The 144179-nt window shown below is 38.3% G+C and overlaps 1 pseudogene; it reads right to left on the reverse strand.

The window, feature by feature from the left end:
* Window positions 1–35643: 35643 nt before the first annotated feature.
* Window positions 35644–113919, reverse strand: LOC134484512 (solute carrier family 53 member 1-like; annotated as a pseudogene).
* Between the last annotated feature and the right edge of the window lie 30260 nt (window positions 113920–144179).

Here is a 144179-nt window from a genome sequence, read left to right on the forward strand (position 1 = left end):
GGTTCAGAAAAAATTGCAAATAGCTTTATCTGAAGACCCAGCTTTACCACTCACTTCAACAAATATACACAAACTTGATCCACATACAACAAGGACATGTGGTTGAACAGGTTCACAGCAGCCTTTCTTACAATAGTCGAATGCTGGAAACAAGTGTGATTTACCTCAACTCCACTGAGGAATAAATAGAGAAAACAAATGTGCTTTATTTAAACAAAGGAACACTACTCAGGTATTAAAAATCAGGACACCAAGAACTTTGTAGGCAAAGGGATGTAGCTGGAAATTAGTGAAGTAACAGAGATCAAAAAGGAAATAACATGGGATGAACTTAGTGACAAGTCGATTTTACCTCATATCTCAGAATGCCCACTATACAGAGCATTTATCACATGAAGGGTAACATGTTAAAAGGTCAAATTGTGGATGCTTGCAACCAACTGAGAAGGGAGAACAAAATAATCATGAAAGGCAGAGGGATGGGGACTTATTTATAGGTAGAGAATGATGGACACAGTGAGGTTAGTTGCAACAATGAAAAGAGAAACGAGAGGATTCCAGAGGAAAAGTGGAATAAATGACAATAAGTATATCAGTGGTGGGAGGTGAACTTGGGTATCTCCAGGAAAGTCCCAGGTGCCAGAAATGCAAGAGGTTCCCATAAACCTAATGGGATAATGGTAGTTAAAATACCAAGCAGCAAAGAGGTAGAACCACTAGAGACTGCCTCCTATAGCTAGACATGCCCACCTGTGAAGGAATGGTGCTGCACACACAGTTCAAAATCTTTATCCTATAAATATCCAAGGCCTACAAGAATGCAAATACAAAAACAGAGCAAAGACTGAAGGGAAGACCCTTAGGAGACCTCCCCACCATAAGAACCATTTAATCCACATCCTCTAAATCCTGGCCTTATTACTGTTTCAAGATGTGCTTGCAGATAATACCCTAATATGTCTGTCCTCTGAGGGGCTCCACCATCACCTGACCATGACAGATGTAGATACAGCTAACCTTTGGAAGAACCTAACAGCCAGAAATGAATAGTTAGGGGAATGCCTGAAGGATCTGAAGGGGATTGAGCCTAAAATGAATAACAACAGGATCACTAAGTTTACACTTTCGTGGCTCAGAAAATTTATTACCAAATAGAATATACTTGGGTCAGTCAAAAGGTTCTGCTACATAGGTCGTAGAGCATATGGAGAAGACAACTGCCTCATTTGCCATATCTGGGAAGGGAGTCAATTGGTCCTGTGGAGACATCATATCCCAGAGAAGGGGGATGTTGGAGGGCTAAAGTGAAGTGGCAAGGAGATGGGGGAGCACTATATTAGAAACGCAAAGGATCAGAATGGGGATTCAAGAAAAATACCAGTTTGAGCAATGACATTCAAAATATAAAAAAACGAAGAGATTATTTTACACACATACTGTTTATAATATAAGATATTTATGTTTACAATAGAGATGTTCACATCTCTTCTCCTTAAGGATTTTATATTCATTATCTATACTGTTTCAGGTTTACTGAAAGTTGAAATCCATAATTTTTATAAAATACTTAGTATTGAAATTTAACAAAGATAAACAAAATTAAAGTTTTATCTTTTGTCCTTATAGCTATAAATCTTTAGTTACCTCGATGTTAAATTAAAAAAAAAACATATTTTGTTTTTCTATCCCATTAGGTTTCCATTCCATGCCTCAAATGTCTCTCAGTCTTTGCTGTACTTCTCTATAGTCCCTCCATTGTCGCCCTCTGTTTCTTCACATTTGACATTCCTGTTCCTGACTGTGTCCCTCAGCAATCCATAAGTACATTTGTACTTCCCAAAATGGAGACAGTCTGGACCATGTCCCTTGACACTTACACTAAACTGGTCATACAGATACACAGTTTGGAGAATTAACATTCAGATTATAGCGAATTTGTATCCCATTTTTTCTTTTTGATCTGGATTACCTCATCTATGATGACTTTCACAAGATCCATTCCTATCCTGAAAATTCCATGCTTTCCTTATTCCGATCTGTAAAAGCATCCATTTTCTTTATGTCTTCATTTGTTAAGGAAGAACTTGAATATTTTCACATTATGAAGGGTCTTTATATAGGATGAATCAACATTTGGATTTATACCCTCGAGTTATATCATTAGGCGTATCCATTTCCATATTCCTGAAGAATCATCATATTGGTTTCAAAAGTTGTTATAGAATTTTGCCTTCCCACCAGGAGAATAGGAATGCTCCCCTCTCTCCATTATACAGTAAAGATAAGTTGGCTCATGTGTTATTAACCTAGGTTTTCTGAAATGATGAAAAAAATCTCAGAATAATTTTGTTTTGTATTTCCATAATGTATATGGATGGTACATATTTGCCATTAGATTCTTATTGATTTCAGTTCTTCAATTGTGAATTTTTTGTTTAGATATGTAGCCCAATTTAATTCTTTTTCCTTGATATATAGTTCTTTAGTTTTTTATTTTGGTTTATAGAAGCTCATTGCTCAACGTGTACATGTAACCAATGCTTAGTATTTTTGAAAATAGCCACTTTAATTTAAATATGCTAAGGTCAAATCATAAAATGTGCTCCCATTAAACTCATAGAATTGGCAGATCTGTTGTAGCTAAGAAAATTCATTAAGGTCACTTTATGAAACATCCCTATATCAGAAAACATACTCTATGTACATAAAATTGTAGAATATACTTTAATTGTTTAATTTTTTGAGAATTTCCACCAAAGTATTTTGAGGACAATTTACCCATTTATTTTGTCAACATCACTCTATTTCTTTCAATCCTACTTTTCTGTAACTTCTACATTAAAATACTGTTTAATAATCCCATGATAATCCCTTACAAAAAATTTTTCAATCCTCCAACAAAAGACACTAACTGTCCATAGTGTGTCAGTTAGGAGTAACAGCTTTCAGGCATTTATACTGCATTTTGGACTGTGATTGGCTTGAAGCTGTGCAGGAAACCACAGCTGCTATGTCACATGAGAGTAGCAATTCTTGTATCCAGACAACGCACTTTATGTCTGATCCCACCCACAATTTGGGCACCTACAGTCTCTTAGCACCTTGTTTCAGGATGGCTTTTTAGTCTTGGAGTATAACATGCATATCCAACTCATTATGGCTGAAATCAATAAAATGTAGACAACTATATAATGAATGAAAGGAAGATGTCACTCCTGGAAAGTATTAACAAGATTGTCATAACCTCTGGCCATGTTAGGTAATGAAAGGTTTGAATTAATAAAATGAAAGACAATATAGGAAACATGGAGAAAACACAGATTATTTAGATTTACAGTCCAAAATCTAGAATATATTTTAAAGCATTCGTGATTTACTGTGGGGAGCGGGTGTAGCGGCAATCCCAAGATAGAGCCCAGGACTGCTGCCCAGTCTCAAGACTAGCACCTGTAATTAAGCCACGCCGAATCGTGAGAGCTGCCCAGGCGCACGATGAGGATAGATCCGGCCATGTGACGTGGACCTATGAATGGAGGTTACGCAGACTGGACCATTGAGGTGGTTGAGGGAGGATACAAGGGAGTGGGCTCGGGGGCTGGATGGAGGCATTGTTCCTGCTTGCAGACAAAAGGGTTCCTGAATATACTGCTTTGAGAAAGATGTGGGGTGTCACTCCTTTCCTGCTGGTCGGGGTTGGAAGTGACAGTAAATACTAGATGTATTCGATTTATCAATATTAAATCAGCTCATTTTTCATAATTTAAACAGCTCTATACTAAACAATTACATAGAATCGGTATTTAATTTCTCCCACCTCAAATATCATAGGACCACATGTATTCAGTTGAAAAGAAATGAATATACATTTAAATAGCATTTAAAGTGTCTAAGACTATTTCATAAATTAGAGAAAAGGATTGAATACATTAAAATTATATTTTTGAATCTGGTATTATCTAACAATGACAGAGAAAATAAGGAGAGAGAGTGAGACAGGGGGACAATGAGGCAAAAGGGAAGGTAATGAGAGAGGGAGAAAAAGTTACAGACGACTGACACAAAGAGATGAAGAGAGAGTATTACACACTAATTTACACCTATACACACATATTCTCAATAAAATACTTGTGAACAGATTCAAGTGAACATTATAAATAATCTTCAACCAGATAAGCTTTCTTCAAATCCCAGACATACAAGTTTGATTAGTCCTGGGAAAGCTGTAAGTATGGAGGATATAGTTCAACATAATAAAGGCAAGGTACAAGAAGCCTACCAAAATCATCTTGTAAAAAGATTAAAATCAAATTCAGTTCCACTACAAGCAGGAGAAGACAAGAATATACACTGGTTTCATACCTATGTATTATAGTTTTTGTAATTTTAGTTAGAACAATATTACAACTGAAGAAGATCCAGGGAATATAAATGAAAAACGAAGAAATCAAAATGTTCTCATTTAGAGATGTTGTGATACCATTTTAAAAACTCTAAAAATGTATCAGTCTCTTAAGACTGAAAAATAGGGTCATAAAAGCAGAACATCATATGAACACACAAAATTCCTTAGCTTTACTTTTTGCCAATACAAACCATACTGTGAGAAAATATGGGTAAAATTCCCCTCACAATAACCTGAAAATATAAAATTAAATATTGTGGATAAAAATATTTAAGGGGTTGGGGATTTAGCTCAGTGGTAGAGCGCTTGCCTAGGAAGCGCAAGGCCCTGGGTTCGGTCCCCAGCTCCGAAAAACAGAACCAAAAAAAAAATATTTAAAATGCAAAGACCACTATGAATTAGATAGAAGTGATCCTGAATAGAGACAATTGTTCTCTAAAAGATTAAGTTTCTTAAAGTTGAAAATACATTCATAAATAGTAGAATTCAAAGTGAATACTCAGAACACATTATCTTTCCTGTTTTCCAATTTCAAGCAATGGGAGAAAAATCAGGGAAATATTCCACTTGAAACACTCTTAAAATACATAACAAAATACCATGGATTAGCAAAGTTATAAAGCATACTATTAGTTAGAAGACATATGAAGTAATTATGATCCATCCAGAATATATATGGAAATGTTCCAGCTGATGTTCTGAAGGACCTTAAAGACTTGAATAAATTAAAGCTTTTATACTTTTAAGTATAAGTAGATAATATAATAATGTCAATTGTTAATTAATTAATAAAGCTAATGCAATAAATATTGATTAGAAAATTTTACTACAATAAATCACCCACTTATATGAAACTCAAGAATTTGACTATAATTATTGTACTATAGGACAGAGGACAACTTTAAAGTGCAAAGTGCTAGAATGCTTAGGGAGATAATTTTAAAGAGAAACAAAGAGGGAGGAAAAATATCATGATATTAAAAAATGTAAGGGTTACATACACAGTGTGATGTTGTTGGCAGAGTGAATACTTCAAAGGATTGGAGCGTCCAGGATTAATTTATTGATTTAAAAGGTGAGGTTACATACCAACAGGAGGCCAGACTATCAGATCAGATCTCCAGAAAATGCCAAATGTTCCTGTTAATACTACTATGTTATAGTAATCATAAAAGTGCCAAGGTAGGAAATTGAAGGTTTTTTTCACCTCACAAGTTACAGTTCATAATGGAATACAAGAAAAGGACACACGGAAGCAGCATGAAAATTAAGAGGAACTCTGCTTACTAATCTGCTCAGCTACCTTTTCTCTATAACCTCCTCATCTTACTAGTGTTGGTACCATCCACAGTGGGCAATCTCCCTAAACATCATGTAGCCATCAAGAAAATGCAAAATACTGATGCCTACAAGCCACTCTGATGGAGTCAGTTGCTCAATAATGCATCATTTAGACAGCCACAATAAGCAATCACAGCAAGCCATAAAAGGAAAATAGAAAACTTAGCCAACAAAAGATAAGAGTACCCCTTCATGAATGGAATTTGAGGTCAAAAGTGAAGTTCTATATGAGGAAGAAATTAGAAGGATTATGCCAGAAATCACACTTTATTTAAAATAAAAAGAGACAACAAGACAAAGCCACAAATAAAATATTGTGAAGTTTGACATTTTGAAACCTCTTCTGGAGATTGCAGGGTAGACTCAGGATACGGTTTTTGCCTGGCAACAACATTGACGATCCAGTGTTTTGGTGGAAGATTTTCCATCAGATGCCTTAGCTTTACTACAGATGCTAGGTCCAAATTACAAATCATAGTCAGTGAAGTGTTTGCCACATCTTGTGCTCCAAAGAAAAGGAGCAGTTCATTTAGTGATGATTTGGTGATGACTCTAACTCATACCAGAGTCACAGATACTTCCAGCATATAGAAAACCACAAGACCCGTTGCCAAACACGTATTCTCCGCATTGCCCACAGTCACCATAGTAATATCAGTGGTGAGGTCTACAGTATGATTTGTTTCTGTTTCCTGTTTTTGCATCGTATAAACCTTGTTTCTTTGACAAACAGAGAAGATTCAAATAAAATAATGAATAATTTTTGCATTGAAAGCTATTGGTTGCTTGTAGTTGTAGTTGAAAATGAGAATCTCAAACAATCTTCACTAGATCTTCTTTTTTTAGAAATGGGGTTGATTTGCTTTTGCTTTTGCTTATTGTTACATTTTGTTGATTTTTTATTTTATTTTGTTTTCTTTTTCTTTTTATTCTTTTCTACATGCAGAGATCAATAATTGGTCGGAAGAATTTCAAGTACAAATTCAGATGGCCGGAAAAAGCCCAGTCTTTCTGACAGGTCCACATTGTTGGCTATAGTATGTTTTTTTTTTTTTTTTTTTTTTTTTTTTTTTTTTTTTTTTTTTTTTTTTTGTTTTTTTTCTTTTGCCTTTAATGTTACCCATTTCCACTTTCTTGGATCCTTTTATCCTGGCATAATTAATACTACATATATATTATAATTATTTGAATTTCGACTCTGAAATTCTAACTGCTTTATCTCCCTTCCAAAACCAGAGACATGGATTGAGTCTTGTATGGTCTCGTTTTGATTTTTAGATCGGGAATCTTCCTGCGAACACTGAATGTCCTGTTCCCAAATTGATTCTGTATAGTTCAATAAAGATGCTCTTGGCCAAGCAGTTGTGTGGATATCTAGTATTCCTGCAGGCAGGTTAGTAGACACAAGGGTGGAGAAAGGATTTAGTACTTCAGATGGAGTAAGAGCTATGTGATGTGATATCTAGTATGGAGTGGCAACTGGTGTAGCAGGCAGGATGTTAGAAACACAGTAAGATTAGAGCATACTTGGGGTGGTGAGCAATGACTAATGTCAACTGAGCAACTGAGCTAGGGCAGATTTAGAGGTGTTGAGTAGGGAGTAAAAAGGGTAGCTTGCTGTTTGGTAGAGGCTTAAAAAAACTGAAAATAGAGCTAAAGCACATCAAAAGTTCCTCAGCGTATGTGGCTTTCAAGTGCATTCTAAGGGAACCTGATCAGCTCTGGTGGCTTGGTCTTCCTGGAGCTTAAAGTGAGGCAGTAGCAACAACCTCCTGCAGAGTCTTATGAGAGCAATCCATGACCATAATGAGCGTGTCCAAAGTCACCTTGACCATGAGAGTTAGAGCTGAACCACATGTATCTTTTGATTATAACCATTTCTTCTTTGTGATCTTTTAGTGTTCCATTTGCTCAAAACTATTAGTGAAGAGGGTAAAATGATTCTAAAGGCTATTCTTGGTTGTCAATTATTCATCTGAGATTAATTAAACTCCAAGGACAGAGGGAATATGTGTCAAATTTCTGCATAAAGTCAAGGTCAAATGTATTTCTTATATGGATCTTTGGAGTAGGATGTTGCATCTTTAACCTAGAACTTTATCAAGATCAAATTGTTATATTTATTTTTTCAGGCATCTGCAGATACATTCATTTAAGGAATGAATCCTTCTCACTGGAGACAATAGAGGGGACCTGCATATCAATAATAAACATCACTTCAAGACATCAAAGCAAAATATCAAATTGAGAATGGAATAATTTTATTAGGACAGTGTTTTGCAAACAACTTCTTTCACAAACAGTCTTGGAAGGAGAGTTCTGAAATTTTGCATTTCATATTTTACTTTGCTGGTACTCTGACAGAATCAACTCACAACTGTTTGGGACCTTATGGGCAATTAAACACTACAAACAGAGTTGAATGCATCATATGCTCTGCCGTCTTTGTTAATATGGGTACAGTGAAGAACAACTATAATAAATCTATTCATCTGTTTTTCAAACAGCATCCTCATACAATTGTGGACTTCTGTAGGTTGTAGTATGGATAGGTTGAGAACATTGGATGAGAGCTGCAAATGCAGAAGTGGGATGGTACATGCTTGGGGTGTGAAAGATCATAAACAACTTCACAATATTCATTGCTTTAATAATTACTAGGAGGTGGACTTCTGTAAAATGACTTCAGCAGATCAGCATGGTAGAGAAACAGTAACTGATTCTCTGTAGATTTAAATGCATTGGATTGTGGAACATAGACTTAGAGGTAGAGACATGTCAGCACATGAAGACTGAATAATCAAACTTCTGTTGCCCCTTAAATTTCCCTACCACAATTTTTGAGGCAAACAGCAACCGATTTTTGCACTGCGGAATAGAATAAAAGCCAATTTGTTGAAAATGTCAATCATAAGAAAATGCTGACATCTTCTGTGACACACATCAACTCTGTGCCTGGCTTCAGGATGGCTGAATGTCTCCTGTCAGCATGGGCTTTTACTGCCACCCTTTTTATAAGTGCAGAGCTCCAATCTGCTTCAGGCACATCATCAGCTCCCCATTCTGTTGCAGGTAGATTAGATCACTGTGTCTGCCTATGCATTCTTTGTCTACATATAAAGACCCAAGGAACTATTCTCACTCCAGTGAGCTTTTGTAAGTAACCTTGAATCCCATTGGTGTTGTTAGTAGATGTAATGTCTTCAAATCTCAGAAGACCATGTTTGCAAAGGAGTTGATTGAGGAAGTCTTGGATATTTCTGTAATAAGGGCAATTGGGATTGATGAACAGGACTGCCTTCCCACACAAGATCTTCCAGTTCACATACACATGAGCCATGCTGACAGGGTGCATCTTCCCAGAAAAGAATGTTGAGTTGAAGATACTGGTCTGTTTGAGAATGGCAATCCCAATGTATTCTTAACCATGCATTCTATTTGAATCCCCATAGAAAACATGGAAGAAAGAAGCTTTTACCTTTTCCTGCTTGCAGTCACATTGCTACCAAACCCTCACAGACATTAGAACCTACATACTGAAGATTTATCCATATACCAATGACCAGATGAGACATCTAGCCTATTGGAATAATAAACTAATAAAACATTCTAGGACTTTACAAATAGTCAGCCATTGTTAAATTATTTGGTCCATAGTCTGTGATCATTGTGACTAGTCTGATTCCTCTGTAGAGAGAAATTCATCCGTTAGTATCTGTTGGGGAACACCAACTACTACACCAGGTATCTATAGAAGACCTTCTACAGCAGTTTGTCTCTAGTAAGATTTTCAGCTCAGTTACAAATTTCCAATGGCCACATTCCTTTAATCTGATTTTCATATGATTCTTTGATACAGTCATTCTTATTTTCTATAGTTCTTGGCAAGAGAATTAAAATAGCAATAATAACCTATCAATGAAATGCACTGTAATTTATTTGCATGAGTGCATCAGAGAGAAGGATTATAGGATAAACAAGAATTGGAAAACAAGATGTCTTTCCTTCTGAAGACCAAGACCATGAAACCTGAACTAAATACAAATCTGAGACACGTTGTCTGAAGTTTGGTCTTTCCTTCAATCATGGAGCTCCTAGTGAAGGAGCTCAGGTCTCAAGAGTTGGCAAAAATTACCTTTATTGCTGAGTCAGGTCAACTGCTGAATACCTCATTCATGGACCTGAAGAAACTCTGTATCCATCCTGTTATAATGTGTATATATCTATGTATCATTCATAGAATGGACACTTTACTGTTGGTTTGAAAGCAACAGTTTGTCCCTGGACAGACACAGATTTCTTCTTTAAGACATTATTTCACAGGCTAATGGTGGGTCTCATAAGTTCATTCTGGGAGTTGCTTTACAATAATCATTCATTTATCTGGAAGAAACACTTTTTAATGTTGTGAGATCTACTAGAACAATATCAACCATAATTTCCCCTTTCCAGTTTAGTACAGAATCATACTCCACTAAAGGTCTGTGGTCTCTGATGAAGGCAGCATCTCCCCAGACTAGTCTGAAAATTACTCTTGGCACTGCATTTATGATACATCAATATGATTTCCTTACCACTTTCATCATGAGGAGATTTTTTTTAATTCTTCATTTCATCTAATGGGTCTAATCTACATCGTCACCCAGGATGAGATTTGAGAGTTTTGCTAAAAAAAATTTAAAAATTAAAGAAATAAAAGAAAGGAAAACTGCAAGCTTATCTCACCAATTGACTGAGAAATCTAAAATGTTAGTCAGTGTAAATAGTAGTGGAAAGACTGAGATGTTGAAATCTCAACTAGAAGCACTTCTTTCTCCCAGACATTAGTATAAGAAACAAACTGCACTATTGGCATCCGAAGCATAGAGAAGTTTACACTGACCAGAGGACACAATACTTGTCTTTCCCTTCTTACTTAGGACTTTTTTATAATTGATAGAAAGAATGAATGCCATGAGCTCTCAAGAAATCATCTCTTACTTTCCAAACACTTGGTTTTTGGAATAAAGAAATGAATGATATAAAATCTCTGACTTCCAGAAGCCATAGGAACTGAGAAGTCTAGATGCTCCTGAGAGGCTCGCAGCTCTTGATGTGGAAGACTCAGGTCAAGGCTATCTCTTCCGCATTCCCATTCATTCTATACCAAGGTCTCACTGAGTTTTCCCAAGGACCATGTATTTTTTTTCCTTTTTTTTTAGACCAAGACAGAACTTCCTTCTCCCCTTCTCTGATCTTTTCATGTTCTTTGTTTTCCCTCTCAAATGGCTGTTTACTCTGAATTACAGGCCAATTTGTAAACCCTAGAGGTCCTGAAGGAATATCTGAAAGGGAGTTTCAGTTACAACAACACTTCAGACATCACAGAAAAAGCTAGGGATCTCCAGGTTACAATAGACTTTTATAGGAGGGCCTAATGATGATGTCACTGACACCAGTCATCGCCTATATGCTGAACAGCTTTTCTTACATGAACCAGATACAAGGGTGACATTTCCTGGTATGTCTCCTGTGACACAGTGGAAACTTTTATGAACTCCATCTCTCTAAAGCTGCAAACTGTTCTTTGCTTTGTTATTGGTTACATGCTCTGAATGGTGAAATTTGGTCACGGACTTGGCATGGAGAGAAAAGATTTAGGAACATTGGATGTTAGAGATTCTCCTAGATAATATTTTGTTCCCAGGTTCATTACTATGAAATACAGTTCAATTTCTAGGATTTCTCTGTTCTTCAAAGGCCAGTATTTTCTCTACAGAACCTTAGTTGAATGAATATTGTATTTCACTTCTTATTGTATATTCCTTGATAGGTGATTTTATAAATGTTCCTGAATGTGTACTCAAAAATTCGGATTTCCACTTTAATTTTTTGCAATGATTTCTCAACAAAGGCGCACAGCTACAGACTGAGTATTACAGTTTAAATATGGAGTACCGACATCAAATGATAAACTTTGAAATCCTATTTTATCCAAAATTTCCAGATATCAGTAAAGAAAAGGACCACATGGACCATAGAATTCTCTTCTTTATTTGCTTTTGATATCATCTGCAATATCTACATTCCAGTGTCTCACGGTCATATTTAAGGGTTTAGGATGTTTTACCATGAATCTTTCTTAAGACCAAACATAAGATAGAGGAGGATTGGCAGAAAGAAGAATGGCTTCTGGAGCAGTGAAACCTCAACTTCAATGGGTTCATAAGAACAGGAGAGAGTCTATTTTGCAATGCCTTTGTGGATTCTACCTTCTTCACCTAGTTGCGCATAATCCATGTTAAAATACCAACTAACTTCATACTGTAGGAGTCACCAAAAATACATACATATATATATATATATATATATATATATATATATATATGCCACCAAAACTAGTCAAGATTGATGAAGCTAAGAAGTGCATTCTACCAGAAACCGGATGTAGATAGATCCTGAGGGACACAGCTAGAGCATGTCAAATACAGAAGTGAATGCTAGTTGCAAACCAGTGAACTGAAAACCGCCCTCTTATTGGTAGATTTTGAGAAAGGATTGCAAGAGTTGAAGGTGCATTCAACACCATAAGAACAACTTTGCCAATGAACCAGAGCTTTCTGGTACTAGAACAATATTCAAAGACTTTACATGGACAGACCAATTGCCCTAAATGAATATGTGGCAGAGAATGGCATTGATGGGCATCAATGGAAGGAGAAGCCCTTGATACAACCTAGGATTATCTTCTAGTTCAAGGGATTGTCAAGGGACAGAAAGTGTGGTTAAAGAAGGGACAGTGAATATGTAGGGATCTTATGGGAAGAAAAATGAGAAAGAAAATATTATTTTACATGTAAATATCAAAATATCCAGTTTAAGAAACCACTAAAATTTGCCAAAAAGTAAATAAAAGAATGATATAAATGATAAGAAAACTGTCACCTAATCATGCCTATTGACTCAGAAATCTAAAGTGTTATTCAGAGTAATACTAGTGGAAAGACAGAGATGATGATGTCTCAACTAGAAGCACTTCTCTCTCCCAAATATCAGAGTCAGATAGAAACTGCACTTTTGGAATAGAAAGCATGGAGGAGTTTACTCTGACCTGAGGACACAATACTTGTCTTTCCATTCTTCTGTGGGACCTTTTTCATTTGGACAAAAAGAATGAAGGCCATGAGCTCTCAGTGAAAAACTGTGCCATTCCCAACACTTTCCTTTTGGAATAAAGAAATGAATGATATAAACTCTATGCCTTCCAGGAACCATAAGAACAGAGATATCCAGATGCTTCTGAAAGGACCCCAGCTCCTGAATCCCCCATGTGGAAGGCTAAAATCAATGTTTTCTGTTCAGCAATAGCACTCAACCCTTACCAAGGAGTCACTGAGCTTTCCCAAGCACACATCTTTCTTCCTTTTTTAGACCAAGACAGAAAGTCATCTTCCTTCTCCCCATTTCTGATCTCTTCATCCTCTTTGTTTTCACTCCCTAATAGCTGTTTACACTGAATTAGATGACAATTACTAAACCTTGGAGGTTCTGAAGGAAAACCTGAGAGGCAGATGCAATCATGACAAAACTTGTGACATCACAGAAGAAGATAAAGCTCTCCAGCTTGCAAGATATTTTTCAGGCAGATCCTAATCATGATGTCACTGAGAACTGCCAGGCCCTACTGACTAAACAGCTTTCCTTACATTGACTAGATTTGAGGGTGCCCTTTCCTGGTATGTCTCCTGAGATTCAGTGGAAACCTTTATGCACTCCATCTCTCTAAAGAATATGTTATTCAAGGGCTTGGAATGGATAGAAAAGATCTTGTAACATGGAGTAGAGGAGATTCTTCTGAATAATAATTTTTTATTCTCAGGTACTTTTCATGAAATACAGTTCAATTTTGTAGGTTTTCTCTTTTTCCCAATGGCAAGTTTTTCCCAACAGACTTTCAATTGAATGAATACTGTATTTTACTTTCTTATTGTACATTCCTCGATATGGCACTTTATAAATATTGCTGAATGTGTACTCAAAATTTCTTTTTTCCAATTCCATTTTCTGAAATGATTTTGGCAGGGATGACATATCTGTGGATTCAAGTTGCATGATCTGATTCAAACGTCCTTATTCAGAGGTAGCAACTAACAGGGAATTTCTAAGAATAAGTTTACTATCATGACATAGTGAACCCTTTTTAGTCCAACCATTATGGGGTCTGTGATATCTGGAAACAAATCAAAAGACTGGGATTATTAAAAGGGAAGAATCTTGCTGAAACATTCATGGAGAAATGAAATTCATATCTATTAGATTACCACAAAGAGGTTGAGCCTTCTGATTGCTGCCTGCTACCCAACACAATCCATATTATCTTTTATTCATTCCAAAGTAATAATAGATTAATGAATAAGACTCTATATAGAGAGAAAGTTTGAATTTAATTTGAACTTAACGATTATTGAAGAACAGCAGGAATGATCTTTCTCACTACTTATGGACTTTCTTCATGTACGCTGGTATTGGCTTTTGGAAAAAGAAAGGAAAATTCATTTTTGAATGTCTCAAGTTAGCAAAAGTTTTATAGAAAAAAGTCATTCTACTCTAATTAAAGGAGATATTTATCTAATGGAAAATAAGTTTTAAAAGAATTTAAAAGGATAGCATTTGGGTTCTTTTTAAACTGTCATACAAGAAAAAAATTCAGTTTGGTCATTTTGTTTTTTAATGTACAAATGAGTACTAATGTAAGGGTAAAATTCTGTGACATAGAAATATTACATACGCAATAGCCATCCCATCAAATTACTCTTGTTAATTGTGATTTTGCATTCCCTTGCAATTCAGAATGAGTATCTTAAATTTTTTTGCATTTTGCCAATGAGGTATTCTCATTTTCTCAAATAACATGATCTTACATTTTTATCTCAAAATATTTACAATCAATTTTGCAAAAATATATGTACTACAGAGTTTCTTTATGCATGTACTTAATATCAAAATATATCAAATAAACTTTACCTATTGTAATTCCATTCACCATGACACAACAGATTTATTCTGGTTCTACATGTTTGACAAATACACCTGCACACAAATGGCTGTTGCTATCACAGAACAGACAAAAATTTGGCAACATAGAATGTTGCAATAAAAATCAATCAATTAGAATTAAAGCAGTAAGTCAGGTAGAAAATTAAAGCTTTATAGCTTGAAAACAGTTCTGACCAACAAAACTTCACACGTGTGAGCTTTGAATTTTAAATAAAATATATTGTATGGCAATATGAACCCAGTCTAAAACGATCATCCTTATGTCCTTTTAGAAGATCTAAAATATTTATAGTATTCTTTTGAATGTATAAGGCATTTTATATTTTATAGTGAGTGTTTTCTCAGAGGCACTTGTCTCTTTACTTTCTTATTTGATTTATGATTAGATAATGGAGAGCCAGTATTCCATCCCAGACAGTAAGACTTTAGATGCTGTATTCCATCACTATACCACAGCACTTTTAAAAATTTTTTTAAATGATTTCAATTCGTAATATTATTCTAATTGTGAAAGTCTTATACAGAAACAGTACTGCTTCATGTAAGGAATTAAAATCGTATGATTTCATTCAATCAATTAATAATTTTATATTTTCACAGTTTAAAAAGGTGTTTGTATATGATTGAAAATACATGGAAGATACATGTATCCCAACACTGACCCAATACTCTCTATTGCTGTCTTATCCCATAAAAATCTTTCTGAGAGTGGTTTAAGTTATATTGAAAGATATGCCAATTCTTCTTAACCAATAAAACCAATAATACCAATTGTCTATTTTTCTTTCGAATGAGTTTGTGTGTTCATATAAGAAAATGGAACTATTATTTCAATTACTTTCCTTTAAAAACATGAAATGCTATAGTCTGCTGACCCTTGTCTTTCATATATAATGAAGATTCTTGAATCTTTTAACTTAAGCCAGCATCTAGAAGCTCTCATTTCTTTGAGGTTAGCCTTCTGTTCCTTTCTCACTCATGTCCTTTTTTAATTGGATATTTTATGTATTTACATTTCAAATGTTATAGCCTTCCTGGTTCCCCTTTTTCCCATCCACCCTCCCTATGCTTCTGTGAGTTTGCTGCCAATCCTGCCTGTCCACTCACACCTCAACACTCTGGCCTTCCCCTAAACAAGGGAAACCAGACTTCATAGGACCAAGGCCTTTCATCCTATTTATGCCGGAAAATGACATCCTCTTCTACATATGAGGCTGAAGTCATGGATGCTTCCATGTGTACTCTTTGATTGGTATTTAGTCCCTCACTTCCTTCTTCATTCACTGGACAACAGCTTATTATGATTCAATGCTGACAGTGCTGTCCTTGCAGCAGGAAAACAATGGTCAGTGAGCCTGAACCTCAGGAAGCTGAATGTTCACACAAATGCATGAACACATGCAACCAGAGCTTGATTCACACTGAAAAAAAAACATGCAAATATTTTCCACATATTGTGCAGTGAACACTTGCCATGGGTTTCAGTGCTGTTTCAAAAGACTATTGCCAATATTACTTGGTGGCCAGCTCCATGAGTGAGTGGGTCATCATTTATTTTAGATTATTTATTTAGTGTTGAATATTGAGAGCCTCAGACAAATTACTTCCAGCAGATCTTATACACAATCATGGTTCTTTATTTCTTTTTTTTTTTGGTTTTGTTTTGTTTTGTTTTGTTTGGTTTGGTTTGGTTTGGTATCAAAATATATACAGCAAAAAACTTAGCATTTTACCACATTTGGTATAGTGCTCAGAATCTCTGGTGTGTGCCTGTCACTCCCTCTCTGACCATGCATTTTACACATAGTAACCATCTTCCTTCTCTCTCCTCCCAGACGCCAAACCTCCTGCTTCTTACCACTGTTGATAAAAAACTTTATATTCATTGATATATGCAGCACCAGAAAATATCAGTCATTTTGCTGTTAACTTGGCATCCTCAGGTTCCTTCCATGTAGCATACGTCAAATGCCTGAGTGATATTACACCCCAAGGATAGCCCACAGCTCATAATTCTTCAAGATAAACTTAATTTTTTCCAAATATCAATATTTGCTGATGACTCTTAAAAGCTTAACATCCCTGTAGCCCTCCAGCAACCAGAGGTAAAATAAAGGATGGGGGGTATTGTGGATTGTGGGTAGTGGCTCTGTTTAGAAAAGTTCATTGGAGCAACTCCCATCTGTGTTTTCTGGAAAGCAAAATTTTTGTTCTCAAGTTGGAATACGTAGCTTGTTCCATTAGCAACATTTCATGAATACACTATTAGTTCAGTTCTGTAGAGTTGTCATAACAAACAGGAAACAGCAGCAGTGGCACAACCTAGTAGGACAGCCAGGCTTCTGTCAGTAACCTGGACAGAGAGAAGTTCTATGCTGTGCTTCTCTCAGGGAATTGAAGATCAGCAGAGACTCAAGATCCACAAACATTGTTGCTGCTGCTTTATTTGTTTCTCTAAGTCTGCATAGCCAGATTTCGATTGGAACAATATAAGATGTTGGCAATGTTTGTGTAGCTGAGTAATCCTGTGCATCATTTTCTCCTCAGAGGGATAGAGGGTATTCCAATCATTTACACCTATTGCTGCTAATGTTGAAATGGGTAATTCAATATGTGATGAGAGGAGAAAAATCAAGACAGTGTAGATCCTTTGACCATGTTTCCAATATAAAAAGTTTAAAAACACTTACAATCTATGATCTGTAATGGTACTGCAAACTCTTAAAACCACCTCAAAAGCAGTAACTTATTCTTACCGTTGTATTAAATAAAATACAGTTAGTTAGAAAAAGGTGAATATGTAAGCCTGATGGTGCCTTTGGTCAAAATGATAATTATCAAAACTATGATTTCAAGCAAGTTTATAAAATAATATTTGTAAGACATGAGGCTCTTCTGTTAATTCTCCTATTATGTGTGGTTAAAGGCACATGTCATCTAGTTGTAGGGATAAGGAATCACTTATTTTTGGAGAAAGTGTATGATTGAGTTAGAGTAGCAAAGGACATCATTTCAATCCCCAAGTACATAGAAGTCAGATTGGTAGAACCATCATCATGTTAAACCAGCAGAAATGAGTACTCAGTCAGAGCCATTTAGCAATAACATCATTTTACTCTTATTTGGCTAAACCATATATGTCATGCCTAGGCAAATTCTTTTAAAGCAAGGATTTTGCTTTGTAAAAGCATGTATGTATGTAGGTATAGATGTATGTATGTATGTATGTATGTATGTATGTATGTGTATATTTGTATATATGTGTATGTGTACATAAGGACATATGTTTATATTTTGTATACTTGTTTATATATGTGTATATGTATATATGTGTATGTGGCCACATGAGTATATATATATATATATACATATATATATATATATATATATATATATATATATATATATATATACATATATATATACATATATATATATACATATATATATATTTGTATGTGTATATGTGTATATATATGTAACATACAAATACACTCTATTTTCTAATATAATGAAATTTTTCTCATATATTCATCAGGACTCAAGAATTTTAAAAGCTGCTTCATTAATTTTGATTCATTTTAAAGTACTGTTCAGAAAATAGATTCAATATGGGTCATTAATTTTTTTGCTATCAAATTTTTTATCTTTTTCATAAAAACACAAATATTTACTTTAGTTATGTGACTGTATATATGTTTTAGCATGAGACATAACTAATTAGCTTTTCCAGCATGTGATATAATTTCAGGATACTATTAGACCTATGTGAGGTAGAAACTATATCAAATGACTTTGATATGTGATAGATCAGAGTGATAGATAGAAAGATATATAGATATATAGATACATACATACATACATTCATGCATGCATAGTTACATTGATGAAAGATCACAGATGATAAGTAGACAAATATCACAAACTCAGAATCATCAATTATGAAATAATTAGTATTGAAAGATTAAAATATCTACTAATATGGAGCAAAATTTTAAATGTGAATTTTGTTCATATTTTAATACCTAAGGGAGATATATCAGACATAATCTTTAAAATAAAATGTCTATTTGACACTTCCACCCAGGTAGATAAAAACATGAAATACTTAACCTCATTTACATCAATCTGTCAAATTATTCCATCATATTGTCTTTGTTCCTTAAATGCATAACATCATACTTTTTATCCATGTTCAAATCAACCGTCAATTTACACCCTGCTCTGAATTCTACCTCAAATCCTATCACTATATAAGTCTCTAATAGATCCTCATATGCTATCATGAAAATTATTCATGATGAATCACTTTTAATCTTTACTAACATTGCTCTCGTAGAGGTAACTATTATTTCTCTGTCACAAATGTGATCACTATCCCCTTCTCTGTTTTCAGTACTATTTTCAACATCAATCATTTTTTAAATGCTCGTTTTATGAGATAATAAAATGATCTTTTTATTTTTTTTCGGAGCTGGGGACCGAACCCAGGGCCTTGAGCTTGCTAGGCAAGCACTCTACCAATGAGCTAAATCCCCAAAACCAAAATGATCTATTTTTCCCCTAGTAAATTATGTACCAACAGTTTGTTCCAATGAAATTTTAGACAAGAAAAACAAAGTTGTTACAAAGTGCTGGTTCTTCTCAGACCTATAACTGAAAGTTGTCTATGTGACAGAAAGCATAGGAGGAACACTTGTGGAAAAGAAGAAGAGTTTGTAGAAGACCTCATGCAGGGAAGTGCTTCATGCAGTTGTAAAAAAAAAAAAAGTGTAAAAGACCTGAACTTTCATATTGAGTGAAAGTTGTTGAAGAATATTTACACGTTACTCTGAGTGGATTACATAAGCAGGTTTATTTATAAATCCATGGTAAATACTAGAAAAAATGGCATCAAAGTGTAATAGAGCAGAAAAGAAAATAAAGTTGAAATTTGGTACATGTTACAATATAGATGTTGATAACTTGAACATGCTGAAGGTTATTGGATGATTTAATGTGATGAATGGCTCAGATAAACTAACAATATGCATGACTCTTTAATGAAATAACTCTATACTGAGAACAAAACAATAATCTGTGACAAAAACCTGTTCAGTTATGGTTATATTCTTTAATATTTCTTTTTTAAAACATTCATTTATTTAAATAAATTCAATAAGGAACCGAAGATAACCCTTTTCATCTTTGGTATATCCAATCTCTAAACAGACAGGAGTAGAGTGGATGAAACTTCTTCCAGCATGTGCCTAATCCAGGTATTATTAATTTAAAATAATAAACATAGCACAGTATCATATTTGTGGGCATTTGTTACTAAGAACTAATAATCTCCTCAGAAAGACCTCCAATAAAACCAATCTAAAGTAACTTTCCCTTTAAATACTAAAAATCTTAAAGATGAAGCTTGCTTATCATTTTCATACATATACACAATTTGTAATAATTTCGTTTTTACATATGACTTTCAGTCACTCTACTTTTCTGACTTTGATATATGCCAAGCTTCACAAAGAGGAGATTGTATGGTTCTCAGCAGTCCTCATATTTGTCCCATTTTCCACTGCATCTATGCCATATTACAATATATGAAATTAATATTATAAGTAAATGATAATGGGATGCAAATGTAGATTTTGATATTTCATAAAGTATAAAAAATAAAAAGATTCAATAAATTACTAGGGACAGAATTTGCTTTTATATGAAAACAGTAGGTTAATAATACCTTATAATATCCACCCTAATTCATATTGAGTCAGTGTTGAAATATATTTGACAAATTTTTGAAAAGATTAAGTAACTTTTCTGTATCTTTGTAAAAACAGTTGGACATATTCAACATAGAAGTGTCAGGCTCAGATATTTTGTACAAATAATTTTTAAAAACAGTCCTAAAAATATTCTAAAAGTTAGATCTAGAACACAAGTATAATTCTCAGGCTCCAGATAAGCAGCACACACAGTTCTGAGCACTTGTCTTCTATGTGCATATACAATTTTAATTTCCAAAGGATATAAATTTTACAAAATCTCAAAGCTACATTTATTTAACAGTAAGATGTTAGAAGTGGAAGATTACTTTTTTCCATTTTTATTAAATTGTGTAATTATGTGCATTTTAATTCTTTTTATATTTCCTGTCCATCACCCCTAAACTCTTCCCCTCACCTTTTATAGTGGTTGTCCCCTCCACATTGATATCACCTTCCTTACTGTCCAGACAACCAAATATCCAAACTTTTAAAATTGGTTAGAGAGCTAAACCAAGAATTCTCAACTGAGGTATATCAATAGCTGAGAAAAACATCAAGAAATGTTCAACATCCACAGTTATCAGAAAAAGGCAAATCAAAATGAACCAGAGATTCTACATTACACCAATAACAATGATTAAGATATAAAACTGTTGCAGTAGCAGACTAAGCTAGGATGTAGACAATGTGGTACACTTGTCTATTGCTGGTGAGATTAGTACCTGTACAGCCACTTTGGATATCAATGTGGAGGTTCAGAGAAAATTGCAAATGGCTTCACCTGGAGAACCAGCTTTACCACTCACTTCAACACATATACACAAACATGATCCACATACAACAAGGACATGTGGTTGATCAGGTTCACAGTAGCCTTACTTACAATAGTCAAATGCTGGAAACAAGTGTGATATAGCTCAATTCCACTGAGGAATAAATACAGAAAGTGTGTTATATTTAAACAAAGGAACACTACTCAGGTATTAAAAATGAGGACACCTAGAATTTTTAGGCAAAGGAATGGAGCTGGAAATTAGTGAAGTTAGAGATAAAAAAGGAAATAACATGGGATGAACTTAGTGACAAGTGGATGTTAGCCCCAAAGCTCAGAATTCCCACTATACAGACCATTTACCACAAGAAGGGTAACACGTTAGAAGGCCAAATTGCTGATGCATGCAACCAACTTAGAAGGGAGAAGAAAATAATCATGGAAGGCAGAGGGATGGAAGGACTTATTTAGAGGTAGAGAATGATGGACAAAGTGAGGGGATTTGCAATGAAAAGAGACAAGAGAGGATTCCAGCAGAAAAGTGGAATAAATGACAATAAGCATCAGTGTTGGGTGGTGAACTTGGGTATCCCCAGGAATGTCCCAGGTGCCAGGGATGCAAGAGGATCCCATAAACCTAATGGGATGATGGTAGTTGAAATACCAAGCAGGAAAGAGATAGAACCACTAGAGACTGCCACCTGTAGCTAGGAATGCCCCCCCCAGTGAAGGAATGGTGCTGCCCACACAGTTCAAAATCTTTATTCTATATATATCCAATGCCTACAAATATGCAAATACAAAAACAGAGCAAAGACTGAAGGGAAGACCCTTAGGAGACCACCCCACTATAAGAATCATTTCATCCACAGACTCTAAATCCTGGCCCTATTCCTGATTTCAAGATGTGCTTGCATATAAGACCCTAATATGTCTGTCCTCTGAGGGGCTCCGCCATCATCTGACCATGACAGATGTAGATACAGCTAACCATTGGACAGAACCTGACAGCCAGAAAAGAAGAGTTAGGGGAATGCCTGAAGGATCTGAAGGAGACTGGAGTCTAATATGTAGAACAACAGACTCATTAAGTTTACATTTCAGAGACTCAGGAAATTTACTACCAACTAGAAAATACTTGGTTCAGGCAATGGCTTCTGCTACATAGACCGTAGAACATATGGAGAAGACAACTGCCTCATCTGCCATATCTGGGAAGGTAGTCAATTGGTCCTGTGGAGACGTCATATCCCAGAGAAGGGGGATGTTGGAGGGTTAAAGTGGAAGTGGGCAAGGAGATGGGGGAGTACCATATTAGAAACGAAGAGGATCAAAATGGGTTTGGGAATTCAAGAAAAATACCAGTTTGGGCAATGTCATTCAAAATATAAACAAATGAATATACTGTTTATAATATAAGATATTATTTTTAAAATAGACATAATCACATCTGTCCCCTTAAGGACTATTTATTCATTATCTGTAATGTTTCAGGTGTACTTAATGTTGCAATCCATAATTTTATAAAATACTTAGTTTTGAAATTTTACGTAGATATACCCAATCAACGTTTTATCTCCTGTCCTTATAGCTATAAATCCTTAGTTACCTCGATTTATAATTAAAAAAAATATTTTGTATTTCTATCACATTAGGTTTCCATTCAATGCCTCAAATGCCTCTCAATTTTTGCTGTACTTCTCTATATTCCCTCCATTGTTGCCCTCTTCCCTTTTTCTTCACATTTGAAATTCCTGTTCCTGACTGTTTCCCTGAGAAATCCTTAAGAACATTTGTACTTCCCAAAATGCAGAAGGGGCACTAAGCTGATCATACAGATACACCGTTTTGAGAATTAACATGCAGATTAAAGTGAATTTGTATCCCATTTTTCTTTTTTTATCTGGATTACCTCATTATGATGACTTTCTCAAGATACATTCCTTGTCCTGAAAATTACATGCTTTCTTTTTTCCAATCTGTAAAAGCACCACCTTTTCTTTATGCCTTCATTTGTTAAGGAACAACTAGAATATTTCCAAATTATCAAGGGTCTATATACTAGGATGAATCAACATTTGGACATATCCCCTCGAGTTATATCATTAGGCATATTGATTTCCATATTACAGAAGAAACATCATATTGATTTTAAAAGGTGTTATAGAAGTTTGCCTTCCCACCAGGAGAATAGGAATATTCCCCTTTTCTCCATAACACAGTAAAGGTAAGTTGGCTCATGTGTTATTAAACTAAGTATTCTGAAAGGGATGAAAAATCTCAGAATAATTTCGTTTTGCATTTCCATAATGTAAAAGGATGATACATATTTGCCATAAGATTCTTATTGATTTGAGTTTCTTCAATTGTGAATATTTTTTAGATATGTAGCCCAATTTAATTATTTTTTCTTGATATATAGTTCTTTAGTTTTTTATTTTGATTAATAGAAGCTCATTGCTGAATGTGTACATGCAAATAATGCTTAGTATTTTTGAAAATAGCCACTTTAAATTAAATTTACTAAGGTCAAATCATATAATGTGCTCCCAATAAACTCACAGAATTGGCAGATCTGTTGTAGCTAACAAAATTCATTAAGGTCACTTCATAAAATCTCCCTATGTAATAAAACATTCTGTATGTACATAAAATTGTAGAATAGACGTTAATTGTTTAATTTCTTGAGAATTTCCACCAAAGTATTTTGATGACACTTTTCCCATTAATTTTACCCACAACACTCTATTTCTTTGAATCCTACTTTTCTGTAACTTCTACATTAAAATACTATTTAAAAACCCCATGATAAACCCTTACAACTAATGATCAAACCTCCATCAGAAGACACTAACTGTCCATAGTGTGTCAGTTAGGAGTAACAGCTTTCAGGCCTTTTCACTGCATTCTTGACTGTTGGCTGGCTTGATGCTGTGCAGGAAACCACAGCTTCTATGTGTCATGAGGACAGCACTTCTCATATCCTGAAGACACGATTTCCCTCTGATGTAACCCACAATTTTGCACCTACAGTCTCTTTGCCCTTTTTTCAGGATGGCTTTTAAGCCTTTTGGAAGGGGTATAATATGTATATCCAACTCATCATGGCTCAAATCAATAAAATGAACACAACAATATAATGAATGAAAGAAGAGTTCATTCTTGGAAAGTATTAACAAGATTCTCATAACCTCTGGCCAAATTAAGTAAAGAAAGAGTGGGATTAACAAAATAAAAGAGAAGAGAGGAGACGTGGAGAAAACACTTTTTATATTTACAGTCAGAAATCAATAATATTTTTTAAAATATTAATGATTTACTATATGTATTTGTTATACCAATATTAAATCAGCTCAATGTGCATAATTTAAACAGCACTATACTAAACAATGACACAAAGTCAGGTATTTAATATCTCCCACCGAAAATATCATAGGACCACATGTATTCAGTTTAAAAATTTGATTAGACATTTAAAGAGCATTGACAGTTTCTTAGACTATTCCATAAAGTGGACAAAAGCATTGAATACATTAAAATTCTATTTTAAATCTGGAATTATCCAACAATTGACAGAGAAAAAAGGAGAAAGATTGAGACAGGAGGATAAGAAGAAAACAGAAAGGTACAGAGAGAGGGAGAAAGAATTACAGACTACTGACAGAAAGAGAGGAAGAGTGAGTATTACAGACTAATTTCCACTGATACATACATATTCTCAATAGAATCCTTGTGAACAGATTAAAGACGAAGTTAAAATTATTCTTCAACCAGGTAAGCGTTCTTAAATGCGAGACATACAAGTTGGTTTATCACATATATATATATATATATATATATATATATATATATATATATATATATATATATATATATATATGTGTGTGTGTGTGTGAGTGTGTGTGTGTGTGTGTTTTTGTGTGTTTGTGTATACATATATATGTATATATATATATACACAAATATACGCTAGTATATAGAATGATAAAAGCCACAAAGACACCATTATTTTATTAGGTGCAAAAAAAATTAAAAAATTACTGGTAAAAAATAATATATTCATTCAAGGCAGAAGTCCTGGAGAAGTTATAGCTATAGATGATATAGTTCAACATAATAAAGGCAAAGTAGAGCAAGCCCACCACTATCGTTGTGATAAAGGGAGAAAAGTTCAAAGCAGTTCCACTGCAATCAGGAACAAGAAAAGTATATACTCTGGTTTCATACCTATGTAATACAGTATTTTTAATTTTAGCTAAAGCTCTATGACAACTGAAGAAGATCCAGGTAATACAATAAAAATTAAGAAGTTAAATTGTTCTCATATGCAGATATCATGGTACCACTTTAAAAACTCTAAAATTTTATCAGTCTCTTAAGAGTGCAAAATACATTCATAAAAGCAGAATACAATAGGAACACACAAAATTCCTTAGCCTTCCTTTACACCAATCCAAATCATACTTTTAGAAAATCTATTGAAAAATACCCCTCACAATAATCTTATAATATATAATAAAATATTGTGGATAAAAAAAATATTGTGGATATTTAAAATGCCAAGACCACTGTGAATTATCTAGAAGTGATCATAGAGACAATTTTTCTCTGAAAAAATAAGTTTCTTAAAGCTGAAAATACATTCATGAGGTAGTGGAATGCAAAATTAACACACAAAACTCATTATCTCTTCTGTATTACAATTTCTAACCATGGGAGAGAAATCAGGGAAATATTGCACTCAAAATAGTCTTAAAATATATAACAAAAATCATGGATTGGCATAGTTATAAAGCATACTATTAGTAGAAGACATAAGAAGTACACATGATCCATCCTGAATACGTATAAGAGTGATACAGCCAATATTCTAAAAGACTGTAAAGACTTCAATAAATCAAAGCTTTTATAGTTTAAAGGATAAGTAGATAATATAAATAGGTCAGTTTTGATGAATTAATAAAATTAATACAATAAAGTGTGAATAGAATATTTTACTACAATAAATCACCTACTTTTATGAAACTCAAGAATTTGACTATAAATATTCTACTATAGGACAAAAGACAACTTTTAAAGTGCAAAGTGTTACATGTTTAGAGGGATATTTATAAAGAGAGAAAAGGAGAGAGGCAAAAATTTCATGAGATTAAAACAGTTAAGAGTAACAGAAGCAGTCTAATGGGTTTGGCAGAGTTAATATTTCAACAGATTGGAGTGTCCAAGAACTCTGGACTTTACACAAGCACAGATTTCTCCATTTTGGATTAAGCTGTTGCTAGGATGGTTTCTTAGGTTTTCCAACTTGAAGAATTGTCTAAGTTCTTACTGTCCCTACACAATTATGTCCAGTAATGACCTAGTTCAATCCTACAATCATGAGAACTGAGCAATTACAAGTACATGAAATCAAAGTCGAGTCACTAGACATCTGAGAAATGCTGTTTGAAAAGTGGGATTCAGTTGTTACTGTTTTCAAGTCATAGCTCTTAAAGTTTAAAATGTAAGCATTGCTCATGCACAGAACGCTTTCTCAAGAGAGAAGAGGAATTCTGATTTCTTTTATTGACATTGGTTTTAACTAATTTGTGGAGTATACGCCTCATCTCTTGGATCAATCCAGCATCCCCCAACAACAAAGAGCAAGTCAATTACTTGTGTGTGAGACATAAGAGAAAAAAGAGTGGAAAAACTGAGACGATGAAGTCTTAACCAGAAGGTGTTCACTTTTCCAGATATCAGTGTCAGAAACAACCTGAACTGTTGTAATCCAAGGCATGGAGGAGTTTACTCTGAGCTGAGGACACAATTCTTGTCTTCAATACGTTCACAATACTTTGTCATCCTCACCACATTTTCTTCTGGGCAAAAAGACTAAAACCCATGAGCTCTCAGGAAAACAATGATGCCCTTCCAAAGACTTGATTTTTGGGAGAAAAAAAGTAACGATATAAACTCTCTGACTTCTTAGAAGCATGAGAACAGGTAAGTCCAGATGATTCTGAGAGGCTCCCAGCTCCTGATTCACATATGTGGAAGGCTCAGATCAAGACTCTCTCCTTGAAGAACCCACTCTACCCCTACCCAGATCTCACTGAGCTTTCCAATCGACCACATATTTCTTCTTCTTTTATACCAAGACAGAAGGCCAGTTTCCTTCTCCCCATCTCTGATCTCTTCATAATATTTGTTCTCCCTCCCAAATGGCACTAAACACTGAACTAGAGGCCAATTAATAAACCCTAGGTGTACTGAAGGAATATCTGAGAGGCAGTTGCTGTCATGACAACACGTGTGACATCACAGAAGAAGCTAGACTTCTCCAGGGTTCAAGAGATATTTCATGGAGGGCCTAATGATGATGTCACTGAGAATTGCCACAGCCTACCTGCTGAACAGCTTTACTTACATTGACCAGAGTTGAGGGTGCCCTTTCCATGAGTGGAACTCCTCAACCTCAACTTCAATAGGTTATAAGAACAGGAGGGAGTCTATTTGACATTGTCATTTGTGGATCCTATATTGTTGACCTAGTTACACAGAATCCAAGTAAATATTCCATCAAAATTCATAGTGGTAGGAACCACCAAAAGAATATATATATATATATATATATATATATATATATATATATATATATATATATATATGGCACCAAAACTAGATAGGATTGTTGAAGCTAAGAAGAACATTCTGCGAGAAACTGGATACAGCTTTTTCATGAGAGATACAGCTAGAGCATGTCAAATACAGAAGTGAATGCTAGTGGCAAACCAGAGAACTGAAAATGGACCTCATGTTTGTAGCAATGATTACAAGAGCTGAATGGACTTTAAACCCCATAAGAACAACAATTCAACTAAGCAGAGCTTTCTGGTACTAAACCAATATTCAAAGACTGTGTATGGACAGACCAATGGCTCCAGCTGCATAGGTAGCAGAGGATGGCCTTGTTGGGTCCCAATGGAAGGAGAAGCCCTTTCTCCTCCCTAGTTTGCCTCCAAGTTCAAGGGAATGTCAAGGTGCAGTAAGGGGGTTATAGAAGAAGGTTAGTGGGACTGTTTAGGGATCTCATGGACAGGAGTCTGGGAAATAATATTTGAAATGTAAATATAAAAATATCCAATTAGAAAAAGCAATAAAAATTGATAAAAAATAAAAAAAAAATGAGAGAAAAAGGAAAAGTTAACTGCCAGCTAAAAACACCTATTCACTCAGAAATCTAAAGGGTAACTGACAGGGAATGGTAGTCAGAATAATACTAGTGGAAAGAATGAGATAATGAAGACTCAACTAGAAACACTTCTCTCTCCCAGATATCAGTGTCATACCCAAACTGCACTATAGGGATCCACAGCAAGGAGGAGTTTACTCTGAGCTGAGGAAAGAATACTTTTCTTTCCCTTCTTCCTTAGGATCTTTCTCTTCTGGGAAAAATTATAAAAGCCATGAGCTCTCAGGAAACAACTGGGTCCTTTCCAACAACTGGCTTTTGGAATAAGGAAATTAATGATATAAACTCTCTGACTTCAAGGAACCATAACAAACAGGGATGTCCAGATGCTTCTGGGAGGAACTCAGTTCCTGATTTCCATATGTTGAAGTCTCAGATAAAGGCTATCTCTTCAGGTAACCCACTCAACCCCTAACCAGGGCTCACTGAGCTTTCCAATGTTCCAAGTATTTCTTCCTTTTTTATACAAATACAAAGGGCCAACTTCTTTCTCCCCATCACTGTAGTTTTTACCCTCTTCCTTCTCACTCCCAAATGTGTGTTTACTGTGAATTAGAGGCCAATTAATAAACCTTAGTGGTACTGAGGGAATATCTGAAAGGCAGTTGCAGTCAGGACAACACTTGTGACATCACAGAAATAGCTAGAGCTCTCCAGGATACAAGAGACATTTCAGGCAGTTCCTAATGATGATGTCACTGAGAGATGCCATGGCCTACCTGCTAAACAGCTTTCCTTACATTGAACAGATTTGACCATGCCTTTTCCAGGTGTGTTTCCTGTGACACAGTGGAAACCTTTACATACTCCATCTCTCTAATGCTAAGTACTTCTATTGTTTCATTAGTGGTTACATGCTCTGAATAGAGAAAGATAGGGGTTTGTTATGGGTACAATGGATCTAGGAAAATGGAGTGGAGCAGATTCTTCCAGATAATAATTGTATTCACTGGTCCATTCCTGTGACATACTCTTCAATTTCCTAGGTTTTCTCTGTTTTTCAAAGGCAAGTATTTTCCCTACAGACCTTCAATTGATGAAATATTGTAATAATTTTTTTCTACATTTCTTGAGAGGGGACATTATATATATTCCTGAATATGTACGCAAAAATTGTATTCCAATTCAATTATTTCAATGATTTTGCCAAAAAAGGGGACTAGGTACACAGTGAGTATGACAGGGTAAATATTGTGTACCTACTTCGAATAGTAAACTCCTAAATTCTTAATTTTTTTTTCAACAAATTTCAGACATCAGTAAAGCAAAGGACCACATGGAGTATCGAATTTGTTCTCTTGACCTTTTTGATATCAGTACTACAGTATCAACCTTCCAGTGTCCCAGGTAAGATTTCAGGGTTTTGGATGCTTTTCCATGATTCATTCTTCAGGCCAAACAAAAGATTCAGGAGGATGGGCCGGGAGAGGAATGACTGATGTCCTGGGAACCCTCAACTTCAGTAGATTCATAAGAACAGGAGGGAGTCTCTTTTGCATTTTTATTTGTGAATTCTATCTTTTTATTTCTTTTTTGCGGAGCTGGGAACCGAACCCAGGTTTTTGCGCTTACTAGGCAAGGGCTCTTCCCCTGAGCCAAATCCCCAACATGGATTCTACATTCTTGACCTAGTTGAACAGAATCCATGTTAAAATTCCACCTTACTTCCTCACTGCAGGAGCCATCTATGTGTGAATATATATATATATATATATGCCACCAAAACTAGATAATATTGATGAACCTAAGAAGTGCAATCTGCCAGGAACCAGATATAGATCTTTCCTTAGAAAAAATTCAGAAGTGAGTGCTAGTGGCAAACCAGTGAACTTAAAATGGACTTCTTGTTGGTAGATTTTGAAAAAGTATTACAAGAGGTGAAGGGGCTTTAACCACATATGAACATCAATGCAAAAGAATCAGTGCTTTCTGGTACTAAACCAATATTCAAAATAGGTACATGGTCAGAACTATGGCTGGAACTGCATATGTGGCAGAGTATGTCCTTCTTAAGCATCAATGGAAGGACAACCCTTTTGTTCTCCCTGGGTTAGACTCACAGGTCAATGGATCATAAATGAGGAGTAAGGGGCATAATAGAACAAGAACAAAAAACATGGCTAGTGGTCTTATGGGCAGGAAATTGGGAAAGGAAATAACATTTGAATATAAATATAAAAATATCCAATTAATAATAAGGAATAAAATATGGTAAAAATAAAAAAAAATGAAAGAAATTAAAGAAAAGAGCACAACCAACTAATAACACCTATTGACTCAGAAATCTAAAAAATCATTGACAAGGAATGGTAGTCAGAGATATACTAGTGAAAAGATGGGGACAATGAAGTGTCTAATACGATCACTTCTCTATCCCAGATAACAGGGCCAGACAAAAACTGCACTAAATGAATGCAAATCATGGAGGAGTTTACTCTGAGCTGAAGACACAATACCTGTCTTTCCCTTCTTCCTTTTTCTTCTGTGTGAAAAAGAATAAGTGTCATGTGCTCTCAGGTAAACAACTATGCCCTTCCTAACTCATGGATTTTGTAAGAAATTAATGATATAAACTCTCTGATGTCCAGGAACCATAACAAGCATGGAAATCCAGATGCTTCTGAGAGGCTCACAACTCCTGATACCCGTATGTGGGAGGCTCAGATCAAGGCTATCTCTTCAGAGAATTCACTCAAACCCAACGCAGGACTCACCAAGCTTTCCCATAGACCATGTATTTCTTCCCTTTTTATACAAAGACAGAAGGGCAGCTTCCTTTTCTCCATCTCTGATATCATCTTCCTCTTTGTTCTCCCTCCCAAATGGCTGTTTACTCTGAATTAGGAGCCAATTAGTAAACCCTAGGGGCACTGAAGGAATATCTGAAAGGCAGTTGCAGTCAGGACAACACTCGTGACATCACAAAAGAAGCTAGGTCTCTGCAGGATACAAGAGATTTTTCAGGGAGGGCCTAATGATGATAACACTGAGAATTGCAATGGCCTACCTGCTGAACTGCTATATTTACATTGACCACATTCGAGGGTGACCTTTACAAGAGAGTCTACTGTGACACAGGAGAAACGTTTAAATACTACATATCTCTAAATCTATAGAATTCTCTTTGTTCATTATTGGTTACATGCTCTGAATAGAGAAAGAAAGGGCCTTGGTATGGGTACAAAGGATCTAGGAAGATGGAGTGGAAGAGATTCTTCTGAATAATTATTTTATTCCCAGGTCCATTCCTGTGCCGTACAATTCAATTTCCAGGTATTTCTCTGATTCCCAAGGGCCAGTATTTTCCCTATAGACCTTTAATTGAATGTATATTTTATTACATTTTCTTATTGTACATTCATTGATAGGGAACTTTATAATATTCTTAATATGTACTCATAAATTCAGTTTACCTTTTCAATTTTTTTGCAATGATTTTGTCAACAAAGGTGGCACAGCTATAGAATGAATATAACAGTGTAGATACTCTGTACCTACATCAAATGATAAGCTCCCAAATCCTTATTTTATCATAAATTATGAGACATCAGTAAAGCAAAGGACAACATGTGCCATAGAATGTGGTTCTGTAGTCCCATTATATGTCAGTTCTCTAATAACTACCATGCTGTTTTCCCAGTGCCAGACTTGAGGGTTTTGGATATTTTATCATGGTTTTACTTCAGACAATACATGAGATTCATTTGGATGGGCATGGAGAGTAATGGCTTCAGGTCCAGGGACACCTCAACATTACTAGTTTCATAAGAACAGGAGGGAGTCTATTTGGCATTGTCATTTGTGGATTCTAAATAATTGAGCTTGTTTGTTCCAAAGAATCAATGTCAAAATTATACCTAATCTCATTTGTAGGAGCCACCAAAATATATATGTGTATGTGTGTGTGTATATATATAATCTATTATATTATCATATGTATATATATATATTATCTATTATATATATATATATATACCAGCCACCAAAACTAGATAAGAGGGTTGAAGCTTTGAAGTGCATGCGGCCAGGAACAGGATATAGTTGCTTCCTGAGAGACACAGGTAGAGAACGTCCAATACAGAAGTGAAAGCCAGTGGCAAACCAGTCAACTGAGAATGGACCTTTTGTTGTTAGATTTTGAGAAAGGATTACAAGAACTGAAGGGGGTTCAACACCATGAGAACAACAATGCCAACAAAACAGAAGTTTCAGGTTAAACCAATATTCAAAGAATGTATATGGACAGACCTAGTGCTCCAACTGTTTATGTAGGAGAGGATGGCCATGTTGGGCACCAAAGGAAGGAGAAGCCCTTTGGTTTCATTCCTAGGATTAACTCCCAGTTTATGGAAATGCCAAGGGGCAGTAAGGTTGGTTATAGAAGAATTGGAAGGGGACTGCTTAGGGATCTTATGGACAGGAAACTAGAAAAGTACATAACATTTTTAATGAAAATATAAAAATATACAATTAAAGAAGCAAAAAATTGTTAAAATGAGAGAAAATGAAAGAAGTTATTAAAAAAGAGAACTGCCTACTAATCACATGTATTGACCCAGAAATATAAAGAGTCACTGTCAATGAATGGTAGTCAGAGTAATACTAATTGAAAGATTGAGACGATGAAGTCTCAACTAGAAACACTTCTCTCTCCCAGATATTAGTGTCAGACACAATGTGCAGACTGTAATCTCTTCATCCCACACATAACTGTTGCCTTTTATTTTGATGTTGAAAAATAAATCGAGGTTTGGATTCGAGAAGCATCACTGATCATAGTATTCTGCTAATGCAGTTTATCCAAGATTCTTAAGAATTCAACTGCCAACAGATCCCGGAACATATAATTTACTTATTTTTAATCAAAATTAGCACTTTAAAGTGTATTTCACGGCTGTGTCATTTTGGTAAATAGAACTCCTAGGTACTAAGCTATATTATTTATTTAATTTACTGTTGAAAAGTATTCTTCTTTTATGTGTGTGAGTGTTTGCTGTCATGTATATATGTGTACCTTGTGTGTACCTTGTCCCTTCAGAAGCTAGGAGAAGAGAATGAGTTCCTGCCATTGGAATTGGAGATGGCTGTGAGCTGTCATGGGGTACTAGGAACTGAGCAAGTTCCTCTCAAAGATCAGCAGGTTTCCTGAGTTCCTGAGCCATTCCTCCAACCCTATTTTAACTTTAACCAAGTGTATTCATCACCACTAGAAAGTTAAGAACCTACAATCAGTCCCCTTGTACTGCTTTCTTTTTCCACTCCCTAGAGACAAACATTTGTAATTATCCATCCCATTTGACTCCATAACTGTAAATGTTTTGATTATTCAGTATTAAACATTATCAATGAGCTGACAATTAGCTTTCAAATAAAAAAAATTATGCCAGCAAAAATCAGCAAAAGTTTTTGGTATGGCATCTCCACAATCTCCATTCTGAATTTTTCAGATTCATTCCTGCCCCCCAGCCCTAACCCCTCTTCTTGCCACACAGTGGCTCCTCTTCTATTTTCATGTCACATGTGGTGTTCACTCCCATGCCCTCCTGGCTTAACAGCTTATTTTATCCCTTTCGTGGTCCCCTTCCCAGTTTCATTACACACACACTGAACCTAGGTTCCCCATTGAGAGGAGGCAGGCAGAATTTGAATGAGGACTATAACAGGATTTCAGAATGAAGGTAAACTGGACTGCACACTGGATTCTTCACGTTTTTCTTAAAAATTTGCAATTATATTTCAAGAAAGTATAACTTTATTTTCTATCGCATTAAATATGTAATAATAAAGAAAGTGACTGACAAAATCTATTCGCCAATCTCACTGTATGGAAGTCTATAAATGAGAAGTCTATGACAGAAAACAAACTACATTGATATAGAGACACTGATCTTACACAGTCAGCACTGGAAACAAATGTGTCCCATTTTTTACCAAACAGCACAAAAGTAATAAGAAGCACACATGTGGTGAATATGAAGCAGCTTTACCTGACCCTGCTTTCTTTCTTTCTTTCTAACGGTACTAGGGACTGAAATCTCCATCCAGTGCCTGATTGTGCATGCCTGCTGTCACCTGGCCCTGCCCTTTGTTTCCCTTTAGTTTAGAATTGTAAAAAGTATATTCAATGAACAGTGATGTTTCCTAAATTCTCATGTCAGGATCACTGCTTCCCTGCAAGGGTTCACCCGAGGCCCTTATGCATACAGCATATGGCTCATGCATGCTGCTCCAGTCCTCACAGGCAACTTTCTCTACCCAGCACCCCACAGTCATATACTTTTCAAAACACAAATCTGACATAATGGTGACATTTTGATATAGGTCAAAAGATTAACTCAGTCTTAGAGAGATGGTTCAGCAGTTAAAAACACTGACTGCTCTTCAAGATGTCCTGAGTTCAAATCACAGCAACCACATGGTGGCTCACAACCATCTGTAAGGGGATGTGATGCCCTCTTCTGCTGTGTCTGAAGACAGCTACAATGTAGTCATATACATGAAAAAAATATAAAAATCTTAAAAATTATTAACTATATATCTATGCTATCCAAAGAGAACTTTAGGCCAATAAAAATATAAAGAGCTAATGTAGTCTAACATCCTTACTTTAATAATCTTCTGTGGACTTCTCTGTCTGAATGGCCTAGTTGTTGTACAGCTGGGATTGGATACAGAGAGCTAGATTCCCAGTTCTTGGCTTAATGTTTTCAAGATCAAATCACCACATTTACCTTTACTAAATCATCTGTGTAAGGATCTTTTCTTTTAATTTAAAATTCAGCATCTCATAGTCCTGTAACTCTAATATACCAGTAAATTCATAAAATATTATATTATATATAAAATACATTATATACAACATATAACATATATATTTTTTCTCCCACTCTAATTGGGTTGGTACTCACTTCTAACAAATGTCCCACTGCATTTACTACGCAGCAGAAAAACAAGATAAGGTGTTTTCGAGCTATATTGGCATCTGGGATAATTGTTTTGTAATCATATTAGTTAACTAGACCTGTGTCAGTACTGCTGTATGACCTAACTGCAGATATATCTAAGATAAGTGTGAATATTCCATACATGCTTTTTGAGGGTATACAATTTATTCCCAGAGGAAAGTGTTTTCTCCTGCATTCTTATCAAAGAGACCCCAGTCCATCTTGAGATCCCAGATGAGGGCATAGCAGGAACTGATGATACAAAAGAAGACCGCATGTAAGAGAACACCATGGTGTCAGAGTGACCTCATTGTGGAGAAAGAGGAGAGAAAAGCAAAAGGAAAGAAAAAATTACTAGATTGAATTATAGTTCCTTAGTAAAGGTAGATTCTTCATAACACCAGAAAGAAATCAAATTGTTAAAATAAACATCCTTAAAAGAATCATTGTGAAACAATGGTTAATAAGAAATATGACTTCTTTGATGTGCCATTACAATCATTGAACTAACCATAAACAAAATTATACAAATGTTTAGTAAGGGTCTGCAACATTTCAGTGTACTCTTTGGATGTCTAAACATGAAATTTAAACTTCTAATACTAGGTGACAGCTTAGGGTAAAAGATTGGGAGAAAAAAACAATGCAGAACCACAGGAAGATCCTGCACCACTTTCTCTCCAAGAGCACCTGGGGTGTTTTTTTACTTTAGAGCCTCCTTCACACACTGGATCATCAATGCTTAGCCTTCAGGAGCACAGAGGACTCCAGAGAAAGAGCTGAGAACACAACAGAGGCTGTGATGAGGCACTTACTTGCCCTTTATGTTTATGGAGCCAAGCTTCCCTCAAGCTACAGAGATACATGACATTCCCTCCCCGCTTCCCCCAACTGAGGCATCACCCATACAAAGACTAATCTGTCTTTATGCTGGAAACATTTGGCTTTATTCTGAGAACACAATAAAGCACATCAAATCAGAATAAAATAATTTGTAAACATAGTTATACAATTTGAACTTTTTGGTTTTGAGTGCCATTTGTTCTCTGAAATCCTCCTCTGGTAACTTCTTGAGTCCCCATGATGTTCTCCAGTTCCAAGATATGGCTAGATATCCAATAAACTGGTTTTGCGTTACCAGGAAAAATAATGATCACATCATCTAACCTCAAAAAGTTTTAAATTTTGGTCAGTTTCTCATACTGTCTCATGCATTCTCCACAATTTGTCCTATTAAACAAGTATTTACAGATCATTTTAAAGTTATTAATGAGTTGAGTATGGAATGATACCAGGGTAACTGATAATTTGCTGAGTAACAGAAGTTTGCTACATAAGTGAAGCTGAGTTCAAATGAACTACAAAGAGCTGCAAAAACATCAAGGAGAATGGGAGTTTCCCACAGAAGGAAATGGATGCCCGCAGCATTTGTGATATTTCTAGAAAAAGAAATATACAATAGTGCGAATGCTAGGAGGATAAAGTGATGTCATTCAAGGTTGAAGACATTTTTGAAAAGGTTTAAGGTATAAAAGTGTGTTATGTTTAAAAAATTGTTGTTGGGTTTGGGGATTTAGCTCAGCGGTAGAACACTTGACTAGGAAGTGCAAGGCCCTGGGTTCGGTCTCCAGCTCCGAAAAAAAGAAAAAAAATGTTGTTTATATAGGGTTTATAAGACATAAGACAACACACAAGATAGTTTGTAACCATTTGAAATAACATTGGAAGAGACATAGGCCTTGATTTCTGAATGCCTTCTTGGTCCTTAGGATCATTATTTTAATCAAATAAATGCTCACACATTTACTGACACCAGAATTGCACAGTCAGAAAGAACTGATACCTTGCAGGTCTAGAACAACTGGATTCAGTATGTCTTATCTCATAAGATACATAACTGTTTGCTGACACAATCATTATTAAATGGTAAGGCATATAAACTTACACCTAGGTATATGTTAAAATAATAGACACTCACAATTTATCACTTCTTCCTGGTGTAAACTGTGTTGTTCTCTACCCTTTCCAGGTTGCATACATTCTATCTGCATGACACTGTGTATTGCTGCTCCACTGCACATCTTCTTTCAACTCCACATGCAACAGTCAGTGGCAAAAACTGGGTCTGATGGAAAAATTTATATCAAAGAAATCAAGAAACACTACAACCCAGTGTTCTCAATCTATACTCCCACACCAGAGCTTGTTTATTAAATAAATATACACCAGCATATCACTTACTTAGCGTTTTTTTAGACAGTTAGTAGGAGGTAAAGGCATGTGATCCTAATTGGATCTATCAAAAAAAGAAGAAAATAGAGGAAGATGAGGAAGAAGGAAAAAGGAGGGAGAGGAGGAAGAAAAGAAAGAACAGAACAGAAAGTCTCTGTTTGGATAGGAAACAATCTTCAGGTTTAAATTATAATCACTGTGGTTATTTGAATAGGTTTGGCCCAACAGACTGAAACCTGGGTCCAAAGAGACTGGCACTATTAAGAGGTGTGTCCTTGGTGGAAGAGACAGGCTTTTAGGTCTAATATGTTCATTCCAGGCCCAGTGTAATATACAGTTTCCTTATGTTCCTAGTGTATCACGGTGTAGAACTCTCAGCTCCTTCTCAGTGTCAGTCTGACTGTACTCTGTCATGCTTCACACCATGAAAATTGATTAAACTTCTGAAACTGTAAGCCAGCCCCAATTAAATGTTTTCCTTTATGAGAATTGCTGTGATGATATTGTTTCTTCACAGAAATAAAGTCCTGAAAAGTCATAAGAATTTTCTTCAGAAGCATATTGGTCTAAATATTTATATTAGAACACTGAATTTGAATTCTATGTGTCTAACACATAATTTGTTATCTAGGTATGTTTGAATTTTTTCAGAGGTCAGCTAAGTAGTAGGTATTACCAGCTTCATGGGTCATTAAAACCCGCTCACAATTTATCTACCAAGGTTTGCAAAAATAAAGCAATTTCAGGAATGGAATGAAATCCAGTCTTCAATATTTAAAAAATAAGATGAATATAGAGATTAAAAGACAAGATATTTGATGATAAATTAGAAACCTTTAAAATGAAATGTGTATGTTAAGTCATGTAATCCACACATTTTATTTCATTTCTCATAATGGAAATATAATAATAATAATAATAATAATAATAATAATAATAATAAATTAACCAGCTTACTAGTAAGTGAGGACTTGCACAGAATAACAGGCATATATTCAGTAAGTCACACGCTGGTGTTAGTCTAGTGAGCATAAGTAGTATCAAGTCTTATTACTGAAAGCGGATGCTCTTTATTAGTTACTGAAGAAATAAATATAAATTGTTGTCAGAAGAAAGTAAATTAATACTGAAACAAAACACAGTATACTAATCTTCCTGTATTTTTATAATTTTGCCTTCTCTTTATAATACAATTGTTAAGATGGTGTTAGCAACTTCCTCTTTCTAAGCCCATTTATTCTATGAAAGTTGTAGGAGAAACACATGTAGATGTACTGGCTTTTAAATATCTTCACAGACTATTCCAGAGTAGGTAATATTTACCTCAGATTCCAATGATGCACCCATGCTACATTTTGCTCTCATTTTTTATCTTCCCTATTTCCCTAATAAAGAATATTCCTCCTTTAAGTCCTCCTCCTTCTTTGGTATTGAGAGGATGTCCTGGAAGGATGCGACCACCACTGTAGTCAAGCAATTACACCTTATTCTTCCTTGGGTTACCCTGCTAGTCCACTTCAGTAATGGTAAGAATCACAGTAAATCAAATCATTGCTATTCTACCAGAGGAGTCTCTCTGTTACACATATGCCAAATTTGAAGCATAATATATGGAACTAATTTATAGAACTGACATCTATTGAGTTTAAAATAAATATAAATTTCATAAGAGCTGCGGAGCCATAGCCATGATAGGAATGAAAGTGAAATAAGAAGGGAGAGAAGTGAAAGGTAGGAAACCAGAGCACCAAATAGCAATCCATCTCTTTTTGATGGGTGCTTAAAGGGTCTGCATGTGAAGGGTGTCTAGTCTCTCAAAAGTCACCCACTCTGATAATAAACACTTTTCAACCCAAATTTAGATGAAAAGTAAAATGGGGCAGACATTGTTTTCAAAGTCCAAGCTTTGGAGTAAGCTGAATTATGCATAAGGTTTTCACCTAAAAAAAAAATTGGATTTTGTCCTATAGTCCCCCAGATCAAACTACTGATTTTTGAGATTACTACTGTTCTCTGAGAAATAGACAGAAAATCTGCAACATATAATAATGTAAATCTGTATGACCTCAGAGGAAATTATAGCCTGTATTCTGACTAGTTATATGCTGCTTGAAATTCTCATAATGACAGGCAGCAATAGTGGGCACAGCTCCAGCGGTCATGAGTTCATGACTTCCAGCAGCTGGTTCTCCCCAGTGCAAAAGCTATGATTTGTGGTCGTCTAAGTGCATGAAATCCACTTGGACTGACCATATTCTCAATGCCCATTAGTTACAGGACACAACTTTCTCATCTGTCAGAAGTATGGGTGCTCTGTCACTGGTCATCAGTAAGTTTATGTGCACATATGATTGCACATGGTACTCCTTAGGTTATGACAATTTTCATCTTGGAGTATGAAAAGCAGCCATTCTCAGTTTCATTCACAGTTAAAGATAATACAATCCTAGAGACAGGAGGTAAAAAAAATAAATGGTTTAGATTTGAGTTGGAATCCAGACTCTGTCTCTTCCCAAACTTATGTTTACAGGAGACTTGTACACTTACGTAATTGGAAATAGAATGGGGCTAACCAGTACTAAGAATAAAAGAGGAAAAGGGAAATAGCAATTCTATTTACACACTGTTGTACCTCACAGAATGCTTCCCTGATCCCCTTTGACATTTAAAGTGAAAAGGAATTCTTGGAGTATGGAGTACCATTAAAATATGTCTACGATAATTCCGGGAAATTATGTTAAACCATACATAGAGGCTAAGGGAGCAGTACTGTGGTAGAGCAATGCTCTGCCTGTGTGAGATCTGGACTTGACCTTCACATCAATAAAAACACAGCTGGTGGGGATGTGGATAATGGGAACATTCCTCCATTGCTGTTGGTAGTGCCATTTGGAGGTTTCTCAGAAAAATGGGAATAGTTCTAACTCAAGACATAGCTATACCACTCCTGAGCATATAAACAAAAGATTCTCCACCATCCCACAAACACTTGCTCAATTTTATTCATGATAGTCAGAAGCTAAAAGAACCTAGATGACCCTCAGCTGAGGCATGGATACAGAAGATGTGGTACATCTACAGAATGGAATACTATTCAATTATTGAAAAAAAAAAGACATCATGAATTTTGCTGGCAAATGGGCAGAGAGTATCATCCTGATTGATGTATCCCAATCCCAAAACGACATGCCTGGTATGTATTCACTAATAAATGATATTAGCCATAAAATACAGGATACTCATGGTACATTCTACAAACCCAAAGAAGTTAAACAAGAAGGAAGGCACAATGGAGAATGCTTGGAACTCACATAGAGGGGGAATAAAAATGTCATTAGAGTCAGATGGAGGGAGGGAACTGGGTGGAAAAGGGGATAAGAAGGGAAATGGGGGGGAATTCAGGAACAGGTGTGGGGAGGAGAAGGAGGGATGGCCAAAAGGACAGGAGAATGAGTGGAAAACTGCAATTGACAGGGGTAGGCATGGGCAACTCTAAGATGAGAAAGACCTGGGATAAGGGAGGTCCCCAAGATCAATGGAAGCATCCTTAGCTGTTACTCACAGCATTTGGGATATGGTACCCAAAGAGGCCACCTCCTGTAGCCAAGGCAGGAACCTCAATGGAACAACAGAGACACCATCCCATCCAAGAATCTTGACCCAAAATCTTTCCTGTCTTCAAGAAATGCAGGGACAGGGGATGGATCAAAGACTTATAGAATGGCCAACCAATAACTGGCCCAACTAGAGATGCATCCCATGGGCAAACACTAATCCCTAACACCATTCATGATGCTCTGTTATGCTTACAGACAGGAATCTAGCATGGCTGTCACCAGAGAGGCTCCAACGAGCAGCTGACTCAGACATATGTAGGTACCCACAGACAAACAGCAGGCAGAACTTGAGGACTCTTATGTAAGAATTAGAAGGAAGGATTTGGTGACCAAGAGGGGACTGGCACACCATAAAAAGACCAACAGAAGCAATTAACTTGGAACTTTGAAGCTCCCACAGACTGAACCACCAATGAAAGAACATACACAGGTTAGACCTTGGCCTCCCTGCACAAATGCAGCCTGGATTTCATATCAGTCCTGAATAACTTGGGGTGGGTGTTCCCAAAAGCTGTAGCCTGCATGTGGGATATTTTCTAACAGGGCTCCCATGTCTGGTTTCAGGGGCAGTGGATATGCCTAGCCTTTTAGACACTTGACGTGTAAGGGTAGGGGGAAATCCAGGAGGAACCCTAATTGTCAGAGGAAAAGGGATGGGGGAATTCAGAGAAGGAATGTGGGAGGGGTGATGAGGAGGTGGCAGTGGGTAGGATGTAAAGTGTATTAAGTTAAAAAAATAATAATAAATGGGAAAAACATATATATATATATATATAATTCTAAATATAATATAATTCTAAAACTAGGAAAATAATGCAAAGAAATTAAAAGAGACAAAACAACCTGGAAACGAATAGAAAGGCATGGGGAATCTTCTTACCAAATTGAGATTTAATACACATTTTCCAGTATTGGCAAAAAAGAAACACAAAGGGAGAATCTGGGAATGGGCCCCACTGCCCCCCAAATGCCTAATTGACTTTTAAAGCGGACATTCAATAGAGCAGAGACAGCTCTTTGCAATAACAGTAGTGTTACTCAAAACTGACAGTCAGAGATCTAACAGAAACTTTGACTATTTCAGAACTTACATGGGAATTCAATCAAAATAGATTATGGACTTACCTGTAAAACAAGAAAATAGGACACCAATAAAAATGTTAAGACCGAGATAGAAAAAAAAAAGAAAAAAAAAGAAAAAAAAAGAAAGAAAAGAAAAGAAAAGAAAAGAAAAGAAAAGAAAAGAAAAGAAAAGAAAAGAAAAGAAATCTTAAGAACAAGGCCTTGGTAAAGAGTCATTCATACAAGGAAATATTGATAAATTAAACTTTGCCTGTTAAAGGCCACGTTAGGAGAAAAGCTGCAGCAGAAGCTTCTTTCTGTAGCCCTGGCCAACCTGGAATTCTCTGTAGACCAGAATGATTTGAAACTCAGGGATACACCTGCTTCTGCTTCCCTAGCGCTGGGATTAAAGGCATGGGTCTCCACAGCATTTCTCGGGTAATATTTATTTATAAAAACTTCCAGATTTTAAAAACTACCAGATGAATTCTACCTAATATGTAAAGAACTCAACAAATTAAAAAAACTAAGAGGAAATTCAACAAAGGGTGGATTAAAAATATACAATGATAATTCCTTAAAAAACAAGAAATTCCAAAGGAAATGACTAAATTCCAAATTTATCATCTAGCAGAGTGGCACCTGTGCTTACAAATTGCTCTGCAGAGTGACAGATGGGAACTGAAGCAACCTCTGATCTACTGAAGTTCGCCAGAAGTGTGCTAAAAACAAGACAAAGCTCCTTTCTGGGATTGGGTCAGTGTTTAGATGGCTGGTTGTTCTTCTAGAGGAACCAGGTTTAATTCCCAGCATCAATATGGTTGTTCACAGCTACCTAGAACTCCAGTTCCAGAAGGTTCCTTATCCTCTTCTGACCTCTGAGGACATCAGGCTCGCACATGGTGCAGACATACATCCAAGCTCAACGTTCACATTCATAAAAATATTAAAGGAAGAGAGAGACATTCTCTGGTATTTCACTTGTGTTTTCTACATGCTTGTGTCACACCACGGAGCTCAACCAACCAAACTCAGAAACAGGAGTCTTACACAGAAGGTAAATCTTACAGGTAGCAAAAGACGGGTATTTCACATTTATAAACCTATAATATAGATGAGTGCCTCTTTCAGGGTAGCACAGTTCATAAGGGAGCAAAGTAAGCCAGGCCTACTCTGTCTATTATCCCAAGACCATGTTTCAGCTCTTGACACATGAGGACTTTTCACTCAAATGCTTCTTTAAAATTCTTTCTGGCAGAGGACTTGGTTAAATTGAAAGAGGAAGGTAATTAAACCTTACTGTAGGCAATGCAAAATTAGGTGGGAGATTAGAAAAAAAAAACCAATTAGAATCTTTTGAGTTGTGTTTGTTTGAGGAGGAAGACTTGGGTGGGGAGGTGTTTGAGACAGGGTCTTGGTGTGTAGATTTGGCTGTCCTCAAACTCAAAATCCTCCTGACTCAGGCTCTCAAGTGCTGGGATTACTGAGCTATGCACCCACACCCAGCTGTGAAGTTCTTGATATAGGAAACAGAATAGTGTGTGTGTAAGTGTCAGGGACAAGAAGAACCACCCAGCAGTTTCTACACTTTGTATCACTTTGCTTTAGTCTTTCTGTACCAGAGATTAAATATGTTGAGTAGGTGATAATATTTCACTTTATTTGGTAAGTGTTGATTCCCCTTGTGTAAACAGGTAAAAAATTTGCCTTTAAAGAATATATGCTCTAGGATATCCTTCAAAGCCATTAAAAATATGTACTAAGCACTGAGAAGCCTGCCTGACTCAAATGCAAATGCTATGTGTCAGTAAAATACTAGGTGATGATAAAACTTTTCTTTTCTTTTCCACTAAATAGAACAGAAGCACTATTTTATTGTACAAAACAAATTTTCTTTCAACGTTTCAATGAAAACCATATATTGCATACTATTCAGAGTATCACTGAAGACTCCACAGCATAGCTGAGTATAAGGATATGCTTAGCATGCTCAAGACTTTGTTGTAAATCCCCAACATGTGTATGTGAAATGTGTGGACATTTTTTTGTCCACTGGATTCTAAGAGGTATATAGATGACATGTCTTATTTATTAGCACAATAGCCAACTTCCTAATTTTTTCCAATACTACCTTTAAAATGTATTTTATTGGGGCTAGACTGATGGCTCGATGTTAAGAGCAATGGCTGTTCCTCCAGAGGATCCGGGTTTATTTCCTAGGACTCACATGGCAGCTTACAACTGTCTGCAAATCCAGGAATATATATATATATATATATATATATATATATATTCTTCTGGAACTTGAGATATATATATATATATATATATATATGTATATATATATATATATTCTTCTGGAACTTGAGATATATATATATATATATATATATATATATATATATATATATATATATATATATATATATATATCACACAAACTCTCACACACACATGTATGTATGTATCTCCCTCCCCACTTAAAATGGAGGTGAACACAGACTGCACAAAGTTGTCTTCTCATATCACATGCAGATAACGGCAAGCACAGAGCCCCCATTACATATACGTTAGAAATGAAATAAAAATGTACAAAGATCATAATGCTAGGCAAATTAAACATACTAGCTAAATCATTTCCAACTTGAAATAGCATTAATGTCTCTATTTTCCCGTTATTCAGAGATAATGTATTCCCTTGCAGAGGGAGGACTTACTTTCATATTGGAGCTGACTCCACACTGCCTGAACCAATGCTGTGGCTGTTAGTGTGACTGGCAAGTTCCTGGCTTGGCACTCAGTGGATGTGGTGATTAGGACAAGGAAGCAGGAAATGGGTATATCTTCTGATAAACACACCTGCATTATTCTTGCTCACTGTACTTCTGTGCTTTCTCAAACACAGCTCTGTAACATAGAATGAAACCACAACACCCTATCTGATTGGTTCTCTATTGTTTACCTAGATTTTAACACTGTGACATTGGGTAGTACTCAGGGCATTTGGCAAGCTTACAAAGAATATTAGTACAACAGAAATGATCACAAGTCCTTGAAGTGAATTCTAGCACTGTTATCCATTTGGTAGTGTGGATTTTGAAGTTCAATCTTTTATGCATATTCATTCCCTTGGTTCCTCTACTTCCTAACTGGGGGGCTTGGGCAAATATCTTAACCACTGCTTTAATTCCCTTCCCTATAAAATGAAAGTCAAGTGTTTGTCTCTCTCAAAGACTTTCTCCTTGATTTGCTTAGCTAAGTTTCTTTAACCTCTCCAGGCCACAGTCCTAGCTCTTGTAATTTGTACATGGGGTCTATGTCACCTTGTCCTAACAATCATCTTTCTAAGTAAGTCTAGACTGTGCAAACCCAACATTCATCGGAGCACTTACACCTGTCTTCAGCAAGAATCTGCCAGGCTGGCTTAGACAGGGTCTATAATCCAATGTTTCCTTTTAGGAATTTCCTTTCCTTAACTGCTTGGCTATAAGCCCTCATTTCTTTGTTACTATTGTAAGTCGAGTTGCAAACACAGAAGAATAATAATCACTTTTCCACAATTGCAATGTTTCTCAATAAAACGCCACCTTTAGACCTGCCTAGCTCTCCTTTTCGTATCCAGGGCTGCTATTAGTACATGTAAATACTTCCAGTAATGTCTAGCCATGGGCACAGTCTGTCTTCTGTGGGCCAGAGGACAATGTTATTGGTCTTTGATCAGGGACATCCATCTTCATTTACCCCCTGAGATAGGGGGTAAATTTACCCCTCTCTTACCCTTAAATTTCCCAAGTATGGCTGGTTGGCCTACTCCTCCAGGTGATGGAATTATCCTTTGTCAGGCTACCATGTGATGTTTCATGTCCTGCAGCTGCTAAATCTACTGTAAACTTGTTACATGCTTTCATTTTCTTACTGTAGAATGCCATAATCATGTCTTAGCTTTCCCCAAGTTCTCTTCCTATTCTAGTTATGGAAAGGGATTTACTAGATCGAAATATATATATTTTGGTTTTTCGAGACAGGGTTTCTCTGTGTCAAACTCGCTCTGTAGACCTTGCTGGCCTCCATCTCAGAGATGTGTCTGCCTCTGCCACTTAAGTGCTGGGACTAAAGGCATGAACTACCACACCTGCATAGAAGACATATTTTTCAAAATAATAACTGCCTGAGAATAAATAATCACCACCCTGTAACTTTACTGGCAGTGAAATCATCACCCAGCATATATTATCTTAACTTCCATTATTCTGCTACTAGTGAATGGAAACACTGCTAATGTGTTTATTCTGCAAAATTATGGTTAAGACCTTGCCAATTAAGGAGTCAATTTGGAATGTTTTCCATGTAGAGGTCTGGCTGCAGCTGAAATATCGTTCCTTTCAGCTCTCCATTCCCAAGGCAAGAGTGTTCTTTGCCTCACTGATGCTGGGTTTGGTGATTGCTTTTGCATTAGGCAGGGCAGGCTTCCTTTGGTCCTGCTGTGGGATTTCTTAGACAGCAAGAAAAGATGCTTTAAAAGTATTTGTGCCTTAGGACTTGCTTTCCTCAGTGCCACACGAGGAGATTCCCTTCCCAAGGCTTGCTTCATGGGGTGGGGCTCTAGAATTAACACCCATGAAACAACCCCACTCCCAATTGAAATGTAAGAGTTAAGCACAAATAAAACAGGGCAGAAGCAGTTCTACTGGATGAGTTCAACCTACTCCAGTGAATTTCCAGCTGACCCAAAGTGTTTCCAGCAAGAACAATTTACAATCATTTAATTTACAAAATTTTGGGTGCATTTATATGTGGCAACAACAGCTGATGAGTATTCTTACTATGGTGAACTATAAAAGACTTTGAAGAGACTCGTATATAGTCTTGTCTGCTCCCAAAATACGATATAGTAGAAATGAGGCCTTATTGTCTATTTGTCTGCTCATTTCTTCTGCCTTTTCTTTTCCAGCTAAAATATGTCAATGTAATAAATTCATTGGTTTTCACTGATAGCATCAATATGAAGTCATATGTACAGATTAAAATGAAAATTTAGAATTCTACCAAGTCTCAACTTTCTCTCTAATCAGACATTGTTGTATAAGTTAAACTCAAATAACAATCACTTTGCTTCCTTCAAGACTCAAAAATCTTACAACTTCTGAACAATAAAATATTATAGATACTTTACAATCTTTAAACTATTTTGTAGGAGTATTACAAAGCTATATAACTTATATTTAAATTGCTGTTTTTTTGTGGTTGTTTTGTTTAGTTTATTTTGTTTTTTGTTTTTTTTGTTTTTCTTTTTGTTTTTATTTTTTGAGACAGGTTTTCTCTGTATAGCCTTGATTATCCTGACCACGCCTAGAACTCACAAAGATCAGTGTGCCTCTGCCTCCCAAGTGTGGGAATTAAAGGTATGTGCCACCACTATCCAGTTGAAATGTTGTTTTTATTATAAGAACAATTAAGAAAATCAATGTGACAAGAGAAAAGAATCAAAGCAAAATTTAAGTGTCAACACAGTTGTTACTTTTTACAAGTCTTCAGTGAAGAAGAAGATAAAGGTTTAAATTTTTTCAAAGCTATAGTTAATATTATATAGAGACATAATTTATGTATACATGATTTATATGTAAAAAACAACTATACTTTTTTTTTAAATCAGCATAATAACAGCAGAAAAATGGCAATTACTAATTAGGAAAATCCGAGTATATTTATATTTTAGTTTCCTGGTATCCACAGGTCTTTAGCCAATTTTTTGAGACAGATTGTAAATCAGTTTCTTCCCATGTGAGGGCATTACAAAAGAGTGTAATAACTTCCAAAAGAGATAATGTTTTGAGCTACTTTCAATAGTAAGGCAAAAATGAGAACATTTATCCAAATGAGTTTTTTTTTTTTTGCTAATACCACATATATCTTTTAACGTTAATAGAACAAAGATTTACCTAGAAAATTAAAAGCCAAAATTACCATTTTTATTATAGTATAAGCAGATTAAAATGTGGATGAGAAGTCTATTATTCAGGGCAGCAAAAGAGGAGCAACTGGCTGAACCCCAGAGAAGCAGCACTTCAGGACTATGTGTGCTTACTCAGATTAATAAAGCAGCTACTTCTGCAGAGGTCCAGACTGGAGCCGAGAAAAACTCTCTGAGAGCATCAGCCTTCAGAGTGCACAAAGATACCCAGACAAGAACTGGGCACCAATAACATGGATAGAGTGAGCTCTACATAGAGTCTCCTTCAAAAATGTAATAGCTAATCCTACCTCAACCTAAGAAGTCTGAGGAAACATGACATGTAATTCCCCCACACTCACCTGCCAACAATCCCTATTATGTATGTGAACAGTAAGGTTCTAATTCCACTAGGATATTATGTGAATTACAAAACGTCAGAAGTTGGAGTTGGGGATTTAGCTCAGTGGTAGACTGCTTGCTTAGCAAGCACAAGACCTGGTTTCAGTCTTCAGCTCTGAAAAAAATAAGCTACAAATGCCATACAATCTAATGAAATACTCTCTACTTACAATTTGCTAGAATCAATAGTGTTACATCTTTCTTCTCCTATATTTCCCAAATACCTTTCTTTCCAAAGCAAATAAATCTTAAGGAAATGAGAACCTAATTAAAATAATTCCCACATTTTCAATTTAAATTTCCAAGAAAACACTTGGAGTTGTTTCAAATGTGATCATGAATGAAATATGAATCTTTGAACAGAGATTGGCTGCTAGCTGAATTCTTTTGTCTCCAAAAATCAATGACAACAAATAACTTATTTCAAATATGTTTCTTTTTTAATGTAACAAAAGAGGTCAAATAAATATTATCATGATTAATCTTTCTTTTTTTTTATTAACTTGAGTATTTCTTATATACATTTCGAGTGTTATTCCCTTTCCCGGTTTCCGGGCAAACATCCCCCTCCCCCCTCCCCTTCCTTATGGGTGTCCCCCTCCCAACCCTCCCCCAATTGCCGCCCTCCACCAATAGACTAGTTCACTGGGGATTCAGTCTTAGCAGGACCCAGGGCTTCGCCTTCCACTGGTGCTCTTACTAGGATATTCATTGCTACCTATGGGGTCAGAGTCCAGGGTCAGTCCATGTATAGTCTTTAGGTAGTGGCTTAGTCCCTGGAAGCTCTGATTGCTTGGCATTGTTGTACTTTTGGGATCTTGAGCCCCTTCAAGCTTCCAGTTCTTTCTCTGATTCCTTCAATGGGGGAGGTATTCTCAGTTCAGTGGTTTCCTGCTGGCATTCGCCTCTGTATTTGCTGTATTCTGGCTGTGTCTCTCAGGAGCGATCTACATCCGGCTCCTGTCGGTCTGCACTTCTTTGCTTCATCCATCTTGTCTAATAGGGTGGCTGTATATGTATGGGCCAAATGTGGGGCAGGCTCTGAATGGGTGTTCCTTCAGTCTCTGTTTTAATCTTTGCCTCTCCCTTCCCTGCCAAGGGTATTCTTTTTCCTCATTTAAAGAAGGAGTGAAGCATTCACATTTTGATCATCCGTCTTGAGTTTCCTTTGTTCTAGGGATCTAGGGTAATTCAAGCATTTGGGTTAATAGCCACTTATCAATGAGTGCATACCATGTATGTCTTTCTGTGATTGGGTTAGCTCACTCAGGATGATATTTTCCAGTTCCAACCATTTGCCTACGAATTTCATAAACTCGTTGTTTTTGATAGCTGAGTAATATTCCATTGTGTAGATGTACCACATTTTCTGTATCCATTCCTCTGTTGAAGGGCATCTGGGTTCTTTCCATTTTCTGGCTATTATAAATAAGGCTGTGATAAACATAGTGGAGTATGTGTCTCTTTTATATGTTGAGGCATCTTTTGAGTATATGCCCAAGAGAGGTATAGCTGGATCCTCAGTCAGTTCAATGTCCAATTTTCTGAGGAACCTTCAGACTGATTTCCAGAATGGTTTTACCAGTCTGCAATCCCACCAACAATGGAGGAGTGTTCCTCTTTCTCCACATCCTCGCCAGCATCTGCTGTCACCTGAGTTTTTGATCTTAGCCAATCGCAGTGGTGTGAGGTGAAATCTCAGGGTTGTTTTGATTTGCATTTCCCTTATGACTAAAGATGTTGAACATTTCTTAAGGTGTTTCTCAGCCATTCGGCATTCCTCAGCTGTGAATTCTTTGTTTAGCTCTGAACCCCATTTTTTAATAGGGTTATTTGTTTCCCTGCGGTCTAACTTCTTGAGTTCTTTGTATATTTTGGATATAAGGCCTCTATCTGTTGTAGGATTGGTAAAGATCTTTTCCCAATCTGTTGGTTGCCGTTTTGTCCTAACCACAGTGTCCTTTGCCTTACAGAAGCTTTGCAGTTTTAAGAGATCCCATTTGTCGATTCTTGATCTTAGAGCATAAGCCATTGGTGTTTTGTTCAGGAAATTTTTTCCAGTGCCCATGTGTTCCAGATGCTTCCCTAGTTTTTCTTCTATTAGTTTGAGTGTGTCTGGTTTGATGTGGAGGTCCTTGATCCACTTGGACTTAAGCTTTGTACAGGGTGATAAGCATGGATCGATCTGCATTCTTCTACATGTTGCCCTCCAGTTGAACCAGCACCATTTGCTGAAAATGCTATCTTTTTTCCATTGGATGGTTTTGGCTCCTTTGTAAAAATTCATGTGACCATAGGTGTGTGGGTTCATTTCTGGGTCTTCAATTCTATTCCATTGGTCTATCTGTCTGTCTCTGTACCAATACCATGCAGTTTTTATCACTATTGCTCTGTAATACTGCTTGAGTTCAGGGATAGTGATTCCCCCTGAAGTCCTTTTATTGTTGAGGATAGCTTTAGCTATCCTGGGTTTTTTGTTATTCCAGATGAATTTGCAAATTGTTCTGTCTAACTCTTTGAAGAATTGGATTGGTATTTTGATGGGGATTGCATTGAATCTGTAGATTGCTTTTGGTAAAATGGCCATTTTTACTATATTAATCCTGCCAATCCATGAGCATGGGAGATCTTTCCATCTTCTGAGGTCTTCTTCAATTTCTTTCCTCAGTGTCTTGAAGTTCTTATTGTACAGATCTTTTACTTGCTTGGTTAAAGTCACACCGAGGTACTTTATATTATTTGGGTCTATTATGAAGGGTGTCGTTTCCCTAATTTCTTTCTCGGCTTGTTTCTCTTTTGTATAGAGGAAGGCAACTGATTTATTTGAGTTAATTTTATACACAGCCACTTTGCTGAAGTTGTTTATCAGCTTTAGTAGTTCTCTGGTGGAACTTTTGGGATCACTTAAATATACTATCATGTCTTCTGCAAATAGTGATATTTTGACCTCTTCTTTTCCGATCTGTATCCCCTTGATCTCCTTTTGTTGTCTGATTGCTCTGGCTAGAACTTCAAGAACTATATTGAATAAGTAGGGAGAGAGTGGGCAGCCTTGTCTAGTCCCTGATTTTAGTGGGATTGCTTCAAGTTTCTCTCCATTTAATTTAATGTTAGCTACTGGTTTGCTGTATATGGCTTTTCCTATGTTTAGGTATGGGCCTTGAATTCCTATTCTTTCCAGGACTTTTATCATGAAGGGGTGTTGAATTTTGTCAAATGCTTTCTCAGCATCTAATGAAATAATCATGTGGTTCTCTTCTTTCAGTTTGTTTATATAATGGATCACGTTGATGGTTTTCCGTATATTAAACCATCCCTGCATGCCTGGGATGAAGCCTACTTGATCATGGTGGATGATTGTTTTGATGTGCTCTTGAATTCGGTTTGCCAGAATTTTATTGAGTATTTTTGCATCGATATTCATAAGGGAAATTGGTCTGAAGTTCTCTTTCTTTGTTGTGTTTGTGTGGTTTAGGTATAAGAGTAATTGTGGCTTCGTAGAAGGAATTCGGTAGGGCTCCATCTGTTTCAATTTTGTGGAATAGTTTGGATAATATTGGTATGAGGTCTTCTATGAAGGTTTGATAGAATTCTGCACTAAACCCGTCTGGACCTGGGCTCTTTTTGGTTGGGAGACCTTTAATGACTGCTTCTATTTCCTTAGGAGTTATGGGGTTGTTTAACTGGTTTATCTGTTCCTGATTTAACTTCGATACCTGTTATCTGTCTAGGAAATTGTCCATTTCCTGAAGATTTTCAAGTTTTGTTGAATATAGGTTTTTATAGTAAGATCTGATGATTTTTTGAATTTCCTCTGAATCTGTAGTTATGTCTCCCTTTTCATTTCTGATTTTGTTAATTTGGACGCACTCTCTGTGTCCTCTCGTTAGTCTGGCTAAGGGTTTATCTATCTTGTTGATTTTCTCAAAGAACCAACTATTGGTTCTGTTGATTCTTTCTATGGTCCTTTTTGTTTCTACTTGGTTGATTTCAGCTCTGAGTTTGATTATTACCTGCCTTCTACTCCTCCTGGGTGTATTTGCTTCTTTTTGTTCTAGAGCTTTTAGGTGTGCTGTCAAGCTGCTGACATATGCTCTTTCCTGTTTCTTTCTGCAGGCACTCAGCGCTACGAGTTTTCCTCTTAGCACATCTTTCATTGTGTCCCATAAGTTTGAGTATGTTGTATCTTCATTTTCATTAAATTCTAAAAAGTTTTTAATTTCTTTCTTTATTTCTTCCTTGACCAGTTATCATTGAGTAGAGCATTATTCAATTTCCACGTATATGTGGGCATTCTTCCCTTATTGTTATTGAAGACCAGTTTTAGGCCGTGGTGGTCCGATAGCACACACGGGATTATTTCTATCTTTCTGTACCTGTTGAGGCCCGTTTTTTGACCAATTATATGGTCAATTTTAGAGAAAGTACCATGAGGAGCTGAGAAGAAGGTATATCCTTTTGCTTTAGGAGAGAATGTTCTATAAATATCCGTTAAGTCTATTTGGCTCATGACTTCTCTTAGTCTGTCTACATCTCTGTTTAATTTCTGTTTCCATGATCTGTCCATTGATGAGAGTGGGGTGTTGAAATCTCCTATTATTATTGTGTGAGGTGCAATGTGTGTTTTGAGCTTTAGTAAGGTTTATTTTACATATGTATTGCCCTTATATTTGGGGCATAGATATATAAGATTGAGAGTTCATTTGGTGGTTTTTCCTTTGATGCATATGAAGAGTCCTTCCTTATCTTTTTTGATGACTTTTAGTTGAAAATTGATTTCATCTGATATTAGAATGGCTACTCCAGCTTGCTTCTTCCGACCATTTGCTTGGAACGTTGTTTTACAGCCTTTCACTCTGAGGTAGTGTCTGTCTTTCTCTCTGAGGTGTGTTTCCTGTAGGCAGCAGAATGCAGGGTCCTCGTTGCGTATCCAGTTTGTTCATCTATGTCTTTTTATTGGGGAGTTGAGGCCATTGATATTGAGAGATATTAAGGAATAGTGATTATTATTTCCCTTTATATTCATATTTGGATGTGAGGTTATGTTTGTGTGCTTTCATTCTCTTTGTTTTGTTGCCAAGACGATTAGTTTCTTGCTTCTTCTAGGGTATAGCTTGCCTTCTTATGTTGGGCTTTACCATTTATTATCTTTTGTAGTGCTGGATTTGTAGAAAGATATTGTGTAAATTTGGTTTTGTCATGGAATATCTTGGTTTCTCCATCAATGTTAGTTGAGAGTTTTGCTGGATACAGTAACCTGGGATGGCATTTGTGTTCTCTTAGGGTCTGTATGACATCAGTCCAGGATCTTCTGGCCTTCATAGTTTCTGGCGAGAAGTCTAGTGTGATTCTGATAGGTCTCCCTTTATATGTTACTTGACCTTTTTCCCTTACTGCTTTTAATATTCTTTCTTTATTTTGTGCGTTTGGTGTTTTGACAATTATGTGACGGGAGGTGTTTCTTTTCTGGTCCAATGTATTTGGAGTTCTGTAGGCTTCTTGTATGTCTATGGGTATCTCTTTTTTTAGGTTAGGGAAATTTTCTTCTATGATTTTGTTGAAGATATTTACTGGTCCTTTGAGCTATGAGTCTTCACTCTCTTCTATACCTATTATCCTTAGGTTTGATCTTCTCATTGAGTCCTGGAATTCCTGTATGTTTTGGACCAGTAGCTTTTTCCGCTTTACATTATATTTGACAGTTGAGTCAATGATTTCTATGGAATCTTCTGCTCCTGAGATTCTCTCTTCCATCTCTTGTATTCTGTTGTTGAAGCTTGTATCTACAGCTCCTTGTCTCTTCTTTTGGTTTTCTATATCCAGGGTTTTTTCCATGTGTTCTTTCTTGATTGCTTCTATTTCCATTTTTAATTCCTTCAACTGTTTGATTGTGTTTTCCGGGAATTCTTTCAGGGATTTTTGAGATTCCTCTCTGTAGGCTTCTACTTGTTTATTAATGTTTTCCTGTGTTTCCCTAAGTGTGTTCATGTCTTTCTTGAAGTCCTCCAGCATCATGATCAAATATGATTTTGAAACTAGATCTTGCTTTTCTGGTGTGTTTGGATATTCCATGTTTGTTTTGGTGGGAGAATTGGGCTCCGATGATGGCATGTAGTCTTGGTTTCTGTTGCTTGGGTTTCTGCGCTTGCCTCTCGCCATCAGATTATCTCTAGTGTTACTTTGTTCTGCTATTTATGACAGTGGCTAGACTGTCCTATAAGCCTGTGTGTCAGGAGTGCTGTAGACCTGTTTTCCTCTCTTTCAGTCAGTTATGGGGACAGTGTGTTCTGCTTTCGGGCGTGTAGTTTTTCCTCTCTACAGGTCTTCAGCTGTTCCTGTGGGCCTGTGTCTTGAGTTCACCAGGCAGCTTTCTTGCAGCAGAAAATTTGGTCTTACCTGTGGTCCTGAGGCTCAGGTTCGCTCGTGGGGTGCTGCCCAGGGGCTCTCTGCAGCAGCAGCAACCAGGAAGACCTGTGCCGCCACTTCCGGGAGCTTCAGTGCACCAGGGTTCCAGATGGTCTTTGGCTTTTTTCTCTGGCATCCGAGATGTGTGTGCAGGTGAAAGACCCACCCCATGAGTCTTAACTCAGAGTTGCAACAGGCTTGAACGAGCCCAGGCACGCCCAGATACCTAGGGCCGAGTCACCGTGAAAACTAACAGACCATAAAAGGAAAGGAATGCAGAACAGACCAGGAGTACCACTCACAGGCCACCTGGCAGGAAGAGATAAGCCCCCAGCCCCCGACATCCAGGACACCCCAAACCTGCCAATGTGTGTAGCTATACCTTATTACCTCATCATGTGAAATAGCCAATCATATGTGAACATGTCTATGTGCCTCGTTTGAATCCACCAATCCCCGTAACTATGCATCTGCTTCTGTACGCCCGCTTCTGCTTCCCCAATCCCTATAAAAGCCCCATGCTGGAGCTGCTGGGTGCGCAAGTCCTCCGAAGAGACTGTGTGCCTGCAGGTACCTGTGTTTTCCAATAAACCCTCTTGCTGATTGCATCCGAGTGGACTCGGCTCGGTCATTGGGCGCTTGGGACTCCTCCTGAGGGAAAGGTCCTCTCTGGGGGTCTTTCATTATGGGGGCTCGCCCGGGGTTTGGAGACCCTCCGCCCAGAGATCACCGACCATCCACCGGGAGGTAAGCTGGCCGGCGTTTGTCTTGTCTGTTGTGTCTTGTCCTGTGAACGATCGATCAATAGGCTCAGATCTGGGGACTATCTGGGCGGGCCAGAGAAGGATCTGACGAGCTCGGACTTCTCCCCCGCAGCCCTGGAAGACGTTCCAAGGGTGGTTGGAGGAGAGGGAGATCCGGATCCGTGGCACCTCCGTCCGTTTTCGGAGGGATCCGCACCCTTGATGACTCCGTCTGAATTTTATTGGAGTAGAGGATCCAAGACCCTCGCTGACTCCGTCTGAATTTTTGGTTTCAGTTTGGTACCGAACCTGCGCGGCGCGTCTGCTTGTTACTTGTTTGACTGTTGGAATTGTTTGTCTTCTTTGTGACCTGACTGTGGTTTTCTGGACGTGTTGTGTCTGTTAGTGTCTTTTTGACTTTTGTTTCGTGTTTGAATTTGGACTGACGACTGTGTTTAAAATCTTGGACCGACGACTGTGTTTGAAATCATGAAACTGTTTGCTTTGTTCGTCGAAGAGTTTTACTTGGTCCCCTTAACGCTTAGTGAGTAAGAAACTTAATTTTGTAGACCCCGCTCTAGTGGCAGTGTGTTGGTTGATAGCCAAAGTTAATTTTTAAAACATAGTGTTTTGGGGGTTGGGGATTTAGCTCAGTGGTAGAGCTCTTGCCTAGCAAGCGCAAGGCCCTGGGTTCGGTCCCCAGCTCTGAAAAAAGGAAAGAAAAACAAAACAAAAACATATAGTGTTTTATCTGTGCTTATGCTCGCAGCCAGCTGTGATGAACTGGGAAAGATTTAAATTTTCCTTGGGAGTAAGGAATCTTAAAGGCGGAGTTTCAGCCGGTATGGCACTTAGTGCATAGCTGCCTAAAAGATCAGAAATGCTGTTAACAGGCTATAAAAAAAGGACAGGCTGTGTTAGAAATGCTACAGGAAGAATGATCTAAAAAGGCTGAGAGCTAAGTGGGGCTATAAGGAAAACAAGAACAGGAAAGGAATTTCTGACATTTGCTCACAGTAGGAGAGCGCTCATTTAGAGAAGTTCTTTAAGGAAGCCTGCCTTATCTGCTGTCCTTATTCCAAGGGAGGAGTCAGTCTCCAACATTAAATTACTTTTCTCACTGATCATCATTAACATGGAGAGTGCCTTTGGTCCTATCCCCACAGCAGCCAGTTCCTGCCCCTATGGTTAAAATGCCCCAGGTTGGGGGACAAAAAGAGCCCCTAAAATAGTTTCAAAGAATCTACAACTGTGAAGAACTTTGTTTTGCCAGTCAGGATTAATGTTTTCTTTTCCATGGGCCTATAGCCCACTGAGACAGTTTGGTAAAGGGCTGTTACTAAAGTCCTGAAAGCCCCAGGTGAACTGGTTACAATTCTTTTGTCAGCTGCTTAGTATCTAGCACCCAGGTTCTAACCATCTCTCCATCCTTTTGTTATTAGTTGTTACTAGAAGCCTAGTGTCATTTGGAGGCTGGTTCTCTTGAGAGGCAAAGCCACCAAGCTGACACTGAAGGGAGGTAGGTACTCCTTAAGGGAAAATCTAAGCCCAGAGAGACAGCCGGTAACAGCTAGGCTGCCTCTCTGCTCGCCTTTCTGTTTCATAGACAAAGCTTGTGATTATATTTACAGTGGCCTTTTTGTCCAAAAAAAGGCCTCCTGGTTTAGCTGTGTGACTAAATGCTATTTGTCCTCTTCAGTGGACCTCTCTCCTCTAGATTCCCTTCTTGTTTTCTCACCATCCCACGTGAGATGCTTGTTAGTAACTGTTACAGATCTTCTTTACCACTGAGGAAAGACAGAATCCTGCTAGAGGCCAGAAAGAATGTTCCAGACATGGATGGAAGGCTCCTGACTGTTGACTTCAATGCCCCTGAAGGTAGGGAGTGCTCCAGGTCTGCCCCCAGGCTCCGAGGGTGGGTCTCCTAGGGGCTGGAAAATGCCCCACCAATCTGGCTAAGATAAGGAAAGGATATGAAGAGAAAGTTACAGAAACTTGAAGGGTAAAGCTAAGTCACTGAGAGAGTTATTGTAAGTTGCAGAGAAAATAAGTTGATGCGTGGTTCAGGGTCTGTCTAGAAAAGTGGACAGCACCTAATAGCTGTAGAAGAAGATGCAGAGAGACTGAAAAAAAAAAAGAAAGAAAGAAAGAAAGAAAGAAAGAAAGAAAGACAGGAAGAAAGAGGATAAAAAGAGCAGGAAGCTAGGGAAGAAAAGAGACAAAAAGAAGAGGAAATTAGAGAGCTAAAGAGAGATAAAAGACAAGAGAGGAACATATACTGGCCACAGTAGTTAGGGAACTTAGGAAGATAGTACCTGGCAACAGAAGAGAATTCCTGGCTAAAGATCAGTGTGCCTAATACGAAGAAAAAGGACATTGGGTCAGGGACTGCCCCAGAAAGAACAAGAGGGGACACTGGAGAGCCTCTTGGTGCTGGCTATGCACAGAGATAGAAGGGAAGCCCGCCCAGTTGTTTTGTGGATACAGGGACCCAATGCTCTGTGCTCCTATGCTCCAGTGGGCCAGTATCCAAAGACCTTGGGTACAGGGGCCTGCTGGCAACAAACAATACTTATGGACTGCCCGAAGAACAGTGGACCTTGGCGTGGGCCGGGTAACCCACTAGTTCATAGTCATCCCTGACTGCCCCCATCCCTTGCTCATGAGAAAATTGCTCCCCAAAATGGCTTGCGTGGGCTGAAATGGCTGGGTGAGGCCATGTGTATGCATATCTACAGACTGTGTATGCGGAGCTTAAGACCTGTCTCAGTGCACCAGTACCTGATGCTGGGAGATGAATGGCTTAGCGCTGTTCTACTTGGAACATATCACTCCTGCCAGCCGGGCACTAACAATTATCACCCAATCCAGGACTTAAACTGTGATAGAGTGGCTGATGTTTGCCTTTGAATAGAGTGTCCCAAAAGATGGGACCACTGGTCAGCTGCCATGGACTAGATTCTCCACCTGTTGGGGGCAATCTGGTCACCTTGCTGCCCAATCCGACCTGGAGCCACCACAGCACGAGTGTCAAGCACTGGCAGAAGCCCATGGGTGGTGGAAAGACCTCTGCGACTGGCTGATTGACCCCTGCTGAAAGCCGAGGCTACCTTGTCCACAGACGGGAACAGTTCTCTTCATGAAGGTCAGAGATAAGTGGGTGCTGCCATGGTGGACAACACAATGTCATCTAGGATGGCTGAACCTCAACCCCCCAGTACATCAGTGCCGCAGATGCCTTTGCCATCTCTTGGATGCCCTGATGAAGCCAACAACTGTGAGTACTATTCATTGCTCAGGATATCAGGAGGGAAGAGATTCAGTGACATGGGGCAATAACGAAGCAGATCAAGTGGCTCGAAAAATGGTTATGCAGGAGCCCATCCTGGTTGCAGGCCTGCAAGAGACAGCCACTGAGAACTAGGATTGGACTAAGGGATGGCCTCACTTAGAAAAGGCCCAAATTGCTTAAAAGATAAAGGACAATGGCACACTTGAGGGGAAAGCTATACTCCCCAGAGAACAAAGAAAAGACTCACTTTGCCAAATACAGAAATGGACTCATTTAGGAGATAAAAAGTTTGTCCAAGTAGTTAAGTGTATGTAATAGACTTTATGATTTTAGCCAGAGAGGCAGTAGAAAGTATAAGGTATGTCAATAAGTGAATGCTTAGCAAGCAAACAGGGCAAAGAGACCTAGAGAGTTTGGTGAAAAGTCGAAGTGAACTTCACTGAGATAAAACCAGAAAAATATAATCACAAGTATCTCCTAGTGCTTGTAGATACTTTTTCAGGAATAGATAGAAGCTTTCCTCACCAAACGAGAGACGGCCTCTGCAATCATCAAGAAGATACTGGAAGAAATCTTCCTCTTGGAATGCCCAAGGTAATCTGGTCAGACAACGGCCCTACTTTCGTTGCCAAGGTAAGCCAGGGTGTGGCCAAGTATTTAGAGGTCGATTGGAAATTACATTGTATTTACAGACCTCAAAGTTCAGGACAGGTAGGGTAAATAAATAGAACTCTAAAAGAGACCCTGACCAAATTAACCATGGAGACTGGCGCAGACTGGGTGACACTCCTTCCCTCTTGCTCTCTTCAGAGCAAGAAATACCCCTTCCAGATTCAGCCTTACCCCCTTTGAGATCTTATATGGGGCCTCAGCCCCACTGACTGTATTAGATGATGTTACTGAACCAACATGTCATAGTGCCATAGTAATAATGATTTGTGTGCCAGGCTAAAAGACCTACAGGTGATACAGAAAGAAATCTGCTCAGAGCTGGCAGCAACCTATGCCCTGGGGACCCCTGAGACATCTCACCAGTTCCAGGTCGGAGACTCGGCTACATACGATGGCACCGAACCCAGATACTCACTGGAAAGGACCGTACCTGGTTCTGCTGACCACCCTGACAGCCATCAACTCTCAACCCTCACCAGCCGTGTACTAGCTGTTGGGGCTGAGAGCTGGGACCTAGAGGGAAACTCAGATCTTCAAAAAGCTCCCTAGACTTAATTTCATGTTTGCCCCGGGTTTTATCAAGATAGGTGTGGGGATAGGCTTGATTTCTATTACAAATGATGTAACATTGCATATGTTAGTACTCCTAACACTTCTTGGGACTGTGCCTCAGGGATCACAATCTGTATAAGTTTAGAAGTTCTAAAAGCTAGTCATGACCTTGGTGTGTAGGTTTAGATAGTGTCCAGATTGGAATCCTGATGCTAAAGACTTAGTAAGAAAAAAAAAAAAAAGAGTTGAGAATTACTTAAGGCTATCTAGGTGCTGCAAGGGCAGCACAAGGACATCTGCCATTGCCCTGCAATGCAAGGTTTATAGAGAATTCAGAACTGCCATTGACTCAGATATAAAAAGAGTGAAAGACTTTTTAGCTGACCTCCAAGAATACCTAACCTCCCTCTCAGAGGTAGTCCTTCAGAATAGGAGAAGATTAGACCTGATATTCCTTAAAGAAGGAACCTGTGTGCTACACTGAAAGAATGTTGTTTCTATGCAGACCATACAGGATTAGTGAGAGATAACATGGCTAAGCTCCGAGAACGCTTGGCCCAGAGACAGAAGCTGTTTGATTCCCAACAAGGCTGGTTCGAGGGGTGGTTTAACCGATCCCCTTGGTTTGCTACCCTGGTGTCCACCTTGATGGGACCCTTAATCATCCTCCTCCTAATCTTCCTCTTTGGCCCCTGCATTCTAAACAGATTGATGCAGTTCATAAAGAACAGACTCTCAGTCATTCAGACGCTTGTTCTCACCCAACAATACCAGAGGGTAAGACAACAGGAAGAGATTCCTTAGAATTCGATTTGAGTAAAGGATTTTACTCAAGTCTAAAAGAAAATGGGGGAAAATGAAAGACCCACCCCATGAGTCTTAACTCAGAGTTGCAACAGGCTTGAACGAGCCCAGGCACGCCCAGATACCTAGGGCCGAGTCACCGTGAAAACTAACAGACCATAAAAGGAAAGGAATGCAGAACAGACCAGGAGTACCACTCACAGGCCACCTGGCAGGAAGAGATAAGCCCCCAGCCCCCGACATCCAGGACACCCCAAACCTGCCAATGTGTGTAGCTATACCTTATTACCTCATCATGTGAAATAGCCAATCATATGTGAACATGTCTATGTGCCTCGTTTGAATCCACCAATCCCCGTAACTATGCATCTGCTTCTGTACGCCCGCTTCTGCTTCCACAATCCCTATAAAAGCCCCGTGCTGGAGCTGCTGGGTGCGCAAGTCCTCCGAAGAGACTGTGTGCCCGCAGGTACCTGTGTTTTCCAATAAACCCTCTTGCTGATTGCATCCGAGTGGACTCGGCTCGGTCATTGGGCGCTTGGGACTCCTCCTGAGGGAAAGGTCCTCTCTGGGGGTCTTTCACAGGGAGCAGTCTTTTCTGGTTTCCCAGGCTTGTCTGCCTCTCTGAAGGTTTATCTCTCCCTCCCACGGGATTTGGGTGTAGAGAACTGTTTATCCGGTCTGTTTCTTTCAAGTTCTGGTGGTGTCTCAGGCAGGTGTCCTGCCGCTCCTGGGCCCTCCCCCAAGGGAGCCCAGAGGCCTTATACAGTTTCCTCTTGTGCCAGGGATGTGGGCAGGGGTGAGCAGTGTTGGTGGTCTCTTCACCTCTGCAGCCTCAGGAGTGCCCACCCGACCAGGCGGTTGGGTCTCTCTCTCACCAGGTCTGGGAGCAGATAGCTGCTGCGGGCCGGGATCCGCGGGTGTGGGACTTCCTGTAAACACAGAACGTGCCCGGTCCTAGAGAAATTCTGCTTCCGTGTGTCCCAAGCTCACCAGGCAGCTTTCTTGCAGCAGAAAATTTGGTCTTACCTGTGGTCCCGAGGCTAAGGTTCGCTCGTGGGGTGCTGCCCAGGGGCTCTTTGCAGCGGCAGCAACCAGGAAGACCTGTGCTGCCCCTTCCGGGAGCTTCAGTGCACCAGGGTTCCAGATGGTCTTTGGCTTTTTCCTCTGGCGTCCGAGATGTGTGTGCAGGGAGCAGTCTCTTCTGGTTTCCCAGGCTTGTCTGCCTCTCTGAAGGTTTAGCTCTCCCTCCCATGGGATTTGGGTGCAGAGAACTGTTTATCCGGTCTGTTTCTTTCAGGTTCCGGTGGTGTCTCAGGCAGGTGTCCTGCCGCTCCTGGGCCCTCATGATTAATCTTTCTAAATAGCTTACCTAAATCCTCACCTACAATGATTCTAGGTGCAGAGTTAATGCATAATCCTCCATCTTAACAAATCAGGCAGCAGAAAAAAAAAAAACAAAAAAAAAAACAAGCACTGTAACAATTTTCAAAGTTCACTTAGTACAGTGCTGTTACTATGGTAACCCAGGCAGACTACTTCTTTGAAAGAATCACATCAGAGTCTAAACAAGGTCATGTCATGGTCTTTTACTCTTTTTTCCTCACAAATGTTTCCTTTGCAACAGCCTCAATAGAACAGTATCTAGATAATTAGTAATTTTGACTAGATTCTTTTGTCTCAGTAATTACTTTTAAAGACTTTGTTTTTTAGGACACTGTCCAATAAAGTAACCTAACTAGGGCTGGGGCGATGGCTCAACTGGTAGGACGTCTGCCTAGCAAACTGAAGCCCTGAGTTTGATATCCATCACCATATAAAACTGGTTATGTTGTTGTTGCACATTCCTCTAATCCCAGCACTTAAGAGGGAAATAGAAGGAAGGGAGTCGGAAGTTCAAAGTCATGCTTGCTACATAATGAATTTGAAGCTAGTAAGACCTATGTGTGGCCTAGCCCTGTCTTTTTTTAATTTTTATTTGAGACTTGCACATTTTGTTTTGTTTTGTTCTGTTCTGTTCTGTTTTTTGTTTTCTCCCTCGAGACAGGGCTTTTCTTCGTAACTCTGGCTATCCCGGAATTCTCCCTATAGACAAGGGTGGACTCAAACTCAAAGATCTACCTGCCTCTGTCGGGATTAAAGGGATGCACTGTTACCACCTGACATGAGACCCAATCTTAAAGAAAGAAAAAAGGGAAGGAAGGAAGGAAGGGAGGAAGGAAGGAAGGAAGAAAGGAAGGAAGGAAGGAAGAAAAGAAGGAAGAAAATGAAACCTGAACACGATTCAACGTCAAAATTTTGCAATGCCAAGTTCTTGACTTTTTGGTACAAAAATTATTTGTGTATCCAATATGTAGCAATATTAAAATATATTTAAAACTTTAGGGATATGATAAACAAAATTAATAAATGGCCAAACCATTTTTCTCTCCAGGGCATTCATGCAGCATGTACACCTATAAAGTCTATACCATGATTTCAGGACAATTCTTACAATGATTATGTGAAGTAAAAGATGTAGCAATGTGTAAGACAAACACAGCCATGACAAATGGGGTCAAGGGAAACAGGAGAAGGAAGCAGAATTACCTCTTACACTGCATGGTGGGGCTGAATGAACCCATGGCACAGTGACCACATGGCACATCACACTCAGACCCCTGAGAACGAGCCTGGTATCACAAAACAAAAATAAGGAGCCAGGCAGGGTTACTCACTTCTGTAATCCCAGAACTTGAGTGGTTATGGCAGGAGGATCAGACCTTCACGGTCATTCTCACCTGCATGTCCTCTGAATGTCAACTTTTATTTGTGGCCTAGCAAGCTGTGTGAGAGTTTTGTGCTAAGGGTTTTACTGATCACTGCTTACACAAAATAGTATAATAGAAGCCTTTCAAAAATATGTGGTTTTAAACCTCCATAAATTTACCACTTTAACCATTCCTTAGTATATACAGTTAAACAAACCTCTATAATTTTAAATCAGATATAAGGAAACTTCTCTTAGTACCTTGTAATGAAAGAATAATGTAATCTGATATTTTTTTTTGTTTTTGAGAAAAGAATATAATTATATATATATATATATATATATATATATATATATAACAGATAAGTCATCAATGCATCAAATATATCAATGTAAAACTGTACCAATTTAAACTATACTTGAATAGGAAATATATGTATTTACTAGTACAGGACTGCTTCATGTATAGGTAAATTATGTTGGCTCAAAGTTCTGTTCACATTCCCCAGCCCCCTGTGATACTGGGGACAAAGCATCCATTTCCTCATATTCCAACTGTTCAAACACAGAGGTCAGAAAACAACCTGATGGAGGTAGTTCTTTTTCTCTACCATCGTGCTCAGGGACTGAACTCAGGCTGTCAAGTTTTGCTTCAGGTGCCTTTACTTGTGAAGCCATTTTTACTGGCTCATCCCAACCTTCTTTGTAATTCTTCTTACATCGTGCTAAGGACAGACCACAGAGTTCTATGAATTAGAGGTAAGCTATATATTACTTATTTTGGATTTTATTATGCGGCCAGATTGGCCTGAACTCACTCTGTAAATAAGACAGGCTTGGACTTGTAATCCTCTTGTGTGTTAAAGGTCTTTATGTAAACATAAGTTCCTCAAGGCTGAGTCTCAATAACGAGCTTCGTGATTGAAGATGGTGTGAAGAACCTAACCAGACTACCTTAGACTTTCCCTTTGAAAGTCACTCACTGTTCACTCCTTTATCTGAATGGGCCTGTGACTATCCAAATCTGTCAAATGTTTTCTCTGTGTGTGGGAAGCTTGGCATCAGTGTCTTCCCAGGCATTCTCCACCCTATTTTTTGTGACAAGATCTCTGATTGAATCTGCAGCTCAATGATACCATAATAGGCGTGGCAAGTAAGTCACAGTGTCTATCTCCCCAAAGCTCGAGTTATAGGTGTTTGCTGCCTTTCATAGCCTTTACATGGGTGTTGGGGACCAAATTCACTAGAGCCCTAAAATGTATGCTCAGCAGGGCACCATCCTTTACCAATCTGAAAGCTAAACATGTTATCAGACATCCTAGATTTATACAGAGTTCCACTTGTTTTGCTGTAGCCTGCTTATTGGCAGTGATCATCAATGTGATAAATGCACTTATTTATGTTTCTCTTTGTTTTGTATCAAATAAAATATTATGTGATCACCTCCAGTGGTTATAATCTGAGTCTGTGCTCCCAGGCTACTAGCACTTAGGTTTGCCTCAAGAATTAACTATTCCTTATTTCCTGAGGTAAGTGCTGTATTTTGTGTCAATAGTACCTTCCAGCAATTTTAACTTCCTAATAAATATATTACTAGTATAATCTACCCCAGCACTCATTTATATCTAAGACAGGAGGCAGATGTTTCTGATAATTTAGTAAAAGAAGCCATATCACATCTTTTTTTTTCCAAATCAACTGTCAAGTCTATAAATCAAGGTGCATACTGGTATTGAGTACTGGCATTCCTTAGCAAGAACTAAAATTATGGAATTCCTGTGGATGTGTTTCCTTCACTGAGGTACTCAATTAAATTCTAACACTTAACAAGAATGGCTACATGTATCATTACTATTCTAGCACAGACCCTATGTCATACTGTGAAAGTTCAGGGACACCAATATCACGGAACTAACAGTGACCTCATCTGACATGGCATCAGATACATATTACAGCAACAGTAGTTTTGTACTTCTGAATATATCTCCCAATAGAGCCGAACAGAAAAGTTTACTGAGAACAATTTACGTGCGTATTTAAAAAGCTCTTTACTAATCTGCATTAGTCAAAGCTCTTTGCACTTTGTAAGGTGTGGGCTGATACTCTCTACTCAGCAGACAAAGAAGGAATACATTTTAGTGCAAGGATGGAAAATCACTGACAGTTCATGGGAAATGGTAAAAATTCAAACTGAGTGTCTGCATTTGGTTCTAAACTTAAAAGACTTTTTTTTTTCTATTCCCAACAGAAGATCAGTAGCAAGTCATAGCAGGATTACATGGAAATGAGAAACTGAAGCGATCAGAGAACTCAATTTGCAGTTAAATGGGCTGTAAACAATCCTTACATGTTCATCAAAGAAAATACTTAAATATTAAATACTTGGTTGGAAGAGGGATTCTTGTGCACCTAACCATTTCTTAACCTCACTAATAAACAAGGAAATTTCAACCTCCCCAACCCCCCCAAGGAAAAACAACAAAAAATCCTCAAAAACGAACAGAAAAAAAAAAAACACTCTAAACCACTAAATTAAAACCCAACGCACCCATAGGTTAAAGACACTGAGCAACAGACAGGATTGAAACAGCATCACAATTCTAACCAATTGACTGAAAATCTTAGTGATAATAACTGTTAATTGAAATGAGATTAAAACTATATTCAAGGCTAAAGTGAGATGTCCAGGTACTGAAGCCTCAGCAGAACCAGCAGCAGCGACGGCAGAGTCCAGGGCAACAGAATGCAGTAGTAAGGGCTCAGATGGGAGAACTCAGCCTACCTTTGTGAGTGTTGTAAAGGGCTGGAAATGTCAGGGTGAAGAAAGTTGTAGAGTATTTGCCAGGCAGCATTTACTGGAAGAGGAAAGGCTCTTCTTTTGTCACGGTACCAGCACAGGCACTGGATGAAGCGAAGCCAAGCAGGAATGCACTGAACAGTGGCTTGCACTCTGTATGTATTTCTGTTGCAAAATTCTGGTTCTGTGAATATTTCAAAGAAGAACGAAAACAATATCGCAATTCAAATAAATTAACTGTTCATACCATTTATTCACACAGTACAACTACCCATCAGCATATCCATAAAACCCTATCCCGTGGGTTCACAGTCACTTTCTCCTATGCAGAAACTACTTGCACAACCTCTTTAGTGGCTGAGAAAACGAGAGAAGCTGATGTGACTACTGGGCAATTCTTTTTGTGATTTCTGAATATCCTAGAACCAACTCAAACAATTTTATACTTTTTTCAATTGTAATAAAACTATAGGAAAAGAGTCTATGAATAAAAGGAAGAAAAACACATGCTTTGTTATATGACTTTAAACATAGGAAAATGTAGAAATATTACGGGTACTGAGACAGCTTTGTAAGTGGCAAGTTACTATAAACATACACCCAGAGCACACGCTCTATGGCCTCCTCATAATCATAGAACGCTTATGGCTCATTATTGTTTTTTATTGCTGCTCTGCAGTAGTTTTTGTTTTGGGGACAGGATTTCATTTATGCACCCCAGGATGACTGGAAATCCTATCGGTTCAGCCTCCTCAGTGCTGGGATTGCAGGTGAGTGGTGGCCTGCCATACCCAATTTATCATTATCTTTTGTGAGTACATGCTAGGTCTCTCTACACTTAGATCTTTGTAATTAATGCAAACTTCCTAACTAAATTAACTTGGTTTCACCTAAGCATGGGTAAAGAGCCAGAAGAAGGTCAACACTTCTGAACTGACCAGGATGTTCTTTCTCAGGCATTCGACCTGATTCTAAGCAATCAGTACTTGGACCACTGGCTCCTACAATGGCATCCTGAGCATTTCTATGAGGACTAGCTGCTGGCACTCTAGCAGTTGTGATACAGCTACCAACACATATGAATGTTGAGATATAACTGCAGAATTCTTTAAATGTAAGTTGTAAATGTTTTGGCAAGAGGTTGACTAAAATCCTAACACAACTTAAATGCCAAATAAATGATTTCAGATAAGAAGATTGCTAACAGGGTGCCAAGCACACTTAATTCTGTGTGTAATGCTATTGGATGAGTTTTCATCATGACATTAACTGTCGAAGTTTTCATTCCCAACAGTTCTTTGTTTATGCTGGCATTCACTAGTGTGAATACAAAATCATACTGTATCTTGCGGATCATTTGGCAACAGGCCCTTATTCTCATCCCATTTAAGTTCAAATTGTAAAAGCAGATCATATATTCCAGGTCCATGTGAATCACTGACAGGCTGTTCAGCTGATCGGCCATCCAGAAATTGGCAAAGCCTACCTTATGAAAGGCAGCAGTAAATACTCAAAAATGAGAAAAAGAAAGGAAAAAATGAGAATACATAGAATCAGTTCTCTACTGCAAGGCTGACCATTCAGAATGACTGCTGTTAAAAAGGAAACCAATAAATAACACACGTACACTAAGCCAAGACAACAAGGGTGTGTAACCCAGTAAAGTAGGAAGGAGTTGAATGCAAAATTGGAAGGTAAACAGTGGATGAGTGTGTGGTTGTTGTTGGGGAAAGCAGAAACCAAGTGGAGAGAGAATACGCTAGCCATAGTGGTTCGTTCCTGTAGGCCTTCACTTAAAAGGCTGAGGCAGCAGTGCAACAAGTTTGAGGCTAGCCTGTGCTACGGAGTTAGAAAAATAAGTGATGTAAGCACAAGAGGTAACCCGGTGTTGGACTACAAATCATTTGTTGGACAGGGTAAACTTGGCTGACTACAAAGCTCTTCTTTGCCTATAAAAGACAGGAAGGGACAGACAGTGGTGGCTCATGCCTTTAATTCCAAAAGAGGGAAGAAGAGGCATGCAGATCTCTGAATTGTTATCCAGCCTGGTCTACAATGTGAGTTCTAGAACAGCTGCACAGAAAAACCCTGTCTCACAAAATCAGAGAGAGAAAAACTGGCAGGGAGTGTGATCATCTGAGGTCTGTTGCATTCTCTAACCTAAATGACACTCTTAGAGCATTGGGTTTCAAGCCCAGGATCTTATGCATATGAGGCATGCACTCTACCACTTGACTGCACCCACAGACTATATAATATTGATTTCACTAATGTAATGGTAATGACTGTGTTGGCCTTAACATTTCCACAAAAATCACCTCTGACCACTATTCTGAAAATAATGATAAATGTGTTGTTAAGCAACTAACTCATGCAATATATTCTCTTAGAGTTTATAAATGGGTATAGCTCAATTCTTATAACAATTCTCTTAAGGGGAGTAGGTTGAGACAGGCTGCACTATGTACCCCAGGCTGGCCTCTAACTTGAAATTCTCCTGCCTTTACTCAGTAAGGCCAGGATCATAGTGTGTAACAGCACGGTCAACTTTCTCATAGTATTTCCTAAGCTAGTCCTTTGTTATTCGCATTAACACAAATTCACCTTGACTGGTTTTCTTTAAACCTGTTATAATTATAAAAAAAAATTCCTGTCATTGCAGAGGAGAACCAGATACTGTTTGTTGTGCAGTGGACCCAGTGGTACCTGTGTGGAGGAGAATGGATAGAGATAGCTTTTAACTTTATCCTCTTAGTCTCCCTTTACTTTATCATACAGAAGAAAATTTATAGATAATATTGCATTCCTCTGACACTATAGTAATTCTGAAAATGAGCTTAAATTCCTAGCTCTCTGGATGTATCCTTTTTTTATTTAGTAGACACATTCAACCAGGGAAACTATGGCAGGCCTGCCCTCAGATGTGGTTGGTTCTTTCTCTTTATTCTATAAACATTTCTCTTCAGAGAGATACATGACTTTATAATATGAATCAATCTTGAATATCATCTATAACAGATAAGGTTTGAATTAGCTATGGAAACAATAATAACAAGTTTTGAGATACTGGTCTCTGGAGCAGATATATTTTGATTCCATGATCCTCAGCCTGTGCTGATAACCACTGAACACTCTCCAGGTCCCTTAAGTTCATGTCCATGCACACACAATTTTACACAAAAAATTGGTAAAACCTGATCTGTGCCCAGGCAGTCATTGCACATGCCTTTAGAGTCAGAGGCAGCAGATCTGGGTGAGTTCAAGATTAGCCTGTTCTGTAGATCCTGGTCTCAGACAAACATGGCCACACTGAAATACGTGCCTTGAAAAATAACAACAGCAGCAGCAGCAGCAACAAAAATAAACAAAACATAACAAATTGATCGCTAATGATATAACTAAGGACTCTATTTTAAAACTTTAGTTAGCTTACTAGATGAATGAGGTAATGTTACTATTGGAAAGTCTGGGACTTTGTGCTATCTAATTGGATTCCTAGTTGGGGCAAAAAAATGATAGGATAGAGGACAAAAGACTTCCTTAGTATAAATAGAATGCACTATATTTGACACAGTAACTTTACAGAAATATAGTACTTAAATTTCTTAATTTTTTTGGGGGGGAAAAGAAGGTAGCATAAGTCAATTATAAAGATTCCGATACAACTATGAATATAAATGTTGAGCAATCTTTATTTTTAAGACCAAGTATTTTTCAGTAAAAATAAAGGAGAAAAAAAGGGAAATAAGATATTTATTTTAGGACAAAAGTTTACAAACATTTTCAATAAATAAAACTATGGTGAAAACATTAAGTTAATACTCTGACACACATTTTAGGGAATAATTTTATAAATGGAGTTTGAGTAAATATTCAAACTGATTTTAAATGACCTATACACTATAACACTTCTGTTTTAGTAATGATATTACAAAAGCAACAAATCACTGCTTCAAAGAAGGCGTTTACTAGTGTGTTAATCCTTTTTATACCTCACTCCAGCCTATTCAACCAATCAGTCTAAATTTATCATCACACAGTTCAGACCTAGATACACATCCATTCAACAGGGATCATTCTACTCATCAGTGAAAGTAATTATGCATGAAATGATGGCTTCCTATTCAAAAAAGAAAAAAAGGACTCACTGAGGCACTGCTCACAAAGTACGCATCTATACCATCCTGCTATTGCAACATCATCACAGTAAGCTTTCTGAATCTTCCAAAACCGTCATTTAGAAATAAGTTTATAGAAATGCAAGATCGGTGGCTCTATAGTTATGTACTGCTGATTTTGTGGAGGAAGGAGCTTAGTTCCCATCACCCATGCTTGGTTCACCACAGTCTACAACTCAACCTTCAGGGATCAGACACACTCATTAGGCTTTCATGAATAACAACCACATATGTGGTAGCCATACATATACATATATGTAGGCACTCACATATATGATTTAGACAAAAATAAACACATCATAGGGATTTATAGTTATAGGAAATCTAAGAGAATACTGAGGTAAATGCAGTATAAAGTAGCCTTGGACTTCTGATCCTTCTACCTTCAAATTCTAAGTAAGGGATTACACAATAACACTCTACCTGACTCTCTTTTCTTTAGAAAGAAAAAAAAGTGCTATATTTTACCACACTGGTTAATTAATTATAATATATACAATCAATTCACTATCTGATTTCCATGTTATAAATGTTCAAGTATATCTGGTATCCAACAAATGCACTTACTCCTGAGTCTGGGCACTATTCCCTTGTCCCAATGTGAATCCTCCCTCTAAGGCTGTGCAATCCAACAGTCCAGTGAGGCATTTGAGGAAGGCAATGGTGATGTACTATGCTCAAAATATTGTGCATGCCTTCTAGACTTACCAGAAGTTTAAACAACCAAAATCTGGATTTATAGTAGAAAGTTTTTGGGGGGGTTGATAAGAAAGAAGTGCATAAACCCATAAAGGGCAAGTGAATACACATATATTGGGATGATACTAATTGGAGCAAAGAAGCACAGCAGAAGACTCAGGAACCATAATATCACCAGGAATTCAGCAATCTGTAAATAGGGAAGACAAAAGAGAGAAAGTTCCTCATTATCATTACACAGAATAGCCTTTAATAAACAAATATATAAAAAATGATGCACAGTTCAATAATCCTCTAGTGGGAGGTTGACTTGAGCACTGATCAGGTTATTCATGAACACCCTTGCATTCAGTCACTCAGAGTGGAGTACATCAATGGAGTCCCAGTAAGTCAGACGCTCTGTGAGAGCGGAGAACACTCAGGAGACTCCCAGTGAGCTGGCTATTCTTTTAGTGAGGACATGTTCACAAGACTCTGTGCTGTACTACCTCAAAGGGATGATGATGAGACAAATTGTTTCTTGAATTAAGTTAAAAGGTGAGGAAATGATTTACTCCAGCTTGTCTCCAACCATTTGTGTTGATGCTCAGTAGAAAAAGGAATTCAATCAGAAGATAGCTACCACAGTAGATTCTTATCAAGGACCACACAGTTCTATCTATTTCAAGTTTATAAACAACTGAAAGAAATATATTGGTTAGTTATCTACCATGTTCCCTTTAAATATCTTTTCTCATAATTCTCTAAGTCACAGACCTAGGACAAAATATTTCTACAAAGACAATCTGTATATAGATAATCTTAATAGTCAACAAATATGCATCTAGGCATATTTCTTCTACCTCTTTATGCTGCAGAGTGCCATTAGATTAATTTCTATCAAACTTTTTTAATCATGTTATTCCATTGTTCTATATGTTTTTTTTTAATTTTCATTCTTTTTCTAAAGTATAAAACAGCAGGTTTAAATGGCACTGAACAGTAAGACCAGACTTTGTTTTTGTTTGAGACATGCAGTCATGACAATCCTGCAGCATGCTATGTAGACCAGACTGGCTTCAAACACAGGGATCATCTTTCCTCTGCCTTCTGTATCCTGGCATTAAATATGTGCCATGCCTAGTATAAGACTAGTTTAGTCAATGGGAGCTTTCTATATGATACAACCTCTTCTACTTTGCTGTCTCTGTCATTACACTAATTACATTTACTTCTACTGCACAGATTTGTTGTAAAATGAAAAGATACAAAACACAAGGCAAATGTCACATAATAATAGTTGACATCTATGGAATGTTTAAAACATTAAGAGTTTACTTTGTTCTTGGTACATTTACATGTAAAATAGTTTAAATCATTATAATAGCTTCATGAATTTAAATTATTTTGCCTATGTTGATGGAGAAAACAAGAGCACAGAAAGGTTGAGGAATTTGCTCTGGATTATTGAGCTAAATGTAACATTTGGTTGGCCTGGCCTTGTACTTGAAGGTACCCATCTTCCTCTGCCTCCACACCTGGCTGCAACTTTTATAACTGTGCACGAAGCTGGTGCTCTCAAGTACTATGTTGCTTATATGCCCATTCACACCACTCGGGAACACTATTGATCTCCACTTCCTACAATTCTGATATTCAAACACTTTAGCTCTGCAAATTAAAGCTCTTAAAGACATCTACTCTCCAAATTACTTTTCCCAAACCTATGCTACACTACTCCCACTGACAGTCCTAATGCATTTTACCTTTTAAAAAGTGGGTTTTTTCCCAGCACCTACTGTGCTCTTTCATTTCATCTCAACCAAATTATACTTCCTTAATTTATATAATCATTTTTTAAAAAAAAATATTTAGTAACTTAAAAATAACAGAAATAATAGAAAAAGTGTTGCTTTGAAATCAAATATATAAATCAAATATCAAATCCTAGTAGGAGAAATTATTTGATTTAGAATTTCTGGTTCTCAGTTTCCTCTTGGTCAATAGAAATATCATCTGTTCTCATACTGGTCTAAAAGAAAAATGCTTAAAATGATTAGTTATTAGGAAAATGCAACTTAAAAACTAAGACAATACCTCACATCCACTTGGATGGACGTAAAAGCACCCTCATACATTACTGGTAGTAATGGAAAGCGGTATAACCTCTATAGAAGAAAATAAGATGCTTTCCTATAAAGTAAAACATGCCCCAAGCCTGCACACCTACTTGGGTTCCATTTCTCGCCCCAATAGGAGGGAAACAACTCACCTACGTCACCCGTACAGTGTTTTCTGATCAATGCATGTGAGCCATAGCAAGCACATGCCCATAGGTCCTAATATCATAATATAAACAATGAAAAATTTTAAGTTTAGAAGACCCAAAGAGTCTATGAATGGACGAATGGATAAACAAAAAGTGATATGTGGAACGTAGTACGGATTGATGCCACAACGTAAATGAATATTGAGAACACACTAAGTGAAAATGCCACAAGACTTCAATCATATGGACTATCTACTGGAGGTATATCCATAAAGACAGAAAAGTTCTGTAGTTGTCGACAGCTGGAGCAATAGAAATTTGTGACTGGGCTCCCTTCTAAGACAATAAAATGTTTAGGTAGATTGTGTAACTATATTGACATCTTCTTGTAAAATAGTTAATTCTGAGATCAAAAAACAGCTTAAGCAAGCATGACAAAGTGAGTTTGCACCATATAAAAACAGGCTTTGTCATAGATACTTATAATTTAGTGCTGTATCATGAAGCCAGTCATGCCGGGAAAGTTCACTAACCAGCAGCCTAGCAAAATAATCAGCCTCAAGTTCAGTGAGCAACCTGGCCTAAGGGAATAAAGCAGGGATAAGAAAGACATCTTTTATCCTCTTTTGGGCTTTTTCATGTACACATGCTGGGTATACCTGTATACAGGAATCTGACACACACACACACACACACACACACACACACACACACACACACAAAGAAAGAGTGTTCATCTTTTATACACTTCATTTCACTAAAAGAAGTAATTACAAAGGGGGAAAGTAATAAAATATTGAAGTTGACATTGAAATTCCATCTTAAGATTAACTGTTTTAACTGTTTGCCACTCACGGATTTGCTCCAACATTCCAAAATTTCTAATTCTGTCTGGTCAACTTGACATAACGTAGAGTGACCTGGGAAGAGGTACCCCTATTGAGAATGTGTTGTGACTGTGTCTCTGGTAGACAGTCTTGACTGATGGCTGATGTGAGAGGGCCGCAAAAAAACTCAAGTAATTACGGAATAAGCTGAGTTCATGGAGTTTCTATCTAAGAATAAGAATACCACCTCTGTGAATAATGGATCCATATAATAAAAGCTGCATACTGTTCTATTCTAAACTCTCACATAGTTTAAAATCTTAGTGAGAGGATACTAACATTCATTAGCATCTTTTGGGCTAAGTGATGTTTTATGTTTCTTGCTGTGTATAATTTTATTTTCACAGTAAAAACATACATGATTTTACAGGAGCTAAATGAAGAAACAGAGTTAAATCAAGTACGTCATCTAAGGACACAAATATTTAATTTCAGTAATCTGGTTCCAGAGCCTTCTGGACTTGTATGTAAAATATTTACAAATCAGAACATGCCTGTGAACTCAAAAAAAAAAAAAAACAATGCCCCAAACAGAAGTCTATTCTAAATCTTTTCATTATAATCTTTGCTGCATTGAGTCCAGTTGGTGGATATGTTTTCTTTTGTTGTTTTGGGTCCTAAATCACTGTTGAAACTCATCAAAAAACAGTGCCTGCGCTTTACATCCCTTTCCAGCCATGGTAAGTAAGCACTGTCTTCTAATACGAATTGTCAATCTTTTTGTGAGCTAAATGAAATAAGTGTATTTTTGGAGTTTGGCTTCTTTTGTTTATTTTTAAATGGTTAGTTTCATGTTCTATAAACCTCAGTTATAAACTTTCATCTGTGTCCCTGTATGTGGCTTCAGTTCATTCCTCTCTCTTCTCCACACCATCCCATTGGGAAAAAAAACAAAACAAAACATCTATTACATTGTTGATAGAACTTTGTATTGTTCCAGTTTGGGGACATAAACATAGTACAGTTACTAATGTTCTCGAGTGCTTATACGTAGGTCTATGCACTTATCTCTATTCCTAGAGATGGTTCATAGGTTACTGCCCACAAACATAGGTTACCTCCGTTTTGGTAAATAGTGTCTAGCAACACTCTGAAGTGCTATGCCTACCTTTCACTTCCAGTATTACTGCCAAGATGTGCCACTATACAGAGCAACACAACTCCTGTACACCCCAAATATATGGCTATGTGAGAGGCTTCGAGGCTGCTACTGTTGTAGGCACATTGGCACAAAAATATTTCTTTGTATTGTAGCCTCTTAGGTTGTACATTTATAAAAAACAATATAATTAAATTTTTTTAACATTTTACATATACTACCAATTATTCTCAAAAAGGATTTCAACAATCAATAGTCCTACCATTAATTTACAAGTGCTTATTTTATACACTTAAGTCTACTGCAATTGTTAAGTCATAAGTGAAATCTGGCATAATTTGATTATTTTAAATTGAGCAAAGGTTAATAGAAGAAAAACTGAAAAACAAAAATTTGTATAGAAAAATTATTTTTATGAAATTAAAACTCTGGGATATGAGATTTTTTATTGAAAATTATTGAACACTAGGTCATGTTCCCTTGAGAGACCATAGCAATTTTTCACATATTTTTTATGTGAATGCAAAATGAAAAGAATCTTGCTTGTACTTGCTTTACCGCTTCTGTGTTTCTCTCTGACTCTCAAGAGTGCTATCTTCTCAGTACCTGAGGGGAGTTAAATAAGGACAGACAGCTGGCCTTATCTGTTTATCCTACCCCTCACCAATACTCACAAAAATCAAACAAAAAAAGGTTCTGAGGTTAGAGTGTAATGTACAATGTTAGATATATAAACTGCATGCATTAAAAATAAACTCAGAGTAATAGAGTCTATGTTTACTAAAAACTTAGCTTGTCAAATAAGTTAAAAAATAAAAAAAAAAACAAAATCTCCCTTTCCTTTAATTCACATGAAAAGAAAGAAATCTGCTTTTTTCCTGACTTATTTAACTCTTAAGGATTGACTTCTCCTAGTTTTTCAGTACTGGGGACTGAACTCAGGAGTCCATTTGAGACAGGCAATCATTTTGCTACTGAACTACATAACCCTCTCCTTCCTCTGTACGCCCAAACCCTTTTTTTTTTGTCTAAAGACTCATTGCGGTCAAGGGCAGTTCCTATGTGTTCAAGTCACATAAAGGTGACTTGCGGGTTTACTGGGGAAATAGCATAGTGATCTGAGAGCTTAAGGTGCAAGTGTGAGGATCTGAGTTTGAATGCAAGAAATCCACATAAAAATCAAGATTTTATAACATGAATCTATAATCCTTGTGCTCCATCCACTGGATAGCAGGGGGAGATAGGAGAATATTAGACACCTATAGGCCAGCTTGAATGGCATAGCCGAGGTAAACAATAGAGAAACCCAGACTCAAAACAAAAGGGAACAATGCCTGCCTTGTTCCTCTAATATTCTAACTGTGCAGGGGTCACATTTACATTTATGGATAATACAAAAACTTCAGGTTCTAAGTTACTTATAGATGAACAAATAAAGATAAATTTATAATAATCCTGTATATTTAAGGTACCGAGTTCATTGAATAGATAGGAAACTGCTGTAGAAAAGAAGAATTTTCCATTGGACCAAAACAACCCATAAATGGTGGACCTGGAACTGAAAGTCAGACCGAGTTCTGCTCTTTCCATGGCAGCTTGGTAATCTGGTTGGTCGTGTGTACTGTAGACGTTTCATGTATCCTAGACACGTAAACTATAATTACCCTACATGCACAGAAACTGGTTAAAAATTATCATAACTCAGCAATATTAAATTGTATGATTTGTGTGCATAATACTTTTTAGCAACTAGTGGGAAGGAGGACCTTGAAGTTTTGGTTGTAATGGCTGACCTGTCTTTCTAGCTACAAAACTCTAATAATACAATGAAAACATACAGTCAATTGGAAAGTTCCTGCAATGCCTTGCAAATAGGTTTATAACTTTGTGATATAAAGTAGGCAATTCTGAGGAAAAAGCATCCAAGAAATAATAAAGTTCTGTACATCACTTAATTTCAATTGGTTTTCTCTTCAATCCATTCAGACTTCTCCAAATATTGTTAAACTTCTCTTATGCTGCATGTAGTATTCTAGTGATTAGAGACAAAAGTCCAGCAATAAAGGTGTTTGAGACCAAGTACAACTATTTCTTACATATTAGTGGCAAGTAGAGACAGGAGAATGTGATGCACTGTCATGTCACAAGCATCTGAAGAAAACTAATATGGCTAAAGGGATAGAAAAATAGAGAGGAGACCATATAATGTAGTGTGCTCACTGAATGCCTCACTGAGAATACAGCATTAAACAGAGATCTAAATGAAGGGAAAGAATAAGGCAAATTGACACCCTGGGAAAGAGATCCCTAAGCAACAGATGTGTCCAAAGAGTAATGGATTCAACTGAATGAGCATGGGGAGAAAGACAAGATAGGAAGTAACCAACAATTAAGGTGCAACATCATTGAACATACTGTTTACTATGGAGGGGGAGGGTTTGAAGAAAGGGGAACAGAAGGAAACCACATTGCACAGACTTGTGGTTAGAAAAAGCTCAGGGTAGATGCACACTGTTGTACGATAAACAAGAAACAACTCTTGAGACAAAGATAGTAATAATGGATGGAGTGAATAGTGATAAAATTCAAAGAATATGAAGACACAGTAATAAGATTTCATGTTTGTGTAAGTGATAAAATACTAAGGATGTTGTTTGGAAACTAAGTGTTTGCCAAAGGTAAACTATCATGTGTGCTGTCCCGAGCGAGTAGTATTACTAATAGTAACGGTGAGCAACTGACTCTAACACTGTGACAAAAGTGATGTGCCTTCCTACAGACCTGAAGGGCTCAAGTTATCAAGAACTAAATTCTTTACAAACATGAGCCAAAAGGAATAAAATCCATGAGCTCTCAGTAAAACAACTGTGCCCTTCTCAAAACCAGGCTTTTGGAAGAAAGAAAATAATGATATAAACCCTCTGACTACCAGGAACCATAACAAGCAGGGAATTACAGATGCTTCTGAGAGGTTCCTGTTCCTGATTAACATATGTGGAAGGCTCTGACGAGGCTATCTCTTCAGCGATCCCACTCAACTCCTACCCAGGAATGACTGAGCTTTCCCATTGTCGACATATTTCTTCCTTTTCTTATACCAAGACCGAAAGCCACTTTCCTTCTCCCCATGTCTGATATCATCATGCTCTTTGTTCTCTTTCCCAAATGGCTGTTTACTCTGAATTGGAAGCAAATTAGTAAACCTTAGAGATACTGAAAGAATATCAATGAGGCAATTGCAGACACAACAACACTTTTGACATCACAGCCGAAGCAATGGCTCTCCAGGATACAAGACATTTTTCAGGGAAGGTGTAATGATGATGTCACTGAGAACTGCCATAGCCTACCTGGGGAACAGCTTTCCCTTATATTAACCAGATTCGAGGGTGCCCTTTACAGGAGTGTCTCCAGTGACACAGTGAAAACCTATACATACTACAACTCTCTGAAGGTAGAGACTTCTTTTTGCTTCATTAGTGGTTACATGCTCTGAATGGAAAAACTTTGTCAGGGGCTTGGCATAGGTAGAAAAGTTCTAGGAACATAAGGTGGAGGAGATTCTTCTGGATATTTCTATTTCCAGGTATATTCCTGTGAGATACAATTCAATTTGTTAGGTTTTCTCTGTTTCCCAAAGACCAGGATTTTCATTGCAGACCTTTAATTGAATGAAAATTGTATTACGTTTTCCTATTGTACATTCCTTGATATAGGACTCTATATATTTTTTCCCGTATGTGAACTTAAATATTCCTCTTTTCAATTCAATTTTTTCCAATGATTTTGGTAACAAAGGGGGTCAGTTTTAGAGTGAATATAACAGTGTAAATATTGTGTACTCTTTTCAAAAGATAAACTCCCAAATCCGTATTTTTTCCTAAAATTACCAGACATCAGTAACACAAAGGACAACATAGACTATAGAATACAGTATTGTAGTTCCATTAGATATCAGTTTCTAATATCTACCTTCCTGTGTTCCCTCGGCCAGTCTTGAGGGTTTTGGATGTTTTACCATGATTCTTTCTTAGGCCAAACATAAGATTCAGGAGGATGGGAAGGGAGAGGAATGAGTGAGGTCCAGGTATACCTCAAATTTAATAGGTTCTTAAGAACAGGAGGGAGTCTATTTGGCATTGTCATTTGTTCATTCTACATTCTTGAGCTAATTGTGCAGTATCCATGGTAATATTCCACCTAATGTCATAATTGTAGAAGCCACCAATAATATATATACAGTATATATCAGTATATATATATATATATATATATATATATATATATATATATATATAGAGAGAGAGAGAGAGAGAGAGTAACAAATCTAGATAAGATAGATGAACGTAATAAGTGCATTCTTCCAAGAACCAGATATAGATCCTTCCTGAGAGACTCAGATAGAGCATGTCAAATACAAAAGTGAATGCCAGTGGCAAACCAGTGAACTGAAAACGGAACTCTTGTTGGTAGATTTTGAGTAAGGATTACAAGGGCTGAAGGGGCTTTCAACTCAATAAGAACAAAGATGCCAACAAACCTGGTACTAAACCAATGTTCAAAGACTGTACATGGACATACTTATGTCTTCATCTGCATATGTAGCAGAGCAAGGACTTGTAGGGCACCAAAGGAAGGAGAAGCCCTTGGTCATCCATAGGTTTGACTCCTAGTGAATGGGAAAGTCAAGGGGTAATAAGTGTGGTTATAGAGGCATAGGAGGGGGACTGCTTAGGGATCTTGTGGAAATGAAACTGAATATAAACATAACATTTGAAATGAAAATATATAAATATTCAATTAGGGGTTGGAGATTTGCTCAGTGGTAGAGTACTTGCCTAGCAAGTGCAAAGCCCTGGGTTTGGTCCCCATCTCTGAATAAAAGAAAAGAAAAAAAAAGAAATATCCAACTAAAAAGGCAAAAAAAAAAGTTAAAAAAATTAAGAAATAATACAAAAGAGAACTGCCTGCTAATCACACCCATTGACTCTGGAATCTAATGATTCACTGTCAGGGAATGGTAGTCAGAGTAATTCTAGTGGAAAGAGTAAGATGATCAAACATCGACTAGAAGCACTTCTTTCTCCTAGATATCAGTGTCAGACACAAACTGCACTTTATGAATCCAAAGCATGGAGGAGTTTACACTGAGCTGAGGATATAAAATTTGTCTTTCTCTTCTTCCTTAGGATGTTTTACTATGGGGTAACAAAAATAAATGTGATGAGCTCTCAGAAAAACAATGGACCCCTTCCCAACAACTGGCTCTTGGAATAAAGAAATGAACGATATAAACTCTCTGCCTTCCAGCAACCATAACAAGCAGGCAAGTCCAGATGCTTCTGAGAGGCATCTTGCTCCTGAATTCCATATGTGGAACACTCAGATCAAGTCTATCTGTTTAGTGAAACCACTCAATGGCTATTCAGGACCCACTGAGTTTCTCATGAACCATATTTTTCTTCCTTTTTTTATACCAAGACAGAATTCAAGCTTCCTTCTATCCATCTCTGATATTGTCATCCTCTGTGTTCTCCCTCCCAAATGGCTGTTTACTCTGAATTAGTGGCCAAATAGTAAACACTATTGGTACTGAAGGAATATCCAAGAGGCACATGCGGACACAACAACACTTTTGACATCACTGAAGAAACTAGGGCTCTCCAGGGTACAAGAGATTTTTCAGGGAGGGTCTAATGGTGATGCCACTGAGAACTGAAATGGCCTACCTTCTAAACAGCTTTATTTACATTGAAGAGATTTGAGGGTCCCCTTTACAGGATGTCTCCTGGGACACAGAGGAAACCTTTACATATTACATCTCTCTAAAGCTAGAGACTTCTCTTTGCTTCATTATTGGTAACATGCTCTGAATGTAGAAAGTCAGTGGCTTGACATGGGTAGAAAATATGTGTGGAGGAGATTCTTCTGGATAATAATTTTTTCCCAGGTTGATTCCTGTGACATACCGTTCAATTTTCTACGTTATCTCTGTTTCCAAAAGGCCAGTATTTTCCTTACAGATCTTTAATTGGGTTAATATATTACTACATTTTTTCACTGTACATTCCTTGCTATATATATATATTCCTGAGTGTACTCAAAAATTCTGTTTTCTAATTCAATTTTTCAATGACGTAGGAAACGAAGAGGCCCCAGCCATAGCGTGAATATACCAGTGTATATATTGTGTACTACTTGAAAAGATAAACTCCATAATCCTATTTTATCAAAAATTTACCGGACATCAGTAAAGAAAAGGAAAACATGGATTATAGAATGTGGATCTGTATCCATACTAGATATCAGTTCTCTAATATCTACCTCCTGTGTTCCCAAGGGCAGAATTGAGGCTTTTGGATATTTAACCATGATTCTTTCTTTAGGCCAAACATAAGATTCAGTAGGATGGGCATGCAGAGGAATCGGTGAGGTTCATTGAATCCTCAACATCATTACCTCATTGGTTTCATAATACCATGAGGGTTTATATTTGGCATTGTTCTTTGTCGATTCCAAATCTTTGATCTAGTTTCCCAGAATCCAAATTAAAATTCCACCAAAGCTCATAGTTGTAGGAGACAGCAAAAGTATATATATATTCAGCCACCAAATCTAGATAATGCAGAGAAGTGTCACTGAGAGTAACAAGATATAATTCTTTCCTGAGAGACACGGCTAGAGCTTGTCAAATGAAGAAGTGAATGGTAGTGGTAGACAAGTGAACTTTAAACCCACCCCTTTTGGTAGATTTTAAGAAAGGATTACAAGAGCTGAAAGACTTTCAAAACCATAAGAAAAATAATGCAAATGAAGCAGAGATTTCTGTTACTAAACCAATTGTCAAAGACTGTACATTGATATACTTATGTCTAAACTTCATATGTAGCAGAGGATTGCCTTGTTTGGCACCAATGGAAGGAGAAGCCCTTGGTCCAATCTAGCTTTGACTATTAGTTCAAGAGAATGTCAAGGGCAGTAAATGGGGTTATAGAAAATGGGAGGGTTCTGGGTAGGGAACTTATGGCAGGAAACTGGGAAAGAAAATAGCATTTGAAATAAATATATAATCAATAATTTAAAAGAGCAATGAAATTGTCTAAAAAAATAAAAAAAAGAAGAAAAAGAGAAGAAAACTGCAAGCTAATCAACCTATTGACTCAGAAATCTAAAGGGTCACTGTCAGGCAATGATAGAGTAATACTAGTGGAAAGACTGAGATGATGAAATATCAAGTAAAAGCACTTCTCTCTCCCAAATATCAGTGTCAGAGATAAACTGCACTATAGGAATCCAAATCAATGAGGAATTTCCTCTGAGCTGAGGACAAAATACTTTTCTTTCCTCCCTTCTTCTTCAGGACCTTTTTCTTCTGGGCAAAACAAATAAAAGCCATGAGCTCTACGGAACAACGGTGCCCATCAAATAACCTGACTTTTGGGATAAAGCTGTTAATGATATAAACTCTCTGACTTCCAGGAACCATAAAAAAAAGGGAAGAACAGATGCTTTTGAGAGGCACCCTACTCCTGATTCCCATATGTGGAAAGCTCAGATCAAGGCTATCTCTTCAGAACACACTTAACTAATACCCTGGACTCACTGAAATTTCCCATGGACGAAGAATTTTTTTTTATACCAAGAGAGAAAGCCAACTTCCATCTCCCCATCTCTAATCTCTTCATCCTCCCTGATCTCCCTCCCAAATTGTTGTTTATTCTGAATTATTAGCCAAATAGTAAACCCTAGAGGTACTGAAGGAATATCTGTGAGTTGCTGTCGTGCCAAAACTTGTGTCATCACCGAAGAACTTCGGACTCTCCAGGATAGAAGAGATTTTTCAGGGCAGGCCTAATGATGGTGTCTCTGAGAATTCCATGGCCTAACTGCTAAACAGCTTTCCTTACATTGACCAGATTTGAGGGTGCCTTTTCCAGGAGTGTATCATGTGACACAGTGGAAACCTTTATGTACTACATCTCTCTAAAGCTAGAGACTTCTCTTTGTTCATTATTGGCTACATGCTCTGAATGGAAGAAGTTATTCAGAGGCTTGGCAGAGGTAGAAATGATCTAGGTACATAAAGTGGAGGATATTCTTAAGAATAATAAGTTTATTCCCAGTTCCATTCCTGTGACATACCGTGCTATTTCCTAGGTTTTCTCTATTTCCCAAATGCCAGTATTTGCACCACACAACTTTAATTCACTGAATATTGTATTACATTTTCTTATTGTACATTCTATGATAGGGGATTTTTATATATTCCTGTATGTGTACTAAAAATGTTATTTTCCAATTCAGTTTTATGCAATGATTTTGGCAACAAAGGGGGCCCAGCTATAATGGATACAACAGTTTAAATATTGTGTACCTACTTCAAATGATAAACTCCCAAATTCTTATATTTTCCAAAAATTCCAGATATCAGTAAAACAAAGGACAGCATGGACTATAGACTGTGGTTCTGGAGTCCCATTAGATATCAGTAATGTAATATCTAAATTCCTGAGTTCCCAGAGACACACTTGAGGGTTTTGGATATATTTCCTTGATCCTTTCTTCAGGTCAAACATAACATTCATGAGAATGGGCAGGGAGAGGAATGGCTTGAGGTCTAGTTAAAACTCAACTTCAGGAAAAAAGATAGGACCCAACCGCCTGGTCAGGTGGGCACTCCTGAGGCTGCAGAGCGGAAGAGACCACCAACACTGCTCACCCCTGCCCACTACCCTGGCCCAAGAGGAAACAGTATAAGGCCTCTGGGCTCTCGTGGGGGAGGGCCCAGGAGCGGTAGGACCCCTGCCTGAGACACCACCAGAACCTGAAGGAAACAGACTGGATAAACAGTTCTCTGCACCCAAATCCCGTGGGAGGGAGATCTAAACCTTCAGAGAGGCAGACAAGCCTGGGAAATCAGAAGAGACTGCTCTCTGCACACACATCTCGGACAACAGAGGAAAAAGCCAAAGACCATCTGGAACCCTGGTGCACTGAAGCTCCCAGAAACGGCGGCACAAGTGTTCCTGGTTGCTGCCGCTGCAGAGAGCCCGTGAGCAGCACCCCACGAGTGAACTTGAGCCTCGGGACCACAGGTAAGACCAACTTTTCTGCTGCAAGAAAGCTGCCTGGTGAACTCAAGACACAGGCCCACAGTAACAGCTGAAGACCTGTAGAGAGGAAAAACTACAAGCCGGAAAGCAGAACACTCTTTAACCATAACTGACTGAAAGAGAGGAAAACAGGTCTACAGCACTCCTGACACACAGGCTTATAGGACAGTCTAGCCACTGTCAGAAATAGCAGAACAAAGTAACACTAGAGATGATCTGATGGCGAGAAGCAAGCGCAGGAACCCAAGCAACAGAAACCAAGACTACATGGCACCATCGGAGCCCAATTCTCCCATCAAAACAAACATGGAATATCCAAACACACCTGAAAAGCAAGATCTAGTTTCAAAATCATTTTTGATCATGATGCTGGAGGACTTCATGAAAGACATGAAGAACACCCTTAGAGAACAAGTAGAAGCCTACAAAGAGGAATCGCAAAAATGCCTGAAAGAATCGCAAAAATCCCTGAAAGAATTCCAGGAAAACATAAATAAACAAGTAGAAGCCCATAGAGAGGAGACACAAAAATCCCTGAAAGAATTCCAGGAAAACACAATCAAACAGTTGAAGGAATTAAAAATGGAAATAGAAGCAATTAAGAAAGAACACATGGAAACAACCCTGGATATAGAAAAACAAAAGAAGAGACAAGGAGCTGTAGTTACAAGCTTCAACAACAGAATACAAGAGATGGAAGAGAGAATCTCAGGAGCAGAAGATTCCATAGAAATCATTGATTCAACTGTCAAAGATAATGTAAAGCGGAAAAAGCTACTGGTCCAAAACATACAGGAAATACAGGACTCAATGAGAAGATCAAACCTAAGGATAATAGGTATAGAAGAGAGTGAAGACTCCCAGCTCAAAGGACCAGTAAATATCTTCAACAAAATCATAGAAGAAAACTTCCCTAACCTAAAAATAGAGATACCCATAGACATACAAGAAGCCTACAGAACTCCAAATAGATTGGACCAGAAAAGGAACACCTCCCGTCACATAATTGTCAAAACACCAAACGCACAAAAAAAAGAAAGAATATTAAAAGAAGGAAGGGAAAAAGGTCAAGTAACATATAAAGGGAGACCTATCAGAATCACACCAGACTTCTCGCCAGAAACTATGAAGGCCATAAGATCCTGGACTGATGTCATACAGACTTATGAGAACACAAATGCCAGCCCAGGTTACTGTATCCAGCAAAACTCTCAATTAACATTGATGGAGAAAACAAGATATTCCATGACAAAACCAAATTTACACAATATCTTTCCACAAATCCAGCACTACAAAGGATAATAAATGGTAAAGCCCAACATAAGGAGGCAAGCTATACCCTAGAAGAAGCAAAAAACTAATTGTCTTGGCAACAAAACAAAGAGAATGAAAGCACACAAACATAACCTCACACCCAAATATGAATATAACGGGAAGCAATAATCACTATTCCTTAATATCTCTCAATATCAATGGCCTCAACTCCCCAATAAAAAGACATAGATTAACAAACTGGATACGCAACGAGGACGCTGCATTCTGCTGCCTACAGGAAACACACCTCAGAGACAAAGACAGACACTACCTCAGAGTGAAAGGCTGGAAAACAAATTTCCAAGCAAATGGTCAGAAGAAGCAAGCTGGAGTAGCCATTCTAATATCAAATAAAATCAATTTCCAACTAAAAGTCATCAAAAAAGATAAGGAAGGACACTTCATATTCATCAAAGGAAAAATCCACCAAGATGAACTCTCAATCCTAAATATCTATGCCCCAAATACAAGGGCACCTACATACGTAAAAGAAACCTTACTAAAGCTCAAAACACACATTGCACCTCACACAATAATAGTGGGAGATTTCAACACCCCACTCTCATCAATGGACAGATCATGGAAACAGAAATTAAACAGTGATGTCGACAGACTAAGAGAAGTCATGAGCCAAATGTACTTAACGGATATTTATAGAACATTTTATCCTAAAGCAAAAGGATATACCTTCTTCTCAGCTCCTCATGGTACTTTCTCCAAAATTGACCATATAATTGGTCAAAAAACGGGCCTCAACAGGTACAGAAAGATAGAAATAAACCCGTGTGTGCTATCGGACCACCACGGCCTAAAACTGGTCTTCAATAACAATAAGGGAAGAATGCCCACATATACGTGGAAATTGAATAATGCTCTACTCAATGATAACCTGGTCAAGGAAGAAATAAAGAAAGAAATTAAAAACTTTTTAGAATTTAATGAAAATGAAGATACAACATACCCAAACTTATGGGACACAATGAAAGCTGTGCTAAGAGGAAAACTCATAGCGCTGAGTGCCTGCAGAAAGAAAGAGGAAAGAGCATATGTCAGCAGCTTGACAGCACACCTAAAAGCTCTAGAACAAAAAGAAGCAAATACACCCAGGAGGAGTAGAAGGCAGGTAATAATCAAACTCAGAGCTGAAATCAACCAAGTAGAAACAAAAAGGACCATAGAAAGAATCAACAGAACCAAAAGTTGGTTCTTTGAGAAAATCAACAAGATAGATAAACCTTTAGCCAGACTAATGAGAGGACACAGAGAGTGCGTCCAAATTAACAACATCAGAAATGAAAAGGGAGACATAACAACAGATTCAGAGGAAATTCAAAAAATCATCAGATCTTACTATAAAAACCTATATTCGCCAAAACTTGAAAATCTTCAGGAAATGGACAATTTCCTACACAGATACCAGGTATCGAAGTTAAATCAGGAACAGATAAACCAGTTAAACAACCCCATAACTCCTAAGGAAATAGAAGCAGTCATTAAAGGTCTCCCAACCAAAAAGGGCCCAGGTCCAAACGGGTTTAGTGCAGAATTCTATCAAACCTTCATAGAAGACTTATACCAATATTATCCAAACTATTCCACAAAATTGAAACAGATGGAGCCCTACCGAATTCCTTCTACGAAGCCACAATTACACTTATAACTAAACCACACAAAGACACAACAAAGAAAGAGAACTTCAGACCAATTTCCCTTATGAATATCGACGCAAAAATACTCATTAAAATTCTGGCAAACCGAATCCAATAGCACATCAAAACAATCATCCACCATGATCAAGTAGGCTTCATCCCAGGCATGCAGGGATGGTTTAATATAAGGAAAACCATCAACGTGATCCATTATATAAACAAACTGAAAGAACAGAACCACATGATCATTTCATTAGATGTTGAGAAAGCATTTGACAAAATTCAACACCCCTTCATGATAAAAGTCCTGGAAAGAATAGGAATTCATGGCCCATACCTAAACATAGTAAAAGCCATATACAGCAAACTAGTTGCTAACATTAAACTAAATGGAGAGAAAATTGAAGCAATCCCACTAAAATCAGGGCCTAGATAAGGCTGCCCACTCTCTCCCTACTTATTCAATATACTTCTTGAAGTTCTAGCCAGAGCAATCAGACAACAAAAGGAGATCAAGGGGATACAGATCGGAAAAGAAGAAGTCAAAATATCACTATTTGCAGATGACATGATAGTATATTTAAGTGATCCCAAAAGTTCCACAAGAGGACTACTAAAGCTGATAAACAACTTCAGCAAAGTGGCTGGGTATAAAATTAATTCAAATAAATCAGTTGCCTTCCTCTATACAAAAGAGAAACAAGCCGAGAAAGAAATAAGAGAAACGACACCCTTCATAATAGACCCAAATAATATAAAGTACCTCGGTGTGACTTTAACCAAGCAAGTAAAAGATCTGTACAATAAGAACTTCAAAATACTGAGGAAAGAAATTGAAGAAGACCTCAGAAGATGGAAAGATCTCCCATGCTCATGGATTGGCAGGATTAATATAGTAAAAATGGCCATTTTACCAAAAGCAATCTACAGATTCAATGCAATCCCCATCAAAATACCAATCCAATTCTTCAAAGAGTTAGACAGAACAATTTGCAAATTCATCTGGAATAACAAAAAACCCAGGATAGCTAAAGCTATCCTCAACAATAAAAGGACTTCAGGGGGAATCACTATCCCTGAACTCAAGCAGTATTACAGAGCAATAGTGATAAAAACTGCATGGTATTGGTACAGAGACAGACAGATAGACCAATAGAATAGAATTGAAGACCCAGAAATGAACCCATACACCTATGGTCACATGATTTTTGACAAAGGAGCCAAAACCATCCAATGGAATAAAGATAGCATTTTCAGCAAATGGTGCTGGTTCAACTAGAGGGCAACATGTAGAAGAATGCAGATCGATCCATGCTTATCACCCTGTACAAAGCTTAAGTCCAAGTGGATCAAGGACCTCCACATCAAACCAGACACACTCAAACTAATAGAAGAAAAACTAGGGAAGCATCTGGAACACATGGGCACTGGAAAAATTTCCTGAACAAAACACCAATGGCTTATGCTCTAAGATCAAGAATCGACAAATGGGATCTCATAAAACTGCAAAGCTTCTGTAAGGCAAAGGACACTGTGGTTAGGACAAAACGGCAACCAACAGATTGGGAAAAGATCTTTACCAATCCTACAACAGATAGAGGCCTTATATCCAAAATATACAAAGAACTCAAGAAGTTAGACTGCAGGGAAACAAATAACCCTATTAGAAAATGGGGTTCAGGGGCTGGGGATTTAGCTCAGTGGTAGAGCGCTTACCTAGGAAGCGCAACGCCCTGGGTTCGGTCCCCAGCTCCGAAAAAAAGAACCAAAAAAAATGGGGTTCAGAGCTAAACAAAGAATTCACAGCTGAGGAATTCTGAATGGCTGAGAAACAATTAAAGAAATGTTCAACATCTTTAGTCATAAGGGAAATGCAAATCAAAACAACCCTGAGATTTCAACTCACACCAGTGAGAATGGCTAAGATCAAAAACTCAGGTGACAGCAGATGGTGGCAAGGATGTGGAGAAAGAGGAACACTCCTCCATTGTTGGTGGGATTTCAGACTGGTAAAACCATTCTGGAAATCAGTCTGGAGGTTCCTCAGAAAATTGGATATTGAACTGCCTGAGGATCCAGCTATACCTCTCTTGGGCATATACACAAAAGATGCCTCAACATATAAAAGAGACACATGCTCCACTATGTTCATCGCAGCCTTATTTATAATAGCCAGAAAATGGAAAGAACCCAGATGCCCTTCAACAGAGGAATGGATACAGAAAATGTGGTACATCTACACAATGGAATATTACTCAGCTATCAAAAAAAAACGGCTTTATCAAATCCGTAGGCAAATGGTTGGAACTGGAAAATATCATCCTGAGTGAGCTAACCCAATCACAGAAAGACATACATGGTATGCACTCATTGATAAGTGGCTTTTAGCCCAAATGCTTGAATTACCCTAGATGCCTAGAACAAACGAAACTCAAGACGGATGATCAAAATGTGAATGCTTCACTCCTTCTTTAAATGAGGAAAAAGAATACCCTTGGCAGGGAAGGGAGAGGCAAAGATTAAAACAGAGACTGAAGGAACACCCATTCAGAGCCTTCCCCACATGTGGCCCATACATATACAGCCACCCTATTAGACAAGATGGATGAAGCAAAGGAGTGCAGACCGACAAGAGCCGGATGTAGATCGCTCCTGAGAGACACAGCCAGAATACAGCAAATACAGAGGCGAATGCCAGCAGCAAACCACTGAACTGAGAGTAGGTACCCCGTTGAAGGAATCAGAGAAAGAACTGTAAGAGCTTGAAGGGGCTCGAGACCCCAAAATTACAACAATGTCAAGCAACCAGAGCTTCCAGGGACTAAGCCACTACCTAAAGACTATACATGGACTGACCCTGTACTCTGACCCGATAGGTAGCAATGAATTTCCTAGTAAGAACACCAGTGGAAGGGGAAGACCTGGGTCCTGCTAAGACTGAACTCCCGGTGAACTAGACTATAGAGGGCGGCAATGGGGGGAGGGTTGGGAGGGGGACACCCATAAGGAAGGGGAGGCGGGAGGGACATGTTTGCCCGGAAACCGGGAAAGGGAATAACACTTGAACTGTATATAAGAAATACTCAAATTAATAAAAAAAAATGTGGTTCATAGCTAAACAAAGAATTCACAGCTGAGGAATGCCGAATGGCTGAGAAACAACTAAAGAAATGTTCAACATCTTTACTCATAAGGGAAATGCAAATCAAAACAACCCTGAGATTTCCCCTCACACCAGTGAGAATGGCTAAGATCAAAAACTCAGGTGACAGCAGACGCTGGCGAGGATGCAGAGAAAGAGGAACACTCCTCCATTGTTGGTGGGATTGCAGACTGGTAAAACCATTCTGGAAATCAGTCTGGAGGTTCCTCAGAACATTGGATATTGAACTACCTGAGGATCCAGCTATACCTCTCTTGGGCATATACCCAAAAGATGCCCCAACATATAAAAAAGACACGTGCTCCACTATGTTCATCGGAGCCTTATTTATAATAGCCAGTAAATGGAAAGAACCCAGATGCCCTTCAACAGAGGAATGGATACAGAAAATGTGGTACATCTACACAATGGAATATTACTCAGCTATCAAAAAAACGGTTTTATGAAATTCGTAGGCAAATGGTTGGAACTGGAAAATATCATCCTGAGTGAGCTAACCCAAACACAGGAAGACATACATGGTATGCACTCACTGATAAGTGGCTATTAGCCCAAATGCTTGAATTACCCTAGATGCCTAGAACAAATGAAACTCAAGACGGATGTTCAAAATGTGAATGCTTCACTCCTTCTCTAAAAGGGGAACAAGAATACCCTTGGCAGGGAAGAGAGAGGCAAAGATTAAAACAGAGACTGAAGGAACACCCATTCGGAGCCTGCCCCATATGTGGCCCATTCATATACAGCCACCCAATTAGACAAGATGGATGAAGCAAAGAAGTGCAGGCCGACAGGAGCCGGATGTAGATCGCTCCTGAGAGACACAGCCAGAATACAGCAAATACAGAGGCGAATGCCAGCAGCAAACCACTGAACTGAGAATAGGACCCCCATTGAAGGAATCAGAGAAACAACTGGAAGAGCTTGAAGGGGCTTGTGACCCTATATGTACAAAAATGCAAAGCAACCAGAGCTTCCAGGGACTAAGCCACTACCCAAAGACTATACATGGACTGACCCTGGACTCTGACCCCATAGGTAGCAATGAATATCCTAGTAAGAGCACCAGTGGAAGGGGAAGCCCTGGGTCCTGCTAAGACTGAACCCCCAGTGAATTAGACTGTTGGGGGGAGGGCGGCAATGGTGGGAGGGTTGGGAGGGGAACACCCATAAGGAAGGGGAGGGGGATGTTTACCCGGAAACCAAAGAATTATTATTACGTATTAAATAAATTTAAAAAAAAATTCAAAAAATGTTACAAATAAAAAAAAAACATGAATTTGTTTTTCTGATATATACCTTCTCTTTATATACCATGTTGATGAAACCTTAGGACATAGGAATGCATAGTAACCATCTTAGTACAGTTTCGGGATTTTATTGTATCTTGTTTGACATGTGCACTTCTATTAAAATGCTATTTCTTTTCTAAGTCTCTTAATTTACCTGGAGAGGTTTCCGGGATGTTTGCCTGGAAACCAAAGAATTATTATTAAGTATTAAATAAATTAAAAAAAAAAGAAAAAAAAAACTCAACTTCAGGGGCTGGGGATTTAGTTCAGTGGTAGAGCGCTTACCTAGGAAGCGCAAGGCCCGGGGTTCCGTCCTCAGATCCAAAAAAAACAAAAAAAAAAAAAACAAAAAAACAAACAAAAAAAAAAGCTCAACTCAATAGGTTCATAAGAACAGGAGAGAGTCTATTTGGTATTGTCATTTGTGGATTCTACAATCTTGAACTAGTTTCCGAGAATCCATGTTAAAGTTCCACCTAACATCATACCTCTTGGAGCCAACAAAAGTATGTGTGTGTTTGTGTGTGTGTGTGTGTGTGTGTGTGTGTGTGTGTGTGTGTGTGTGTATATATATATATATATATATATATATATATATAAAATCAGACACCAAAACTAGGTAAGATTAATGAAACTAGGAATCGCACTCTGCCGGGAACCGGATATAGAACCAGAGAGACACTGCTAGACCATGTCAAATACAGAAGTGAATCCTAGTTGCAAACCAGTGAACTGTAAACTGACGACACATTGGTAGATTTTGTGAAAGGATAACCAAAGATGAAGGGGCTTTCAACTCAATAAGAACTGTTTCAACAAACCAGAGCTTTCTGGTACTAAACAAATATTTGAAGACTGTACATGGATAGACCAGTGACTCCAAATGCATATGTAGCAGAAGATGGCCATGTTGGGCACCAATGGAAGTAGAAGCCCTTTGTCCAAACTAGGTTTGACTCCCCTTTCAAGGGAATGTCAAGGTGCTGTAAGGGAGGTTATACAAGAAGGGTAGGGGGACAGGTAACGGGTCTTACAGGCAGGAAACTGGGAAAGAAAAAAATATGAAATGTAAATATAGAAATATTCATTTAATAAAGCAATAGAATTTAGAAAAAATAAAGAAAAATGAAAGAAATAAAAGATAGGAAAACTGCAGGCTAATGTCACCAATGGTCTCAGAAATCTAAAGGGTCACCTTCAGAGAATGGGAGTCAGAGTAATACTAGTGGAAAGGCTGATATCATGAAGTGTCAACTAGAAGCACGATATCAGTGTCAGACACAAACTGCATTATAGGAATGGAAAGCATGTGGGAGATTCCTCTGAGCTGAGGACAGAATACTTGTCTTTACCTCCTTCCTTAGGACCTTTTTCTTTTGGGCAAAAAGAATAAAGGCATGAGCTCTCAGGAAAACAACTGTATGATTCCCAACACCTAGCTTTTGGAATAAATAAATGAATGTTATAAACTCTCTGACTTCCAGGTATCATAACAACAGGGAAGTCCAGATTCTTCTCAGAGGCTCCCAGCTCCTGATTCTGAAACGTGGAAGACTAAGACCAAGGCTTCTCTTCAGCGAACACACTTAGCCCCTACCCCGGACTCTCTGAACGTTCCCAGTGATGGCATATTTCTTCTTCTTTTTTTATTTTTATTTTTTAATGAAAACAGAAGGCCATCTGCCTTTTCCCCATCTCTGGTCTCCTCAGCCTTTTTGTTCTACCTCCTAAATGACTGTTTACATTGAATGAGAGTCTAATTAGTAAACCTAGATTTACAGAAGGAATAACCCTTAGGCCGTGCTGTGATGACAACACTTGTGACATCACAGAAGAAGCTAGTGCACACCAGGGTACAAGAGATTTTTCAGGGAGGGCCAAATGGTGATGTCAATGAGAACTGCCTTAGCCTGCCTGCTGAACTATAATGGCCAGATTTGAGAGTGCCCCTTCAAGGAGGGTTTCCAGCGAAACAGAGGAAACCTTTATGTATTCATCTCTCTAAAACTAGAGACTTCTCTTAGCTTCACTAGTGTTTACATGCTTTGAATGGGGAAACTTAGTCAGGGGCTTGTCATGGGTAGAACATATCTAGGATCATGGAAGGGAGGAGATTATTCTGAAAAATAATTCTAATCCAAAGTCCATTCCTGTGACCTTCAGTTAAATTTCCTAGCTTTTCTTTGTTTCCCAAAGGCCAGGATTTTCCGTACAGCCCTATTATTGAGTGAACATTGTATTTCATTTTCTTACTGTACATTCCTTGAAAGGGCACATTATATATATATATATATATATATGTCCTGAATGTGTACTCAAAAATTCTGTTTTCCAATTCAATATTTTTGTAATGAATTTGAGAAAAATGGAGGCCAAGGCAAAGAGTGAATATAACAGGGTAAATACTATGTAGTTACTTCAAACGATAAACTGCCAAATCTTTTTTTTTATCCAAAAATTATCAGATATCAGTAAAGCAAAGTACAACATGGACAAGAGAAAGAGATTCTGTAATACCTTTAGATGTCAGATAGCTAATATATACCTTCGTGTGTTCCCAGGGTCAGGCTTGAGGGTTTTGGATGTTTTACATGGTTCTTTTTTCAGATAAAACATAAGAGTCAGGAGATTGGGCAGGGAGAGCAATGGCTTGAGGTCAAGGAAAACCTCAACATTACTAGTTTCATAAGAACAGAAGGAAGTCAATTTGGTATTTTTATTTGTAAATTCTAAATAATTGAGGTAGTTCCAAAGTATCCATGTTAAAATTCCACCTAATCTCATGGTTTGTATGAGCCACATATATATATATATATATATATATATATATATATATATATATATATATATATATATATATATATATATATATATGTATATACTGTTGAAGCTAAGAATTGCATGCCTCCGGGAGCAGGATATAGATCTTTCCTGAGAGACACAACGAAAGCTGGTCCAATAGAGAAATGAAAGCTAGTGGCAAACCAGTGAACTGAGAACGGACCTCTTGCTAGTAGATTTTGAGAAACGATTACAAGAGCTGAAGGGGCATTAAAACCATAAGAAGAACAATGCCAAGGAACCAGATATTTCAGATACTAAACCAATATTCAAAGAATGTATATGGACAGACCTAAGGTTCAAACTGAATATGTAGCAGAGGATGGCCTTTTTGGGCACCAAAAGAAGGAGAAGCCCTTTGGTTTCATCACTAGGTTTAGCTCCCAGTTTATGGGAATGTCAAGGGGCAGTAAGGGTTGTTTTAGACGAATTGGATGGGGACTACTTAGAGATCTTATGGACAGGAAACTGGAAAAGGTAATACAGAAGTATGGAATTAAAAGCAAAAAAAAATATTCAAAATGAAAGAAATTAAAGAAAACTGGCTGCTAATCACCCCTATTGACTCAGAAATATAAAGAGTCACTGTCAATGTATGGTAGACAGAGTAATACTTGTTGAAAGACTGAGATCATGAATTCTCAACTAGAAGCACTTTCTCTCCCATATATGAGTGTCGGACACAAAATGCACACTGTAGAAATCCAAAGCTTGGAGGAGTTTACACTGAGCTGAGGATAGAATAATGACCTTTCCCTTCTTCCTTAGGATGCTTTTCTACTGGGAAAAAAGAATAAAATTGATGAGCTCTCAGGAAAACAGCACCCTTCCTAACATTTGGATTTTGGGATAAAGAAATTAGTGATATAAACTCTCTGATTCCAGGAACCAAGCAGGGAAGTCCAGATAATTCTGAGAGAATCCCAGCTCCAGGTTTGCATATGTGGAAGGCTCAGATCCAGGCTATCTCTTCAGGTAACCCAAACAGCTCCTACCCAGGACTCATGTATATTTCCCATGGACCAGGTATTGCTTCCTTTTTTATATACAAAGACAGAAGGCCAGCTTCCTTTCCCCCATCTCTGATCTCTTCATAGTCTTTGTTCCCCTTCCCAAAAACTGTTTACTCTGAATTATAGGAAAATTAGTAAACCCTAGAGGTACTGAAGGAATATCAGAGAGGGAGATGCATACAGGACAACACTTGTGACATCACAGAATAAACTAGGGCTCTCCAGGATACAAGAGATTTTTTCAGGGAAGGACAAATGATAATGTCACTGAGAACTGCCATGACTTACCTGTTAAAAAGCTATCTTTATATTGACCAGATTTGGCGGTGCTCTTTCCAGGATAGTCTCCTGTGACACTGTGGAAACCTTTCCTTACTACATCTCTCTAAAATTAGAGACCTCTTTGTGCTTCATTAGTGGTTGCCTGCTCTGAATTGAGAAAGTTAGTCAGGGGATTGCAATTGGTAGAAAAGATCTAGGAACATGGAGTGGAGGAGATTCATCTGGATAATAATTGTATTCCCAGGTCCATTCCTGTTACATAAAGTTCAATTTTTTAGGTTTTCTCTGTTTCCCAATGGCCAGTATTTTCCATACAGACATTTAATTGGGTGAATATTGTATTACATTTTCTTTCTTTTTTTTTTTTTTTTTTTTTTTTGGAGCTGGGGACTGAAACCAGGGCCTTGAGCTTGCTAGGCAAGTGGTCTACCACTGACCTAATTCCCCAACACTGTATTACACTTTCTTATTGTACATTCCTTGATAGGGGACTTTATGTATATTCCTGAAAGTATACGCAAAAATTCTGTTAACGAATTCAATTTTTTGCAATGGTTTTGTAAACAAAGGGGACCAACCCATAGAGTGAATATAACAGTGTATATATTGTATACCTACTTCAAGTGATAAACTCAAAACTCCTTATTTTATCCAAAAATTACCAGACATCACTATAGCAAAGGACAACATGGAGTATAGAATGCGGTTCTGAAGTCCCATTAAGTTACAGTTCTGTAATATCTAACTTCCTGTTTTCCCAGTGCAAGACTTGCAGGTTTTGGATGTTTTACCATGATTCCTTCTTCAAGGAAAACAAAATTCAGGAGGATGGACAGGGAGAGGAATGGCATGAGGTCCAGGGAAACCTCAACTTCAATAAGTTCATAAGAACAGGTGGAAGTCTATTTGGCATTTGTGACTTCTACATTTTTGACCTCCTTATGCAGAATCTATGTCTAACATCATAGCTGAAGAAGCTGTAGATAGATTAGATATAGAGATAGAGATCGAGATAGAGATAGAGATAGATAGATAGATAAAGATACAGATACTGATACAGATACAGATACAGATATAGATATAGATTGATAAACATATCTGCCACCAAAACTAGAAAAGATTGTTGAAGCTAAGAAGTGCATGCTGCCAGGAACCGGGCATATATATATATATATATATATATATATATATATATATATATATATTTCCTGACAAACACAGCTAGAGCATGGTAAATACAGAAGTGAATGTTAGTGGTAAACCAGTGACCTGAAAACGGACCTATTGTTGGTAGATTTTGAGAAAGGATTACAAGAGCTAAAGGGATTTTTAGCCCCATAAGAACAACAATGGCAATAAACCAGAGCATTCCAATTATAAACCCATATTAAAAGATTGTACATTGAGAGACCTATGGTTGAAAATACACAGGTAGCAGAGGATGGCTTTTTGGGCACCAATGGATGCAGAAGCCCCTGATCCTCCCTAGGTTTGATAGCCATTTCAAGGGAATGTCAAGGGGCAGTAAGAGGAAGTATAGAATAATGGGTGGGGGACCGGTTAGGGACCTAACCTACAGGAAACTGGGATTGGAAACAATATTTGAAATGTAAATATAGAAATATCCCATTCAAAAAAGCAATAAAATTTGCTATAAAATTTTAAAAATAATAAAAACAAATTAAAAGAAAAGAGAATTGCCAGCTAATCACATCTATTCACTCAGAAATCTAAAGGGTCACTCTCAGGAGAGTAATACTAGTGGAAAGACTGAGATGGTGAAGTCTCAAATAGAAGCTCTTCTCTCTCCCAGACATCAGTGTCAGACACAAACTGCACTATAGGAATCCAAAGCATGGAGGAGTATACAGTGAGCTAAGGACACAATATTTGACTTTCCCCTCTCCCTTAGGACATTTTTCTTCTGGGCAAAATGAAAAAAAAAATGATAAGCTCTCAGGAAAATAATTCTGCCCTTCCCAACACCTGGCTTTGGAATAAATAAAATAATGTTATAAACTCTCTGATTTCCGGGAATCATAAAAAGTAGGGAAGACCATATGAGAAGCTCTAATCTCCTGATTCTCATATGTGGAAGGCTCAGATCAAGGATAACTCTTCAGTGAACTCATTGAACACCTACCCATGAAACACTGAGCTTTCCCATGGACGACATATTTCTAGCATTGTTTATAACAAGACAATGCCCAGCTTCCTTATCTCCATCTCTGATCTCTTCGTCCTTCTTGTTCTCACTCCCAAATGACTGTTTACTCTGAATTAGAGGACAAATAGTAAACACTGAAGGTACTGAAAAAATATCTAAGAGGCAGTTGCTTTCAGCACAACACTTGTGATATCATGGCAGAAGCAAGGACTTTCCAGGATACAAGAGATTTTTCAGGTGGGGCCGAATGATGATGTCATTGAGAACTGCCATGGCATACCTGCTAAACATTCCTCCCAATGACGAGATTCAAAGGTGGCCTTTCCAGGAGTGTCTCCTGTGATACAGTGGAAACCTTTATGTACTCCATCTCTCTAAATCTAGTGACTTCTCTTTGCTTCATTAGTGGTTACATCCTGTAAATGGAGAAAGTTAGTCAGGGGCTTGGCATGGGTAAAACTGATTTAGGCATATGGACAGGAGGAGTTTCTTCTAGATATTATTTTTTCCCAGATTCATTCCTGTGACATACAGTTCATTTTTTTTCTCTGTTTCCCAAAGTCCAGTTTTTTCCCTACAGACCTTAATTGAATAAATATTGTGTTTCACTTTCTCATTGTACTGTCCTTGTTAGGGGACTTTATGAATATTTTTGAATGTGTACTCAAAAATTCTGCTTTCCAATTCCATTTTCTGCCATGATTTTGGCAACAAAGGGGCCCATCTATACAGTGAGTATAACAGTGTAAATATTGTGTACCTTCTTCAAATGAAAAACTCCCAAATCCTTATTTTATTCAAAAATTTTCAGACATCAGAAAAGCAAAGGACCACATGGTGTATAGAATTCGTTTCTCTAGTCCCTTTTGATATCAACACTACAGTATCTACCTTCCAGTGTTCCAGTGCCAAATGTGAGGGTTTTGGAAGCTTTATCGTGATTCTTTCTTAAGGCCAAACATGAGATGCAGGAGGATGGGCAGGGAAAAGAATGGCTTGAGGACCAGTGAAACCTCAACTTCAATAAGTTCATGAGAACAGGAGGAAGTCTATTTGGCATTGTCCTTTGTGGATTTTACATTCTTGACCTGGTTGCACAGAATCCATGTTAAAATTCCACCTTACGTCATTACTGTAGCAGCCATCAAGCATATATATATATATATATATATATATATATATATATATATATATACACATATATATATATATATATATGCCACCAAAACTAGATAATAATGATGAAGCTAAGAAGTGCATTCTCCCAATAAATAGATACAGATCTTTCCTTAGAGACACAGATAGATCATGTCAAATACAGAAGCGAGTGCTAATGGCAAACAAGTAAATGGACCTCTTGTTGGTAGTTTTGAGAAAGGATTACAAGAGATGAAGGGGCTTTCAAACGCATAAGAACAACAATGTCAATGAACCAGTGCTTTCTGGTAGTAAACCAATACTCAAAAATGGTTCATGGACAGAATTATGGCTCGAACAGCATATGAGACAGAGTATGTCGTTGTTGAGCATCAGTAGAAGGAGAAACCATTTGTTCTCCCTGGGTTTGACTCCCAGTTCAATGGAATGTAAAGGGGCAGTAAGGGGAGCAGTAGAACAAGGGGACAAGACAGGATAGGGATCTTATGGGCAGGAAATTGGGAAAAGAAATAACATTTGAAATAAGAATATAGAAATATCAAATTAATAATAAGGAATATAATTTGGTGAAAAATAAAAAAAAGAAAGAAATTATATGAAAGAGCATGACCAGCTAATCATACCTATTGACTGAGAAATCTAAAAAGTCACTGACAAGGAAGGATAGTCAGAGTAATACTAATGAAAATACTGAGATGATGAAGACTCAACTAGAAGCACTTCTCTTTCCCAGATATCAGTGTCAAACACAAACTGCACTATAGATTTCCAAAACATGGTGAAATTTTCTGTGAGCAAAGACACAATAATTGTTCTTCCCTTCTCCCTTATGTCAGTGTCAGACACAAACTGCAATAAAGGAATTCAAATTATGGAGGAGGTTAATCTGAGCTGAGGACATAATACTTGTCTTTCCTTTCTTACTTAGGACCTTTTTCTTCTGTGAAAAACAGAATAAGAGCAATGAGCTCTCAGGTAAACAATCATTCCTTTCCTAACACTTGGCTTTAGGGATAAAAAAATTAATGATATAAACTCTCTGATATCCAGGAACCATAACAAGCAGGGAAGTCCAGATGATTCTCAGAGGCTCCCTGCTCCATAGTCCCATATGTGGAAGGCTCAGGACTAGGCTATCTCTTCAGCCAACCCACTCAATCCCTACCCAGGATGCAGAGCTTTCCCATAGACTACACATTTCTTCCTTTTTTATTAGCAAGACAGAAGGCCACCTTCCTTCTCCTCATCTCTGATCAATTCATTCTCTTTGTTCTCCCCCCTCAAATATCTGTTTACTCTGAATTAGAGGCCAATTAGTTAACACTAGAGGTACGGATGAAAAATCTGAGATTAAATTGCTGTCACAACAACACTTGTGACATCATAGAAGAAGCTAGGGCTCTGCAGAATACAGGATTTTTTTTTTAAGGAGGGCCTAATGATGATATCACTGAGAATTGCCATGGACTTCCTGCTGAACTGCTTTACTAACATTGACTAGATTCAAGGGTGCACTTTACAGGAGTGTCTCCTGTGAATCAGTGGAAAACTTTACATACTATATCGCTCTAAAGTTAGGGAATTCTCTTGGCTTCATTATTGTTTACATGATCTGAATGGAGAAAGATAGTCAGGGGATTGGCATGTGTAGATAAGATTTAGGAAACTAGAGTGGATGAGATTCTTCTGGATAATAATTTTATTCCCAGGTCGATTCCTATGGTCTTTTGTTCAATTTTCTCAGATATCTCTGTTTGCCAAACTCTAGGATTTTCCCTATAGTCCTTTAATAGAATGAATATTATATTATATTTTCTTATTGTACATTCCATGATTGGGGACTTTATAATATTCCTGAATGTGTACTCAAAAAATTTGTTTTCCAATTTCATTTTCTGCAATGATTTTGGCAACAAAGGGGGCCCAACTATAGAGTAAGTATATCAGTGTAAATACTGTGTACATGCTTCAAATGACACACTCTCATATCCTTATTTTATCCAAAAATTACCAGACTTCAATAAAGAGAAGTGCTACATGGACTATAGAATTCGGTTCTCTAGTCCCATTTGATATCACTTCTGCAATATCTACCTTCCTGTGTTTCATTGCCATACTTGAGGGTCTCGGATATTTTACCATGAGTCCTTATTAAGGCCAAACATAAGATATAGGAGGCTGGGTAGGGAGAGGAATGACTTGAGGGCCAGTGAAGCCTCAATTTCAGTAGTTTCCAAAGAACAGGATGGAATCTATTTGGAGTTCCCATTTGTGGATTCTACAGTCTTGACCTAGATGTGCAGAATCAATGATAAAATTCCAGCTAAACTCATAGCTGTACGAGCCACCAAAAGTACATATGTATACATTAGAAACTAAAACTAGACAAGATTGATGAGCTAAGAAGTGAATTCTTCCAGGAAACAGATATAGATATTTCCTGAGAAGAACAGCTATATTATGCCAAATACAGAAGTGAATGCTAGTGGCAAACTAGTGAACTGAAAATGGACTTCTTGTTTGTAGATGTGCAGGAAAGATTACAAGAGCTGAAGGGGCTTTAACACCGTAAGAAGAACAATGCCAATGAATCAGAGCTTTTTGATACTAGACCAATATTAAAAGAATGTACATGGACACAGCTATGGCTCCAACTCCATATGTGGAAGAGGTTGGACTTGGTGAGCACCAATGGAAGGAGAAGTCCTTGGTTCATCTTGGTTTGACCTCAAGTTCAAGGTAATGTCAAGGAGTAGTAAAGACGGTTATAGAAAAAGGGGAGGGGGACCAGTTAGGGATCTTATGGGCAGGAAACTGGGAAAGGAAATAACATTTTAAATGTAAATATAAAAAATTCAGTTAAGAAAAGAAATGAAATTTGATAAAAAATGAAAGATATAAAAGAAAACTGCCAACTAATCATACCTATTGACTTGGAAATCTAAAATGATAGACAGAGTAATACTAGTGGAAAGACTGAGATGATGAAGTTTGAACCAGAGCACTTCTCTCTCCCAGATATAACTGTCAACCACTGAACTGAGAACGGGACCACCGTTGAAGGAATCAGAGAAAGAACTCAAATAGTTTGAAGGAGCTCGAGACCCTTTTTGAACAACAATGCCAAGCAACCAGAGTTTCCAGGGACTAAGCCACTACCCCTAAGGACTATACAAAGACTGACCTCATAGGTAGCAATGAATATTCTAGTAAGATAACCAGTGGAAGGGGAATACTTTGGTTCTGCTATGACTGAACCCACAGTGAACGTGATTGTTGGGGGAAATGCGGCAATGGGGGGAGGATGGGGAGGGGAACATGCATAAAGAAGGGGAAGGGGGGGGGATTAGGGTTATGTTTGCCCAGAAACCGGGAAAGGGAATAACACTCGAAATGTAATAAGAAACACTCAATTTAATAAAAAAAAGTGTCAGACAAAAACTGCAATATAGGGTATCCAGAACATTGAAGAGGTTTCTTTGAGCTGAGAACACAATACTTATCCATGCCATCTTCATTAGTACCTATGTCTTTTTTACAAAAAGTATAAAGTCCATGACCTGTCAGGGATACAACTTTGCCCTTCACAACACCTGAGTTTTGGAATAAAGAAATGAATGATATAAACTCTCTGACTTCCAGGAAGCAAAAGAACAGGGAAGTCCAGATGCTTCTGAGAGGCTCCTGGCTCCTGGTTCCCTTATGTGGAAACCACATATCTTCTGAGATACCCCTCAACACCTAACAAGGACACACTAAGCTTTCCCAAGCACCACATATTTCTTCCCTGTTTTTTATACCAAGACAAAAGGCCAGCTTCCTTATCCCCATTTCATATCCTTCATCCTCTTTGATCTCACTCCCAAATTGTCTCTGAATAAGAGGCCAATTAGTAAACCTTAGAGGTATTGAAGGAAAATCTGAGAGGCAGTTGCAGTCATGACAACAGAAGGAGGTAGGGCTCACCAGGTTATAAGAGAGTTTTCATTGAGGTCCTAATGATGATGTCACTGAGTACTACGGTGGTCTACATGATGAACACCTTTCCTTACATTATCCATGTTCGAGAGTGCCCTTACGAGGTATGTCTCCAGTAACACAGTGGAAACCTGTATGTACTACATCACTCTAAAGTAGAGACTTCTCTCTGTTTCACTAGTGGTTACATGCTCTGAATGGAGAAAGTTAGACAGGGGATTGGCATGGGTAGAGAAGATGTAGGAACATGGAGTGTAGGAGATTCTTCAAGACAATATTTTATTCCCAGGATCATTCCTGTGACAATGAGTTCAATTTTCTGGGTTTTCTTTATTTCCCAAAGGCCAGTATTTTCTCAACTATCTTTAATTGAATGAATATTGTATTTCAATTTCTTACTATAAATTCCTTGACTATATAAATGTTCCTCAATGTGTAATCAAAAATTCTGTTTTCCAATTAAAATTTCTGTAATGATTTTGGTCACAAAGGGGGCCCAGCTATAGAGTGAGTACAACAGTATAAATACCGTGTGCCTATTTCAAATGATGAATTCCCAAATCCTTATTTTATCAAAAAATTACCAGACATCAGGAAAGCAAAGGACAACATGGACTTTTGAATTTGGTTCTCTACTCCCATTTGATGCCAGTATTACCCTATCTATCTTACAGTGTTACCATGGCCAGACTTGAGTGTTTAGGATGTTTTACCATGATTCTTTCTTAAGGCCTAATGTAATCTTCCAGATGATGGGCAGGGTTGAAGAATGGCTTGAGGACCACTTAAATGTCTACTTCAATAGGTTCATAAAAACAGCAGGGGTTGGGGATTTAGCTTAGCGGTAGAGTGCTTGCCTAGCGAACGCAAGGTCCTGGGTTCGGTCCCCAGCTCTGAAAAAAGAAAAAAAAAAAACAGGAGGGAGTCTATTTGCATTGTCATTTGTGAATTCTACATTCTTGACATAGTTGGGGAGAGTCCATGTTAACAGTCCACTTAACAACATAAGTGTAGAAGCCACCAAAATTATTTATATACATCAGCCACCAAAACTAGATAAGATTGATAATGCTAATAAGTGCATTCTTCCATATTTACCTAGTGACACAGATACAGCATGTCTAATATGGAAGTGAATGCTAGTAGCAAACCAGTGAACTGAAAACGGACCTCTTGTTGGTAAATTTTAAAAAAAGGATTAGAAGAGCTAAAGGTGCTTTCAACCCTATAAGAACAACAATGCCAATAAACCAGAGCCTTCTCATACCAGACCAATAAACAAAGAACATACATGGACTGATCTATGGCTCCAAAAGGATATGTGGCAGAGGATGACCTTTTTGGGCAATAATGGTGATGATGCCCTTGGTCCTCCCTAATTTGTCTCACAGTACAAGGGAATGTCAATGGACAGAAAGACTGGTTATAGAAGTAAGAAAAGGGAACAGGTAGGGATCTTAAAGGAAGAAACTTGGAAAGGAAATAATATTTTAAATGTAAATAGAGAAAACATCCAGTTAAAAAAAGCAATAAAATTTTCTAAAAATATGAATGACATAAAAGAAGAGAAAGATGCCAAGTAATCACACATATTGTCTAGGAAATCTGAAGTGGTAGTCTGAGTAATGCTAGTGGAAAGACTGAGATGATCAAGTCTCAACTAGAAGCACTTCTCTCTCCCAAATATCAGTGTCAGACACAAAGTGCACAATAGATATCCAAAGCATGGAGTTTACTCAGAGATAAGCACACAGTACTTGTTTTTCCCTTCTTCCTTAGTTCCTTTTTTTTTTGACAAAGTATAAAGGTCATGACTTTTCAGTAAAACAAATATGCCTTTCAAACACTTGGCTTTTTTAATAAAGAAATGAATGATATAAACCCACTGTCTTCCAGGAACCATAAGAAGAGAAAAGTCCAGTGTGTAGGAAGTTCTTCTAGACAATATTTTTATTCACAGGTCATTCCTGTACACTATATCTGGTTTCCAGTGTTTGCATGCCCAGACTTGAGGGTAGGATGATTTACCATGATTCTTTCTTAAGGCCAAACATAAGATACTGGACGAGGGGCAGGGAGAAAAATGTCTCGAGGACCAGTTAAACATCTACTTCAAAAGGTTCATAAAAACAAGAGAGAGTCTATTTGAAATTGTCATTTGTGAATTCTACATTCTTGACATAGTTGGGCAGAATCCATGTTAACTTTCCACGTAAACACTTAGGTGTAGGAGCCACCAAATGTATATATGTATACATCAGCCAACAAAGCTAGATAAAATTGATGAAGGTAAGAAGTGCATTCTGCCAGAAACTGGATATAAATATTTACTGAGAGACACAGATACAGCATGTCGAATACAGAAGTGAATGCTGGTAGCAAACCAGTGAACTGAAAACGGACCTCTTGTTGGTAAATTTTCAAAAAGGATTAGAAGTGCTGAGGGTGCTTTAAACCATATAAGAACTATGCCAGTAAACCAGAGCGTTTGGTTAGTAGACCAATATACAAAGAAAGTACATGGACTGACCTATGGCTCCAAATGCATATGTTGCTGAGGATGGCCTTTTTGGGCAACAATGGAAATGAAGCCCTTGGTCCTCCCTAATTTGTCTCCCAGTTCAATGGAATGTCAACAGAAAGAAAGACTGGTTAAAGAAGTAGGAAAAGGGAACAATTAGGGATCTGAAGGGCAAGAAACTTGGAAAAAATAATATTTTAAAGGGAAATATAGAAACATCCAGTTATTAAAAGCAATAAAATTTGCTAAAAAGAGAAACATATAAAAGAGAAGAAAGCTGCCAAGTAATCGCACATATTGATTCAGAAATCTGAAGTGGTATTCAGAGTAATATTAGTGGAGAGACTGAGATGATGAAGTCTCAACTACAAGTACTTCTCTTTCTGTGATATCAGTGTCAGGCACAAACTGTACTATTGATATCCAAAGCATGGAGTAGTTTACTCGGAGCTAGGGTCTCAATACTTCTTTTTTACTTCTTCCTTAGGACCTTTTCTTCTTGACAAAAAGAGTAAAGATCATAACCTCTCAGGGAAACATATATGCCCTTCACAACACTTGGCTTTTGGAATAAAAAAATGAATAATATAATCCCACTCACTAGGGAAACCATAACAACAGGGAAGTACAGATGTTTCTGATAGGATCCCAGTTCTGATTCCCATATGTGAAAGGCTCAGATCAAGGCTATCTCTTCAGTGATCCCACTCAACACCTACCAAGGACTCACTAAGCTTTCCCAAAAACCCCATGTTTCTTTCTTGTTTTTTATGCCAAGACAGAAGGACAGCTTCCTTCTCTTCATTTCCAATCTCTTCATCGTCTTTGTTATCACTCCCCAATTTGCTCTGAATTTGAGGCCAATTAGTAAACCCTACAGGTACTGAAGGATTTCTGAGAGGCAGTTTCAGTCAAAACAGCAGTTGTGACATCACAGAAGAGGGTCTAATGGTGATGTCGGTGAGAAATGCCATGGCCTACCTGCTGAACAGTTATCCTTAGACTGATATGATTCCAGGGTGCCCTTTCTAGTTCTATCTCCTGTGGCACAGTGGAAACCTTTATTTACTCCATCTCTCAACAGTTAGAGACTTCATTTGCTTCATTAGTGGTTACATGGTGTGAATGGAGAAACTTTGTCAGGGGCGTGGCATGGGTAGAAAACATCTAGGAACATAAAATGGAGGAGATTCTTCTGGATAATAATTTTATTACCAGGTTCATCCCTGTGACATATATTTCAATTTCCTAGGTTTTCTCTGTTTCCCAAAGACCTGTATTTACCCTACAGATCTTTAATTGAGTGAATATTGTATTTCATTTTCTAATTGAACATTCCATGAGAGGGGACTTTATATATATATATTCCTGAATATCATATCAAAAATCTGTTTTCATTTCTATTTTTTTCAGTGATTTTGTCAACAAAGTGGGTCCAGTAGTAGAATGAATATAACAGTGAAAATATTGTGTACCTACTTCAAATGATAAACTCCAAAATGCATATTATATCCAAAAATTAGCAGATATCAATAAAACAAAGTGCAACATAGAGTATAGAATGTGGTTCTCTTTCCATTTAACTATCAGTTCTCTCATATCTACCTACCTGTGTTCCCAGTGTCAGTCTTGGGGGTTTTGGATGTTTTAGCATGATTATTTCTTCAGGCCATACATAATACTTATGAGGATGGGCAGTGAGAGGAATGACTTGAGGTCCAGTTAAACCTCAACTTCAATAGGTTCCTAAGAACAGGAGTAAGATTATTTGGCATTGTCATTTGTGGATTCAACGTTCTTGAGCTAGTAGCACAGAATCCATACTAAAATTCTACCTAACCTCATTGGTGTAGGAGAATATATATATCACCAAAGATATGATTAATATGATAATATGATAGATATGATTAATGAAGCTATGTAGTGCATGCTGCCAGGTACCGGATATATATCTTTCCTGAGAGACACACCTAGAACATATCAAATACAGAAGTGAATGCTAGTGGCAAATGAGTTTACTGAAAACTGATCTGTTGTTGGTAGATTTTTGAGAAGGGATTACAAATGCTCTGTAAGTGAGTGTTCTGAGGGTACATGGAAGAGAATGTGGGACAAAGGACGCAAAGAAGGATGCCAAGACAAGAGTCTGAACAAGGTGTCAATTTTATTTTTCTCCAAGGCTAAATTTATACCATAGCAGGGGTAACAGAGGGAGGGAGGAAACTAAGAAACATTTACGCAGGGCAAGATCACAGGATTTGTTTGGTCACAGAACTGATGTTGCAAGGATGTCAGAGAGTTCACAGGTTATTAATCATCAGGACAACATTATCATATTATTATTTTTCTTGACCACCAAATTTGTATTAGTCTTCTACGGCTGCCTGGGGATTTTCCATGAACCTAGTCAACCATAACCTTACTTATATTCAAATGTAAAAGTGACCAATGGCCATGTATGTCCTGGAATGAACCCCTTGGAAACTGCGTCTGTCTTAGGTTGGGGTGTTATTTATCACATGGCCAAGAGAATCTTGTAACCAGGGCCCATCATGGGATAAGGCAGCAGCTAATGTCGGCCCTCCTGTCTTAGGCCGCTTATTCAGGAACATATCACTCTATTATCCATCATTGACTGTCCAGCTCAGCATGCAGTGGTGACAATTTTTTGGTTTTTCAGCAAACGCATCAGGACAGTATGTAAAAAAGAATGTTGGCCCCATTTGACTGAAGGACAAAAATGTCCTTGCCTGAACTGAGATGGAGATTTGTGTTTGAGTTTGTACCTCATCAAAGCATCATCGAGAGTTAGCCTATGATGATATAAGTGAATAGGTTTTGTTGCTATATTGTCTCCCTGTTATTTAACAAGGCTGGTTAAATGATTAAATGTCCAAGGTCCAAAATATATAAGTAAAAGACAAAGAGATAAACAGGTATCCCATGCATGGCAAATAAGAAATAAGCAAACCACACGTCATTAAAGTACAACATCAATAACTGAGAAATAAATAATGTGTTGATACATAGAAGGAAAAATAACATTCTGATTGACATTTTTATATATTTCAAAATAAATCATGTTTTGAATAAATCATAAATTTGTGTTCCTGCAACAATCATAATTGCATTATCCAAAAAGTCAAATCCTATGAAAGTTATTGCATTGTTGAAGAATACATAATTTAGTTGTGCTAGAGTGGGTGGTAGGATACTGATTCTTCTTGGCCGATGGCACTGGACTTGAGTCAGTGCAGATCTTTGAGGAAGCAGGTCCTCTCAGTGGAGTGCAGGCTGAAGATGAAGTCATGTGTACCTTGCGGCATGTTCAGTGCCTCCCTGGGCTCCTTCTTTGGATCAGTGCCCAAAAGTGAAGCGGTAAGAATGCACTGTCACTTTTAACAATTTTATAGTAAATATAATCTCCATATCAGCACCTGATTGAAGCATTGTAAGACCCCAACTATATCCATCTGTCCAATCCTGGTTCAGACCATGGAGTTAAAGTTAATATTTAGGGGGGTTCACCATCCCCTTGCTTTAGAATTAGGACCTTCAGAATGTGAATCTCGGACATGCATTAAGCAGGTTGGGATATACTTTAAGTCAAAGTACACAGTGTCTTAGGTCATAAAATTCTTAAGAAGAGCTGTAAGGGGCCTGGCAAGAATGCTATGGAGTGGCCTGATGAGAGGAGGTGTAACAACCTTATCAGGGGACAAATAGCATTCAGTCACACAGCTAAATGAGCCAGCTTTCTTGGGGCGAAAAGGCCAGCCCATAATTGAGCAGAAGCCTTGTGCCTGTGAAACAAAAATGAGAGCAGAGGGGCAGCTGGTCTGTTACTGGCTGTCCTTCTGGACTCAGCTCAGCTCAGCTCCTTAGAGTCAGCTCAGTGGCTCTGCCACTCAAGAGACCCAGCCTCTGAAGGACACTAGGCTTCCAGTAAGAATTAATAACAAAAGGATGGGGAGATGGTTAGGATCTGAGTAGTAAATGCCAAGTGGTTGACAAAATCATTTTATGGTTCATCTGCTTTAGGGGGGAAGTTTCTTCCAGCCTGTCAGACATGCCTGATGACCTTCCCCCAAAAGACCAGGAGAAAGTAGCATTTGAGTATTGAAGAGGGTTTGCCCAAGGTGTTGTTATCCGACTGAAGCCTCAGGTATCAGAGAGTAAGCTATAGTTAGAGGCAATTGGTTTTAAGGACACTTTCTGCTGCCATTCCTGAGGCAGGGTCACAATTGCATTGGGTTTCCTGCCTCTTACAAACAATAAATATATGACTAACAGTGGAGTACTGATCTTTAATAGAAGTATAGCCCTCCCAGTACTGCAGGAGTAGCCCTTCACTAAGCCATCTCACTTAGTTAGAGGGCCATGGAGAAAAAAAAAACATTGACCATGACCTTGGCCACAGCCTCCAATTAGTGTAAGATGAAGAGCCGGTGCCAACACTTTCTCCTCATGTTATCCTAGAGTAAAGCCTGTTTTGTCTGGCAAAACAAAGTTCCTCGCAGTCTGGTGCAGAGTCTTTCTTAAACTATTTTAGGGACTACCCTGACCCCCAACCTGGGGCATTTTGACCATGGGACAAGAACTGACTGCTGCAGTGAGAGGATCAGAGGCAGTGTCTTTGTTAATGATGACTAACAAGGAAGGGACTTAATGCTGAAGATCAACTCCTCACTTGCAATAGGGCTAGCAGATAAGGCAGGCTCCCTGGCAGAAAGCAATTTCTCTCAAGCAAATTATTTCCAAGTTTAGCACCAAGAGGACCAAGTAAAACTTCTTGAGAAACAAAGCAAACAGTTCCATGATTTCAAACACTATCATCAGCCCAAGTCGAAAAATTAAACAAAAGCCAAAAAAAGACACTCAGCAATACCAAAGAAAACAAAATAGAAAAACAGGACCAAGAAAAATCATTCTATAAGTGAATCCAACAGATGCCTGTTACCTTCAGTACCTGGCCCAAAATGCAGCTTAACCTTAGCTTCTTCTGGGAAGAGGCAGACCATCTGATCCCACCTCCCAATGGGATTCTAGAGTGTCCCCTAGATTCCTTTTTCCTCCTAGAGCCTCCTCTAGGCCCTATGGCTTGTGTCAACTAGCAAGTCAACCTGTCACAACTGTAAGCCCCTTACAGGACCAATAGTGACAACCGAGTGGACTCTAAACCTTTTCCAGTGGGGACTCAAACCCTGCAGACATCAGAGGCAGACAACACAAGTCAACATGAAACAAAGACGAGACATGACACGGAGATAAAACAGAAAGTAACACAGAACACAAAAGACTGACTTGTTTGAGATTACTTGTGATCTCTTCACCAATTGTGGTTTGGAGGGAGTACAGTTCCCTGTGATGCACCAAAAACCCATAGTGGACCACTTCTGGAGTGCAACCATGGAGCATAGATTGACAAATGACCGGAGCAGTAGCATGAGTGTATAAGGTTTTTAATCCACATATGTGGGGTTGCTCATCCTCACAAGGAGAGGCAACCTTGTACCCAAAATGCACATAAATTTTATTCACTACAGATTGTAGACTTCAGTAAAAGTGTTAGCTCATTCATTAAACTATCACAAACTCTATACTATCTTTTGAATCAATTGCTCCTTCCTGGGGGAACTATGGACAATATTTTTACAAAATCTAAGATTTTTTTTTTAAATTTTTAACCGTATTCATTGTGTCCTGAGTGACTCCCTGAGTCATGTCACAAAAGATTCCTGTAGAATGCTTGTGCCATCTCTCAGCAGAAGCTCTGGTAGGTGGTGGTGGGTGGGAGCAAAAACTCCAAAGGGGAGCAAAGGCTTTCAAAAACAAAGAAGACAGACCAGCCTATTTACAGGGAATGACTTTCTCCTCTAGGACACCTTCAAAGAGCCTCTCCTTGGGTGCCATTTGTAAGTGAGAGGTCTGAGGGTGCCTGGAATAGAACTGGGTAAAAGGGTAACAACGTAGGTTGTTAAGATAGGACTCTGATCAAGGTGACAATTTTATTTTCCTCCAAGGCTGAATTTATACCATAACAGTGGTAACATAGGGTGGGGAGAAGTAAGAAACATTTACTCAGTCCAAAGATACAATATTGGTGTGGTCATGGAATCAGCTAATGTTGACATAATATCAGAAATGTAAAAGGTTTGTCATATTATTAGTCAGCAGGACAACTTTAAAATGTTATCATTTTTCATGACCATCAGATTTGTATTAGTATTATGAAGCTGGCTGGGGATTTTCCATGAAAATAATCCTACTTAATTCTAACCATAATAATAACATCAACAATGGAGGGCATTAAGGACATTGCTCCAAACAGAACTGAAGGGGCTTTCAACTTCACAAGAAAAGCAATGCCAAAGAACCAGAGATTTCTGGTACTAAGCCAATATTATGTGCATCGACAGAACTATGGCTCCAACTGCATATGTAACATAGAATGGCTCTGTTGGGCACTAATGGAAGGAGAAGCCCTTGGTCCTTCCCAGGTCTGACTCCCAGTTTAAGGGAATGTCAAGGTGAAGTAAGGGAGGTTATAGAAGAAGAGTAGGGGGATCAGTTACAGTTCTTATTGACAGGAAACTTTGAAAGAAGATAACATTTGAAATGTAAATATAGAAATATCCAGTTAAGAAAGCAATAAAATTTGGTAAAAAATAAAAAAAATGAAAGAAATAAAAGAAAAGAAACTGCTAGCTAATCTCAACTATTGACTCATAAATCTCAAGGGTCACTGTCAGGGAATGGTAGTTAGAGTAATACTAGTGAAAGACTGAGATGATGAAATCTCAACTAGAAGCACTTCTCTCTCCCAGATATCAGTGTCAGACTCAAACTGCCCTATAGGGATCTTAATCCTGGAGGAGTTTACTCTGAGCTGAGGACAAGATACTTGCCCATCCCTTCTTCCTTAGGACATTATTCTTCTTGACAAAAAGAATAAAGGCCATGGTCTCTCAGGAAACAACTGAGCACTTTCCAACACTTTGCTCTTGGAATAAAGAAATGAATGATATAAACTCTCTGATTTCCAGGAGCCATAAGAACAGGGAAGTCCAGATGCTTCTGAGAGGCTCCCAGCTCCTGATTCCCATATGTGGAAGAATCAGATCAAGGCTGTCTCTTCAAGGAACCCACTAAAAACCTACCCAGGACTAATTTAGCTCTCCAATGGACCACGTATTTCTTCCTTTTTTTACACCAAGATAGAAGGGCATCTTCCTTCTCTCCATCTCTGACCTCTTCATCCTCCTTTTCTCCCTCCAAAATGGCTGTTCACTCTGAATTAAAGGCCAATTAGTAAGCCTTAGAGGTACTGAAGGAATATCTGAGAGGCAGATGCAGTCACAACAACAGTTGTGACCTCACAGAAGGAGCTAGGGCTCTCCAGGATACAAGAGATTTTACAGGCAGGGCCTAATGATGATGACTGAGAAATGCCATGGCCTACCTGCTGAACAGCCTTCCTTACATTGACCAGATTCGAGAGGGCCTTTTCCAGGAGTGTCTCTTGTGACACAGTGGTAACCTTCACATACTCCATCTCTCTAAATCTAGAGACTTCTCTTTGCTTCATTTGTGGTTACATGCTCTGAACGGACAAAGATGGTCAGGGGCTCAGCATGGGTAGAAAAGATTTAGAAACATGGAGTATATGAGATTCTTCTAGATAATATTTTTCTTCCCAGGTTCATTGCTGTGACATATAGTTCAATTTTTGAGGTTTTCTCTGTTTCCCAACAGGCAATATTTTCCTTATTGACCATTAATTTATTGAATATTGTATTACACAAATGTGATCATGTTCTTGTTTTCTTCTCTATCTTAGTGCTGAAATAAAGTGATACCCAATACTGTATTAGAACAAATATTTTATAGTACACCTAAAGAAAACTAATTATTCTCAAGGCCAACGTAACTTCAAAAGTAAGCAATTTGAATTTACAGAGAAATGGCTAAGTATTGTATTACTTATCTTTAAGTGTACTCTTATAATAATCTTAAAAAAAACAGAAATCTAAACATCTGCATAAAAATGTCATATCTGCTTTTAATGATCAGAATGCACATCTGTGGCAATCTTTATTAAATCAATCAGGAAGCTGAGGGTAAAACTCAGTCAGAAATCAGTTATCAACAGTCCAGCCTTTGTGACAGTCACACCATTAGCCTATGCCGCCATAGTTCTTGATCCCTGACCTGAAAAGGTCCCAGTCTTTCCAAACATCAAATTGTTACATAAATTGTGTTTTACATCAGAGTCAGTAGGGACAACATCTTAACCAGCTTCACAAACTATTTACTTTTCCAAATGCGTTTTAAGGTTGGTGGTCGTCGCTGACCATACTACATTTCCTCGGGCAATGATGGAAGCACTGATCTGCCCCAGAGGCAATTCCTAAAAGACCTTGACCACTGTTATTGCAAATTCCAATGGCGCTGACCTCTGAGTGGTGGGAAACTCCATGAGGATTTTCATGCACTTCTTACAATAAGAGAGATATGAGTGCAATAACCGACCGACACTCTGCATGAGTCCTCCTTGGGTTCCTGCCTCACCAAGGTCCAACGAGACTGTGCTGAAGAGTGTGCCATACCCCAGGATTTCTAAAGCTCTGTGTCATTCCTCCTTCACAGGCCTTGGCCATACTCCATGTCAGAACAAAATTTGAACCATGCTTTCACCCTGGATAGAATTTCAAGTACTATACAGAGTAGGGAGTGTGGGCATTTTACATTGTCCTTGACTTTAATGGAATTGCTTTACATTTCATTCCATTAAGGTTGATGTTGGGTACCGGCTTGCTGTCCGTTGCCTCTATTATGTTTCTGCATAGAACTGGTATCCCTGATCGCTCTCATTTTTTAACATGAAGGGGGGTTAGAATATTTTTGCAAGCTTTTTCAGCATCTAATGAGATTATCATGTGATTTTTTTTCTTTCAGTTTCATTATATCCTGGATTATACTGACGCATTTTCAGAAATTGAACCATCCCTGCCTCCCACTAGATATTAATAATTACACAGCATAACCTACAGAAGGGATCTCATATTCACATGAATATTCTAACAGCTACCAAAAAACAAAACAAAAAACAAAAAAACATGCAAACAAAAAACCATGCACCCTACAGAACATATCAAATACTCACATACACACTCAAACATCCCAATCAAAAAAACAAAAAAACAAAAAGGATGCAAGCAATAAAACCCTGCTTCCACAACATCAAAATTGCATGAAATAAATATCACTTCTCATTAATACCTTTAAGCATTAATGGCCTCTACTCAACAGTAAAAGGACACAGGCTAACACAATAGATTTAAAAACAGGACCATCCTTCTGTTGCACTCAAGAAACACAATCCAACAACCGAGATAGACACAACCTCAGACTAAGTAGTTGGAAAAAGTTTTCCAAGCAAGTGGACATAAGAAAAAAGATGATGTAACCATTCTAACATGCAGCAAATCAGACTTTCAACCAAAAGTAATCAAAAGAGATGTGGAAGGACACTTCATATGCATCAGAGGAATAATCCACCAAAATGGCATCTCGATTTTGGACATCTATATGCCAAAGAAAAAGCAGCAATATTGGTGAGAGAAATATTGCTGAAACTTAAATATCACATCGAACCTCACATATTAATAGTGGGGAACATCAATGTCCCACTCTCACCAAGGGTAGGCCTTTGAAACAGAAATTTAAAAAAAAATAAATAATATAACTAACACGGGGTTCAATTAAACTGACCTCCCTGATATCTACAGAATAGTTCACACGAACACAAAAGTACACACTCTCTTTTTAGTACCTCATGGAACTTTATCCTAAACTGAACATGTTCTCCCTCGCTAAACAAGCCATAACAGATACAGAAAGACTGTGCTAACCATTGGATCTTCTCAGATCTGCATGTATTAAAACTGGACTTCAACAATAAGAAAAAATGTATAAACTCATTGAAATTCAATAGCTCGCAACTGAAGAATCCCCAGCTCAGAGAAGACAAGAAAAACAAAAAGGGTTCCTAGAATTTAATGAAAATGAAGGCACAGCTTCTCCAAACTTAAGGGACGTAAAAGCAGTGCTAAGAGGAACATGCATATGCAGCACAGGGCACTTTCATAAAGAAACCAGAGATTTGACACAAGCAACTTCTCAGCACACACTAAATCTCGAAAATAAAAGTAGCAAATACATATTAAAGGAGGAGACAGCAAGAAATGATCAGACTCGGGGTGAAAGTGATCCATCAGAAACAAAGTGAATACAAAGATAAAAAAAAAAAAAAATTAGAGCTGGTTCCTTGGGAATATCGACCCGGCAGACAAATCCTCAGACAGATAATGTAATAGGTGGAGAGACAGCATCCAAATAACACAATCAGAAATGAACAGGGAGCTGTATCAATGGACACTGATGAATGTCACAGAATCATTAGGTCTCACTTCAAAAACCCTCTGTCTCCAAATTAGAAGCTCTGAATGAAGTAGATGATTGTGTAGACTGATTACACTGACCACAGGTAAATTCAGGTAAGATAAACTATGCAAATAGCTCTACAACACCTAAAGAGACACAAACATTAAATTCCCCCCCCCCAAGCAAGAGCCCCAGGTCCCGATTTCTTGAGTGCAGACTCCTACAAGATTTTCAAAGAATTCTCAACCTACTCCAAAAAAACAGAAAAAGGAGGAAAATGCCAAACTGATTCCATGACACCACTGTCGCCCTGACACCTAAATCGACTCAACAAAGATAGAATTTCAGACGAATTGCCCTTATGAACATTGGTGGAAAAAATACTAGGGAAAATGCTCGAAAATAATATGCAAGGGCATATCAAAACCGCCATTTACTGCGATCATGTAGGCTTTCTCCTGAGGCTTCAGGAGTGGATCAATCTATGAAAACCCATCAAAGTGATCTACCATATAAGCAAACCGAACTGAAAAAAATATTCTGCCCTCAGCATTTCCCATTAATGTGTGAGGTGCACTTGGAGTTAACTTAGTGGAAGTTACAGATCATTCAATATATATATATATATATATATATATATATATATATATATATATATATATATGTGTGTGTGTATGTACATATATAAAATATTCTAATAAGTTAATATTAAATTATTATATACTAACATTATAATAATATAATTAATATTAATATACTATATTAACATATTAAATTGTTATGTGTCAACATTATGATAATATAAAATAAATATTAATATATTATATTAATATATTAAATTATTATATATAAATATCATGATAAAATATAAATAACATTAATATATTAGGTTAGTATATTATATTATTATATGGTAATAATACTATGCCTCTCTTATCCTCTTCTGCCTCTCTACCCAACCCCACCCTCAACCCTCTAGTATCAACTTTCCCCTCTTGCCCCCGTTATAGGCTCTAGCATTTACGGAACAATTAAAATGTACAGAAGGTTCATATGTGATCTCCTTATTCCATGACAGAGGTCTAGTCAGGGGCAACATCCTTTTAGGAAGCAGATAAAAATCAGGATACAAATAACATTTGCTGTGGGAAGATCAAATCCGAATAATGACTTTGCAAATCTATCCAGTGGATTCTGTGAAAATGAGTGATATTCTTTCTAAAGACCCAGCTATACTACTCCTGGCCTTATATCTGAAAAGACATCTGCCATACCGCAAGGTCATGTGCTCCATAAGATTTCTAACCGCTTTCTTCATAATGAGCAGAAAATAGAAATAACCCAGAAGCACCTCAACCAAAGAATGGCTACGGAAAATGTGGTTCAATTACACTATGGAATACTATGAATCTTTTAAAATAAGGACATTGTGAAGATGTGGTCAAATACATGGAATTAGAAAGTATTGTTCTGAATGAGGTAACTGAGACCCAAAATACCATGTACATGCTCACTTAAAAGAGGGTATTAGCCATAAAGTACAGAATTCACACATTACAATCTATGGAACCAAAAAAGGCTAAACATGAAGAAAAACCCAAGAAAAATGCTTGAATTTCACTAAGATGGAGGAATAAAATAATGAGAGGAGGCAGATGGAAGGAAAGGAGTGGGTGGCTGTGGGGATGGGAAGGGAAATGGGGTTTGAGAATCATTTCTTGGGAGAGACAGGCAAGAGGGACAGAGGGCCAAGAGAATAAACTGAAATCAGTGACTGTCCAGGGTGGGTGCTATGTCTTTGATTTGCCTGCAATCTGGGATCGGTGAGGCTACCCTGGGGTCCATGAGGTTGACTTTAGCTGAGACTTGTAGCAGTGGGGATACGGATACTGAAATGGTCTCTTTCCGTAGTCACGGAGGACCCAAGGTGGAAGGATAAGGACACAAACCCACCCCCAAAATTTTGACCCAGAAATTGCCCTCTCTATTATAGTCACAGGGACAGATATGTAAGAGGAAATGAGCGAATAGCCAAAGGATAAGTGGCCGGATCAGAGACTTATCCTACGGGCACATGGGAAACACTTACATTATTAATGGTTCTTTCTTGTGTCTGCAGACGGGAGGTAGCATTATTGTTCTCTGCAAGGCTCCACCGAGCAGCCGACTGACACAGAAGCAGAGGTGCACGGACAAATATCAGATGGAGCTCAGTGAGTCTCACTGAAGAGCTGAGGGACTGACTGAGAGAGGCAGAGGAGCACAATGGTCTTCACGTGGGTTCACTAAACCCGTCGCCTGTCTGTGGATCCTGTCCTCCTACCCGGGCTGGGTTTTCAGGACCTGGTGGGAGATGATGAACCATGTCGTGCAGAGACTTGATGTGCCAGGGGAGAGGGTGCACTGAGAGGGGTCCTCCACTCTCTCAGAGAAGAAGGGGAGAGGATAGAAAGAGGGACTGTAAATGCTGGGAGCGGGGAGGAGTGTGGTGAAAGGGCAGCATTCAGAATGTTACCTGGTGAATAGATGCAACCATTCTAGCAAGGGGCACAGGCATGACATCATGGAGGTGGGGCATGACATCGTACGGGTGGGGCATGATATCATGGAGTGGGGCATGACATCATGGGGTTGGGGGAATGATGTCATAGGGATGGGGCATGATATCATCAAGCTTCAGGGAAAATAGATGAAACTAGAAAAAAAAAAAAAAAAAAAAAAAAAAAAAAAAAAAAAAAAAAAAAGCCCGAGACGGAGCTGAGACATAGAGACACAAACATGGCTGGCGTTTACCTACGGATGGTATCAGTATCAGCTGTGAGTTAAATCGTATTTTATCTACAATCCTCAAATGCAGAGAGGACATAGGAAAGGAGAAGGCCGGTGAGGGGGAAAGCATCGACCTCTCTGAAAGGAAAACTCGAACAGATTCTGTGGGTGAGTGAGGGCGTCTGAGGACAGAAGCAGAGGTTCGGTGGGGAAGATGGAGGGATAGCGCTGTGCAGAGAGAACCTGCCAAAATTAGGGGACATACGGGTTAATGCAGAAACTCGATGCACTGGTTAATTCATGGCATCTAGAAGGCCACCTTCCTGAGGATTTAATCTGATGGAGAATGCAGAGTCGGAACCTGAAATCCTTTGATATCGAGCAAGCAAGACCTCAGGGGTGGGGATGGGGCACATTCAGTGGAGTCTGTGTCTGAGGAGGTCAAATGGAGATCCCTGAACAACAGACTGAGGATGGGACAGAGATTAAAAAGCTCAACCAAATGAGGCCTCCATCAATGTAAATGCACCCGAATACCCCTTCATGCTCTCAAAGGTTTGTGTAGCCCTTGTTCACCCTGAGTAAAATATATGCACACAGCTCTTCCCCGAATAACTTCTAAAAGAACTGTGACACTGAATTCCTTGGAGGAACCCTAACTTACTTGCAGGCAGACCAAGATTCTGCTGACCGACTGGTTCCTGGGTCCACTTCATCCTTTCATACCTGGTGTGCACCTGGACACTCTAAGAAGCATACATCAGAGATGTGTGTGTGTGTATGTGTGTGTGTGTGTGCATGTGTGTTTGTGTGCATGTGTGTGTGTGCATGTGTGTGTGTGTGTGCTGTGTGTGTGTGTGTGTGCTGTGTGTGTGTGTGTGTGTGTGTGTGTGTGTGTGTGTGTGTGTTAGTCATGCATAAGCTAACCATCCTCACACAGACTGTCTGGATTGGTTTTCCATTTGGAAGGTTGGCGAAGATTCTCTTGTCCTAAGAAAAGACCACTCTGGTTCCCAACTCTCTCTGTGAAGCCGTGACAGGGTGCGTGATTTTCATGTGTGAGGAAATTTGCTTTCATGGATACAATATCCCTAGAAAAACACGGCTCAACATGTAATTTCCTTAGTCCGTGATCCCTCAGGGCATTATTCCATTATTATTATTATTATTATTATTATTATTATTATTATTATTATTATTACTATTACTATTATTATTATTATTATTATTATTATTACAGGATTATTCCTTTATACTATTGTCTGCATTGTTACCAGTGTGTTAAAGTTCACTGATGGAAGAAAGAAAGATTTTGGTTAACGGGGGTCCCATTGGATGGCCATGTTTTGTTCTTGGAACTGAAAGTTTTATTTACATGCTCCCAAGAGCAAATACATGCAAGTACAGACAGTTTCTTGGTCTTCTACATGAGAGTTACATCCTCACGTAGTCCTCTGATCTACTTGAGAGACAGAGAATTTAGATGGGCAATGAAAAGGATGGTGACCAAAGACCTACGGTAGGGAGAAATACGAAACTTTTTCACAACGTTTCAGGCTTTGGGATTGATAGACATTTTACAACCATATTTTCATTCATAGCACGAATAGTCAGAATTATTAGATAACAGAAGGGAGAAAATTTTAACAACATATTTATGCCGGCTAATTTAAATTCCCCTATTTTATCTCTGGAACATTATATATTCTCTTTCAGGTTCTTGAAATTATGAAGAACTGAAAACCGGTATCTGTTTATATGTTCACATTAATTTTTTTTATCCTTATTAACTTGAGTATTTCTTATTTACATTTTGAATGTTATTCCCCTACCTGGTTTCCATGCCAACATCCCCCTAATCCCCCTCTTCTATATGGGTGTTCCCCGCCCCATCCCCCCCAATTTCAGCCCCCGCCCCAACAATCATATTCACTGGGGGTTCAACCTTGACAGGACCAAGCGCTTCCCCTTATACTAGTGCTCTTAATAGGATATTCATTGCTACATATGAGGTCAGAGTCTAGGGTCAGTCCATGTATAGTCCTTAGGGGTAGTGGCTTAGTCCCTGGAAGCTCTGGTTGCTTGACATTGTTGTTCATATGTGGTCTCGAGCCCCTTCAAGCTCTTCCAGTTCTTTCTCTGATTCCTTCATCGTGGGTCCTGATCTCAGGTCAGTGGTTTGCTGCTGGCTTTCACCTCTGTATTTGCTGTATTCTGGCTCTGTCAATCTGGAGAGATCTACATCCAGCTCCTGTCAGCCTGCACTTCTTTGCTTCATCCATCTTGTCTAAATAGGTGGCTGTATATGTATGGGCCACATGTGGGGTAGGCTCTGATTGGGTGTTCCATCTGTCTCTGTTTTAATCTTAGCCTCTATTCCCTGCCAAGGGTATTCTTGTACCCAATTAAAGAAGGAGTGAAACATTCGCATTTTGGTCATCCTTCTTGACTTTCATGTGTTCTGTGCATCTAGGGTAACTCAAGCATTTGGGCTAATAGCCACTTATCTATGAGTGCATACCTTATGTGTATTTCTGTGATTCGTTTACCTCACTCAGGATGATATTTTCCAGTCCATCCATTTGCTTAAGAACTTCATAAAGTCATTGCTTTTGGTAGCTGAGTAATATTCCATTGTGTAGATGTACCACATTTTCTGCATCCATTCCTCAGTTGAAGGGCATTTGGTTCTTTCAAGCTTCTGGCTATTATAAATAAGGAATTCTTCACTAAACACATCTCTACCCAGATTTTTTCGGTTGGGAGACCTTTAATGACTGCTTCTATTTCCTTAGGAGTTAGGTGGTTGTTTAAATAGTTTACCTGTTCCTGATTTAACTTTGTCAACTGGTATCTGTCTAGAAATTGTCATTTCCTGCAGATTTTTAAGTATTGTTGAATATAGACTTTTGTAGTAGGATCTGAGGGTTTTTTGAATTTCCTCTGATTTTGTAGTTATGTCTCCCTTTTCATTTCTGAGTTTGTTAATTTGGACACACTCCCTGTGTCCTCTCGTTATCCTGCCCAAGGGTTTATCTATCTTGTTGATTTTTCAAAGAACCAACTTTTGGTTCTTTTTATTCTTTCTATGGTCCTCTTTGATTCTACTTGGTTGATTTCAGTTCTGAGTTTGATTATTTCTTGCCTTCTACTCTTCCTGGGTGTATTACCTTCCTTTTTGTTGTAGAACTTTTAAGTGTGCTGTCAAGCTCCTGATTTATGCTCTCTCCTGTTTCTTTCTGCAGGCACTCAGAGCTATGTGTTTTCCTATAAGCACAGCTTTCATTGTGTCCCATAAGTTTGGGTATGTTGTAACTTCATTTTCATTAAATTCTAAGAAGTCTTTCATTTCTTTCCTTATTTCTTCCTTGACCCGGTTATCATTGAGTAAAGCATTGTTTAACTTCCACGTACATGTGGGCATTCTTTCCTTATTGTCATTAAAGACAAGCTTTAGCCCGTGGTGGACTGATATGATGCATGGGATTATTTCTACCTTTCTGTATCTGTTGAGGACTTTTTTATGACCAATTATGGTCAATTTTGGAGAAAGTGCAATGAGGTGGTGAGTATCTTTTGCTTTAGGATAAAATTTTCTGTAATTATCTGCTAAGTCCATTTGATTCATGAATTCTCTTAGTTTGTCTATGTCTCTGTTGAATTTCTGTTTCCATGATCTGTCCATTGATGAGAGTGGGCTGTAGAAATCACCTACTCTTATTGTGTGAGGTGCAATGTATGCTTTGAGATTTAGTAAGGTTTCTTTTATTTATGCTGATTCCCTTTTATTTGGAGCATAGATATTTATGATTTAGAGTTCATCTTGGTGAATTATTGCTTTGATGAATATGAGGTCTCCTTCCTTATCTTTTTAGATCACTTTTGGCTGAAAGTCGATTTTATTTGACATTAGAAAGACTACTCCAGTTTGCTTCTTCAGATCATTTGCTTGGAAAGTTGTTTTCCAGCTTTTCACTCTGAGGTAATGTCGGTCTTTTTCTCTGAGTAGTGTTCCCTGTAGTGCAAAATTCTGGGTCCTCATTCAATATCCAGTTTGTTAATCTGTGTCTTTTTAGTGGGGAATAGAGTTCCTTGATATTTAGAGTTATTCAGGAATAGTGATGGTTGCTTTCTGTTATTTTCGTAATTTGAGGTTAGTTTGTGTTTGTGTGCTTCTCTTCTCTGTTTTGTTGCGAAAAGTTTAATTTCTTTCTTTATCTATGGTTTTACTTGCCACCATGTGTTGGACTTTGCCATTTATTATCCTTTGTAGGACTGGATACATAGAACGATATTGTGTACATTTGGTTTTCTCATGGAATATCTTGGTTTCTCTATCTATTTTTTTTTTTTTTGGTTCTTTTTTTTTCGGAGCTGGGGACCGAACCCAGGGCCTTGCGCTTCCTAGGTAAGCGCTCTACCACTGAGCTAAATCCCCAGCCCCTTCTCTATCTATTTTAATTGACAGTTTTTCAGGACACAGTAACATGGGCTGGCATTTGTTTCTTTTAGGGTCTGTGCGACATCTGTCAAGGCTGTTCTAGCTTTCATAGACTCTGATGAGAAGTCTGGTGTAATTCTGATAGGTTTGCCTTTATATGTTATTTGACCTTTTCCCTTACTGCTTTTAATATTTTTGTTTGTTTTTTGCATTTGGTTTTTTTCTCTATTATGTGAGGGGAGGATTTTATTTTCTGGTCCAATCTATTTAGAGTTCTTTAGGCTTCTTATCTGTTCATGGGCATCTCTTTCTTTAGGTTAGGGAGTTTTCTACTATGATTTTGTTGAAGATATTACTGTCCCTAGATGCTGGCAGTCTTCACTCTCTTCTATACCTGTGATCCTTAGGTTTGAGCTTCTTATTGTTTCCTGGATTTCCTGTATGTTTTGGGCTAGGAGCTTTTTCTGTTTTATATTTTATTTGACAGTTGTGTGTATGTTTTCTATGGAATCTTCTGCTCCTGTGATTCTGTCTTCTATCTCTTGTATCCTGTTTGTGATTCATGCATCTATGACTACTGGTCTCTACCCTTGGTTTTCATTCTCAGGGTTGTCTCCCTTCCTGCTTTCTTTGTTGTTTCTATATCCATTTTTACTCCTGGATGGTTTTGTTTATTTCCTTCTCCTGTTTTGTTGTTTTTCCAGTAGTTCTTTAAGGTATTTTTGTGTTTCCTCTTTAAGGGATTCTAGTTGTTTACTTCTGTTGTCCTGTATTTTATTAAAGGATTTATTTATGACCTTCTTATCATCCTAAATTGTCATGATAAAATGAGATTTTAAATCTAGATCTTCATTTTCTGGTGTGTTTGAATATCCAGTGTTTGCTTTGGTGGGAGAATTGGTCTCTGATGAGCCAAAGTATTCTTCATTTCTGTTGCTTGCTTTCCTGTGCTCTCCTCTCACCATCAGGTTGTCTCTGGAGTTAGCTTGCCTAATTCTTTCTGACAGGGGCTTGACCATCCTGTAGTCTCATTTGTCAGGACTGCTGTAGACTTGTTTTCCTGTTTTCTTTTAGCCAGTTACGGGAATAGAGTATTCTGCTCTCAGTCGAGTAGTTTCTCCTGTCCACTGGCTTTCAGTCATCCCTGTGGTTAGGAACAAGCAGGACATTCACCTATTTCTCTTAGATTCCTCTGTGGGGGTGTTGCACAGATGGCCCAAGGGGTTTTCCTGTTGAGTCAGGAATCTGGGCAGAGAATAGTCTCCTCTTGTTACCCAGGAGTGTCTGCTCCTCTGAAATTCTAGTTCCCCCACCCTTAGGATTTGGATGAAAGAGCTGTTTGAACAGTTCAGTTCAGATCCAGGCACAGTCTGTAACATGGTGGTCCTGCAGCTTTACTCCTCCTATATTCCAGTGTCCAGGTGTCCAGAGGCACTATGAAAGATCCTCTTGGGCCAGAGATGTGGGCAATGTTGGGCAAAAATTTCAGTCTCTCCTGCCCTGTAGTCTCAGTATAGCCTACAGTCCTGGGTGATCAGCTCTCTCTCCCACAGCATCTAGGAGCAGGGAGTTCTGGGTTAGGATCAACAAACTGGAAACTGGAACTGCCTGGTCCCAATGGAAATGCGGTCTTTTTGTGTCCTGAGTCCATCAGGCAGGACAGTTGGAGCACAAATGTTGGTTTTCATCAGGCACAAAAGAGCCAAGTTTATCACAACACACAGTCAATGAGCCATGCAAACTCCATATCAATACAATGTGCAGAGGAGATAAATCATCTCCTACCTACTCAAGGGATTCTAGGTCATTCTTTCAAAAAAGGAGAGGCTCCAAAATTTTCCAGATATACATCAGAGATGCTAGAATTTCCCAAAACTGAGCAGGATTCTCTGAGTAGTACTCTATCTCATAAAGAGTCTGTGGAACGAGAAATATCTACTAAAGGAGTTCTACCCACAGCCACATCTAGAGAAACGTCTTGTGGATGTGACACATGTACAAAAGATGTTCTAGGACATATTCCTTCTGTAGAGAAGGTTATGGATCCAAGCGTATGTGAACGTGGAGTAGGGGAACATGATATGCAAACACCAGTGTCTGTACCATCCTCGACATCTGAGGAAAGTGATTCCTTGGATTCCATTTGTGTAAAAGAATGTATACGACCTCCGCAAATTTCACAGGAGGCTATGGGAACTTCCTTATCGCCTCAAGATCAGCCATCTTCCCCAACTACAGAAGATGGTACACTCTTACAAGTATGCACAAAGGGTTTCCAGTCCTACTTTATACCCACAATCAGTCCCAGGCTCTGATTTTACCTAATACCTCAAAGGCTCTGGATTTTATCTAAACTTCTGAAGGGGCCTTCAAACCTGTTTTGCCTATCAAGGAGGCTAGGGAACCTCACACTTCTATATGAAAGTCTGTTTCTTCTTCTCCAGCAGAAGAAATTTTTCTTGGAACTTCCTCAATTACACAACAATATCTAGAAACATCCTTATCTGTTCATGAGGCTCTCAGCCATCTCACATATATCCATGATGCTCTAGGAGAGGTCACATCTTCAGAGGTAGCTCTAATACCTAAGCCCCATTCTGACGTCAGTCAGGATTTCTAAACATATAATTGGTACATTAAGACCTTCCTCACCTGAGAAGGATATCTTAGGATCTACTACATCTGAACTGCATGCTTTACAACTATCCCATGTACCCAAGTAGATTTCTTTCACATGTCCTCTCTGGAGAGAAATAGTCGACATTCTCCCTCTACGAAAATGTGCCACAGGCATCCAGTTTCTAGAAACAAAGTGTTAATATTTGATCCTTCTGATGGAGTCTTGAGAAATTTCTCCTCTAAGGAAGACAGTTTCAACCTTCCCCCTTCTGTCAAAAGGGATCTTGTGACTTCTGCAAAAGAGACACCAAAAGCTACAACTACTCCTTAGGTGAGTCCCACACCTTCTCTATCTGTCCAAAGGGCCTTGGAATATTCAAAAAATGACGAAGGAAATGTGTAAAGTTAACAATGCTTTCAAGGGAATGCTGGACATCCCATGTCGTCCAAAGATGCTCAAAGTGATTTTTCATTGTGCAAATTAGACTTAAAAATGCAAAACTATTTTTTTTTATATTTCCAAAGGTCTGAGGGAAAGTCCACATCGAAAAAAAAATCCTTTGGACCTTATGCAATCATTAGGCCAAGTATATCAGAAAAATTCCATGTCTTCTAAAACATCTAAAAATCAATCTGGCTCTAGCACTCTTCCTGGTAAACATGTACCATAAGACATACAATCCCCAGGACAATTGAATCTAAAAAGGGGTACCTAGAAACTTTACCATCTGCCCAAATTTCTTTAGGATTTTAAGCAACTTCTCCAAGAGCTCGGTGCACCTAGAAAACAAAAGAACTAAAGTCATCTTCACAGGGAATTTTCCCAAGAACCACATATTTCTTCTTTTATGTTATACCAAGAAAGAGGGCCAGCTTCCTTCTCCCCATCTCTGATGTCTTCATCCTATTTGTTCTCCCTCCCAAATGGATCTTTACTCTGAATAAGAGGCCAATTAGTAAACCAAAGATATAAGGAAGGAATATCTGAGAGGCAGTGGCTGTCAAGACAACACTTGTGACATCACAGAAGAAGCTAGGCCTCTCCAGGATACAACAGATTTTTCAGAGAGGGCCTAATGGTGATGTCACTGAGAACTGCTATGGCCTACCTGCTGAACAGATCTCCTTACAATGACCAGATTCAGGGGTGCCGTGTCCAGGAGTGTCTTTTTATCCTACATCTCTCTAAAGCTACAGACTTCTCTCTGCTTCATTAGTGATTACATGCTCTGAATGAACAAAGTTAGTCAGGGGCTGGGCATGGGTAGAAAAGATCTAGGAACATGGAGAGAAGGAGTTCCTTCTGGAGATTAATTTTATTCCCAGGTACAATCCTCTGACATAAAGTTAAATTCCCTAAGTGTCCTCGTTTTCCAAGTTCCAGTATTTTCCCTACAGACCTTTAATTGAGTGAATATTGTACTACATTTTCTGATTGTACATTCATTGATAGGGGACATTACATATGATCCTGCATGTGTACTAAAAAATTTCATTTTTCCAATTCCATTTTATGCAATAAATTTGGATACAAAAGGGGACCAGCTATAGAGTGAATATAATAGTGTAAATATTGTGTATGTCCTTCAAATGATGAACTCCCAAATCCTTATTTTATCCATAAATAACCAGACATTAGTTAAGCAAAGGATAACATGGACTATATAATGCAGTTTGTAGTTCTATTAGATATCAGTTCTCTAATATCAACCTTCCTGTGTTCCCCGGGAAAGACTTGAGGTTTTTGGATGTTTTATCATGATTCTTTACCAGGACAAACATCAGTTTCTGGGTGATGGTCAGCTAGAAGAATGGCTTGAGGTCCAGTGAAACCTCAACCTCCATAGGTTATAAGAACAGGAAGGACTTTATTTGGCCTTGTCATTTGTGGATCCTATATTCTTGACCTAGTTACACAGAATCCAAGTAAATATTCCATCAAAATTCTTAGTAGTAGGAGCTACCAAAGCATATATATATCAAGCACCAAAACTAGATAGGATTGTTGAAGCTAAGAAGCTCATGCTGCCAGGAACTGGACATAGATCTATCATGAGAAACACAGCCAGAGCATGTCAAATACAGAAGTGAATGCTAGTGGCAAACCAGGTAACTGAAAATGAACCTCATGTTTGTATATGTTTAGAAAAGATTACAAGAGCTGAATGGACTTTCAACTCCCATACGAACAACAATTCAACTAAGCAGAGCTTTCTGGTACTAAACCAATATTCAAAGACTGTGTATGAACAGTCCTATGGCTCCAAATGCATACGTAGAAGAGGATGGCCTTGTTGGGCCCCAATGGAAGGAGAAACCCTTGCTCCTCCTTAGGTTTGCCTCCCAGTTCAAGGGAATGTCAAAGGGAAGTAAGAGGGGTTATGGAAGAAGGTTAGTGGGACTGTTTAGGGATCTCATGGACAGGAACCAGAGAAATAATATTTGAAATGTAAATATAAAAATATCCAATTAGAAAAAGCAATAAAAATTGCTAAAAAAATGAGAGAAAAAAAGAAAAGTTAACTGCCTGCTAATCACACCTATTGACTCAGAAATCTAAAGGTGTAATTGTCAGGGAATATTGTCTGAATAATACTAGTGGAAATACTGAGATGATGAAGACTCAACTAGAAACACTTCTCTCTCCCAGATATCAGTGACGGACCCAAACTGCACTACAGGAATCCAAAAAAGGAGGAGTGTACTCTGAACTGAGGACACCATACTTGTCTTTCCCTTCTTCCTTAGGACCTTTCTCTTCTCAGAAAAATTATAAAACCCATGAGCTCTCAGGAAACAACTGGGCGTTTTCCAATACCTGGCTTTTGGAATAAAGAAATTAATGATTTAAACTCTCTGAATTCAAGGAACCATAGCAAGCAGGGATGTCCAGATGCTTCTGGGAGGCTCTCAGTCCCATGTGTAGAGAGCTCAGATAAAGGCTATTTTTCAGTAAACCCACTCAACCCTAATCAGGGCTCACTCAGTTTTCCAATGGACCAAGTATTTCTTCCTTTTTTATACAAATACAGAAGACCAACTTCTTTCTCCCCATCACTGTTCTTTTTACCCTCTTTCTTCTCACTCCCTAATGGCTATTTGCTCTGTATTAGAGGACATTTAGTAAACCATAGAGTTACTGAAGGAATATCTGAGAGGCAGTTGCTGTCAGGACAAAACTTGTGACATCACAGATGAGGCTAGGGCTCTCCAGGTTACAAGAGATTTTTCAGGCATGGGCTAATGATGATGTAACTGAGAGCTGCCATGGCCTAACTTCTGAGCACCTTTCCTTACATTGACCAGATTCGAGAGTGCCTTTTCCAGGAGTGTCTCCTGTGATACAGTGGAAAAATTTATGTACTCCATTTCTCTAAATCTAGAGACTTCTCTCTGCTTCACTTGTGGTTACATGTTCTGAATGGAGAAATTTAGACAGGGGCTTGGCATGGGTATTAAAGATTTCGGAATATGGAGTGTAGTAGATTTCTCAAGAGAATATTTTTATTCTCTATGTCACAGGTTTTTTCCTGTGACATACAGTTCAATTTTCTAGGTTTTCTCTGTTTCCCAAACTCTAGTATTTTCCCTACAGACCTTTAATTTAATGAATATTGTATTTCTAATTCTTATTGTAAATTCCTTGAAAAGCGACTGTAGGCAGCTGCGATGTGCCCAGGCTCAAAGTTGGCGGTTGTTTCTGCCTTCCACCCTCCCAATGGTGAGCTCTCCTTTCACTAAACTATTCCTTATTTGGCTGTATGCCTGCCTGGCCTGCTGGCTTCTGCATAGTGACAGCATATCTGCATGACGCACGTGGCTTATTAGGATTGGGCAGTGCTAGCTATTTAAGTGTGGTGTGTGGGTTCCCTGGGGTCAGAAGATTGTATCAAAGTTCCTAAGTAAAACTGCTTGAAGAAGATCTTCACTATTCGTGTCTTCCTTGCTGGTCAAGATTGGATGCAGCAAGTGGTGGCCCGTACGGGACCTCCTGATATCAGAACTTCATGCAGTCAGGGCAGCGCTGGAAAGTTCCCAAGGTAAGATGGGACCATAACGACCCTGGGAATAAGTGGCTATAAATATTCAGTGTAGTTACCAAGAAAGTTCTCGGTAGCAGCGAACTGAAATTAGGAAGACGCTTGGTGAATTTAGCCATAGCAGGGTAGAAAGATTTTGTCTTGGGGACCTCACAGTCTCATCCAATTTTTGTGGCTCTTCAAGAGCTGTTTGAGCATAAGAAACTAAAAATAAAAAGGAGCATTAGTAGAGAGATTTTTGCGTGAATGGGATGTCATTGCCCCCTGGTTCGCAGTCTCTGGTAATCTTACTGTGGAAGTTGGGAAAAATTAGGGAAAGACCTTGATTTTGCATGGGAACAGGGGATGAAAAGACCTGGGGTCCATCCAGTGTGGCCCTTAGTGCGTAGTTGTCTTGAGGATCAAAAATGTTGTCAGGCAACTATGGAGAAGGGGCAAGCTGCCCAAGAAATGCATCAAAATGAGAGGACAGAAAAGCAGGGAAGCGTAAAGGAGACAGACTCAGAAAAGACAGATACAGAGGAAGAAACAGACGAAACAGATTCAGAAGAAGAGTTACAAGAGTTGATAGATCAAATGCGGAAACAGTCTCTAAGGAATAGACAGAACAAGAAAAGGAAAAAGCCTAAAATGGTGGAGGAACTTCCTGTGTGGTTCCCCTCAGCTGCTCCTCCCTGCAATGTTGTAGAGGGAGGAAGTAGAGTTTCGCATGCAGGGAGCCCTCCTGTGGTGAACAACAGTACTGTGCATGTGCAGGCTTTGCACCTGGCATCAGTTGGCCAGTAATATGCTAATGAGGGAGCAGCACCATGATAATGAGGTATTCATGCTCCGCCAATCCCCGAAGTACAATTAGCAAAGTCTCAGCTGCTATCTATATAAGGCGAGCATTCTTGCTGCTTGAGGTCTCCCTGTCCCTGTTCAAGAGAGCTGTACAGTAAAGGCTTGTTCGCAGAAGAATCCTGTTGCCACACGTCGTTCTTGCTGGTGAGAAATTGGGCGCGTGACAAATGGGTAGTAAATTCTGCCCAGAAGTGTGGAAGCCAATCCACACAGAACTGCATCTGGTCTATCCTGTTTATGTGGATGATAATCAACAAAGGTATCATGAGCCTTTAGACTTTAAGGTGATCAAGTCCCTGTAAAATCAGTCAGGACATATTGCATTATGGCCTCATTTCCCATAACTCAGGTTGAGGTCTTATACAGATTTTGCATGACTCCTAGTGATTGGAGTAAACTTCCTTAGGCCTGTCTTAGTCTGGGACAGTATTTGAACTGGAGAGCTTTTCTTATTGAGTTTGCCAATGAACAGGCTGCTGCTAACTTGGTAGCGAGGGGCGGGGGGAGGCTGCCTCGGATAGAGATATGCTGCTAGGTCAGGGACACTCTGCCAATGCTCAGACAGGTTATCCAGGACAGGTTTACCAGCAGATTAATGAGGTTGCAACAAATGCATTGAAATCCTTACCTAGTAAGGGAGAAGTAAGTAGAAACCTCATCAAGATCTTTCAAGGACCTATGGAGCCATTCTCTGACTTTGTAGCCCAATTAGTGGTAGCAGCAGGTAGAGACTTTGGCGACCCCATTATGATTATGCCCTTAATTAAACAATTGGCCTATGAGCTTTGCACAAAGGAATGTCGAGCCGCTATCACTCCTTACAAGAATAAGGGATTTGAAGCTTGGAACAAGGTCTGTAGAGATATAGGGGGATCTTTGACTAATGCTGGACTTGCAGCTGCTGTTATGCAGATGATGCAGAGAAAAGGAGGAAGCTCAGGAATGTGTGTTAAGTGTGATCAACAGGGGCACCTCAAAAGGCAATGTCCAGAAAGGAGAAGTCTCTTCAGTACAAGAAGTGGTCAACGACCAAGGCAAAAAGGGTCGTGCCCCAAGTGCAAAAAGGGGAACCATTGCACTCATGAGTGCCACTCGGTAAAAGACATCAATGGGCAGCCTCTTAGCTCGGGTTTTGGTGGAGCAGGTCCAAAAAATGGAGAGCCACGTCCACAACCCTAGGGCCCACAAATATATGTGCCAGTCGAGAATTAGGATGTAGAACCGAGTCACGAGAGATGGTCATCCCTTCGCCATCTGAGGGGCCAAGGAGAGCCACTAAAGGCTCTGCAGGACTGGACATCTGGTCCACTGCCAGACTCGTACTAACTCCTTGGATGGGTGTACAGTTGATAGAAACTGATTTTAAATGTCCCCTTGAACTTGGCACAGTATGGTTACTTATAGGGAAATCATCTACGGCTTTAACAGGACTACATGTCCATCCAGGAGTTATTGACCCAGATTATACAGGGGTAGTCAAGAACATGGTAGAATCACTGAAAGAGATTACTGCCATTTCCCCTGGAGACAGAATAGCCAAACTATTACTTTGCCTAGGCTTCATGGAAGATTTGCAGCCCAGTCTAGAGGGAGAGGAGAGAATGGTTTCAGCTCCGACCTTACATTTCTAGCCTTGGGTTTAAACCAACGCCCAGTAATGGAGCTAAGGGTAGAAGGAAAAAGGATCCTAGGACTGTTGGATACAATGCCCAATAGAAGTATAATAGCTAAGAAAGATTGGCCCTCTGGATGGCCAGCACAGGTCTCATATCAAACATTACAATGTCTCCATTAAGCATGAGCTCCTGATATGAGCGCAAGACAATTGAGTTGGAGAGATCAGGAAGGGCATTCGGGAGTTATGCAACCCTATGTGTTTGATTTGCCCATTTCCCTTTGAGGGAGAGATTTGCTGAAATATATGGGTTTCAAATTGAACACTGAGTATTCTGAAACTTCACAAAAGATTATGAAACATATGGGTTATATTCCCAGTAAAGGAATAGGGAAATACTTGCAGGGTAGGACTAACCCTATAACTGCCCAAAAGAGAGAAAAGGATCAGGACTTGGGTTTTTCCTTGGGGCTGCTGAGGAAGGGTTTCCATTACCTGGAAAACAGAGGAGCCAGTGTGGGTTCTTCAGTGACTGCTTTCTTCTGAGAAGCTTGCCACAGCTAAAGCTGACTATGAAGCATATAAAACCATCAGTATCATATTGGAATACCCCAATATATGTGATATAAGAAGTCAGGGAATGATGATGCATGATTTACAAGTTAATAATCAACAGTTGCAAATCATGAGCCCAGTGCAACGTGGGCTTCCTCTTTTATCCTCTCTGCCAGCCTGTTGACCTGCTGTACTGATTGATATAAAAGATTGCTTTTTCTCCATACCTCTTTGTCCAAGGGATAGTGAAAGATTTGCTTTTACTGTTCCATCATGCAAACAAGAAGAACCTGATCAAAAATATGAATCGGTAGTTATACTACAGGGTATGCCAAATAGACCTTCTATATGCCAACTTTTTATGGCAACACCATCACCCCAATAAGACAGAAGTTTCATGCACCTCATATTATGGATGATATCCTTTTAACTGCAAAGAATGAAGAGATTTTAGATTTATCATATGGAAATTTAGTTAAATTGCTAGAAGGTAGGGGATTGATTATTGCCCCGGAAAAGGTACAAAAGGGCAATCTTGTAAATTATTTAAGAGCAAAATTAAGTCCTTTTATCATTATTCCCCAGGAGGATGAATGGAGGAAAGATAATCTTAATACTTAATGATTTTAAAAAATTATTAGGAGATATTAATTGGGTCAGATGTTATTTAAATTTACCAAATTATGAATTAAAACCATTTTATAATACTTTAGTTGGGGATTCGGCCTTGGATTCTCATAGACAATTGACAGATGAAGCAAGGAGAGCTTTAAAGAAGGTCGAAAAAGGATTACAAGGCACAATTTTACATCGAAGGAAGGAGGGTGCAGACATTGTGCTATGAATTCTAGCCACCTACATGCAGCCCACAGAATTGTTGTTCCAAGATGGCCCTCTGCTTTGTTTTTATCCCAAGGCTTCTCCAGCTAGATCAGTAGAGTATTATCCTACAGCAGTTACAGAATTAGCCCTGTATGGGATCCAAAAGTGCATACAATTTTTTGGTGTTTCCCTAATCTCGATCATAGTGCCCTATACAGGTCAGCAGATGAAGATCTTGTGTGGCACTGTGGGTGATTGCGCTATATTATGCTGTGGATTCCATGGAGAGATATATAATCATTATCCAAAACATTCTTTGCTATCCTTCTTTAAAGAACATCCCATATTCTTTCTAAGGTTACTTCCATTACTTCTATACAGGGGGCGCCAAACATTTTTACAGATGGATCCAAAAATGGCTGTGGAGCTTATATGATTAACCATCAAGAGCCAATTTTGTGTCAATATCATCCCAGCTCTCCACAAATAATTGAACTCAAGATTGTGCAGGAAGTATAAAAATTGTTCCTTTGCCTTTAATTTGCTCTCTGATTCATCATATTTGTTAATGCAGTTAAGATTTTAGAAGTGGTTAGCCCTATTAAAATTAGCAGCATGGTATGCCAGCTGCTGAGGGAACTTCAGGAATTGATGTGAAAAGAGGTCAAGATTTTTGTCTAACAATGAAATGATCTTGTGGATAGATGGACCCAAATGGAATTCATCTTCTTAAGCCATCATTGGATCAAGCTGGACAGTTTCATCAACAATTTCATGTGCCTACTAAGACCTTAGAACAGAAGTTTCATCTGTCTTGAGCAGATGCTCGCCAGATAGTTTTAGGATGTCAACAGTGTATCACTTTTCACGATTCCCAAGGTGTAGGGGTTAATCCTGGAGGCCTTTTGCCCCTAAAGATTTGGCAAATGGATGAAACTCACATATCTGGATTTGGGACTCTAAAATGCATTCATGTTTCTGTGGATATTTGTTCAGGTGTCATTCATGCTACCCCTATGAGTAGAGAAAAGCCACGCAATGTTATTGGACACTTCCTATAAGCCTGGGCTGTTTGGAAAAAGCCTTAACACTTAAAAACTGATAATGACCCAGCTTAAACTGCTATATCTTTCAAATCCTTTTGTAAACAGATGGATATGCAGTTGACCCATGGCCTGCCTTATAATCTCCAATGTCAAGGTATTGTTGAGCAAGCATATCGTACCTTGAAGGAATGCGTGATTAAACAAATAGGGGGAATTGGCCATGGTAGAACCACCAGTGAACAGATATCCTTAGCCCCTTTTACTCTTAATTTTTTCATATTGGATTATGATGGCCTATCTGCCACTGACCGACATCAGTGTCGGGTGGGCATGTTGAAAGGTTACGTGAAATGGAAAGACGTGATCACTGGCTTATGACATTGGCCAGATCCCATGTTGTCATGGGCAAGAGGGTCTCTTTGTGTGTTTCCTCAGGACCGGCAAGATCCGTTGTGGGTCGCTGAAAGATTCACCAGGAGGTACAACAAGAATGAAGATCCTGCTGTTGCTGACACTTCTTGGTGTGACCCAAATGGTGGTCCAAATGGAAACCCTGTGGGGGATACTGTTGGTGTTCCGGAGACTCATGCCGATACGTCAGGACTTTTAAATCCACTCATCTAATTTTTCTAAAAAGTTGTCAAGTTATCTTCTAGGAAATTGGACAGGAGAATTCGATTTCTTAATGGTTCAGCTATGTGCAGCCATCGTGACGGTGAACTCCACACGTGCATATGCTAGACTGGCTACGGGATTGTCGTTTTGGATTGAGGCTGCTATGAATCATCTGAGGGAGTGGGAGGGTATGGGAACCCTAGTTGGATTCTTGCTGCTGGTCTGCCTAGTGTGCCTGTGTTGTCTCTGTAGAATGAGGTTTGTTCAGAGGCGGCACGCTGTTATGGTGGTACAGGTATTTGCAGCAATTGAAGCAGGACAGTCCCCTCAAGCCTGGCATAAGGTTATTCAGAAGACCTTGTTGTACCTCAGGCATGAGTATGTGTGAGTGACCCTCCCCAGTTATGGGCAACCTCTCTTCTAGCTAAGGAACTTGGTGGGCAAAGAGGTGTCATAAGACTGGTTTAATGAAGGGATGATCCTAAGAAAGTGGGGGTCACCACACTAAGTGGTGACTTTGCCTGCTTGGTTAATTAAAGAAAAAGGTGGAACTATAGGCGGCTGTGACGTGACACGCGTCAAAGATCGTGCTGGTTGCACTTTCCACCCTCCGAACAGTGTGCGCTCCTTGTAGTAAGGACTCCTTATTTGGCTATACCTGCCTGGCTTGCTAGCTTCCGCATAGTGATAGCCTGTCTGCATGACCCAGATAGCTTGCTGGGATTAGCCAGCAATAGCTATTTAAGTGTTCTCCGGGGGTTCCCCGGGGTCAGAAGATTGTTTCAAGGTTCCTGAGTAAAACTGCTTGAAGAAGATCTTCATTGGTCATATCTTTTTTGCTGGTCGAGGTTGGGCATGACAAGGGACTTGGTAAATATTCCTCAATGTGTACTCAAAAATTTTGTTTTCCAATTCCATTCTCTGCAATGATTTTGGTCACAAAATGGGCCCAGGTATAGAGTGAGTATAAAAAGTGTAAAACTGTGTACCTACTTCAAGTGATAAATTCCCAAATTCTTATTTTATTGAAAAATTACCAGACATCAGGAAAGCAAAGGACAACATGGACTATTGATTTCGGTTTCTTGTACAATTTGATATCAGAACTACACTATTGAGCTTCCAGTATTCCAATGGCCAGACGTGAGGTTTTAGGATGTTTTAACGTGATTCTATCTTAAGGCCAAACATAAGATACTGGATGATGGGAAAGGAGAAGAATGGCTTGAGGACCAGTTAAACATCTACTTCATTAGGTTTATAAAAATAGGAAGGAGTATTTTTGAAATGGTCATTTGTGAGTTCTACATTCTTGACATAGTTGGGTAAAATCCATGTTATCATTCCACTTCACCACATAAGTGTAGGAGCTACCAAAGTATATATGTATACATCAGCCAACAAAACTATATAAGATTGATGAAGGTAAGAAATGCATTTTTCCAGGAACTGGATATCAATATTACCTGAGATACTCAGATACAGCATGTCAAATACAGAAGTGAATGCTAGTAGTAAACCATTGAACTGAAAACGGACCTATTGTTCGTAAATTTTGAAAAAGGATAGAGGAGCTGAGGGTGTTTTCAAACCCATACAAACAACAATGCCAATGAAGCAGAACTTTCTCATACTATACCAACATACAAAATAGTACATGGACAGACCTATGGCTCCAAATGCATATGTGGCAGAGGATGGCCTTTTTTAGGCATCATTGGAAAGAGAGGCCTTGTCCTCCACAGTTTGTCTCTCAGTTCAAGGGAATGTCATGCAGCAGAAAGGCCGGTTAGAGAAGAAGGAAATGAAACTGGTAGGGATCTTATGGGCAGGAAACTGGGAAAGGAAATCATATTTTCAATGTATATATAGAAACATGTAGTTTGAAAAGAAAACAAATTGCTAAAAAATAAAAAAAAATGATATAAAAGAGAAGAAAGCTGCCAAGTAATCTAACATATTGACTCAGAAATCTGAAGTGGTAGTCAGGTTAATATTAGTATAAAGACTGAGATGATGAAGTCTCAACTAGAAGCACTTCTCTCTCCTAGATATCAGTGTCAGACACAAACTGCACTATAGGGATTCAAAGCCTTGAGGAGTTTAACTTGAGTTAGGGACACAATACTTGTTTTTCCCTTCTTCCTTAGGACCTTTTCTTCTTGACAAAAAGAGTAAAGGTCATGAGCTCTCAGGAAATCAACTGTGCCGTTCATAACACTTGGTATTGGAATAAAGAAATAAATGATATAAACCCTCTGACATCAAGGAACCATAAGAACACGGAAGTCCAGATGCTTCAGCTCTTCATTCCCATATGTGGAAGGCTCAGATCAAGTCTATTTCTTCATCAATACCACTCAACCCCTACCAAGGGCTCTCTGAGCTTTTCCAAATACCACTTATTTTTTTCTTTTTTTTAATACTAAGACAGAAGGCCATCTTACTTCTGCCCATTTCTGATCTCTTCATCCTGTTTGTTCTCACTCCCACATGGCTGTTTACTCTGAATTAGTGGCCAATTAGTAAACCAGAGAGGTACTGAAGAAATATCGGAGAGGCAGTTCCTGTCAGGACAATACTTGTTACATCACAGAAGAAGCTGGGGATCTCCAGGATACAAAAGATTTTTCAGGGAGGCCTAATGATGATGTCACTGAGAACTGCCATGTCCTTAGCTGCTGAGCAGCGTTCCTTTCATTGACCAGATTCGAGGGTGTCCTTTCCAGGAGAGTCTCCTATTGCACAGTTGAAACCTTTACATACTCCATCCCTCTAAACCTAGAGACTTCTCTCTGCTTCACTAGTAGTTAAAAGCTCTGAATGGAGAAAGTTAGTCAGGGTCTTGGCATGGGTAGAAAACATTTAGGAACATGGAATATAGGAGATCTTCTAGATAATGCTTATATCCCCAGGTTCATACCTGTGACTCAGTTCAACATTCTAAGTATTTTGTTTCCCAAAGGCCAGTATTTTCCCTACAGACGTTTAATTGAATTAATATTGTATTTCAATTTCTTATTGAAAATTCGTTGATAGGGGACTTTGAAAATATTCCTCAATGTGTACTCAAAAATTCTGTTTTCCAATTCCATTTTCTGCAAAAGTTTTGGCAACAAAGGAGGCCCAACTATAGAGTAAGCATAACAGTGTAAATACTGTATACCTAATTCAAATTATAAATTCCCAAATCCTTATTTTAATAAAAAATTACCAGATATCAGAAAAGCAAAGCACAACATGGACTATTGAATTCGGTTCTCTAGTCCCATTTGATATCAGTTCTGCAATATCTACCTTCCTGAGTTTCATTCCCATACTTGAGGGTTTTGAGTATTTTACCATGATTAGTTATTAAGGCCAAACATAAGATATAGGAGGCTGGGCATCTAGAGGAATGACTTGAGGACCAGTGACGCCTCAATTTCAGAAGTTTCAAAAAACAGGATGGAGTCTATTTGGTGTTGCCATTTGTGGATTCTACAGTCTTGACCTAGATATGCAGAACCCATGTCAAAATTCCAGTTAAACTCAGAGCTGTAGGAGCCACCAAAAGTACATACATATACATCAGCCACCAAAACTAGACAAGATTGATGAAGGTAAGTGCATTCTTCCAGGAATCAGATATAGATATTTCCTGAAAGACACAACTAGATTATGCCAAATACAGAAGTGAATGCTAGTGGCAAACCAGTGAACTGAAAATGGACTTCTTGTTTGTAGAATTTCAGGAAAGATTACAAGAGCTGAAGGGGCTTTAACACCATAAGAACGACAATGCTAATGAACCAGAGCTTTCTGATACTAGACCTATGTTCAAGAATGTACATGGACAGAGTTATGGCTCCAACTGCATATGTGGAAGAGGATGGACTTGGTGAGTACTAATGGAAGGAGAAGTCCTTGGTCTTCCCTAGGTTTAACCCCAAGTTCCAGGGAATGTTAAGGGGTAGTAAGAAGGGTTATAGAATACGGGCAGGGGGACCAGATAGGGATGTTATGGGCCAGAAAATGGGAAAGGACATAACAATTTAAATGTAAATAAAGGAACATCCAGTTAAAAAAACCAATAAAATTTGCTAAAAAATGAGAGATATAAAAGAAAAAAAAAAAAACCTGCCAACTAATCATAACTATTGACTTGGAAATCTAAAATGATAGAGAGAGTAATACTAGTGGAAAGACTGAGATGATGAAGTCTGAAATAGAGCACTTCTCTCTCCAAGATAGAAGTCTCAGACAGAGAGAAACTGGACAATAGGTATCCAAAACACTGTAGAGTTTACTCTGAGCTGAGAACACAATACTTGTCCATCCCATCTTCCTTAGTAACTTTCTCTTTTGACAAAATGTATAAAGTCCATGATCTGTCAGGAATACAACTGTGTCCTTTACAACACATGACTTTTGGAATATAGAAATGAATGATATAAAGTCTCAGACTACCAGGAAGCAAAAGATCAGGGAAGTGCAGATGCATCTGAGAGTCTCCCAGTTCCTGTTTCCCTTATGTGGAAGGCACAGAAAAAGGCTATCTCTTCAGTGATCCCACTCAACCCCTAACAAGGACACACTAAGCTTTCCCAAGCACCTCATATTTCTTCCTTGTTTTTTATACCAAGACATAAGTCCAGCTGCCTTCTCCCCATATCATATCTCTTCATCCTCTTTGTTCTAACTCCCAAATTGTCTCTGAATTAGAGGTCAATTAGTAAACCCTAGAGTTATTGAAGGAAAATCTGAGAGGCAGTTGCAGTCATGACAACAGAAGGAGGTAGGGCTCACCAGGTTATAAGAAAGTTTTCATGGAGGTCCTAATGATGCTGTCACTGAGAACTACCGTGGTCTACTTGCTGAACACTTTTCCTTACATTGACCAGATTCGAGAGTGTCCTTACCAGGTATGTCTCATGTGGCACAGGACACCTGTATGTACTACATCACTCTAAAGTAGAGACTTCTCTATGCTTCACCAGTGGTTACATGCTCATAATGCAGAAAGTTATTAAGGGGCATAGCATGGGTAAAAACGGTTTAGGAACATGGAGTGTAGGAGATTCTTGCAGATATTAGTTTTATTGACAGGTAATTCCTGTGACATACAGTTCAATTTTCTGGGTTTTCTCTCTTTCCCAAAGGCCATATTTTCTCTAAAACCTTTAATTGAATGAATATTGTATTTCAATTTCTTACTATAATTCCTTGATAGGGGATTTTGTAAATGTTCCTCAATGTGGAATCAAAAATTCCATTTGCCAATTACATTTTCTGAAATGATTTTGGTCAGAGAGGGGGCCCAGCTATAGAGTGAGTATAAGAGTGTGAATACTGTGTACCTACTTCAAATGATGAATTCCCAAATCCTTATTTTATCAAAAAATTACCAGTCATCAGGAAAGCAAAGGACAATATGAAGTTTGAATTCAGTCCTCTAGTCCCATTTGATATCAGTACAACCCTTTGTACCTTCCAGTGTTCCCATGGCCAGACTTGATTGTTCAGGACTTTTTACCATAATTCTTTCTTAAGGACAAATGTAATCTACCAGATGATGGGTGGGGAGAAGAATGTCTTGAGGACCAATGGAACATCTTCTTCAATAGGTTCATAAAAACAGGAAGGAGTCTATTTGCATTGGCATTTGTGAATTCTACATTCTTGACATAGTTGGGCAGAATCCATGTTAACTTTCCATTGAACCATTTAGGTGTAGGAGCCACCAAATGTATATATGTATACATCAGCCAACAAAACTAGATAAAATTGATGAAGGTAAGAAATACATCCTGCCAGTAATTGGATATAGATATTTAGTGAGAGACACAGATACAGCATGTCGAATACAGAATGAATGCTGGTAGCAAACCATTGAACTGAAAACATACCTCTTTTTGGTAAATTTAGAAAAAGGATTAGAAGATCTGAGGGTGCTTTCAACCCCATAAGAACAACTAAGCCAGTGAACCAGCGCTTTTGCTTACAAGACCAATATACAAAGAAAGTACATGGACTGACCTATGGTTCCAAATGCATACGTTGCTGAGGATGGCCTTTTTGGGCAACAATGGACATGAAGCCCTTGGTCCTCCCTAGTTTGTCTCCCAGTTCAAGGGAATGTCAACAAACAGAAAGACTGGTTAGAGAAGTAGGAAAAGAGAACAAGTGGGATCTGAAGGGCAAGAAACTTGGAAAGAAAATTATATTTTAAATGTAAATATAGAAACATCCAGTTATTAAAAGCAATAAAATTTGCTAAAATGAGAAACATATCAAAGAGAAGAAAGTTGCCAAGTAATCGCACATATTGACTCAGAAATCTGAAGTGGTATTCAGAGTAATATTATTGGAGAGACTGAGATGATGAAGTCTCAACTACAAGTACTTCTCTCTCCGAGATATCAGTGTCAGACACAAACTGCAGTATAGATATGCAAAACATGGAGGAGTTTACTCGGAGCTCAGTACTCAATACTTGTTTTTCACTACTTCCTTAGGACCTTTTCGTCTGACAAAATGAGTAAAGGTCATAACCTCTCAGGAAAACAATTATGCCCTTCACAACACTTGACTTTTGGAATAGAGAAATGAATGATATAATCCTACTGATTTCCAGAAACCATAAGAACAGGGAAGCACAGATGTATCTGACAGGCTCCCAGCTTCTGATTCCCATATCTGAAAGGCTCAGATAAGGCTATCTCTTCAGTGATACCACTCAACACCTACCAAAGACTCACTGAGCTTTCCTAAAAACCACATATTTCTTTCTTGTTTTTTATATCAAGACAGAAGACCAGCTTCCTTCTCTCCATTTCCAATCTCTTCATCCTCTTTGTTTTCACTCCCCTATTTGCTCTAAATTAGAGGTCAATTAGTAAACCCTAGAAATACTGAATTATTTCTGAGAGGCAGTTGCTGTCAGGACAACAGTTGTGACATCACAGAAGAAGTTATGGCTCTCCAGGTTACAAGACAATTTTCAGGGAGGGCCTAATGGTGATGTTAGTGAGAAATGCCATGGCCTACCTGCTAAACAATTTTCCTTACACTGACCAAATTCAAGGGTGCCCTTTCCAGGTCCATCTCCTGTAACACAGTGGTATCCTTTAGGTACTCCATCTCTCTGAAGCTCGAGACTTCTCTCTGCTTGACTAGTGGTTACATGCTCCGAATGGAGAAAGTTAGTCAGGGTATTGGCATGGGTGGAAAATATTTATGAGCATGGCGTGTAGGGGATACTTCTAGATAATATTTTTACTGACAGGTCATTCCTGTGACATACAGTTCAATTTTTTAGGTTTTCTATGTTTCCCAAAGGCCAGTATTTTCACTACACACATTTAATTGAATGAATACTGTATTTCAATTTCTTATTGTAAATTCCTTGATAGCGGATTTTGTAAATATTCCTCAATGTGTACTCAATAATTCGGTTTTCCAATTCCATTTTCTGCAATGATTTTGGTCACAAACCGTGCCCAGCTGCAGAGTGAGTATAACAGTGTAAATACTGTAATCCTACTTCAAATGATAAACTCCCAAATCCTTATTTAACAAAAAATTATGAGACATCAGGAAAGCAAAGGACAACACGGACTATTGAATTCAGTTCACTAGTCCCATTTGATAACAATACACTCTATCTAACATCCAGTGTTTGCATGCCCAGACTTGAGTATAGGATAATTTACCATGATTATTCTTAAGGCCAAACATAAAATACCCAATGATCGGTAGGGCAAAAAAGGTCTTGAGGACCAGTTAAACATCTACTTCAATTGGTTCATAAAAACAGGAGAGTCTATTTGAAATAGTCATTTGTGAATTCTACATTATTGACATATTTAGGCAGAATCCATGATAACATTCCACTTAACCACTTAGGTGTAGGAGACACCAAATGTATATATGTATACATCTGTCAAAAAACTAGATAAAATTGATGAAGGTAAGAGGTGCATTCTGCCAGGAACCAGATATAAATATTTACTGAGAGACACA

The sequence above is a fragment of the Rattus norvegicus genome, chromosome Y, assembly GCF_021556685.1.
Source record: "Rattus norvegicus strain SHRSP/BbbUtx chromosome Y, alternate assembly SHRSP_T2T, whole genome shotgun sequence".
Classification (NCBI taxonomy): Eukaryota; Metazoa; Chordata; class Mammalia; order Rodentia; family Muridae; genus Rattus; species Rattus norvegicus.